This window comes from Saimiri boliviensis, chromosome 10, assembly GCF_048565385.1.
Source record: "Saimiri boliviensis isolate mSaiBol1 chromosome 10, mSaiBol1.pri, whole genome shotgun sequence".
Lineage (NCBI taxonomy): Eukaryota > Metazoa > Chordata > Mammalia > Primates > Cebidae > Saimiri > Saimiri boliviensis.
Window position 1 is genome coordinate 8,912,113 of NC_133458.1, and position 113,379 is coordinate 9,025,491.

The window sequence follows — 113,379 nt, forward strand, 5'->3', positions numbered from 1 at the left end:
CTCTGTCTCTAAAAATAATAAAAAAAAATTATCAAGGTGTGGTGGCATGCACCTGTAGTCCCAGCTACTGAGGAGGCTGAGGCAGAAGGATTGCTTGAGACTGGGAGGTCGAGGCTGCAGTGAGCTGTGATCATGCCACTGCACTCTAACTTGAGTGACAGAGGCATTTATTTGAGTGATTGAGAAATTTATTTGTCTCAAATAAATAAAATGCATTTCTAGAAAGTATCCTGTTTAACAAAGACATGGAAATCAATGTAGTTACTCATAAATGGTGGATTGGATGAAGGAAATATGATACATACACAATATGAAATACTACACAGCCATAAAAAAGAATAAAATCTAGGCCTTTGCAGCAACATGGGTGCAGATGGAGGCATTATCCTAATCAACTTAATACAGGAACTTTTTTTACTGCATGTATTTAGAATCTCTGTTAATGAAGGGTGTATCAACTTTTAGGATTGTTATGTTCTCTTGATCAATTGACCCCTTATCAATATGGAATTACTATCTTCATCTATAGTAATAATTTGTCTAAAAACCAATTTTTCTAATGCTAACATAGATAATCCAAATTTCTTTTGATTACTGTTAGCATGCTATATATTTTAGTATATTTTATGTTTTATATTAAAAGTGTATTTCTTTGAGGCAGCATGTAGATGTTTGATTTTTTTTTTAATCAAATCTGACAGTCTCCGTCTTTTATATGAGTCTTTAGACCATTTACATTTAATGAGATTTATGACATGGTTAAATTTAAATATATTATCTTTGTGCTTTCTATGTGTTTTATGTGTTTTTAATTCCCCTTTTCCTCATTTTCTACCTTTTATATTTCCTCAGTATTTTTTAATGATTTTATTTTACCTCTTTTGTCATCTTATTAGCTACAACTCTTTGTGTGTTATTTTAGCATTGTTTTATGGTTTGTACTATACACCTTTAACTTAGACTATCCTCTAGTGATGTGATACCATTGCATGTTTAGGAACTTCACAATGATATACTTAATTTCTCTCCTCCCAAACTTAGTGCTATTGTTATTGTCTATTATACTTTGATATGTGCTATAAATATCACACTACATTGTTATTTTTGCTTGAACAGTTGGTTATAGGCTGGGCACAGTGGCTCACACCTGTAAACCCAGCACTTTGGAATGCCAAGGTGGGTGGATCACCTGAGGTCAGGAGTTCAAGACCAGTCTGACCAACATGGAGAAACCCTATCTCTACTAAAAATACAAAAAAAATTAACCAGGCATGCTTATGGGCACCTGCAATCTTAGCTACTTGGGAGGCTGAGGCAGGAAAATCACTTGAACCCAGGAGGCAGAGGTTGTGGTGAGCTGAGATGATGCCATTGCACTCCAGCCTGGGCAACAAGAGCAAAACTGTCTCAAACAAACAAAACAAACAAAAAAAACAGTTGGTTATCTTTCAACAGATCTAAAATTTAAGAAAAAGTATAGAGATGCACCCATGTAGTTACCATTTTGGATGCTCTTTATTTCTTTTTATAGATTCGTATTTCCATCTGGTATCATTTTTATTCTGTCTAAAGGATTTCTTTAACATTTGCCTCACTGTGGGTCTCCTGGTGGTGAATTCTTTCAACTCTATTATGTCTAACATGCTTTGATTTCACATTTGTTTCGAAAAGGTATTTTCACTCAGTATAGAATGAGGTTGAGAGTTCTTTTTCTTTCAGAATTTCAAAGATGTTGCTCTACTGTTTTCTTACTTGCATTATTTCTAATAAAATATTTGTCAGCATTATTTTGGTTCTTCCGTACCTAGCATTTTGTCCCCTCTGGCTGCTTTTAAGATTGGCTTCATTACTGGTTTTGAGTAATTTGACTATAATGTAATTCGATACTGTTTTCTTCATGTCTCTTGTGCACAGGTTTCATTCAGCTTTTAGATTGCTGAACATGCGAAGGTACTGGAAAGGTGGCATGCCTGGAGAGGGCACAGAAATTTCATGCCCCTTCCCATGTACCTTGCTCTGTGTACCTCTTCATCTGGCTTCATTATTTTGGTTCTTCCATACCTAGCATTTTGTCCCCTCTGGCTGCCACAAAGGATGAGGCTGAATGTCCACATCCTTGGTAATGTCCCTTAAAATGAAGTGATAAGTTTAAGCACTTCCCTGAGTTTTGTGAGCCATTCTAGCAAAAGACCAAATATGAGGAGGTTATAGGAACTCCCAATTTATAGCCAGCCTGTCAGAAGTACTGGAAGCTTGCACTTAAAATTGGCAGCCGAAGTGAGGTCAGACGTGTGACTAAGACTTGTGGAATCTCATTCTAACTCCATTAGATGGTGTCAGAATTGGTTGAACTGTAGAACACTCAGCTGGTGTTTGTAGAAAATTGGAGAATTGCTTTATGGGGAAAAGCAGCCCCACATTTTGGTGACCACAAATATTTTATCTGGAGTGTTGAGAGTATAGTAGACAAAAAGAATTTGTTTTCTTCCCCCATTATTATACTTTTTTTTTTTTTTTTTTTTTTTTGAGGAGGAAATTTGCTCTGTAGCCCTGGCTGGATTGCAGTGGCGCAGTCTCAGCTCACTGCAACCTCTGCCTCCAAGGTTCAAGCTATTCTTCTGCTCCAGCCTCCCAAGTAGCTGGGACTACAGGCACCTGCCACCACACATGGCTAATTTTTGTATTTTCAGTAGAGATGGTGCTTTACCATATTGGCCAGGCTGGTCTCAGACTCCTGACCTTGTGATCCTCTTAACTCAGCCTCCCAAAGTTCTGGGATTACAGATGTGAACCACCGTACCCAGCCATATACTCTTTTTTAAAAGCTTCCATGAAACTGCTTGGTTTCTACAACAAACTACTAGAGAGAGGGTAGTTTATAAAGAAATTTATTTCTCACAGTTCTGGAGGCTGGGAAGTTCAAGTCACCGCAGATTCCATGTCTGGTGAGGGTCCATTTCCTGGTTCATAGACAGCCATCTTCTTGCTGTAACCTTACATCACAGAAGACACAAGGGTCCTCTCTCAGGCCTCTTCTATAAGGGCATAAATTCTGTTCACAAGGGTTCTCTCTCATGATCTAATCATATCCCAAAAGTCCTGCCTCCTAATACCATTACCTTTGGGGTTGAAATTTCAACATGAATTTGAGGGGGAGACCAATATTCACTACTTAACTTTTTAAACATACAGAATGCAAGTATAATGACTGTTTAAATATCCTTCTCTGTATTTCTAACATCTGTGTCATTTCTGGATCAGTTTCTATTGGTTGATTTTTCTCCTAATTATAGGTGGTTTTCCTACTTCTTTCATACCTAGTAATTTTTGGCTGCAGACGTGAATTTTATCTTGTTGGCAGCTGGATATTTTAATATCTACATAAATATTCTTGAGCTTTGTTCTGGATTTATTTTCCATTGCTCAGGGAGGACTGTCCCTTGCTTCTTGATGTCCAATGTCTTGAAAGTGTTGTTTCCTATATTTTTCAATTTTTTTGGCTATTTTAGATAGGAGGATAAATCCAGTCACAATGAGGATTGTTGTCATAAGCAAAAGTCCGTTAAAAATATATATCCCTAGATCCTACTGCATAGGATCTTGGAATCCCCATCACCGTCTCAGACTCAACATGGGCAACACTAAATGCCCAATCTCCCTGCAGCCATCATCTCCGCATTCTCCATCTGGAGTCTTTGCCTCAGTCAGTGGCACCATCCCACACAGCTGTTTAAGTTAGAGCCCCAGAGTCATTTTAGATTTCCCTTTCCCTCATTGTTCAAATCTAGTTTATTGACTAGTCTGATCAATTCTAATTTATATACATCTCCCTAATCTTTCTCCTTTTCTCCATGTCAACAGTCACTACCCTAAGACTATAATCATGTCTCTGGTGGCAGTTTGCTCTGTGTCAATTTGCTATAGCTGAAACTACTTTCCCAGAATCATTTCCTGTTCTAAATTCAGGTTAGAGTTTGACAAAAAAAAATTTTAGTATTATTTGGGAGGAGAAGTGAAGTCATAGCCATTACTCTGTGACAGTTGTTGTTGCTAGTGGTCGTGGCATACAGACACCAGTGGATTCCAGCTCATCCTGCTTTCCCTCAATCTGTGTCCATCTCTTCCCAATGGCCAGTCCTGCCCATAAGCAATAGCCCCAGTGCCACCACCAGATACTTGTTTGAGGACCTACAGAAGTGGTAGCTAAATTTCTATGGAGTTTTTCTCTAAACACTTTGTGGCCCCACTGCAGCAGCTGAATGTGCTTGAATTATCAGGGCCCCCTGCAGTTTCAACTTGTCCAACTTGCCATGCTTTCAGAAGGTTAGGTAGTGACTGTTCTTTGATCTTCCATCTTCCATAACTCATCCTATAATTGTGCATGGTCTAATTCCTATAACAATTCCCTCATTTAGTAATACTTAAGTGATTCTGCCTCCCTCATTGAATACTGACTGACACATCTCATTGGTACTTTTTCAGCTTTTTCACTGTGAAGCATACCAAAGAAAGCACAAATCACGAGAGATAAGCTTTAACAAGAAATAAATATACCTGTGTAATCTCATATCCAGATCAAGAAATAGAACATTACTCATGGGTAGATGCAAATGAAATTCAAGGAATAGAATAGGGAATGACTCTTCTCTAAGTATACATTTTTATATAGTCTTGACTGTTGAATCATTTTAATTTTTTTTTTTTTTTTTTTTTTTTTTGAGACAGAGTTTCGCTCTTGTTACTCAGGTTGGAGTGCAATGGCGCGATCTCGGCTCACCGCAACCTCCGCCTCCTGGGTTCAGGCAATTCTCCTGTCTCAGCCTCCTGAGTAGCTGGGATTACAGGCACGCACCACTATGCCCAGCTAATTTTTTGTATTTTTAGTAGAGACGGGGTTTCACCATGTTGACCAGGACGGTCTCGATCTCTTGACCTCGTGATCCACCCGCCTCGGCCTCCCAAAGTGCTGGGATTACAGGCTTGAGCCACCGCGCCCGGCCATTTTAATATTTTACATTTTCAAAAAATAAAACAAGTATAAGGAGATAAACCTAAAAATAAATAGTAAAAAAACAATAAATCTAATGATATATTACGTTGATACCGTGCCCACAAAGAATTTTTTAAAACTCTCAGTAGTATATATTCTAAGGAAAAAAAATTAGATATTGAACTTGGTAAGTTCATTTGGTATAGCTTGCAAAACCTGCATGTTGATATTTGGGAGGCGCTAGTGTTCCATTTGTGGAAGATAGGAAATATAAATGTGGAATGGAGGTGTTTGTTATAGTCTTGTTGTCTGAGTCTGAGGTATTACTCAAGCTCTTTGTCTAATGACCAAGAAAATTAAGGACCATGGACACCAAGGGTGAGGTTGGGGGAAAAGTTTAATAAGCAAAAGCGGAAAGGTCTTTGCAGCAGAGGGAGGACCTGAGAGGGTTGCTGGTTTTTTTCAGTTGAATACAAGGGCTTTTATAAAAAAAACTTCCCGTATCTGTGTAGCTGTCTGTGTAATTGCCCTATGTACACAGACATGCCTGTGTAGCTGCAGGCATGTCTCAGGCAAGCCTCCTTCCCGTGCAAGTTTCCATGTATGCCCCTCTGTACGTGTTTATAGACGAGGAGGAACCTTTTCCCTGGGATCTCACCGATTACACAAAGAACAAAGGTGTTTTTATGTTGGGCCTTCTCCCTCGTCTGTGCCGGGGCAGCTTGATTTTTCAGGCTGTTACTCTGTTTAAAAGAATTGTGCTGAGGACTGGCCTTAGCTGTGCGTACTTGGGTTTTATTTCCTTTTTCCACTCTCATTTCCCCACTCAGGAGTGAAGAAACTTACTGCTGTTAGGGTGGTTGGGTGATGATCTTTTAGCTAATTCCTGCTAAATAGTGGCATCATGTGGGGAACTATAACACTCAGGGCTCCTCCTAAGGTTAATTTAAGGGTCCCCAAAAGAATGGTGTGTTTATGTGTGGTTCCATTTGCATTACCATTTGAAGTTCAATGGCCTCTAAGCGAGAAGTAACGATTTGGGTTATTAGAGGACATGTATCAAAACAAAACAAGGTGGGGGTAAGAACAGCCAAAAACCTGAGACTGTTGAACCCAATAACTGGTGGCTATAGTTATGCCTGTTAAAATTTGTATGCATGGGGCTTGGCTTTGGTTAGGTTCCTTGGTCTTATTCTCCCAAAAGAACAAGCCCCTGAGTTGTGGGTGCCCTACGTATTCCCATCAGCTGGCAGGATTCGCAGGATAATTGCTTAGAATTAAAATATTTATCCAGGTTTTTTTGTTTTGTTTTTTGAGATGGAGTTTTGCTCTTGTTGCCCAGGCTGGAGTGCAGTGGTGCAATCTTGGCTCACCACAACTTCCCTGTTCCAGGTCCAAGCGATTCTCCTACCTCAGCCTCCAGAGTAGCTGGGATTCCAGGCATACACCACCATACCCGGCTAATTTTGTATTTTTAGTAGAGACAGGGCTTCCCCATGTTGGTCGGGCTGGTCTCGAACTCCCAACCTCAGGTGATCCGCCCGCCTCAGACTCCCAAAGTGCTGGGATTACAGGCATGAGTCACCATACCTGGCCCAGATTTTTCATATTGCCCATCCCTTTTGTTTCTTCTGAATTGCAGCCATAGGTCACTGGTTGATTTATGCGAATAAGCAAGATGAGTCTAAAATGTAGGCAAAAACTTAACTGATGAGATCAGAATTAAATGACAAGTGTGTATGTCCTGAAAAATAATTTTTATCTGTTCAGTTCTCATTTTTTTCCTAAAACAAATCATGATAAGATTTAATTGTTTGCAAAATAAACTTTGGTTTTATACTTGGCATGATTTGTGTAAAGTGCAGCAAGAATACCAATCCTTCACATAGGCTTTTAAATTGACCTTGATAGAACTCTCCTCCACAAAAAATCTAGATGAGACCTTTTAAACCTGAGCCCAGCCATGGATTCGTACCCTTAAATACCTATGAGTTGGGTAAATTCCTCTCTTCTTGAGGTCTCAAGAACATGGGGTTCCTGGGCCTGTTAGAACATGACATTCTTTGCTCACCACAGGTTAGGAACCCTGTATGGGGACTATGTAGGCAAAGTATGAGGCCAAATTTCCCAAGGGGCCTTAATTAGCTTTTCAAGTGAAGCTTGATTCCTTAAAGGGAAGCACACTATTCTGGTCAAAGCCTTGGTAAAACAACCAGCATCTCCAATTGTGTCCTGTTAAATGGATTCTTATTGCACTTGTGCAAATAACTATATTGCCATAATTTAAGAATACTTACAAATACTTTCCAAATTATGGAGGTGCCAGGCAGAGATAAACAAACATGCTTCAAATTTTGTTTACAGGAATATACATTACTCAATTATTAAATGCTATAAATAGCTCAAGATAAGTTTTCTTGACTCTGAAAAACAAAACAAGGATCAGTAACGTTTTAAACAAAAGAGCTAAAAAGATTACTTTCTGTTAGTTCAGTCTATTCTGTTAACTCTTGTTATAATATTCATGAACATTTCAGCTCTTCATGAATCCTGTACATTTTTACTTTATTCCAATGTTATCATCTCCAAAGTCATCAGATATCTGCATTTGAGAGCACCTATTAAAGTCCTATGGCTGATTATAACCATCTTTTGAAGAGGATCAAAACAAGACAGTTGTCTGTGAAATGATGAAATGTCCAGGTTATTTACAGTCAAGAACATGATTGACAAAGAAATTTGGTTATTTCTGTGGTTTTCAATAACTTAACATAATATTCTTAATTATAATTGGTAGCATATATTCAGACATTATAATTTTTTAATCTCATGCAATTTTAAAATATATATTTATATTATTTAGTAAAATATAACCTGAGGAGTATTAAATATCATTTGATAATCCCATGCACCCAAATATGTCAATAATCCTGTTTTTTTGGGGGGGGAGAGTACTCTGGGGGCCCTCTGTAGCATCCAGAAGGTAGGGGTTAGAAAAGACAACCTTGAAACTGAAGTTTGATTACGGGAAGCCTGTTAAATATGTTAGAGATTCAAAGCACTTGACATTAAAAAATAAAATTCCAGATGACCATAAGCTATTTATTTTAGCCAAAATGGTGACTCTAATCTACAACTCTTTAACCTTAGACAGAAATATACATTCCATGACTTTTTATAATCTTTTACTACAAAACATTTTACTGTTTTTACATACCTTGCATGTAAATCTATTTTCAGTCATTTTCAGTTATAATGGTAACTCTTAGCAATTTTTAACTTTAAAACCTGGCAAGTTGTTTTAATTATGTACTAGGCACATATAAAGTCTGACTCCTTCCAGCATAGTTAAGGGCATGGTAAGTTCACTATGTCCCCAGGCCTTATCAGTTGTGAAGCAGGCAAGTCAAATAATTCTCAAAGACCAAAGAAGCAGTTTACAATCTTAAAACATTTAGCAAACCTAGTATCTGACCTGCATAATTTAGACCACATATTTACATCTGAAGACATTTGTATTTTACCAATAATCTTTAAGATTGTTCTTATTTCTTTCTTTATTTCTTTTTTTTTTTTTTTTTTTTTTTTTTTTTTTTTTTTTTTTTTTTGAGACAGAGTTTCGCTCTTGTTACCCAGGCTGGAGTGCGATGGCATGATCTCAGCTCACCGCAACCTCCGCCTCCTGGGTTCAGGCAATTCTCCTGCCTCAGCCTCCTGAGTAGCTGGGATTACAGGCACGTGCCACCATGCCCAGCTAAATTTTGTATTTTTAGGAGAGACAGGGTTTCACCATGTTGACCAGGATGCTCTCGATCTCTTGACTTCGTGATCCACCCGCCTAGGCCCCCAAAGTGCTGGGATTACAGGCTTGAGCCACCGCACCCGGTAAGACTGTTCTTATTTCTTAAAGATTAAAGTGACATGAACTAAAGGCATTATAGCTTTTACTTTTGCTTCAAAATATATTTGATCTAAGTGTTTATTTTTCTTTAAGCCAACTGATTAGAGGCTTTTTATAAACATTGCACACATAAGACATATGACTACACAGACAGAAGATGCAGCAGTTATAAGGGTTTTGTTTGTTTGTTTCTTTGTTTGTTAATCTCCATATGGGATTATCAGGAGCACGTCTGCCAGGAGCTATCGACCTGCAAGAGGATTCCAACCTGGATAGGGGGGTGAGTGGAAGATAAAGAATGACAGATGGGGTCTGGAGGGTTGAAAAGCATATGCTTTACCAACAACTTTATTGTCTCAGGGTCAGCTCATATACATTTTTTGGGTATGTGCCTACGTGAGACAAAAGGGTACAGAAAGTCTTAAAACAAGTTACAACATCATAGGGTAAGAACAATGGAAATGTCAGATACGCAATTAACCAGAACAGGTAGTCACACTATCTCATCTAGGGGCAAGTGATTTAATTAACCAGAACAGGTGGTCACACTATCTCATCTAGGGGCAAGTCCTTTATCTTCTGGGAAGAGTCAGCAAAGTTGTAAGGCATGTCTTTGAAGAAAACTCAGTTATTGTACACAATGCATCTCGTGACTGCATGGCCATCTGGCGATTGCCCACAAGTTTAACTTTAACCTAAGTCTCTCTCTGTTCCTGCTTTCCGATAGCTCAACTCCCTCAACTGGAGACACTGTGTCTGGGCTCAAGCCCTCCGTATTGTGAGGCCCATTTTCCGGGGGCCTCACACGGGAGCATTCCCTACATTGGATTATTGGCCTCAAGGTGGAGCCCTTTTAGAGCAGAGGGTTAGAAAAGCATGCAGTTTCTAGGGCCTAATAAACAGGCATAGCTGGTATACAAAAACAGATTTTGAGAGGAATATATTTACCTCTAATTCCTGGTGTTCCACAAGAAAAATAGAGATTTTTTTCACAAAATGGAATCCATGCCATTTAAAAAATTTGTTTCCAAGGAGTACCAGGTCATTAGAAGTTGTCCTAGGGCTTTTTATGCATGCATTAAGAGTGGCAAAACAAAGTGGAGAAAAGTAATTTGGTTGACGGAGGAAAAAAAACAACCTTTCCAGAAAAACAAGATCCAAGAAGAAGAAAAAAACATAAAGGCTTTTTTTTTTTTGTGAGAGAGAGGGAGGGAAAGAGAAAGTCTGAAGGCTGAAGTGCAGTGGTGTGGTCCTGGCTCACTGCAACCCCCCTCCCAGGTTCAAGTGATTCTCCTGCCCCAGCCTCCTGAGTAGCTAATACTACAGGCACATACCACCATGCCTGGCTACTTTTTTTTTTTTCTTTTTTTTTTTTTTACATTTTTGGTGGATATGGGTTTTCATCATGTTGGCCAGGGTAATCTCAAACTCCTGGCCTCAAGCAATCCACCCACCGTGGCCTCCCAATGCGTTGGGATTACAGGTGTAAACCACCATGCCCAGCTAAAGCTTTTTAAATATACCTATAACTTGGATATCCACTTTAAATTAAGCTGAGAACTCTTTAAGAAAATCCTTTTTCATTAATTAAAACTTTACAGAGAATATAAACAGTGATCTTTATAATTCCTTTTACCAGTTTGCACAGGGAGAAAGATGCTAAAAGTCCAACTCATTAAAAAAAAAACAAAACAAAACAAAAAAAACTTTTATCCTTTTGCTGGCATGTCTGGTTTCTGGATTTTCTAGGGGAGTTTCTTTGAGGTCCTCCCTGGCTGCATAAGTTTGCACCACTGCCTGTTCACAGTCATATTCAGGTTCTCCAGTTTCCTTTGGGAGGAAAGTGGCTGGGTTCAGATAAGGACAGGTTTTTAACTGGGCTGTGATTCCTCTAATAGCAGAGCCTGATGTTTGGGGAGGCAATTATCTGTTAGCCAGAGACTCCCGTTAGAAAACAGCAGTTGTACCATATTATGTGGGGATATATACAGTTGTTATTCCCGATGGTTGACTTGGTAACCTCTGGCACCAGCAAAGCCACCACAGCAACTGCTCAGAAGCAAGCTGGCCACCCTTTAGACACCAAGTAAAGCTCCTTGCTTAGGTAACCTACTGGCTATTGAGCTGAACCTTGAGTCTGAGTCAAAACATACAGGGTCATTCCCTTCCTTTTTGATCCACAGAGACTGAAGGCCTTCCCTATGGCAAGTCTAAGGGCTGATGGTTTAACCAAGGTTTGTTTTAACTGGTTAAAGGCTTTTTGAGCCCCAGGTTTCCAAGTCAAGGGGTGAGTTTTAGCTGCTTGAGTTTCTCTTATGAGGGTGGTATAAAGGGTGAGCTATCTCACCATACCCAGATATCCATAGTTTGCAAGATCCAGTAATGCCTAAGAGTCCCCTCAGCTGTTTAAATGTTTGGGGTAGGGGGAAGGAGGAAATGGGCCTAATATCACCTAGTGCTCTGGTCCCTTCTGATAAGACTAGACCTAGAAGTCTGACAGAGCTGAGTCTTAGATCTTGAAACCCTATATTTCCTTTTAGTTAAGAAATTGAGGAGTGCCTCAGTGCCTTCCTGAGGCTTTCTTGGTTGGGGCACAGAGGAGAGTGTTATTTACACACTGCAACACTTCAACTTGAGGGTCAGAAAAATCAGAGAGATCTTTGGACAGGGCCTGTTTTTGCAACTTCCTTTTGATACCAGGGACTACCTGAGTAATAAACCTATTATTTAAGATAGGTATCCTTCAGTTGAATCAGGAGACAGGCAGGTGTGTTTCACTAATGCTTCTCTCAGCCTTACCAGAAAGGCTGAGGGATTTTCATCTAGTTTTTGATCTATTATGAAAAGCTTGAAGTAGTTAATAGGTTTGGCTCTAGTCTTTTTCAAGCCCTTCAATATACACATTTGAAAGAACTTCCCTCTCCATTCTCTGATGCTATCATTGTGGTCCCATTTAGGGTCCTCCAAGGGCATTGCTACTCTCCCAGCTGATTAAGACTCCTCTGCTTCTCTGGCACTGTATGAGACACAAAGTTAATCTCCAAATTTCTCTGTTGCTTGCAGGGCTTCCCATTTCTCAGAGCAGTTAGGGTTTGATTTAAGGGTAACATAACATCCTTCCAGGAGAGTTTAAATACTTGGGTTAAATCCCAGAAAGCTTCTACACATGAGTGAATTTGGGGCTTGCCCAGAGTAAACTTAAGGGTGTGAGGGTTAGAGGAGATCCAGGCTGCACTCGAGCAGAGTGAAGGCTTGAAGATAGGTTGTTACTCATCTGGAAAGAGAGGGGAGAAAAGGTGTCCCTTAGTCTTCTTCCTCCTTTTGGAGTGACCCAGGGTAGAGCAAAAGATATAAAGTGTGTCCCCCTTCTCTTTCCTCTTGCCTCCTCTGGGTCCCAGCATCCATCATAGGTACCACCCACGGATGCAAGCATGACCTTCACCCATGGATCTGTAAGAGCTGGTTGGCATGAGTAGTCATGCTTACCTGCATGATGCTCTAGCTTTCTGTCTGTCTCTCGGTTTCCCAGACCTCTGTGACCCAAAAGGCTTCCAAGGTACCCCATGGGCCCAGGAGAGATTATGCAGTAACTGGATTTGGGCAAGACCCTTTAATGAAGGGAGTATCCTGACTCTATACCTGACTTCTCTTAACTATAGCTCTAGTGAAGCACTGAATTCCCAGAAAATGGAACCAGTGAATTTCTAGGCATAAAATCCCTTTTTTGTTTAAATGCCAATGTAGCTGGATGTAGAACAGTTGCCTCAAAAGAATGTAAGGATCAAATGGCTGTCCTCCCTTCCAAAGGGACAGTACTAAGGCTAGAATTTGTCTCTTAAGGGTAGTTTCCTTCCAACTTTTGAAAGTGGAGTTTTCCTGCCTACAAATGAGGCATGGTGTTTGATTACTGATAGAGGGAGGTAGGAGGGAAAGGATTTGGGGAAATAGAGGTTTTGGACAAAGGGCCAATAAAGCCCCCCAAGAAGAAAAAATTCATTTCACTAGATGGTGTGGCAGAGACTGAAATGTTAGGTAAAAACTCTGACTCGAAATTCTTTCCAGGCAGTGGTTAGAGAAGTGTGAGCTTGGTGGATTGTCCCCACAACATGCCTACTGGCAGGGAAAAAATAATTTGTCTCATAGAGGAACTGTTTGAATTCATTGGGCAGTGTTAAGTTACATGGAGGAAAAAAACAACCCAAATGGAGAAGAGTGTATTCACTCAGGGTAAAATATCCCCCTATACACTTCCATGAATGACTATCACTGAGAGACAAAAAAGCCCCTACTAGGTGAAAGTTTAAACTGAAATCTTGAAATCCCCCCATCTCAAGAAAATCACAGAAGCAGCAATTCTTTGAATTACGTTCCTAGTTACTAAAACGTTTGCCAACTTTACCCAACAAGATTATCTCCCCAGGCTGTAAAAACTCCCTTAACATAGCATACAAAAAAGGGATAGGAAACATGATAGCCACAAAAAAAGAAAGGAAGACAGTGTGATAAGAAAGTCTGGAACTCCTGGTGCCAATACCCTGATGGGCTGTTAAGGACTGGGGTTAGTCAGGGGCCTTCATGTAACACTGAGATGTAGCCTTGGCCAGAAACCTTCAGTTGCCCCAGGACCTCCTTCCAGCCACACATAATGGCTAGGCCCTCTGTGAAAGGAAACTGAATTTGAATAGAGCCAACATCCCCACCACCTGAGGATGATGGGGAGTTGACAAAATCATCTCCAGCATGTCTGTTCCCCTGAGTCTTGTAAGGGTGCAGCCACACTATTTGTCTTTAACTGGTTGACGGTGTTACAGTGTTTTGTTTATTTTTTTTTTAACTGCGAATGAGAAGCCTCAGAAATGAAAGCAAAGAGTTGGAGGTCTGTTCCTATTCACTCTTCCAATGTATCCTTTCCTAGCCAACACACCATAATGTTGCAGTCTTATTATCCGAGATATTACCTGAGTTCTTTGTCTCACAACCAAGAACATTAAGGAGTGTGGACACCAAGGGTGAAGTTGGAGCAAAAGTTTCATAAGCAAAATAGGAAAGCTTTCCATAGCAGAGGGCCCAGAAGGGTTGCCATTTTTTCAGTTGAATATAAAGGCTTTTATAAGAAACTTCCCCCATCTGTGTAGCTGTCTGTGTAACTGCCCTTATCTGTGGAGCTGCAGCATGTCTCAGGTAAGCCTCCCGCAATATGCAGGTTTCCACAGAGCCTACCATGTACATGTTCATAAAAAGGAAGGAAAACTTTTCCTGGGAGTCCACTGATTACACAGAGAACAAAAGCATTTTTGTGTTGGGCCTTGCTCCCTTATCTGTGCAGATGCAGCTTGATTTTTCAGGCTGTTTCTCTATTTAAAAGGATTCTACTGAGGACCTGCCTTAACTGTCTGCTCCACTGTTTTTTTCCTTTCTCCTCTCTCAGAGGGAGGCAAGGAAAGTACCACAGTGTTACAGTGACATTGTAAGTAGTGGTGTGAATACACACACACACACACACACACACACACACACTTCCTAACTCTGCTTTCTGAAAGAAACCAGAAACAACCATTCAGTTGCAGTGAGTACTCCTAATGCCCATCCCTTGGAATTAAATTACCTTAAAAGGAACCAGAAACTCCTGAAGAAATGGCTGATTCCAGGGTTGGGCAGGAAATCTAAAAGGTAAACAGTGAAACATCTTGTGCCAGAAGAAAGTGCTTAAAAACTGGTAGAGATATGTCAATAGAACACAGGAGCCAGCCTGAAGAGACTCCTAGCTAAATTTAGGACAATTTAAGCATTGCAACAAATATAGGAATGTGTTATAGCTCATTAAATAGTCTGTAAATCCATATTAATCAATTTATTTTTTATTTAAGGTAAAGAGAGAAAGAAAAGTGCTTCTTTACCAAAAATAAATTAACTTAATTAATATAGGTGGAATTATGGAAATATGAAATCATCATTTTATAAACATCATTATAATCATTGGTTTGGGTAACAATCATTATCAGATGCTAAATTTGTTAGCTGAAAATTGGTGAACAGAATTTTTAAAAATATGTCAAATACCATATAAATTGAATAATCAAATTCAACTTCACCAGTAGTGGGACAAACTGACTTCCTTGCCTCCTGATGTGATGCACTCAGAAGAACACACCACCACCTCTGTAGTAATTTTGTGAAAATATTGAACTTTGTTTAAATAATGAGAAAACAATGAGACAAATCCTCTCCAAAGTAACCAATATACTGATTTTAGCATATTGGGCTATTTTTGACTTTACGTGCTCTTATGTTTGTGAGATCCAGTCATGTTGCTGTATAGATATTGAATACAGGGACATTCTCTAAAACAGGTGGCTCAGACTCCTCCAGAACGTCAGCTTCATGAAAGAAAACAGAAGTCTAGAGAACTAGTCTAGATTAAAGTGATCTTAAAACACATGGCCACCATATACAAACAAAATCCTTGGCTGGAGCCTGTACTGGAAATAAAAGACAACTGTCAATGATATTATTGGGATAATTGAGAAATATGGAGTGTGGATTGCATAACAGCTGATTGTATAATGTATAAAGTTTCTGAGTGTATGTGGATATATAGGAGAATGCCTTTATTCTTAGAAAGTACATGTTGAAATATTTAGGGGTGCCAGGATTTCTTCAACTAACTTTCAAATGATTTGGAAAAATATGTGTCTATCTATATGTCCACATATAGACACACATGTATATATAGAAAGAGAAATAGCAAATGTAGCAAAATGTTAACAATTGGTGATCCAGGTAAAAAGTATAAGAATTTCCATTACATTATTTTGATAACTTTTCTATAGGTTTAAGATTTTCAAAATAAAAATTCATTTTTGGGGGACAGGGTCTTGTTCTGTTGCCCAGGCTAGAGTGCAGTGGCACAGTCACAGCTCACTGCAGCCTTGACCGCCTAGCTCAAGCAATCCTCTTGTCTCATCCTCCTGAGTAGCTGAGACTACAGGCACACAACACCATGCCTGGCTAATTTAAAATTTTTCTTTTGTAAAGACAAGGGCTCACCATCTTGTACAGGTTGGTCTCAAATTCCTGAACTTCAGCTATCCTCCCATCTCAGCATCCCAAAGTGTAGGGATTACAGGTATAAGCCATTGCGCCTGGTCTAAAAATTATTTTTAAAACAAACACCAACCAAACAAAAAATCATTACTAGCACCCCAGAAACCACTCTTGTGCCTCCTTCCATTTATAATCTCTCTCTCCTAAAGTAACCGCTATTCTAACTTCTAACACTGTTTTTGAACTTTATATATATTTTTCCTAATATTATTTTTGTGATATTTAGGCATACTACTGTATGTAAGAATGGTTTGCTTATTTTGTTTGCTGTGTGGTATTCTATACAAATACATCATGATTTGTTCACCCAACATCCTTTTGAAGAGTGGATTGTTGCCAACTTGTGGCTATTAGGAATATTAAGGCTATTCATAGCAGATATGAATGTACTCATATGTGTCTTTGAGAAACACATGTACACATTTCTATTAAATATTGAGAAACACGTACACATTTCTACTAAATATATGCCTAGTAGTAGAATTGCTGCATCATAGATACACAATTGTTCTGTCTGGGCAGTTAATGAAAAACAATTTTCCAAAGTGGTGTGTGTATCAATTTATTGGTCATTTGGATATGATTTTTCTATTCCAGTCTCATTATTCTATTGGGTTTCTGTCATTTTTCTTATTGACTTGTAGGTATTACCTTTATATTTGAATATAAGTCTTTTCTTAATAATGTGACTTCAAATATCTTCTCTTTGACCTTTAGCTTTCTTGGTGGTGTCCTTTGATGACCAGAATTCTTAATTATAACAGTCTCATGAATCAATCTTTTCCTTTATGTTTAGTGCTTTTTTTGTTCTCTTTAGTACATCTTTACCTTTACACCAGGACACAAAAATATTATTTTATGCTTTCTTTTAGAAGCATATGTTTTTGTATTCAAACTGCAATCCATTAAGAATCAATTCTGTTGTACAAAGTGAAAGTATAAACCTGTTTTCTATACAGTTATCTAGCTAACTCTGCATCAGTGACTGGAAGAACCATTCCTTCTCCCAAAACTCTGTAACACAAAGCCTGTTATAAATCAGGTGCCCACACAGGTGTGGGGTCTGTGTCTGGACCTTTTCTCCTGTTCCACTGATATACAAATTTACCCATGCACCAGTGCCACCCCATTTACTGTAGTCTTAATTACTATATAGAGTGTATCTAGTAAATTCTTCCAGCTTTATTGTCCTTCATGAGTGTGTTGCTGTTCTTGGCCTTTTAAATGTCCATTAAAATTTTTAAATCAGCAAGTCAATATCCACCAAAAAAAAAATGTAATTTTGGTTGAAATCACTCTGGGTCTATAAATAAAGATGAGAGAACTGATATTGTTACTATATTTAGTCTATCATTCCACTAATTTAGTATATCCTATCATTTTTTAAACAATATATCATTTTCAATGACATTTATAGTTTTCTATGTAGAAATCTTGTACAACTTTACTTTCATTCCTCTGTAGTGGATTTTATGTTGTAAATAGAATTGCTTGAAATTTTTCTTTCACATTTCTGTCATACAGAAATAAAACTGATATTTGTGTTTTCATCTTGTATCCAATGACCTGTTAAATTCACTTATTAATTCTAATAGTTGATCTGTATATTATTTTGGATTTTCTGCATGCACAATATCATCTGTGAATAATGACAATCTTATTTCTTCTATTCTTGTCATTCATACTTTTTATTTCCTTTGAATATAAATGGTAACTCCAGGTATCAGTTCCTTTTTCCCAATTTCAAAGAAGACCTTTCCAATATTTCCTCCTTGAGTGTGGCACTTAATATAAAGGTTTTATAACACCCTTTATCAGACTAATAATGTTGCCTTCAATAGTAGGCTGAATAATGGCCCCAAAATACATCAGGTCCTAATCTCTGGAACCTCTAACTGTCGCATTACACAGATAAGGAGTCTTTACAAATGTGATTAAGTTAAAGATCTTGACGTGGGGAGATTATTCTAGATTATCTGGATGGACCCTAGAGCAATAAATAAAAAGTATCTGTATAGGAGACAGGCAAAGAGAAATTTACAGAGAAGAAGGCAATGTGATCACATAAGCTAAGACTGAAGGGATGTGAGTACAGGCCAGGAAATACCTGCAGCCACCAGAAGCTAGAAGAAGCAAAGATGGGCTTTCCCCTAGGGATGGTGGTGGGAGTGCAGGCTGCTGACTCCTTGGTTTAGGCCTGGTGAAACTCATTTTGGACTTCTGGCCTACAGAACCTGTCAAATAATAAGTGAATAGTTTTAAGCCACCGAGTCTGGTTGTTTGTCACAGCAGCCACAGGAAACTACAACTTCTATCCACATTATGCTAATAGTTTTTAATCATAAATAAATGTTGAATTTTTCAAAAGCTGTTAGTGCATCTATTAAGGTGATTGATTATTCTCCTTTACTCTGTTAATGTAATGAATTATGTTAATTGATTTTTAAATGTTAACCTGTAATTCCTGGAATAAATCTGATCAATCATAATGCTTTATCCTTTTAGATATTGTTGGATTCATCTGTTAATATTTTGTGTAGGATATTTTTGTCTAGTTCACAAGATAGATTTACCTACAATTTTCTTCTCTTGTCTTTATCAGGTTTTAATATCAAGGTTATATTCACCTCATGTAATATGTTCAAAAATATGTTCTATGCTTCTCATTCCCTGAAAGATTGTATCTAAGGTTGATATCAGTTCCTCCTTACATATTTAGAATTCACCAGTGAAGCCATTTAAGACTCAAGTTTTCTTTTTGGGAAGCTTTTACTTAGAGAACTTCTTTAACAAATATAAGTGAATTCAATTTTCTATTTCTTCTTTGTCAGTTTTAATAAATTATGTTGTTAGGAATTTGAAAATTACATCTATTTTTTTCAAATGTATTGGCATCAAGTTTTTCATAAAATCCTTCCTTTATCTTCTTTTCTCCAGGATCTGAAGTGCTCTCCCATTTTATTATTACTGATATTGGCTATATATAAGAGACTGTTCTTTTCTCAGTGTGGGTTTTGGTGCCTTGCTTTTTCTCTCGTGATCGGTCTTGCTAATGGCTTATCAATTTTGTTAGTCCGTTTCACTGATGAACATTGGCTTTGTTGATTCTATCTATAAATGTTTCTGTTTTTATCTTCATCATGTATTTACTTTCTAAATCATTTTTAGAGACATATAATAGTTGCATATATTTGGGGGGTACATGTGATATTTTGATATTTGCATATAATGAATAATGATCAAACCTGGGTAATTTCAGTATCCATCGCCTCACTTGATCTTAGCCAAAAGGCCGAGAAGCGATGTATCCATCACCTCAAACACTTATCTTGGGAACATTACAATTCTTTTCTCATAGCTATTTTGAAAACTATAATAATTATTGTCAATTATAGTTTCCCTATTGTACTATCAGACACTAGATCTTATTCTTTTGATCTAAGTGTGTTTTGATACTCCTTAACAAAATTCTCTTCAGCTTGCCCTTCCCACATCCCTCCCCAGCCACTGGTCACCACCACCCTACTCTCTACCTCCATGAGAGTCACTATTTTAGCTCCCACATATGAGTAAGAATATGCAATATTTGTCTTTCTGTGCTTGGCTGATTTCACTTAACATAATGACCTCCAGTTCCATCTATCCTGCTGCAAACGATAGGATTTTATTCTTTTTTTATGGCTGAATAATATTATGTTGTGTATATAGACCACATTTTCTTTATTCATTCATGTGTTGACAGTCACTTAGGTTGATTCCATATCTTGGCTATTGTGAATTGTGTTGCAATAAACATAAGAATGTGGGTATCTCTTCAATATACTGATATCCCTTCTTCTGGATATATACACAGCAGTGGGATTGCTGGGTCATATGACAGTTCAATTTGTAGGTTTTAGGAACCTCTATGCTGTTTTCCATAATGGCTATATGACTTTACACTCCCACCAATAGTGGATGAGGATTCCCCCTTCTCCACATCCTTGCCAGCATTTTTAAAAAATCTTTTTTGTGATAGCCATTTTAACTGGGGTGAGACAATATTTTCTTGTGTTTTTGATTTGCATTTTCCTAATTATTAGTGATGTTGAGCAGTTTTTCATATACCTTTGACAATCTGTACCATTTGTATGTCTTCGTGTGAGAACTGTCCATTCAGGTCTTTTGTTTGATTCTTAATTAGGTCATTTGGTTGTTGTTTTTTTTGTTTTTGTTTTTTTTTTTTTTTTTTTTTTTTTGCTATTGAGTTGTTTAAGGCCCTTTTATATTCTGCTTATATGTATATGTATATATATATATATAATCAGACAGATTGGTAGTTTGCAAATATTTTCCCCATTCTTTATGTTGTTTCTTCACTTTGCTGAGTGTTTCCTTTGCTGTGCAGAAGCTTTTTAGCTTGATGTAATCCCATTTGTCATTTTCCTTTTGTTGCCCATGCTTTTGAGATCTTACTAAAAATAATCTTTGCCCAGACCAATGTCTTTGTAGTGTTTCCCCAATGTTTCCTTTCATAGTTTTTTATCTTACCTTTAAGAATTTAATCCATTTTGGTTTGGCTTTTGTGTATGGTGAAAGATGGGACTATAGTGTCATTATTTTGCATACAGATATACAGTTTTCCCAGCACCATTTATTAAAGAGACTGTCCTTTCCTCGATGTATGTTTTGGTGCCTTTATCTAAAATAAGTTGGCTGTAAGTGGATTTATACCTGAGTTGTCTATTCTTTTCATTATGTGTCTGTTGTTGTGTCAATATTGTGCTGTTTTGGTTACTATAGCTTTGTATAATTTGAAATTCGGTTGTGTGATGCCTACAGCTCTGTTCTTTTTTTTCCTCAGAATTGCTTTAGCTATTTGGGATCTTTTGTAATTCCGCACAAATTATAGGATTTTTTGTTATTTATGTGAAAATGTCATTGGTATTTTGATGGGGATTTCTTTGATCTGTGTATTGCTTCAGGTAGCATAGATATTTTAACAGTATTGATTCTTCTAATCCATGAGTACGGGATTTCTTTCATTTTTTTGATGTCCTCTTCAATTTCTTTCATCAGCGTTTTATCATTTTCCTTGTTGAGATATTTTACTTCTTTGGTTAAACTGAGTTCCAAGTATTTTGTTATTTTTTGTAGGCTGTTGTAAATGGGATTGCTTTCTTGACTTATTTTTCAAATTAATTACTGTTAGTGCATAAAGGTATTCCTGGCATTTGTATGTTAATTTTGTATCTTGCAATTTTGCTGCATTTGTTAATCAGTTTTAAGAGTTTTTAGTGGAGACTTTAAGTGTTTCTAAATATAAGACCATATCATCATCAAGAAAGGATAATTTGACTTCTTCCTTTCCAATTTTGATGTCCTTTATTTCTTTATCTTGCTAACTTGCTATGGCTAGGACTTCCAGTACTATGTTGAATAGACGTGGAGAAAGTGAGCATCCTTGTCTCATTCCAGATCTTAGTGGAAAGGTTCTCAACTTTTCACTATTAAGTATGACATTAGCTGTGTGTTCGTTATATATGGCCTTTATCATGTTGAGGTACATTCGTCTATACCCAATTGGTTGAGAGATTTCATCTTGAAGAGATGTCGATTTTTATTGAATGCTTTTTTAGCACCTATTGAAATTATCATATGGTTTTGTCCTTAGTTCTGTTAATGCAGTTTCTTACATTTATTGATTTATATATGTGGAACCATCCTTGCATCCCTGGGATGAATCCCACTTGATCATAGTGAATGATTTTTTAAAATGTGTTGTTGAATTCCATTTGTAAGTATTTTGTTGAGTATTCTTGCATCTATGTTTATCAGTGATATGGGCCTATTGTTTTCTTTTGTTGTTGTTGTGTCCTTGCCTGGTTTTGGTATCCAGGTAATGCAGGCCTCCTAGAATGAGTCTGGAAGTATTCCCACCTCTTAAATTTGTTGAAATAGTTTGAGTAGAATTGGTATTATTTCTTTAAATGTTTGGTAGAATTCAGCAGTGATTTAATCATGTCCTGGGATTTTCTTCAGTGAAAAAGTTTTTATTACTCTTTTGATCTCATTACTTGTTGGTATACTCAAGTTTTTTTTGCTGTTTCATGGTTTAACTTTGGTAAGTTGTATGTGTCCAGCAATTTATCTTTTTCTTCTAAGTTTTCCAACTTATTGGCATATAGTTGTTCATAGCAGTCTTTAATGATCTTTTGTATTTCTATGGTATCCCTTGTAATGTTTTAATTTATTCATTTGGGTTTTCACTCTTCTTTTTGTAGTCTAGCTAAAGATTTGTCAATTTTGTCGTTGCAAACAACCAACTTTTTGTTTCATTTATTTTTAAAAATATTTCTTTTTAGTCTCAATCTCTTTTTTTTTTTTTTTTTGCTCTGATCTTTATTATTTTTTCCTTCTGCTACTTTGAGGTTTGGTTTGTTCGTCTTTTCTAGTTTCTTGAGGTACACTGTTACATTGTTTATTTGAAGTCTTTCCATTTTTTAATGTAAGTGCTTATGGCTATAAACTTCACTGTTAAAACTGCTTTTACTGTATCCCATAGATTTTGGTATGTTGTATTTCCCTTTCCATTTATTTCGGATTCTTTAACAATTTCCTTCTTAGTTTCTTCATTGGCCCATTGTTCATTCAGGAGCATGTTGTGTAATTTCCATCTATTCGTACAGTTTCCAAGGTGCCTCTTGTTATTGATTTCTAGCTTTATTCCATTGTGGTTAGAAAAGATACTTGATATGATCTTTACTGTTTTGAATTTGTTGAGATTTGTTGTGTGGCCTAACACATGGCCTATTCTGGAGAATGTGCTATGGACTGATGTGATAAATGTATATTTTGTAGCAGTTGGTTTCAATGTTTTATCAATGTCTGTTAGGTCCACTTCGGCTACAGTAAAATTTAACTCCAATTTTTGTTGTTGATTTTCTGCCTTGGATTATATACCCATTGCCATAAGAGGGGTGTTGAAGTCCCTTACTATTATTGTATTGCAGTCTCTCCTTTTAGATATATTAACACCTGTTTTATATATTTGGGTGATTCAGTGTTGAGTGAATATATATTTATTATTGCTATATCCTCTTGCTGAATTGATACCTTTATCATTATGTAATGACCATCTTTGTCTCTTTTTACAGTTTTTGATTTAAAGTCTTTTATATCTGATACAAATATATAATATACACTTTAGTTACTCCTGCTGTTCTTTGTTTGTTTCCATGGACTATCTTTTTCCAACCCTTCACTTTCAATCTTTCTGTCTTTATAGGTGAGGCAAATTTCTTGTAGGTGGTATATACTTGAGTCTGGTTAATCTATTCAGCCACTTTGTGTCTTTTAATTGGAGAATTTAGCGCATTTACCTTCAATGTTACTATACTGCTGCTATTTTGTTACTTGTTTTCTAATTGTTTTGTAACTCCTGTCTTCCTTTGTGATTAAGTGATTTTCTCTAGTAGTATGTTTTAATTTGTTGTGTTTTATTGTTACTGTGTCTAGTATACATTTTTGTTTTCTGATTACAATGAGGCTTACAAAAAGTTCTGTAGTTATAACAAGTTATTTAAAACTAATATCAGAATGGGAAATGAAGATGACAGATAAGAGGTGAGACTAGCTTGCAGCTCCCACTCAGATGGACAGAGCAGCACATGGAGACTCACCTCATGAACTTTTGTTCCAGGAGCTACTACATAAACACACGAGGAAAGCCAAGAGAATTCACAAGCCCATTGAAGGAACTGAATTCATGCTGCAGACTTCCTGAGATGCCAAAAAACTGTGAGTCTGCTTGCTTTCTCAAAGGGAAGCTTCTGTTCTGGGGCAAGTTCTCAGCCCTGGTCACTGGCTGCCTCGAAATAGACTTGGTGCTGTTGGGGATAATGGTGGGAGTGGGACTGACCTTTAGGACTGAAGGCTGCACGGGAACAGGGTGCAGGGTGAGGCCTGTGTCTGCTGAGAGAATTTGCGACCACCAAGCCAGCACTACAAGAACTGCTAAAAGTCACTCTAAATCTTAAATCCTCAAAATACACCAAAATATAACCTCTTAAAGCATAAATCTCACAGAACTTACAAAACAGTAGCACAATTTAAAAGCCCTAACAAGGTATTCAAGTAACTAATAGCACAATGAATAGAATAGTACATCTTAATACTAACATTGACTATGAATGGCCAACATGCTCCACCTAAAAGATACAGAATGGCAGAATTAATCAAAATCCACCACCCAAATTTCTGCTGTCTTCAGGAGACTCACCTGACACATAAAGACTCATGTAAACATAAGGTAAAGGGGTGGAAAAAGATATTCCATGCAAATGGACACCAAATGCAATCAAGAGCAGCTATTCTTATATCAGACAAAATAAATTTAAAGGCACAGCAGTTTAAAAAGACAAAGAGGAACATTATATAATGATAAAAAGACTAGTTCAACAGAAAAATATTACAATACTAAATATATATGTACCTAACCCTGGCACATCCAAATTTATAAAACAATTACTATTGGACTTAAGAAATGAGATAGACAGCAACACAATAATAGTGCAGGACTTTAATACTCCACTGAGAGCACTAGATAGGTCATCAAGATAGAAAATCAATAAATAAACAATGGATTAAACTATACCCTTTGACAAATTGACTTAACAGATATTTACAGATCATTCTACTCAATAACTGAATAATATACATTATGTTCATTATCACATGGAAGATTCTCCAAGATAGAGCACAAGATAGGCCACAAAACAAGTCTCAGTAAATTTAAGAAAATTAAAATTGTGTCAAGTACTCTCTCAGGTTACAGTGGAATAAAATTGGAAATCAATTCCAGAAGAAACCCTCAAAACCATGCAAATACATGGAAATTAAATAACCTGCACCTGAATGATCATTGAGTCAACAATGAAATCAAGATGGAAATTTAAAAATTCTTTGAACTCAACAATAATAGTAACACAATCTATCAAAACCCCTGGGATACAGCATAAGTGATGCTAAGAGGAAAGCTCCTAGCATTAAATGCCTATATCAAAAAGTCTGAAAGAGCACACATAGGCAATCTAAGGTCACAGCTCATGGAACTGGAGAAACAAGAACAATTCAAACCCAAACCCAGGAGAAGCAAAGAAATAACGAAGATCCAAACTAAATGAAATTGAAACAACAGCAACAACAAAAAGACAAAAGATAAATAAAACAAAAAGCTGGTTCTTTGGAAAGATAAATAAAATTGATCAACCATTAGCAAGATTAACCAAGAAGAGACAAGATCCAAATAAGCTCACTAGAAACAAAATGGGAGATATTATAACTGATAGCACAGAAATACAAAACATTATTCGAGGCTACTATATACACCTTTACATGCATAAACTAGAAAACCTTAAGGAGACAGATGAATTCCTGAAAATATACAATCCTCCTAGATTAAACCAGGAAGATATAGAATCTCTGAGCAGACCAATAGTTAGCAGCAAGATTGAAATGGTAATTTTAAAAATTTCCAACGCAAATAAAGTCCAGGACCAGATGAATTTACATCAGAATTCTTTCAGACGTTCAAAGAAGAATTGGCACCAATCCTATTGACACCATTCCAAAAGATAGAGAAAGAGAAATTCCTCCCTAAATCATTCTATGAAATCAGTATCACCCTAATACCAAAACCAGGAAAGAACATTACAAGAAAAGGAAACTACCAATATCCCTGATGAACATAGATGCAAAAATCCTGAACAAATTACTAGCGAACCAAATCCAGCAGCATACGAAAAAGATAATCCATCATGACCAAATGGGTTTTGTAGCAGGGATACAGGGATGGTTTAACATACATAAGTCAATAAATATGATATACCACATAAACAGAATTAAAAACAAAAATCACATGATCATCTCAATCGATGCAAAAAAAAAGCATTTGATAAAATCCAGCATTCCTGTAGGATTAAACTGCTCAGCAAAACTGGCATAGGTGGGACATACATACCTTCATGTAATAAAAGCTGTCTATGACAAACCCACAGCTAACATTATACTAAACAGGGAAAAGTTGAAAGCATTTCCCCTGATAATTGGAACAAGATAAAGATGCCCACTTTTACCAGTTCTCTTCAACATAGTACTGGAAGTGTTAGCCAGAGCAATCAGACAAGAGAAAGAAATAAATGGCATCCAAATTGGTAAAGAAGAAGTCAAACTTTTGCTGTTTGCTGATGATAGGATTGTATACCTAGAAAACACTAAAGACTTATTCAAAAAGCTCCTAGATTTGGTAAATGAATTGAGCAAAATTTCATGATACAAAATTAATGTACACAAATCAGTAGCTCTGCTATACACTAACAGCGACCAAGCTGAGAATGAAATCAAGAACTCAACCCCTTTCACCATAGCTGCAAAAATAAATAAAACACTTAGAAATGTACCTAACCAAGAACATGAAAGACCTCCACAAGGAAAACTGCAAAACACTTCTTAAAGAAATCATAGATGGCACAAAAAAATGGAAACACATTCCATGCTCATAGATGGGTAAAATCAATACTGTGAAAATGACCATACTGCCAAAAGAAACATAAAAAGTCAATGCAATTCTCATCACAATACCACCATCATATTTCACAGAATTACAAAAACTAAACCTAAAATTCATATGGACCCAAAAAAGTGCCTGCATAGCCAAAGTAAGAGTAAGCAAAAGGAACAAAACTAGAGGCATCACATGACCAGACTCCAAACTATACTATAAGGCCATAGTCACCAAAACAGCATGGTATTGGCATAAAGGCACATAGACCAATGGACAAGAATAGAAAACCCAGACATAAAGCCAAATACTTACAGCCAACTGATCTTCAACAAAGCAAACAAAACCATAAAGTGGAAAAAGAACACCCTATTCAACAAATGATGCTGGGATTATTGGCAGACCACATGTAGAAGAATGAAACTGGATTCTCATCTCTCACCTTATAATACAAAAAAAACTCAAGATGAATCAAAGACTTAAATCTAAGATCTGAAACCATGAAGATTCTAGAAGGTAACATTGGAAAAACCCTTCCAGACATTGGCTTAGGCAAAGACTTTATGACAAACAACCCAAAAGCAAAGGCAACAAAAACAAAAATAAATAGATGGGAGGTAATTAAACTAAAAAGGTTCTGCACAGCAAAAGAAATAATCAACAGAGCTAACAGACAACCCACAGAAAAGGAAAAAATCCTCACAATCTACACATCTGACAAAGGGCTAATATCCAGAGTCTACAAAGAACTCAAACAAATCAGCAAGAACAAAAAAATAATCCCATCAGAAAGTACTCTAAGGCATGAATACAATTCTCAAAAGAAGATATACAAATAGCCAACAAGCATATGGAAAAGTGCTCAACATCACTAATTATCAGGGAAATGCAAATCAAAACCACAATGCAATATCACCTCACTCCTGGTGACCATAACAAGAAAAGAATTTTATTTTTTTGATTATGGAAGAATGGCCATAATAAAAAAAATAAAATAAAATAGATGTTGGCATGAGTGTGAGAAGGAAACACTTTTACACAAATGTTTTACACTGTTGTTTGGAATGTAAACTAGTGCAACCACTATGGAAAACAGTGTGAATATTCCTTAAAGAAGTAAAAGTAGATCTACTATTTGATCCAGCAATGCCACTGCTAGATATCTATTCAGAAGAAAATAAGTCATTATACAAAAAGATACTTGCACACACATATTTATAGCAGCACAATTTGCAATTGCAAAAATATGGACTCAGCCCAAATGTCCATCAATCAACAAGTAGATAAAGAAAATGTGGCATATATGTACCATAGAATACTATTCATCCATAAAAAGGAAAAAATAATGGCATTTGCAGCAATGTGGGTGGAATTGGAGACTATTATTCTAAGTGAAGTAATTCAGGAATGGAAAACCAAATGTCATACGTTCTCACTCATATGTGGGAGCTAAGCTATTAAGACACAAAAGCACAACACATTCAACTTTGGGGACTTGCAGGAAAGGGTGGCAGGTAGTGATAGATAAAAAACTGTACATTGGGTACAGTGTACACTGTTCAGGTGATGGGTACACCAAAAACTCAGAAATCACCACTAAAGATCTTATTCATGTAACCAAACAGCACCTATTCTCCTAAAAACTTATTGAAATATAAAAATTTAAATTTTTTAAAAATAAATTTTAAAAATAAATAAATAAATAAATAAAACATCTGAGATAAACTATTATCATTCTAGCATGGAGACTTCTGGTAGTCTGACTTGATCTGGGACAGAATTTGGAAATCTGGAAAAATGAATGACATAACCTTTAAAATTATGCTAAGTAAAAGAAGCCATTCACAAAGGACCACATATTACATAATTTCATTTATAGAAAATGTTCCAAATAGGCAAATCTATAGAAATAGAAAGTAAATTGGTGATTGCATAGGGCTAGGGGATTTGGGTAACATAGGGTGATGGCTACAAGGTATGGGTTACTTTTGGGAGTGGGTTAAATAGTGTTTCACCAAAATTCATGTTCATCCAGAATCTCAGAATGTTACCTTATTTGGAAATACAGTTTTTATAGATGTAATTAAAGTAGAGGTTAGAGTGGGATGTAAATCCAATGATGATAATGCCCTTATAAGAGACAGAAAAGGACACACAGACCACACAGACACATAGGTAAGGCCATGTAAAGACAAAGGTAGGGATTGGAGTGATGCAGCCACAGGCTAAGGAGTTCCAGAAACCACCAGAAGCTGGAAAAGACAAGGAAGTACCTCTTCAGAACCTTTGAAGGGAGCGTGTCCCTGCCAGTGCCCTGATTTTGGTCTTTTGGCTTCCTGAGCCATAAGAGAATAAATTTCTGTTGTTTTAAGCCACCCAGTTTGTGGCAATCTGTTATAGTAGCCCTAGAAAACTAATTAAGTTACATATTCATTCACCATTTCTTCAGTATTTTAGATGTTACAATACAAAACCACGATTTATTAAAATCCTCTTTAAGTTACTGATCTTAACACTTGGACAATATAGGATGTTACAACATTTTAAGTCCATTTATTCTCTATCTTGCCTTTTCTATTATTACTATCATGTTTTGGAAAACCCTATATATAAATTAAAGATGAGACACATTATTATTATTATCATTATTATTATTATTTATTATTATTATTATTGCTTTACACAGTCAAAATTAATGCAGACTTACATGGATATTTACTTTTTCTGTTGCTCTTCATTCCTTTCTGCATTTACACCTTCCTTCATCTGACTCATCCTTCTTTTGCCTTAAGAACTCCCCTCTTTATTTTCTTTAGTAAGGATGTGTTGCTAACAAATTATCTGTTTTTGCTTTTTGGGGTTGTCTTTATTGTATGTTTGTGTTTTAAGGATACTTTTGTTGAGTATAAAATTGTAGGTTGTCAGCTATTTTCTTTAAGTTCTTTCAAAGTGTCATTCTGTTGTCCTTTGGCTTCCATTTTTCTGTTGAAAAGTTAGTGATAGGTCTTATTTTATGTTATTTGGAAATTAATATGTCATTTTAATCTGGCTTATATTTATAGTATTTCTATAGTATATATTTAGAGTATTTCCTTTTGTCCTTTGGTTTTCAGTTATTTGTCTGTGAGGCTAGGCCTAGACTCCTTTTTTGTAAGTGAGGGTTTTTTCTTAATAGACTATTTTTAAGAACAGTTTTAGGTTCAAAGCAAAATTGAGCAGAAGGTACAGAGTTCCCATGACAAATAAACCACAGTATATTTATCAATTCACATAGTTACCTTTTTATTTATTCTAATTGGAGTTTGTAACTCTTGCAAGTTGCAGCTTTTCTCATTTCATTTGTTTTGAAAAATTATTGGTCAATATCTCTTTATGTATTACTCCACCTCTTTTCTCTTTCTCCTGTCCTTCTGGGTTTCCAATTATACATATGTTAGGCCATTTCTCCATGTCCCATATTCTCTTTTAGATTTTCTATATCTTTCACTATTTGTGTCTCTGTGCATCAGTCTGGATATTTTCTTCTCATCTGTATTCTGGTTTGCCAATTCCTGCTTCAGCTGTGCCCACTGTGCTGTTAAACTCATCTACCAAGTTATCTATTTACATTATAGAATTACCGTTTGATTCTTTTTATCATATCTAATTCTCCATTGAAATTATTAATCACATTTAAACTTATAAATAACAGTTAAACTAAAGTCTGTGTCTGGTAACTTTACTATCTGGCTTTCTCAAGAATTTGTGTCTATTTTCTGTGTTTCTCTTGATTCTCACTCGATTTTATCTTTTTGCATGTTTGGTTGTTTTTGATTGAGTGACAGATACTATATTTGAAAATGTGATATTTTGATGTTCTTCAAGAAATTAACTTTTTTTCAGAGAAATTTGCTTTTCCTCTTGTCAGGCAGTTAGAGTAGAAGCAGATTATCATAGATCAATTTGGAAATGATATGATTCCAGATTAGATGTGAGTTTTTATGAAGCTGATCTAGCCCTGCAAGGGTCAAAGCTGAAAGGATGGTGTGTTTATCAGGACCTCTTTTCTCAACAATGAGAGCTCCAATTTGTCCTCTCACTGTCTCATCTGAGCTTTTGTGCTTATCTCTTAGCATTGGCGACCCTCCTTTTATAGCAACCAGTCATACAACCTCAAGAGCAATCTTTCAAAATACCTAATTCTCCCTGCTCAGAATTTATCAGTTACTCTCCAATTTCTAAGTCAGTAGTTTCCAAAGTGTGTTCCATGGAAATTCTTCTAAAACCTCCAGTAGGGATGTGGAAGTGGTCAGGCTGCCAGGAGACTTGTGAACTCCCCCTACACGTTGCACACACACACTTCCACAGGGCAGTTTCTCATTGATCCAATTTCTATATTGCACTTGTCAGATTTTTATTTGAAGAAACGGGGGCTTGGAGCTAAAATGATTTGATAGCACTTGACTTAGATAACAGTATCTAAATAATTAACATGAGGCCAGGCAGTGGTTCACACCTGTAATCCTAGCACTCTGGAAGGCCAAGGCAGGTGGATCACTTGAGCTCAGGAGTTCAAGACCAGCCTGGGCAACATGCCAAAACTCCATCTCCACCAACAAACAAGATTAGTCAGGTGTGGTGGCATGTACCTAAAGTCCCAGCTACTTGGGATGCTAAGGCAGGAGGATTGCTTGAGCCCAGAAGGTTGAGGCTGCAGTGAGCCAAAATCATGCCACTACACTCCAGCCCAGGTGATAAAGTGAGACCCTGTCTCAAAAAAAGTAGTAAAAATTACAATAAATTATGAAGATGGTATACAGAACTACTTATGATCTCAACTCAGTCTTATTTCTTGCCTCTCATCCCTCACCCCATCCCATGGCCACCCACCATTCTAACCAGACTGAATTTTTTGTCATTCTCTATGCATGGTCCCATCCCCCCATATTTCAGACATTCTATTTCCTGTCTGGAGTATTCCTTTGACCCAAGTTTGCTTAGCAAACTTCTACTGATCCTTCACTGTTCAGCTCAAGTTACCTGCTTTGAGAAGAGATCCCTGACTCCTAGGCAAGACTTAGCACTCCTTCACTCTCCTGAATTTTGTTTTCACATCTATTCCCTTATTGTTGTTGACTGGCACATCCATCTCTGACTAGACAGTGAGCTCCTTGAGGCAAGGACTGCAGCTTTTATCTTTGTGCTGAACCCTGGGCAGTTTTTATTGAACAAATGACCATGCATACTTGTTTTCCCAGGACAATCATAATTTCAGATACTCTCTTTTATTCAAATGAATACATAAATTATCCCACATTTTTCTATACTTGAGGTCCAAATTGCATCTCCCAGAATATCTCTTTGCACCAATAAATGACATAAAGATCTTTTGTTATACTAAAAACCCTAAGTTTTCTGTTTAGACAATACTGTCACCTTGATTTTATACACTTCATGACCAACACCTGGCTGAGGACCCAGTAAGTGCTCAGTATAGACTTGCTGACTAACTTCTACTGAGTGGGTTTTGTCCCTAGCCAAGCTCAAAAGAACTCTGTGTTCCTATAAAATATTCTTCATTTCATCTGACTAGGCTTTGATGCAACAGGCTTCCCCCACTCTGAAAGCCATTAGGGACTATTGTGAGGTCCTCAAAAATGGATGACTCAAAGGTCAGCCCTATAAAACTTCAAAACCTCTTGTAAATATGAGTCAGCATCTGAGTAATAAGCTTGTTTCTATTATAATTAATAATATCATTGCTGGGGTGGGCCATGTTCTGCACAGTAAGTACTCCTGAACGTACATGGTGAGAAATCTAATTTTTGTACCTAGAACATTATTTTCAAAAGCTGTGGAGATTTTAGTCATGGGGAAATTCAATAACTTTAGTTATTAAAAATTTTAAATGGATTGAAAAACAAAACTCTGATGCCTGTTTGATATGTCTGGATTTTTCCATACTTGCATATTTGGAGTGTGCTTAAAGTAAGGCCCTCCTGTATTCCTTTACCACCCACCCCATCTCCGCTGGTTCAAGGTGACCTCACTCCTGCCCTGGAGAGCTCAGGCACAGAGACTTGCACTCTGCTGAGGGAGCCTGGAATGCCCTGTTGTTCGTTCCTGTCACTCAAAGCTCTGATCCAAGAGAATATGCCAGGGCCCTGGGATGGGTCACTGTCTAAGCTGCTGACAGTCATAAACGCCCTTGGTGTAGGCAGGTTTTCACATCAGCATATCAGAATAACTGAGACTAGGGAAGGTTCTAGAAAACTTGAAAGACAATCATGGATGGTAGGGCACTGAACCTTCCTCTGCACAGTTGCCACTTGCCCACCTTGCCTCTGGCTTTCTAATGCCACATCAGGATCTTACCTCCAGGTTGGTGGAGGGTGATGCCATCATGGTGGAAACTCAGCAACACCTGAGATGCCTGGAGCTGTGCTTCTCAGACAGAGGCACAGACCCCCTGAAAGGGAGATCCAGGGTGAGGAGGGACGTGGGAGTGATACAGGAGCGGGGCAGGAAAGTGCTGAGTAGAGAAAGGCAGGGTCCCTGGCAAAGGCTCCATCCTCAGGCCTGTGACTGCAGACCTAGGTGAGGACAGGTAATTCTGTTTCCGTGCCCAAAGGTTGCATTTTCCAACCCTGGCCCACCACAGCCACCCCCAATCCTGTGCCTATAAAAGTCCTGAGACCCCAGTGAGCACAGACACAAGCAGCTGGACATTGGGTGGAACTCACCAGCAGAAGAACACAGTGGCAGACACCAGCGGGCCATCTATGGCGGGATGACATGCTGGTCAGCCGAGGCCAGGCAGAGGAGAGCCTGGCCACTGGGCGGCCCAATTCCAGGGGAAGACCACTTTCCCACTCCATCCTCCTTCTAGCCTCTCCATCCACTTCACTGAGAGCTACCAGCACTTAATTTAAAAACCTCACACCCATCCCCCAAGCCCACAGGTGATCCAATTTTTCTGGCACACTAAGGCAAGAACCCCAGGATAGAAAGCATTCTGTCCTTGTGATAAGGCAGAGGGTCTAACTGAGCTGTTTAACACAAGCCACCTATGGATGGCTAAACTTAAAGAGCGCATTGTCACACACACCTGCTGGGGCTTCAGGAGCTGTAAACACCCTACCCTAGATGCTGCTAGAGCCTCACAACCTGCCTGTCTGCATGCTCCTCCTAGAGGTTTGAGCAGCGGGACACCGAAAAAGTGAGCCACAGCCCCCATCTCACACCCTGCGAGGCAGATGAGGGAATGTTTCCCATTTCAGGAGCAAGAGAAGGGTCTTGAAACATCGAATCAACTTTTTTTTTTTTCTCATTAAACTTTTTTAATGGGTCTAAAATTCTGTGACAAATTTTTGGTCAAGTTGTTTCCATTAAAAAGTATTGATTTTTAATGGAAACAACAGGCCGGGCATGGTGGCTCACCCCTGTAATCCAAGCACTTTGGAGGCCAAGGTAGGTGGATCACCTGAGGTTGGGAGTTTAAGACCAGCCTGACCAACATGGTGAAACCCCATCTTTAAAATAAAAAATAAAAAATAAACTAGTAACTTAAAACTGCCACATGCAAAAAAGAAAACTAAAGTGGTCCACAAAACATTCTCCTTTCCTTCTGAAGTTTTTACGATGCTCTGCTATCATTAACGAGTCTTTTACGACTAAACTTAAAGGGCCAATTGAAACGAACAGTTCTGAGACCGTTCTTCCTCCACCGCTGATTAAGACCGAGGTGGCAGGTATTTGGGGATATATTCATTTAGCCTTCTGAGTTTTCTGGGCAGAGTTGGTGACCTTGCCAGCTCCAGCAGCCTTCTTGTCCACTGCTTTGAGGATACCCACCACAACTGTCTGTCTCATATCACAAACAGCAAAGCGACCCGGAGGTGGATGGTCTGAGAAGCTCTCAACATGCATGGGCTTGCCAGGAACCATATCAATGATAGCAGCATCACCAGACTTCAAGAATTTAGGGCCATCTTCCAGCTTTTTACCAGAATAGTGATCAATCTTTTCCTTCAGCTCAGCAACCTCACATGCAACGTGAGCCATGTGGCAATCCAGTACAGGGGCATAGCCAGCACTGATTTGGCCTGGATGGTTCAGGATAATCACCTGAGCAGTGAAGCCAGCTGCTTCCATTGGTGGGTCGTTCTTACTGTCACCAGCAACCTTGCCACGATGAACATCCTTGACAGACACATTCTTGATAGTGAAGCCCACATTGTCCCCAAAAAGAGCTTCCCTCAAAGCTTCATGGTGCATTTCAGCAGATTTCACTTCAGTTGTAATGTTGACTGGAGCAAAGGTGACCACCATACCAGGTTTGAGATACCAGTCTCCACTCGGCCAACAGGAACAGTACCGATACCACCAATTTGATAGACCTCCTGGAGAGGCAGGCGCAAGGGCTTGTCAGTTGGACTAGTTAGTGGTAGGCTGCAGTCCAGAGCCTCAAGCAACGGTTTCCACTGGCACTGCCATCCTTGCAGTGACTTTCTAACCCTTCAACCAAGGCATGTTAGCACTTGGCTCCAGCATGTTGTCACCATTCCAACCAGAAATTGGCACAAATGCTACTGTGTCGGGGTTGTAGCCAGTTTTCTTAATGTAAGTGCTGACTTCCTTAACGATTTCCTCATATCTCTTCTGGCTGTCCGGTGGCTCAGTGGAATCCATTTTGTTAACACCAACAATTAGTTGCTTCACACCCAGTGTGTAAGCCAGAAGGGCGTGCTCTCGGGTCTGCCCATTCTTGGAGACACCGGCTTCAAATTCACTAACATCAGCAGCAACAATCAGGACAGCACAGTCAGCCTGAGATGTCCCTGTAATCATGTTTTTGATGAAGTCTCTGTGTCCTGGGGCATCAATGATAGTCACGTAGTATTTGCTGGTCTTGAATTTCCACAAGGAGATACCAACGGTGATCCCACGTTCACGCTCAGCTGTCAGTTTATCCAAGACCCAGGTATACTTGAAGGAGCCCTTTCCCATCTCAGCAGCCTCCTTCTCTAGTTTTTCAATGATTCCTTGTCGATGCTATCACATTTATAGATTAGATGGCCAGTAGTGGTAGACTTGCCTGAATCTACGTGTCCAATGATGACAATGTGGATAGGAGTCTTTTCCTTTCCCATTTTGGCTTTTAGGTGTAGTTTTCACGACACCTGTGTTCCGGCGGCAAACCTGTTGTGGAAAAGACTCAAATTTTTACTGTGGTCAGTAACTCCCAATAATCTTTTGAAATTAAAACAAGCATGGATGTTTTATAAAGGAGACAAGATTTACATGGATGGTTGAAGTAGGACATGGCATCACAACTCTGGCTCCCAGAGGGCCATTTCAGGTAGCGTCCAGACACACAGGACGTGCATTCACTTTTCTCTGTACGCAAAGGCTCTGGTATAGAATATTTTCGAGGCCCTGGCCTCCAGCCAGCCAATCCCAGAGGCTTGTAAGTCTCCCAGCTCCCAGCAGAAGAGGGACAGAGGTAGCTTCTCAGAGCCATGGCCCTGTCCATCCCCATCTGCAATTTTCACTGAGGGATTTGAGGCAGGAAATTGGCACTGGCTCCACGGGAGAGACTCCAGGGCCAGCTGCAAGTTCTCCAGCACTTCACCATATCTAACAGCTGCAGGGTAACGCTCAGTGTGAGAGCACTCAGACAATGTAAGTGAAGTTAAGTTTGCAGACACCACCTGGAACGCAAGGATGCCTGCTGCAATGCCTGGCCAACTTCCACCATGCCTTTGTATCTGTCAGGATAGGCTAGGTTAAACTGTGGAACGAGCAACCCCAAAACCATGTGTCTTATTACAACAAAGAGTTTCATGTTCATGCTGTAAGTAGCTTATCATGGGGTGGCTGGGGTTTCTATTCAATGTCCCCTGCCTCCAGGATGCAGGCAAATACAGTACCCACCTCCTCAAATATTGCTGGGTTACCGTAGTAGAGGGAAAGAAAAAACACTGGCCAGAAATTGTCACATGGTCCAATCCAGCCAGAAGAAACCAGGAAGTGCCATCCAGCCATGTTCCTCAAAAGAAGCCAGTTGAAAATATTTAGTGGCAGCAATGATTACCACAACCTTTTTGAAAACCCCAAGCCTAAACTTTTAGGCTGTGGTGCCTGGTCCCAAGAGAAAAGCTCAGGTTGAAGGGAGCAGCTGGAAAAATAGAGGTACATCTGTTCTGCTTTACCTGCTGGAGTATAGGAAGCTCTCACAGGGGTGCATGGATCGGTAGCCCCTACATCTACACAGTCTGCACGGAGTCTGAACCACACACTTCCTGCCTCCCTGATACACGGAGTTGACATGTGGTCTCATGCTCAGCAGCCCTTCCAGGCTCTTTCTGGGTATGCTGAAGATGCGTTATGATTTTTTTTTTCCAGGAATGCTCAGCAGGAAGGTGGAGACTGTAGGGGTTGCATGAGTATTAGAGCAGAGGTGGGGGGTGATTATTTGGACTATCATTTATCACACCACACAGAGCAATCAATTAAGACTTATACTAAATCATTACTTTATGTTGCCTGAACCTGTCTGGTATTAGGCACTACAGGAGAGACAAGAGAAATACTATATAGCCCTTGCTCTCAGGGAACTCATAATCCAAGAGGTGAGTTAGGACACTGTCTATTACCTTGTATTATAATTTTTTTCTCAGTGTCAAATGAATGGTACTGATCGTAAAAATTATGAGAGTTGAGATAATGCAGAACTTGCTGCAGGCATGCTTGGCATGGAGAGACTTCACTGGAAGAATTAGGGCATAAGCTAGTCTGGGAAAGGTGTGATAACTTTGGGTGGGTAAAAGGAGAGTGGAAATGCATGAGGAAAGGCACAGGAATGGAAACTCTCATGAAAGGCACAGGGGTGGAAACTCTCATGAAAGGCACGGGGTGGAAACGCTCAGGCCTGCTTTTGACACATGTGCACACAGGCTGACTCATAGGTAGAAATGGAGGGAAAAGCTTTGGAAGCCTCATATTTCAATCCAAAGAGGTTTATCTTCACACTTTCTGCAGAGGCTGGAGGACCAGCCACCAGACATGCTTTGCAATAGATCCCTGTCTTCGGAGGAGGACAGAGCAAGTCATCATTTCCCTAACTTGGCAGTCAGGAGAGCCCCACCTTCACCCTTACTTCAACCCGTACAAGGAACTTGTTAAAAAGAGACCTTCTTGTAAAATAAGTTTTCTCCACAATACTCAGGACCCATCCCAGAGACATTTTGATTCAGTAGATATGAGATGGGATCCAGAAATCCATATCCTTCACAAGCTTCCCCAGAGACCGATGCAGCAGTTCTGAGAGCTAGGCTTGGAAATTAGTACCTAGACACGGTCCTGGCACATCCAATTCAGCCTGTCAAAGTAGACTTTTTAAATTGCACACTAAAAAGTGTCTCACTTCTAATCACTGTATTTCTGTTGCAGGTGTACTCTCCGTCCATTTGACCCAATGACTTAGAGCTGCCCTGGAATTTTTCTTTTTTTGAGACAGCATCTTGCTCTATTGCCCAGGCCAGAGTGCAGTGGTGCGATCTCGGCTCACTGCAACCTCGACCTCCCGGGTTAAAGCAATTCTTGTGCCTTGACCTCCCCAGGAGTTGGAATTACAAGCCCTGCTCATTTTTTCTATTTTTAGTAGAGATGGGGTTTTGCCGTGTTGCCCAGGCTGGTCTCAAACTCCTGCGCTCGAGCAATCCGCCCACCTCGGCCTCCCAAAGTGTTAGAATTACAGGTGTGAGCCCTGCCCCCAGCCCTAAAATGCTTTATATCTTCCTGCCTCGATTTTTTTTTTTTTTTTTTTTTTTTTTGGCTGTCATCCAGCTCACACCCCTACTACCACCTTCTGGTCTGAAATGCTCTCTGACTATCAATATTTTGCCAACCCTTCAAGATCCAGCTCAAATTTTATCTATTCTATAAGGTCTGCCTTGTTTGAAAAAGATTACAGATCTCACATATTTTCTTCTCAGTGTGTGCTCGTTGGTTGGCTGGTCAGTCTTAGGGAATACACAGATAAGCAGTCGTGTTCCTGAAAGGCAATGCCCTCTGTAACCACGTGGGGGCCGTCCAAGGCACCCTCCTTCCCCTGCTCTGGTTTGCCTCTTTAATTTAAATTTTTATTTTTCTCTCCTTGTTTAAAAATACTATCCTTGTTATGGAAAAATAAAAACATGAATTTGAAAAAATTAGAAAACGCATAAAAACGGCCTGTGGTCTATTAAACTACTTAGGCCATGTTCATATATATGCTCCCAAACTTTTCAAAACTATAATTATACATCTACACAGTATATAATGCTATATATAATGTTATATATTGTTTTAAAACGCTAATTTAAAACAAAGGATCGTTCTCGACAGGATTTTTTTTTTTAATATCATGAACATCTGTCCCTACCAAGACCTTCACCAAAATAATTTTAAATGATGGTATTGCGTTCCACTCCTCGTGCCATTTAAAAATCTTTACTATAATAAACACATTATAGAAAATGCTAAGTGGCGTCTACTGGGGTTCACCGAACTATATTATTATTGTTGGAAGTATTTATTCCATTTCAAACACAGATGGGCATGAGTACATCTGTCCCCCCGCAAATAGCCCAAACCTCCAGGTCCAGGACCTCGGAGGGCAGAAGTGCTCGTGGGGTGCGCGGAGGGGGGCGGGGCATCCCCGGAAGAGAGGGCCGTCCTGGCCGCGGTCACCCGGGAGACGCCCTGCCCGGAGGCCCCTGCTCGCCCGCGGGCGCAGCCAGGCTGGTCCCACCAAGAGGACCCTCTGGGTAACCGGGTCCCTTGGGCCGGGCCGCGGGGCCGGCGCAGTGACTCCCCCAGAGCTCGGCGGTCGGGCAGTGGTCGCCGGGACCGCCCAGAGTCCCTGGGTCCTCCCGTCGGGCCCCGCGGGCGGGGCCGGGCGGGGCCGCGGGCGGGCGGGCGCCGCGCCTGCAGTTCGCCTCTCGGGCTGCAGGTGGGGCTGTGCGGCCGCGCTGCCTCCAGGAAGCCTCACGGGCCTTCGTCTGCCGGGCCGCAGCGCCGGCTCCCAGGATGCAGTGTGGACCCGCCGGGTGCTGACGGAGGCGACGCGACTGCGGGTGGCGCGGCGCAGGGGCGGCCAGCGAGGAGCGGCGGCGGAGGCAGGGCCGGGCGGGCGCCGCCTGCGGAGAGCACCGGGCGGCCGGGCCTGCGTGGGGCCGCGCGCGGCGGCGGCGACGACTTCCTCCGGGCCGGGCGGGACAGCGCAGGGCCATGGCCGAGGCGGTCGCGGCTCCGGTAAGGGCGACCCGCGCGCGCACGGACTCGCGGCCTGGGGGCCCCAGGCGGTCCGGGCCCGGCACACCGCGCCGCAGGCCCTGGGGAGGGGCTCCGGGGGCCGGGCCGGACCACCGGGCCTGGGGTTCCCACGAACTGGGCGCGGGGTCCGCCGGGGCCTACTGCGCCCTCCGGCCGGGCCCCCACTCCGGGCGGCGCCCGAGCGCTGGCGGAACGGTTGTCCCCGCGCCGGGGCCGCCCCACGCCAAGTTCCTTGGGCCCTCCCGGGCTTCCTGCCCCCACCCCAGCCGCTGTCCCCTCCTTCTGGATGCCCCCCAACCGCTGCTCTTTTATCTGCCTGGCGCTCGGCCTGTGGGCCCGGTGGCACCTGGAAGGTGTCCAGCTTCGAATCCGCATAACAACGACACCCACTACGTGCCCAGCTCCCCCGGGTCGGCGCGGAAGGGAACATAGAGCCAGGCACTGCACCAGCCCTGCTGAGGCATTAGTATGTCCTCATAGCGAGCCCGTGGGGTGGGTACTGTTACCTCTGTCATACAAAAGAAAAACCTGGGGCCTAGAGAAGTTAACTTGCCCAGGATCGCACAGCTGGAAAGTGCGAAAAGACACACAGCGGCTCTGTGTGTTCAAGGACCAAGCAGACAGGTACGCGGGCAGAAAAGGTGAGTGCTGGCACCCAGGTGGAAGCTTGCGCTGGGCTCCAGGGGTATGAGCGTCAGGGGGGCGCCTGGTACCGCTGCTCACCCCTCCTGGCTGATACTCTGCGCCTCTGAGATTTGAGCCAGGCTTTTAGGGGAGGCTGGGATTTCATCAGGCCGGGCTAGACCCGTAGAGCTTTCAGGGAGGGAGGAGTGCCTGGGCAAAGGCGCAGAGAGACGGGGCAGTGCAGGGTGAGGGACAGAAAGGAGTCCCATGAGCCCAAAGAGGATGCTTTTGGTTCGGAGGCAGTGGGAGAGGAGGCTGCGGAGACTAGGAAGGGGCCTGCATGCCGGGACTTGATCCTGCGGGTGGGCAGCGGGTGAGGGATCTGGCTCCTCTTACCATCAGCTTCTCTCAAGCAAAGAGTTTGGGCTCCCCAGGCAGGAGTCTAAGGACAGCCCCACATATTCCAGCCACCAGTCAGTAAGAAGCTGGGCTGGAATGGGCAGCGCACAGTGGCCACCTCCCACCGCATAGTGTGAAGGCCTCACACAGGGCTTCCTGGCCCCATCACAGTTGTAAGAAAACCGTGCATCCTGTTATCCATGTGTAAAAGACGAATATTTTCCTGATAAGTTTATGCAGCGGTCCCTTTCATGCCACACAAAGACTGTAATAATGCACTTGGAGGATGGGTAGGATTTCAGCGGATGGGGAGCTGGTGACCAGGTACAGGGATGCTTCCGGAGTAAACTCTTGGCGTCTGGGATCACGTGACAGGGACTGATCTGAGAAAGGAGAGGCGAGGGAAGGAACAGTGGCCTTAGGTGGAGGGCAGACTCAAGCCCAGAACCAAGTCGGCCCGCCCAGTTGCCTGTGGGACCACCTACTCTTTCGGAGCAAGACCCTCACCCTCATCCGGGTTTTCAACTAGAAGCAGAACCTCCCAGCCTTGGAGACCCCTTAGAGTCCTACCTTCTTGGGGTTCTGCTTCCCTCCAGATATCCAGACAGGTTCTTAAGCACCGTCCTGGACAAGTTTTTTTCTGCCCCTGCTGAAACTCTCTTTTTTTTTTTTTTTTTTTTTTTTTTCTATTTTTTGAGGTGTCCATGCGCGTTCTAGTTCTCAGTGACTTTCTCTAAGTGAATCCACACGGTTCCAGGTAGCTACTTCTTCATTTTGGAAATAGTCGTCAACCTTTTGTTGAGGAATTATTCTGCAGACTGTTGTCAGGAGGCGTTGATCCTGGGTCCCCAACATCAGGAGCTCCTCTCTGCCCTGTAAATGTGGGTGGCTCAAGCAGTCCAGCTCCCCACCCAAGGCAAATTGTGCCTATTCTTCCTTGTCCCAGCTGCCAGTCACTGATATGCCATGTGAACGTTTCCAGTGATAGAGAAGCTCATCTTCTTTAATTCATATGGCTGCTGTCCATATACAAGCCTAACTTTTTGGCATATGTCTGTTTTCCTGACCCGTCTGTAGGCATGTCACTGCTCCTGGTGTGGCTACACACATGTCTGAGGCCATCGTTTTAACCTTGAGCGGGGTGGGAATTGGGAATGAGAAAGAATCTTGTGGGGCTCATGCAATGTCAAAAACCTAACTGGCTGATGGAGGTTTGCAGTCGTGGAGATTTTAGCTTGTTGGGGAGGGGCAGATGGGGACAAAATGAGGCTGTCCTGGGGGGAAGAGGAACTGGCCATTAGATTTTTATGTTTATTAAAAGGGGACATGAGATGCTTTAAAAAAAAGAAAGAAAGAAAGAAAGAAAAAAGAAAAGTTGAGCAATACTCTTGTTTGTGCTGTTTCAGTGAACCAGCTGTTTTTTTTTTTTGCTGGGTCATCATCAGTAGTCAGTTCCTGTGTAATCATGACGGGAGGGGCAGGCTGGGCTCTAGTAAATCTGCAGTTTACCATTTCTCCACTAAAATGCCCAGCAATGCTAAGTCACTGTTTACGTAGCAAGATTGCACTGGGTACCGACCATGTGTCAAGGACTGTGGCGTGAAAAGATGCAGTACCATGTTCAGGGAGCCCACAGTGTAGGCGTGGGGAGGAAATTACCGTGTAGAGTGGTAAGTGCCATGATAGAGGTCTACATTGTGCTGCAGAGGCCTGGAGCAAGGGCTCCCACCCAGACATAGACCTAAGATACCCAAGCAGTGATTGCCAACTTGAGATCTGGCATATGGTACGGGATGGCCCCACTTGTCCACACACGTGAGTTCCCAGCCCAGCTCCCCTGGGCTTAGGGAGAGAGGGGATCAATGAAGACAATGGGTGGAATGAATGATGTTGTTTCTCTTCTGTTTCTGAAAGATTTCTCCGTGGACAATGGCAGCCACGATTCAGGCCATGGAGAGGAAGATTGAATCACAGGCTGCTCGCCTGCTTTCCCTAGAAGGTCGAACCGGGATGGCTGAGAAGAAGCTGGCCGACTGCGAGAAGACAGCCGTGGAGTTCGGGAACCAGCTGGAGGGCAAGTGGGCCGTGCTGGGGACGCTGCTGCAGGAGTACGGGCTGCTGCAGAGGCGGCTGGAGAACGTGGAGAACCTGCTGCGCAACAGGAACTTCTGGATCCTGCGGCTGCCCCCGGGCAGCAAGGGGGAGGCCCCCAAGGTAGCCCTGGGACGCCCTGGGGTGTGGGAGCCTGAGGGGCTGAGCCTGTGAGTGAGTGAATGTGACACTTGTGGTTTCAGGTGCCCGTGACCTTTGATGATGTGGCCGTGTATTTCTCCGAGCAGGAGTGGGGCAAGCTGGAGGACTGGCAGAAGGAGCTCTACAAGCATGTGATGAGGGGCAACTACGAGACGCTGGTCTCCCTGGGTAAGGCCTGACACCCACTTCTCTGTTAAATGGGATTTTGCAAATCCTCAAACTTCTCTCTCCACATAGTTGTTTCATGGCAGTGATATGTGAATCACCAGAAACGTTGTTGACCTTGCAAGTCGTTACCACCTGTGAAAGATGAACCCTGGGTGATGGAATCAAAAGCTCCCTTCTCCCTGTGCAGAGGATCCCAGAATGCCAGGCTGGGAGAGTTGGTGGCATCTCTTCTCCGCAGGCCCAGGGTGTGGACCTTTCTGTTGGTGCTGACTTGGAGCAGGGAAGGCCCCTCCTGCTCTCAGATCCAGTATGTAATCCACTCACATTTGAGAAAGACTTTCTTTCAGCCTTCTGCAGAGATGCGTGGCCCTTACGGCGCCATGCCTCGAGGTCAGTGGAGACCATGGGCAGACGGTGCTGCTTGCAGCAGACATTTTCTTCGTGCCTCAGAACTCTGCTTCCCTCAGCCCCTGGGGCTACTGCTGCTCTCATTTGATCCTGCCCAGGAAGGGCCTGGACTCTGTTTCTTCCTGGGCTGATTTCCTCTTCCCGATGGTTTCTGTGTGACCCCGGAGCTGAGGGCAGTGAGGCCTGATAGAGAGGACGGGAGCAAGTGCAGTCGTGAGGTGACATTTCGTCAGCACAAGTGTGCCACAGTTTCACATGCACGCTCTGTGGCAGTTTCTTCACTCTGGCGCTGCTGACATTTGGGACCGGGTGATTCTGTGTCGGGGCCATCCTCTGCATTGTAGGATGTTCAGCAGCAGCCCTGACCTCTACCCCCAGATGCCAGTCACCTCTCCCCAAGCCCTGGGCACAGCAATCAGAATTGTGTCCAGATGTTGCCGAACGTCCCCGGGGAGCAAAACTGCCTGTGTCTGAGAGCTCCTGCTCTGTGACAGTCAAGAGATTTCCTTTTTAGACCATTGCTGGTTTTCCGGGCTGACTGTCCCCAGCTCTGACTGGAACGAGGCAAAAACTAACCTTCTGTCTTTCCTCAGACTACGCCATCTCCAAGCCCGAGGTCCTCTCCCAGATTGAACAAGGGAAGGAGCCCTGCAGCTGGCGCCGCCCCGGCCCCAAGATTCCAGATGTTCCTGTGGACCCCAGTCCAGGTAAGGGCTGGGAGAAGGCCAGGGAGGCATCAGGTGATCTGCGGGAGACAGACGGAAAGGCCAGGAACGGTGTGCTCTTTCCAGAGAGAGCCGAGGAGACACGTCAAACTTACTTGCTTTTAGTCTGAGTTTTTTTATGGTAGAGTTTTAACTTCTGATTTACTCAGCTAATGCTCCAGAAATGAACACTTTCTATCAGGGAAACAGGTAACAAACCTGTTCTTGTAGGAAGAGACAACGCCAGGGCACAGATGGCGGGAGGGAGAGGAGGAGACTGAGAGGGAAGGCAGGAGAATAGTCGACTCTTGAACAACACAGGGGCCAGGGGTGACAGACCCCGATCCCAGGCAGCCCAAGGTCTATGTGTAACTTTTGACTCACCTGAAAGTTAACTGCTAATAGTCTCCTGTTGACCAGAAGCCTTAATGATACTATGAACAATCAGTAACACATATTTTATATGTTCTAGTTATTGTATACTGTATACTTAAAATAAGCTACAGAAAAATGATTAGGAAAATAAGGAAAAGGAAATATGTTTACTACTCATTAAATGGAAGTGGGTCATCATAACGTCATCATCCTCAGCGTCACCTTCAGACTGAGTAGGCTGAGGAGGGAGAGGAGGGGTTGTTCTTGCTGTCTCAGGGGTGGCAGAGGAGAAGAAAATCCACTTGTAAGTGGGCCTCCGTAGTTCAAACCCATGTCGTTCAAGGGTCAGCTGTATATTGAAGATAACATTAATTCAAAGCTTTATAAAGAGAGCCTTGTCTCTGAAAACCAACCTGAATTTAAAGCAGTAGCAGTTGTAGAACATACATCCATTGGTCAGCCATATGGTTCCGTTGATTAGAAGCACACATTTATTTAAGGTGAATCTGGTTACCAGATACCAGTGTCTCAGATTTCCCTGGAACTACTCAGCACCTGTGAAAGTCAAGAGAAAGATGGACACAGGAAAAACAAAATTCCTCAAGTGAAGTGAAGACCTGCTGGGTCATTTGACCAGGGAGACCACACCTCTAGCAGGCTGGACCCTGATTCCTCCGAAGACTCGCCCTTGACCATCCCACCTGCCTTGGTTTTCCCTTTCGTCTTGACACTGAGAAAGGTGGTGTTACGCAGGGGCCTCCTGTGCTCCACTTGTGTGAAATCAAACGCGTCTCCCATGTTTGTCATCTCATCTCGATTAGATTGGCACTTTCCTAAGGGCAGAAGCATGTTCCGAGCTGGCCGCTTTGCCAGTGGTCATCAGTTCATTCACAGTTTAGTTCCACAGATGCATTTTGGGAATCTTCTAGGTGTCAAGGACAGTGCTGAGCACTAGAGGACAGAAAGATGGCTGAGAACAGATAGCGTCAGGCTGGAAAAGAGGGTTACAACCCAGGCGCATCCAGCCTCCTAGCCTGGGTGGGAGGTTCTGAGTGGGTAGGTTTCGTTGTGTTTACGCTGTGTGTGGAGGCTTCCCTCGCTTCCACGTCATCATTAAATGAGAGTAAAGAAGTCCCCCAAATTATGTTGGTTGCTGGTAAGACCCCGCCACACTCTGTCTGCACCGTACGATGTTCAGCAGCATCCGTGGCCTCTACCCACCAGTAGACAAGATGAGTAGAGACAAACTCCACTGTCCACCTTGAGCCTGTCGGCAGGGGTCCCGTGTGGCCTTTATCCCTGTCCTCTTTGTCCAGGAAACCGGGAATCACAGCTCATCCCTCACCATGTTTGGCCTGGCCCATCCGCTTGTGAGACCTCACCTGCCCTTCTCACCTCCTGCATCCCCCTCCACTGAGCCTTATGGGACTCAGGGCTCAGCAGACCTGCCAGGCCCTGAGTGTTCCCTGCTCGGACTGAGCTCCAGGGAACTGCAGCCGTCCTCTTCCCTGCCTCCCTCAGCCCGGGCCTACTGGGGACAGGGTCATCACCCCTCATGATTGCGCCTCTGCCACCCTCACTCCCTCTCTGGAGACCCTGCCTCTGGGTCTCATTTCTCGTATTTTTGCTGCCTCTGCAGACCTTCCCTCTCTTGTCATTCTTCCTGCTCTCAGTTGTGGCCATGGCAGCCTCCATGCGGATAGTTCTGTGCCCGCTTCCCCTGCCCCATGGCCATCCCTGACTCTGATGACAGTGACTGCACCCTCCTCCCTGATCCTCTCTATCTCCAGCACACCACTCCCGGGCCGCCTCCCACCACCCCTCCACTTCCCTGTCTGGTGTCCTGATTCCAGCAGTTTTCTAGCCCTTCAAGACCTGCAGGCCATCGATCTTGCTGCCTTTTCATTGCCTTGCTCATCATCTCCCCCCATGCCCATCATTGTGGTCCCTGCTTGCACACAGCCTCAGTGCCCTTCCCTTCTGTTGTTCCTTGCATCCACCTGGTGAAATCCATCGGTGCTCTGCACCTGCAGCCAAGCAGCTGTACGTGGTTGCAGAGAACCAGGCAAGCTGGCTGCTGGTGTCACGTGACATCCACGACCAGCAACTTCAGTGGGCGCTCTGCCACCCAGTCACACTGCGTCTCCTTAGCCCAGGGGCCGCCGAACTGTGGCTGAGGACCACACCTAGCTTATCTGTTTCTGTATGGGGCACAGCTAAGAATGGTTTTCTATTTTAACCCCCCTTTTTTAATTCAAGAGAAATACACCACTCACACAGCCCTCCCCATGCCATCGCCTGCACCTGTGCGCCCTCCTCTGCCTTCTCTCCTGTGACTGCTGAACTGTCATCCCTCTAGCCAAAGCCCCCCTTTAACCTGGCACCAGATCCCACCTCATGCCACCTTCTGAAGGGCAACATAACCAATCCTGCCTTGACACCTACCCCTGCAGCCACTACCCGCTTCTCTGCTCCCCTTTGTGTCAGAGCCCTTTGGGGACATCTGCACTTCCTGTCTTCTGCCCCTTCTCTCCCATTGTTACCCCTTGCACCAAAACCTCTCCATCCTCAGTTACCAACACCCTTTATGGTGCTGAAAGATCTGTCTTCTTACTTGGCCTTGTCCCCTCCACTCTGCCACCCAGGCTTATTGTCTCTTGCTAAGTTGCCGCCAGCCCCTCTGCTCCTGCCCTGATCCCCCAGAGTCTCATCTCAGCCCAGCAGAGAGTGATCCTTTTTAGGCCCAAATGCTGCCTTTCCATCTGACCTGCACCGTTGGCTCCCATCCTCCACTTTTCGCCCAGCTGCACCATCCCCAGTGCTGTACCCTCTGCCCTGTGCAGGGCCTTCACAGTGCCTCTGCCAGGAGTGCTCAGGCAGTTCCCACCTGCAGGCCTTTCCCATTACTGGCGCTGCAGCCTCTCCTGACCCAGGACTCCAGGCCTCCTTTCCTGCTTTGGGTCTTCCTGTCAGACAGGGTCATATAATGTATATGTTTCCTATTTATAGATTCATTGTATATCAGGTCTCCCCCATTAGAATGTCAGTTTCAAAAGTACAAAAATTTGTGTCTGTTTTCTTCACATAATCATTCTAGGAACCTAGAAGATTGCCTGGCACAGGGCAGGAATTCAATAACTATTTGCTGAATGTATGCTGCGTTTCAAAATTGAAAATGTGTGTGCGTGTGTGTGTGTGTGTGCGTGTGTGTGTGTGTGTATGTGTGTGTGGTCTGTGTGTGTGAAATAATGTATTTCTTATACTGTTTAAATCCCTTTTTAAATCTCCCAGGCCTCCCTAGGGCAACCTCATGTCCTGAATTTTCTGTTTATTCTTTCTATCCACATTTAAAAACATCTACTGTGTACTTTGGTAGCTGTAAACAATATACACTATGGTTTTTTGTATTTTCAAAAATTTCATAGATGTCATTATACTTATCACTCATTATTCTGTATTTCAGACTTATCCATGTTGATACATGTAGATCAGGTTCATTCCTTTTAACAGATGCTTAATATTCCAGAAGCAACTATATCGTAATTTATTTTCCATTCCTCCACTGATTGGCACGTAAGCTTTTACTGATTGTTCACTCTCACAAGCGATAGTTTAGTGAGTGTTCTTGCCCTTGTCTCCTTGTGCCCCTGTGGGGATGCTGCTCCAGGGAACAGACCCAGTGGTGGCCTCACCATGTCATGGCCTTGATTTCATCTCTGCCATTGCTGTATGGTCCTCCCCAGGGCTACCCCAGTGCCAGCAGGTGCTTCCAGAACTTGCTTCTTAACCTCTTTGCCCAGTTTTCATAATTACATTTTTGCCAACCTGATGGGAATAAGATGGCATCTCATTTCCACTTGTAGTTTCCCTACAGTTAGTGAAGTTGCGAGCCCTTTTCATATGATTATTTGGCTGCTTCTCCAGTGAATTGTCTTCTGTTTTTCTGTTGAGATATTCTTCATTTTCTTATCAATTCATGACTTCTTTGTATGTGTTCTAGATACGAATCCTTTGTCTATTATTTGCATTACAAACATCATCTCCGTGTCAGTGGCAGGTCTCTTTTTTTAGACAGAGTCTTGCTCTTGTTGCCCAGGCTGGAGTGCAAGGGCATGATCTCAGCTCACTGCAACCTCCACCTCCCGGGTTCAAGCAGTTCTCCTGCCTCAGCCCCCCAAGTGGCTGGGATTACAGGCATGTGCCACTACATCCGGCTGATTTTGTATTTTTAGTAAAGATGGGGTTTTCTCCATGTTGATCAGGCTGATCTCAAACTCCCGACCTCAGGTGATCTGGCCTGCCTCAGCCTCCCAGAGTGCTGTGATTACAGGCGTGAGCCACCGCACCTGGCCGCAGGTCTTTTAACTTTGTAGTTCTTGAATAGAAGTTTTCACTGTTAAGAGTCAAGCATGTCAGTCTTTTCCTTTATGATCTTTGCTTTTTCTGTAGTAAGATAGCCTTGCTTACCTCACTCAAGGTCTCTATTTTCTTATAAATTTTTTTTATTGCATTTTAGGTTTTGGGGTACATGTGTAGAACATGCATGATTTCTTATAAATTTTTTTAAGTTTTGCTTTTCAAATTTAAGTCTTAAATTCATCTACAATTAAAATTTGTGTAGCTTTCGAGGGAGGGTTTCAGCTTTTTCTCCCACAACGATGGTCTGATTTTCCAACAAAATTTGCTGAATGTGTTAGCTTTTCTCCACTGATTGTGATGCGGTTCTGCCCCGAGCCTGTCTTTGCATGTGCGGGAGGCTGTTCCTGGGTGCTTTCTTCTGTGTCGTTGGTCTCTTTGTCAGTCTCTGCACCAACACCGTGCTGTTTAAGCTTCATAATCAGCCTTGATATCTAGTAGACCAATCCTTCTCTACTTGTTATCCGAAAAATTGTCTTGGCTATTCTTGGATCTTTGTTCTTTTATATGAATTTTGGGATCTGTATGTCAAGTTCCTAAGAAAATCCTGTTTGAAATTTGGTTGGAATTGCATTTACCTTACAGTCTAACTCCTGGAGAGCTGCTCTCATGCCATTAGCCTTTCTACTTACTGGGATACTCATTTATAGAAGGCTTCTATGTGCTTGAATAAGATTTTACAATTTTCTCCTGATAGTTGTTTTTCATTGTAAATGGGATTTTTTTTTTTTTTTTTTTTTTTTTTTTTTTTTTTTTTTGAGACAGAGTTTCGCTCTTGTTACCCAGGCTGGAGTGCAATGGCACAATCTCGGCTCACCGCAACCTCTGCCTCCTGGGTTCAAGCAATTCTCCTGCCTCAGCCTCCTGAGTAGCTGGGATTACAGGCACGCGCCACCATGCCCAGCTAATTTTTGTATTTTTAGTAGAGACGGGGTTTCACCTTGTTGACCAGGATGGTCTCGATTTCTTGACCTCGTGATCCACCCGCCTCGGCCTCCCAAAGTGCTGGGATTATAGGCGTGAGCCACCACGCCCGGCCTGTAAATGGGATTTTTGCAATTTATTACATGTCTTAAATAGTTATTGCAGGTGTACAGGTATGCTGTTGACTTTTGTTTATTAAAAAAAAAAATCTTGCTCTCATGTCTAATGGTTTGTTTATTTATAGTCTCTTGGATTTTTTTATGCAATTATATCCTCTACATATCACACAAAGGTTTTGTCTGCTTTTTCACTTTTTATAACTTTAGTTTTCTTGTTTAACAGTTTGACTAGGATACTGTTGAATAGCAGCAGTGATAGTGGCATCCTGTCTGTGGACAAGATATATTTCTAGGGTTTCAGCCTTAAGTATGATTTTTGCCTTTGGTTTTTGAAAATACTGTTAAAGACATTTCCTTCTAATCTGGCTACCCAAAAGTTTTATGGTATCAAATGCTGGTTTTTTCCTTTTTAAAAATATAGTGTTTTGTTTCTTTTAAAACAGCAGTCCCCAACCTTTTTGGCATCAGGGACCAGTTTCATGGAAGACAATTTTTCCATGGATGGGGGACCGGGTGGATGGTTTTAGGATGAAACTGTTCTATCTCATAAGAGGGTGTGACCCAGATCCCTCGCAAGCACAATTCACAATAGGGTTCATACTCCTATGAGACTCTGATGCCGCCACCAATCTGATAGGAGGCGTAGTTCAGTCAGTAATGCCAGCGATGGGGAGTGGCTGTAAATACAGCTGAAGCTTTACTTGCTCACTGTCTGCTTACCTCCTGCTGTGCAGTCCAGGTTCCCTGGGGAATGGGGACCCCTGTTTTACAACATTGTTACTGTGTGTTATACATAACAATAAACAAAATGCATACAGAACAAAATTCATGTGAAGTTCAGAGAACAGTAGTAGATACCCATATTCCCAACACCGAGCATGAGAGAGAGACCACAGCTTGAACCTCCCGGAATCCTGTCCCTCCCTGATCACATCCCCTTCCTTCCTCTTATAGTATACAAAAACTGAAAATTCAGAAATAGAGTCCCTTGCTTTTCTTTGCATTTTTATTCCCTCTGTATATATCCTAGATAGCACATTTAGTTTTACCTGCTTTTGAACTTCTTATAAATGGAATCCTACCACATATGTTCTTCCTTAATCTGCTTTTCTCATTTGCCATTATGTTTTTGAGAGTCATCCCTGTTAATGTAGTATAGCTGTAGTTAATTCATTTTCATCACTTGATGGTTTTGTATTTTATGAGCGAAACACAAGGTATTTATTCCTTCTACTGTTGGTGGGTGCTTGTGTTGTTTCTAATTTTCTTTTTGCTTTTAGGGACAATGCTGTTGTGAACATTCTTATGCATGTGTAAAAGTTTATCTAGGTGTAGATCCAGGAGTGGAACTGCTGGGTCATAGGAAAGACACATAATCAACTTTTCCAGGTGATATCAAGTGTGGATACCCACTGGTATTCCCAGGAGGGGTTGGGGGTTCCAACCACACCTTAACCTCACCAGCCTAGGAAATGCTATTTTTATTTCTGCCGGTTTGGTGGGAGTGAAATGGTTTAAAATTTATGGCTTAAAACTTGGATTTTCCTAATTAATGAGATTGAGCATTACATCCTCTATTGGTTAGCCATTTGTCCTTCCTCTTCTATAAAATGTGTGTTTTTGTCTTTTGTGCATTTTTTTAAGTTGTTTTTTGTTGACAGGGTCTTGCTGTGTTGCTCAGGCTGGAGGGCAGTGGTGCAATCTCGGTTTACTGCAACCTCCACCTCCTGGGTTTAAGCAATTCTCCTGCCTCAGCCTCCCAAGTAGCTGGGACTACAGGTGTGTACCACCATGCCTGGCTAATTTTTGCATTTTTAGTAGAGACAGTGTTTCACCATGTCGGCCAGGTTGGTCTTGAACTCCTGTCCTCAAATAATCTGCCTGCCTTGGCCTCCCAAAGTGCTGGGGTTACAGGCGTGAGCCACTGTGCCTGGCCTGTAAGTGTTCTTTACATATTCTAAATATTAATCTTTTTGTCAATTATGTGTGTTGCTGTTATGTTCTCCATTTGTGGTATATTTTAAAGAACAGATGTTTTTCATTATAATGTACTTGGATTTACTAGTCTTTCCTTTATGGTTTGTCCTTCTGTGTCTTAAACAATTAACAAATGTTTACGTTACTCTGTGTTGTAGTACACCTTCACATATTTCCTACTAAAGCGTTTAAGAGTTTGTCTTTCACGTTCAAGTTCTTCATCCTTCAGAAATGGATTTTTGTGGTGCTAAGAGGTGGAGACCCTGCTTTTTCACTGCATTTTGGCTCTTCTTTTGCTTTGCTCTTTCAGATAAACCCTCAAATTGCCTTATCAAGTTCCATGAAAAATTCCATTGGGATTATGGTTGGAATTTTATTCAATCTATTAACATTTTGAAGAGAATCGATACTTTTACCATATTCAGTCATGTTATCTGTGAATGTCCTAAGTCACTCCATTTGGCTTGTTTGTAATGTCACAATGAAGTTTTATATTAAGGTCTTGCACATATTTTATTAGATGTATTCCTAGATTTTTTTTTTTAATCACTCTTGTTAGTAGTATATTTTTTTAACTTGCATTTTCTGTTTGTTGCTGATGGAGACTTGAGGGCAGAGAATACCCCTCTCTGAATGCTTTTTCCCCCATCACAAGAGCTCATTCCAGTGTCTCTGCCCTTAATGCAGAATTATGTCCTGAATTATAAGTAATAAAATTAACTTGACCTCACCTGTTTTCCTCTTTTGTTTCTGTGTTAAGATCCTTGATAAGAAAGAAAAATGGTTAATTGATAGACTTTCTCAAAAACCTCACAGTATTAATATATAAAAATGTAATTGTCCTTCATTTACTGATAACAGTCTAGGGACCATGCTAAAATTTTCGTTAATGCTAATAACTTTTCTATTAATTGTGTAATCATTCTCAGATTTTCTGAAAAGTTAATCATATCTATGAGTAATAATAATTTTTTTCTTTTTAAATCTTTCTGATTATTTTTTTCTTGTTTTATTGTGTTAACTGAGAACTCCCAGAAAATCCTTAAATAGAAATGACAATAACAGGTATCCTATTGGTTCATGATTTTAAAGAAAGCACTTTTTAACTTTTCATATTAAGTATAATATTTGCTAAAGATTTTGTTTACAAATATCCTTTATCAGGCTAAAGAAGTTTTCTTTATTGGTTGGCTAAGTGTTTCTAACAATAATGACTTGAATTTATATAATTTCTTTTGGTATCCATTGAAATAATTATACATTTTTTTCTCCTTGACCTAGTAAGGTAAATTATGTTACTTTCTAATGTTGAATCAACCTTGCAGACTTGGAATAAACCTAGCTTTGTCATGATCGTTTATGTACATTGCTGTATGCCAATTATTTTGTTTAAGACTTTTGAATCTTTGTTTATGGGCGAGATGGGCTTGTAGTTTTCTTTTCTCAAACTGTCTTTGTCTAGTTTTGGTATTAAAAATATGAGCTATGATGCATTCATTCTGTTTTTAATTTTCCAAGAGTTTTTGTAATGTTGGAATTATCTATTCCTTGAAAATGTTTAGAAGAAAACACCAGTGGGGCCACCTGAGCCTTAAGTTTTCTTTGTGGGGAAAATTTTTTACTACTGATTTAATTTATTTTAGTTATAGGACTATTCAGTTTTTGTTGTTGTTATTGCTGCTTTTTTTTTTTTTTTTTTTTTTGAGATTGAGTCTCACTCTGTTGGCAGACTGGAGTGCAGTGGTGTGATCTCGGCTCACTTCAACCTCCATCTCCTGAGTTCAAGTGATTCTTCTGCCTCAGCCTCCCAAGTAGCTGGGACTACAGGCATGTGCCACCACACCCAGCTAATTTTTGTATTTTTAGTAGAGGGGGGGTTTCACTATGTTGGCCAGGATGGTCTCGATCTCTTGACCTCTTGATCCATCCACCTTGGCCTCCCAAAGTGCTGGGACTACAGATGTGAGCCACTGCGCCCAGCCTGACTATTCAGGTTTTCTGTTTCTTCTTTAGTTTCATCAAATTGAAATTTTTCTTTCTTCCTTTTCTTTTTTTTTTTTCTGAGACAGAGTATTGCTCTGTTGCCCAGGCTGGTGTGCAATGGAGCAATCTCGGCTTACTGCAACCTCTGTCTTCCAGATTTAAGCAATTCTCCTGCCTCAGCCTCCCAGGTAGCTGGGATTACAGGCACGTACCACCACTCCCAGCTAATTTTTGTATTTTTGGTAGAGATGAGGTTTCACCATGTTGGCCAAGCTGGTCGCAAATTCCTGACCTAGTGATTCACCCACCTTGGCCTCCCAAAGTGCTGGGATTACAGGTGTGAGCCACCACACCCAGCCTAGTTTCGGCAGGTTGAAATTTTTCTAGGAATTTGTCCATTTCCCCAGAGTTTCCAAATTACTTGAAATAATATTCATAGTATCCTCTATATCTTTTAAATCTCTGCTGCATTTATCATTATGTTTCCTTTTTCATTCTTCCTATTGGTTATTGGTGCTGTCCCTCCTGTTCTCTTGATAATCCTGCTAGAGATGAATTGGTTTAATAGTCCCTTCAAAGAACCAACTTTGACTCACTATATTCTATCTTTGTCTTCTCTTTTATTAATTTATAATACTCTTCCATGTATTATTTCCTTCTACTTTTTAAAAGGTTCTTAAATGTTATTTATTTTCTAAAGTCTTGCATTGTCTGCTTAACCTATTAATTTTTTACCTGTGTTATCTTTTTTAATATAAACATACAAGGCTATAAAATTTCCTCTAAGTATCATTGTAGTTGCAGCCCATACATTTTGATAGATCATATTTTCATTAATATTGGGTTTCAGATATTTTCCAATTTTCATTGTGATTTTTTTCCTTCGACTCAGATTATTGAGAAAGCTTAAATTTTAAAATTTTAGTATGTATGGGGAGTTACTGATTTCAAACTTAATTGCATTGCAGCTAGAAAATGCAGTGTGTAAAATACTAGTTATTTAAATTTTGCTAAAGTCTGTTGACCTAGAAAATGTTCATTTTTCCTTAACATTCTGTGTAGCTTGAAAAGCTTGTGTCTTCTCTGTGTTTGGAATCTACTTCGCTCCCTTTGATGACGTTTGTTAGTAGAGTTGGTCAAATTTTCTGTAACCTTTAGTTGGCTAGATTTATCAGTTACAGAGAGATATATCAAAAGATGTAAAAAGATACATGTAAAGAGGAGTTTTCATTCCTCCCTAGAATTCTATCAATTTTGCTTTATTATTTTGAAGCTTTATTATAAGCTTAAAAACTTAGAATTATTTTATCTTCCTGGTTAGTTTACTATTATGTAGTAATTTTTTATTTCTATGACTGTTTTTACTTTTAAAATTTATTTCATGTGATATGGTATAGCTACATCATTTCTTTAAATTGTTCTGGCTTAGTACATCTTTCATTCTTTTACATTGCTTTCTGCATCCTTCTGTTTAGGCATGTCTCTTGTAAACAGCAGATAGCTGGGGGTTTCATTTGGTTTTAGTCTGATAATCTTTACCTTTACCTTTTAAATATCCACAACAGTAGCCACTATCCACATGTGGCTAAAGAGATAAAATACATACCACATTTCAAAAACTGTGTACGAAGAAAAAGACGTGTGCAAGAGATGCATGTGTAAAATAATACGAATCATTTTCTATTGATTATATATTGAAATAACCTTTTCGATATATTGGGCTAAAGAAAATGTACTGTTAAAATTTATTTCACCTATTCTTTGACTACTAGAACACTTAAAATTAGATATGTGGTTCACATTCTTTTTCCTTCTTAGCGCTGGTCTAGACCATTTACATTGACTATGGTTATTAGTTTATTTGGATTCTTTTCAACCATCTTAAATTGTGCTGTTAATCTTTAGTTCTGCCCTTTCTGTATTTTTCCCTGCCCATCCTTTGGGAATTAGTCATTTAGGTTTTTGTCTTTTCAAACTATTGTTATTTGTAAGTAATTTGACAGTTATACATTCTATTGTTTTCGAGGAATCTTTGGAAATTTTTTCTTTCTTTGGAAGTTATTTTTGTGGTCTGATGATAATGAACCCTCAGTTTGTGTGTGTGTATATGAGTTTATATGTGTCTGAAAATATCTTTATTCCATCTCTATACAGTGAATCCTCCATGTGTTCCACATCTGTGGATTCACCTAACTGCACATTTGAAAAAAGGTGTCTAGTAAACATATACAAAGTTTTTTTCTTATCATTCCCTGAACAATACAGTATAACAACTATCTACATAGCATTTACATGATATTAGGTATTATAAGTAATCTAGAGGTGATTTAAAGTATACAGGAGGGTGTGTGGGGGTTATATGCAAATACTGTACCAGTTTTTATAAGAGACTTTAGCATTGTGGATTTTCGTATCTATGGGGTGCCCTGGAACCCTGGAACCAATCCCCCACTGACACCAAGGGACAACTGTAGTGAAAAGACATAATTTTAGCTTGAGTGTTACTTTCTCTTAGCTTTTGAAGATAATTTGCCCCTTTTTTCTGGCTTCTGCCGTTGCTATTGAGAATCTGCCATCAGCCTAATCATGGTTCCTTTGTGGATGATCTGCCTTTTTTATTTGCCTGCTTTCAGGTCTCTGTCTTCGGTGATCTGCAGTTTTACTGCAATGCATCTAGGTGTGGATTTATTTTCATTGATCCTACTTTAATCACTAATTGTTTCATCAGTTTGGGAAAATGTGTTGTCTTCCCTCTTGGAATTTTGCCTTGCCCCCTTTCTCTCTAACCTTTTATTCTGGAACCTTTTCATATTAACATTTATAACTTCAAACCCTTCTTTATATTTTTAGCTCAGTCTCTATGTTGAGGTTAGAAAAATTTCTTCTGTCCTCTAGTTAGTTCACTATTCACTATTCAATGATTCCCATTCTGTTATTTAACCTATACACTGGATTTTAAAGTTTCATTTACTGCCAAGCACTATGGCTCATGCCTGTAATCCTAGCACTTTGGGAGGCAGAGGATGGGGGATTGCCTGAGCTCAGGAGTTCAAGACTAGCCTGGGCAACACAGTAAAACCCCATCTCTACTAAAATACAAAAAAATTAGCTGGGCATGGAGGAGTGCACCTGTAGTCCCAGCTACTGGGGAGGCCGATGCAGGAGAATTGCTTGAACCCGGGAGGTGGAGATTGCAGAGCCGAGATCACACCACTACACTCCAGCCTGGGCAACAGAGTGAGACTCCATCTCCAAAAAATAAAATTCTTACCATTCTAAAGTTACATGATTCTTTTTCAAAGTTTGGTCAGTCTTAATAGTCTTGTTTCTCATACTTTAACTCCCCCTTTTTATTTCTGTAAATAATTGAATTTTATATTCCTTATATGATAATTTTTAATATCCAAAGTCTGTAGGTCATATTCTCCAGTTCATGATTTCTACTGAGTTTGTTTGCAGTACTGATTTTCTTGGGATGGTGATGTGTAATTGTGAGTGCGTTAATTATTTGAAAGCTGTGTTTAAAAGGCTTTCCTCCTGAGAATGTGTATGCATTCCTTGGCTGGTCATTTGATGCCAGTGCAGACTTAGGGCCACTTCAAGCTAGAATTTTGACCTGGAAGTTTTTGGGCCACAGGGGCATGCCCCCATGCCTGGCCATTTTTTTTTTTTTTTTTTTTTTACTTTTCTTCTGTCTCTGTGGAGACAGAGTCTCCCTATGTTGCCTAGCTGGCTTTTTTTGTTTGTTTGTTTGTTTGTTTGTTTGTTTGTTTGAGACAGCATCTCACCCTGTCACCCAGCCTGAAGTGCAGTGGTGCAAACATGGCTCACTGCAGCCTCAAACTCCTGGGCTCAAGAGCTCCTCCCACCACAGCCTCCCAGAGTGCCAAGATTACAGATATGAGCCACTGTACCCAGTCTACTCAGCAATTTAAGATATTCCACATTGGGAGGAATTGCTGTTTCTCTGCACATCTAGCCAGCTGTATGTCAGAAATAGAAGAGCTAAATGCTGTTTTTACATCTGTGAGATGATTATATTGTTTTTGCTATTAATCTTAATTTTGTTTGTTATTATATTTTCTAGTGTTATCCTTGAGCTCTCAGGATAAACCCAACGTGTTGATAATACATTATACTTTCTTCTTTTTTGAAAATATATTGCTGGATTTGATTTGTAATTCTTTCATTTAGAATCTTTGCATATCTGTTCATATATGAGATTATTTTATAAATTTGTTCACATACTATCCCTCTTGTTTGTGTAGTGAAAATTGTATTAGCCTCATGAGTTGACTGATGTTTTCTCTCAACATTTGAAGATACTCCATTATTTTCTGATATCCTAGTTGCTGAAGGAAATCTACACTTAGTCTAAATGCCTTATTTTCTCTTTGGTACCTTTTAAGATTTTTCTCCTTGTCTTTGCTGTGGTTCCATTTCATATGAATGTTGTCCAGGTTTGTTGGTTTGTTTTATCACCTACTTGGGAATTGTTCTGTTCCTTCAAACTGTGGACTGACAGTGCTTTCAGTTTTGGAAAATTCTCAATCATTATTTCTTTACCTATTTCTCTATTCTCTTCTTCTGGGATTTCTACCAGCATGTGTTGGAATTTCTCATTCTGTCCTTCATGTCTTTTAGCTTTTTCATATTTTTCATTCTTTATCTTTCAGTGTTGTACTCTGGATTATTTCCCTGTATCCGTCTCTCAAGTCACTAATTTTCTCTCTAGCTATGTTCAGTCTGTTGTTGAGCCATCCATTGAGTTTTTCATTTCCACAACTGCCTGAGTCATTTCTAGAATGTTGAGTTCTTTTTCAAGTCTACCTTTCAAAAAATAGTCTTTTGCTGTTCTTGACTTAAAGATTCTGTTCTTTATCTCTTTGATGATCTTAAATATACTTACATTACTGTATCATTCAGCCTCTCCCTTTTTTCTGTAGTTCATGGGAGTGAACTCTGCCATGACTCTCATCGCTATTTGGCTCCTCTTCTGTTTTGTAAGTTTTCGTTTCTCTTCTGGTTTTAGTTAGTAAGGGAGCCCCCTGGGGCCTGCATTGTGTGGGTGCCCCTCTGGGGTGGATCTGCATTTGCCCATGCTGGGGCCTCCTGAGTTGCCATGGCTGTCAGCCAATTTTTCTGTGAATTTCTCAGTTTATGGTGTCTGCCTGTGTGGGTAGTGTGAATTCTGTATGGACATGGGATTCCAAGTTTTTAATGGGTTTATTTCCCACACAGCCCTGGACTAGTACGCTGCTTCCTGGTGGTTCCCGCAGACAGTTGGGAGTTTTCCTAGTCCCCGTCTCACAGCCAGGCCAGAGCCTTCAGTTCCTGGCATCAGGCAGGCGACTCAGCCACACTCCCAGCCTCACATGGGCATGCAAGCCAAGCCCTTAAGGCCTGTATCCTACTCCAACCACTTTCTCGGTTGCTTGCCTTCCACCGTAGCTCTTGAGTGGACTTTGTGTGTTTTCTGTCATTCATACCTCTAGGATCTTTTCTTTTGTACTTACTTAAATACATGAAGGTGGTAAGGTTTTGTGGGGACTTGGGGTTCACTTTTGTTAAGCATTTCTGTGTTTCAAGTGAGGGCAGGCCATCCCCAGGGAAACTCAGTCTCCCCCTAGATGGGTATCGTAGCCCTGAGAATGTACTTGTGTATTCCTCCCCTTCCTCACCTCACCCTTTCCTATCCTACCCACATTCCCAATACCATGTGACCTTAGGCTCTGCCCGAGGCCCCCATCCTGTTTGCTGCTGCCTCCCTTCCGCCAGGCTCTTTTGCTATTGGACCCTTGTAAGGACTCTGTGTCCAGCTCTCTGGCTGGGTGCGTGTCTGCCCCAGGGCCGAGGGGCTATGATGCTGTATCCTCACACTTGCTCCCTTTCCTAGGCTCGGGACCCCCAGTTCCTGCCCCTGACCTCTTGATGCAGATCAAGCAGGAGGGTGAGCTGCAGCTCCAGGAGCAGCAAGCCCTGGGTGTGGAGGCATGGGCAGCCGGGCAGCCAGATATCGGGGAGGAGCCCTGGGGCCTAAGCCAGCTGGATTCTGGAGCAGGAGACATCTCCACAGACGCCACCTCTGGTGAGTGGCTGAGACCGGGGACATAAGGAATGAGTTGCAGGGATCTCAGGAGGGACAGGGGAGGGCTCCTGGCAGCATGGGGGAGCTGTGGGCCCTCAACACTTCTGGACTGACATTAGAAATTTTCCCATCATGAGGTGGGACTGTACTAAAGGACTTGCCTTGAGCCTCTCTCAGGTTGCTGATGCTGTTCCTGGGCATCTCTCTGGCCCTGTTCCAGTGGCCCCTACATCACCGTGCTGCTGCCCCTCTTGCCCCAGCATTGGGCATTGAAGTCACTGGCTGCTGCTATTTGAGAGGCCTGTGTGAAACACACTGGTGATGTCTGAGCTTCCCAGTACCTCAGCGAAGGGGACGAAAGACACTGGGTTCAGAGAGGCTCAATCAGAAGAACCCCCAGTGTAGGAGGACTCCGAGCTTAGCCCACTCTCCTCCCAGACAGTCTTCAGCCATCCCTCCCCTAACCCACAGGCCCTGCCCTTTCCTTACCACAGGTGTCCATTCCAACTTTACCACCACCATCCCGCCCACCTCCTGGCAGGCGGATCTCCCTCCCCACCATCCCTCTTCAGCATGCTCGGATGGGACCCTGAAGCTCAACACAGCAGCCTCCACGGAAGGTACGGGGGTGGGAGAGGAGGAAGGGAAGGGCCATGCCTGCCTGTGGGGAGTACCTCCGCCCAGGCGTCCCATTTTCATTGGTAAACTGCTCTAACCTTCCAACCAACAGACAGTAGGGGCCTGCACTCTGATGACACCTTGTACATTCTGTTCTTTATCTCCTTCCCACATCATGGGCGTCAGCAGCCCTTCTTGAGGACATCCATGTTTCAGTCTGTTACTTTTTCATGTGGTGTTAAGTGGTCTGTTCTAATAAGCTGATCGCTTGAAGGATATACCTCCTTCCCAAGCTCAATCAACTGTGACTTCCCTCTGGCAAGGAAGAAAACAAAACCAAACTGAAACGACTCCTTAGGTACTGGTACTACCAAAGACAGGTGTCTGAAGGCCGATTTCAGAAGAACCCCCACCAAATTTATCTGTTAGTTTTCTGTTTACTTCTGTTTTGAGGACCAGTAACATTTATTACTTTATTACATTATTACTTTGAGTAATACGTCATATTTTAGCACCCAAAAAATGTGCTAAAAGCCAAGATCCCTGATATAAAACCTCAGAATGTGAAGTTCAAGTACACTTATATAAAATCAAACACATTCTTATTCACTTGTATTTTGATCATTAGCTAGTGTCTCCATTTGTTGAATGCTGCTGCATATCAGATAGCTCACTAAGGCACTTTCAGACATGTTTTCTGGTTTAATCCTCACACCTGTGAAGTGGGCATTCACAGATGAGCTGTGGGTTAGAAACTGCCTGCAGCCCGCAGCTGGTGTGTGTGTCTAGCAGAATTGTCTGAACCCCCATCCCCTGTGCTGTGGTGGGGCACAGTGCCAGCAGCAGTCTGAATTCCTTTCTGAGGATCAGTTCATGCTTAGCCTTAACAGCCAAACTGAAAAATGGAACCTAGGTAGCAGATAGAATGGTGGCTTTTCCTGTGCCAGAACACCGGTGACCTCAGGTGGGAGGCAGCCTCACGACCACCAGGCTGCCCTGCTGAGCTGCCATCTGGGCTCGGCCACATGGGGCCTAGGTGAAGTTCCTGTGGCTGAGCAGCTGCTGAGCAAACGATGATGGCTGATCGTGGCTCCCTCAGTAGGTAAGGGATAGGTTGATACCTGTCTTTCCATCTTTCTCAGCAGATGTAAAAATTGTAATAAAAACAGAAGTCCAGGAAGAGGAGGTGGTGGCCACACCTGTGCACCCTACTGACCTAGAGGCTCACGGGACCCTGTTTGGACCAGGCCAAGCCACACGATTTTTCCCTAGTCCTGCCCAGGAAGGAGCCTGGGAAAGCCAGGGCAGCTCATTCCCCAGCCAGGACCCCGTGCTGGGGCTGCGAGATCCAGCCCGGCCTGAGAGGGACATGGGTGAGCTAAGCCCTGCCGTGGCCCAGGAGGAGACCCCTCCTGGGGACTGGCTCTTCGGGGGGGTCCGGTGGGGCTGGAATTTCCGGTGTAAACCTCCAGTGGGCCTGAACCCCAGGACGGGGCCCGAGGGGCTCCCTTACTCCTCCCCGGACAATGGAGAGGCCATCTTGGACCCCGGTCAGGCCCCGAGGCCCTTCACCGAACCCTGTAAATACCCTGGCCGGACCAAAGGCTTTGGCCATAAGCCGGGGCTTAAGAAGCACCCCGCGGCGCCCCCCGGGGGCCGGCCCTTCACCTGCGCCACGTGTGGGAAGAGCTTCCAGCTGCAGGTCAGCCTGAGCGCGCACCAGCGCAGCTGCGGGGCGCCCGACGGGGCGGGCCAGGGGGCAGGCGGTGGGGGCAGCGGTGGGGGCAGCGCGCGGGATGGCAGCGCCCTGCGGTGCGGGGAGTGCGGCCGCTGCTTCACGCGCCCCGCGCACCTCATCCGCCACCGCATGCTGCACACGGGCGAGCGGCCCTTCCCCTGCACCGAGTGCGAGAAGCGATTCACAGAACGCTCCAAGCTCATCGACCACTACCGAACGCACACGGGCGTGCGGCCCTTCACCTGCACCGTTTGCGGCAAGAGCTTCATCCGCAAGGACCACCTCCGCAAGCACCAGCGCAACCATGCGGCTGGCGCCAAGACCCCGGCCCGCGGCCAGCCGCTCCCGACGCCATCTGCACCCCCTGACCCCTTCAAGAGCCCTGCCTCCAAAGGACCCTTGGCCTCCACAGATCTTGTGACCGACTGGACTTGTGGCCTCAGCGTCCTGGGACCCACTGATGGCGGGGACATGTGAGCTCCCCCAGCCCCGCGGCCCCAGTCGCACGTGTAAAAAGCCCAGTGTGCAGGCAGCAGGGCGGCGTGGAAGCTTCAGGCAGATGCAGGATGGGGAGAACGAAAATGTCCAAGTTGCTGAACTGATCACTGGAGAAGGAGAAACGATCCACCAGGACAGCTGCCACCTCTAAACCAAGTAGAATTCTGTGAAATCTGAGCGCTGTAGAATTTGAAGTAATTTAATTACAAACCTGTTTCTTTCTTTCTTTTTTGTAATTCTTGAGGAAAAAGCTGGAAAATAGTAATAGGGCCACTTAAATTTTGTAGGTACTTTTGGTTTTCAGGGTGTGTGTTTCTGTCACTATCTCACTGAGTCTGATAGTGTGCTGGAAGGTTGGCCAGCTGGGGACCCCTGGCCCCACTGACTCCTGGGGTGGGGTCTTGTAGGCTCCCCTGCTCTGCCCAGGTGGGCTGGGTGGGCTTTGAGTGCCAAGCCCCTGGGCAGGGAGGGCCACTGGGTCCCTTGGAGCCACCTCAGAGCAGCAGGAAGGACCCCTCCAGGAGCTGCGTTTGCATTTCCCAGCTTGCCTCTACTGAAAGGCCCCCCAAAAGTGCTGGCCCCAACTTTTCTCTATTTCAGGCCATCTGTGGTACCCGTCCCAAGGGCACTTGGTGGTGTCCCCTAGTGTGACTCCTTGGCCTCATAAGGGCGAGTTGTCTCAAATCACAGCGTTAGGTCTGGAGAGGTGGAGAAGCCAAAAGTAGGAAGCTGCACTGCAAATGTCTAACTCTCACAGAGCCGGGAGCAAAGCCTGGCCACCCAGCCCACCTGGGGCTGCCTCCCACTCCATAAGATGCTTCTGTCTCCTGTTCCTTTGTGTGGTGGTTTCCCATTTTCAAAATGCATCTCATTTGATCATTACTGTGACCTTGGGAAGCAGCAGGACAGGGATTTCTTTTCAGAGGTGAGGAAACAAACCGCTCAGAGGGGACACCTCTCAGCCTCTCACTGTGGGTACACATGGTGTGCCGTGAGTGGGGAAGAGCAACAGGCAAGACGCTTCATCCTACTGGAACATCGGTGTGGGGGAGCAGAGGGTTTTGGCTTTGCCCTCTTAAAATATTTGTCCCACACCGTCAAGAGTCCAGTCACCAGGCCTCAAAGGAACTTTGCTTGTAGCAGCTGCCTCCCCTGTGCCCCAGTCTCCTTAGGGTGTGCACTCTCAGACCCAGTAGGGGCACGTGGAGGACACAGCTCTCGAGGCTGGGTATGGGGGCCAAGTGGCTTGTTCATTCCAGCGTCTGACATCAGAAAGGTGGGCCCAGATTTCTTGATTTGCCCACAGTGCTGTTCCTGCCACACAAATATCCATTCCTGTTTTGTTGAAGCAGCCACTGGTCGTCTTGTCTCCCCTGCAGAGGGAGGGACCTGGTGACGCCCATTCGTTCAGCTCCCTCACGCATACTTTTATTAGGCGATAGACTAGTTAAGAAAATTGTTTCTATGTACTGTATATTTTGTACCTGTTTACACTTCTAATATTGATATAACTGATATTTTGAAAAATAAATGAAGAGAAAACATCCTGTTAAAATAAAACCTAACCAGCACCAAGGCAGTTTGTTGCGTTCCATTCCTAGGCATGTGTCTTTGTCACTGATCCCCCTAAACACACCCTCCAAGGGGCTGTCCAGTCAGCTTTCTTAGTGCCCTCCTCTGTGCTTGGTCACCTTGAACCCAGACAGGTGACTGACCTTGAGAACTAGGAATGGAAGATTCCAGAGAAATTTGACTCTGTGAAGAGAAACTGACATTTGGAGAGAGAATCAAAATGCATCAAATCACTTTCCAACAGGATATAAACATGGTTTATGTCATTAAGTTGTATGTGATTCGAAATGACAGAGATGAAGATAGGAAGGTCTGGGAGAAAAATTGCAGAGTATCAAAGATAAATGGATGTTGGATGCTTTCTTCTTGCATCTTTTCGGGGTTGTTTTGTTTTGAGATGGTGTAGTGTGGTGCAATCTCGACTCACTGCAACCTCCCCCTCCTGGGTTCAAGCAATTCTCCTGCCTCAGCCTCTCACGTAGCTGGGATTACAGCCACCCGCGACCACATCCAGCTAATTTTTGTATTTTTAGTAGAGACAGAGTTTCAATATCTTGGTCAGGCTGGTCTCAAACTCATTATCTCAGGTGATCCGCCCACCTTGGGCTCCCAAAGTGCTGGGATTACAGGTGTTAGCTACCACACCCAGCCTTTTCTTGCATCTTATCTTGGCTCCCCAGGAAGTGAAGAAAGGACCATGATTCCTGTAGTTGTAATCCAGGTCTTGGAGCAAAGTCCAGCTGATGCCAGTTGAGCCAGGCTAGCTCCCATATTCCCACCAGAGTTTTTATCTCGTGTTTTCAGTCTTTTTTGTTCTGGTCATAGTCTTTCTAAGAAGTAGATCTGCCCTGGCTGCCGTGAGGGTAGCTGTGGATGGGAACACGGCTGCCCTCCTCGCCAGCCCTGACCTCTCTGCTGTGCTTCTGGTCCACCTGCCCCACCGGATGTGTCTCCAGCAAGGGGAAGCTGACTGCCCAGCTTGGGGCACCTCTCCACTCCATACCCTTCCCAGCCGTCTCGTGCGCTCTCACCCTCCATCTCATCCACACACCGCATGCAGACATCTTGAGTATCATGAGCGGAATCCTGGATCGTCGTTCCCTAAATAACAGACTCCTTGGTCTCTGGTTTGGGTGCCACTCACCAAGACAGAACATAGGGAGGAGCAGGCGTGGGCAGGGGAGTTGAGCTCTGCTTCGTACATCCAGAGGAGGTGTCCGGTCAGTTGTGAGAAAGACCAGACAAGTACCAGCAAATGAGGGGGCCACCACTCCCTATGGGCTTCCTGGGAACCCTTGCACTACCACTGCCCCAAAGCCTCCTGCTTGGCCAAGTACGGGGTTCCCTTCCTTTAGTTTCCTGCTGCTGCTGTAACAAATGATCACAAACCTAGTGGCTGAAGCCAGCACATGTTTATCTTCAAGTTGTGGTGATTAGAGTCCAGAGTGAGTTCTGGAGCTAAAATCAAGGTGTCATGAGAGCAGAATTGCCTCATGAGGAAAATTCATTTCCTCACCTTTTCCAGTGTCTAAGCCTCCCTCCCTTCCTTGGCTTGTGGCCCCTTCCTCCAACAGGAATCACTGACCTCTGTTTACACTGTCACATCTTTTTCTGACTGTCACTGTCTTCCTTTCATTAAAGACTAGGGACTACACTGGGCTCACTCAGATAATCTCTCTCTCTCTCTCTCTCTCTCTCTCTCTCTCTCTCTATCAAGATCCAAATTTAACCATGTCTGCAAAGCCCCTTTTACTATATAAGGTTAACACATTCACAGGTTCTGTGCATTATTCAGCTTACCACACCTCCCAAAACTCAGGACAACCCTCGTTGCTTTTCTGAAGCCAGGCCAAATACTCCCTGGAACATTCATATATGTTCTGGCACCGAAATAACTTGTGCCAAAATGAGAGCATTTGAGGTTCATCCTTCCAGCCATTCCTTCATCTTGGCCACCCTCTGTTGCCCATCAAAAGGTGCTCATTTGCCACTGGCTCCTCTTGACATATTTTCCTTCATCTTTTTACAGTTTTGTTCTCTTATTCCCGATGCTTCTGAAGATGGCCCCCTCCTTCCAACTCTTTCCATTGTGACGTAGCAATGCTACATCATTGTCATGTGCACAGGCAGGTTGAAGACAAGATGGGTCAAGCTGCACTTTAACCATCTCAACAGCATCAAGATCTTTGAAGATTGCTCTGCCTACTTGTTAACTATTTTACCCTTATTTCCCTGGCATTCGTCGATTATTCTTCCACATTGAAGGCTTGTTAGAGGCCTCCGGGCCTTAAGTCTGTAACTCCTACCCCTACCCTGCCCCAGTCCATCCTTCATACTGACCCGGGGGAGCCTTTTTAACTGGGATTCTGTTCACTAGGCTCCCTGATCTAAAGTGCTCCAGTGGCTCCTCATGATCTGCTGGCTAAACTCCCACTTCAGCACAGCACATTCAGCCCTCATGAGGGCACTGCTTCCTTGTTCACGTCTCCTGCTCCTCTGCTTGCATCTCACCCTCTACACAAACTCACTGCCTGCCTTTCCCTGACACCATGCTGTTCCCACTGCGTATCGTGCCCTCCTTCCCCTCCTTCTGGGCCACTTGGTGTGTTCCCACTTTCCCCCAGGTCTTGGCCCAAAGCATCACCCAGCATTCCTGGATGTCTGCAGGTGGAACTGATACCTCCCCTGTTTTTCCACAGACCCCTGCTCAGACTCCCTCTGTCACCTTATGAGACCATCTCTCGCTTTGTGTGTAAAAGTTGTTTGTTTAAAAATGAGGCAGGCTGGGCGCAGTGGCTCATGCCTGTAATTCTAGCACTTTGGAAGGCCAAAGCGGGAGAATCACCTGAGGCTGAGAGTTTGAGACCAGCCTGACCAACATGGAGAAACCCTGTCTCTACCAAAAATACAAAATTAGCCCAGTGTGGTGGTACATGCCTGTAATCCCAACTACTCAGGAGACTGAGGCAGGAGACAGGAGAATCGCTTGAACCTGGGAGGTGGAGGCTGCAGTGAGCTGAGACCGCACTATTGCACTCCAGCCTGGGCAACAAGAGTAAAACTCTGTCTCAAATTTATTAATTAAATTAATAAAAATGAGGCAAGGGGCCGGGCACAGTGGCTCACACCTGTAATCCTAACACTTTGGGAGGCCAAGGCAGGCAGAACACCTGAGGTTAGGAGTTTGAGACCAGCCTGGCCAACATGGTGAAACCCCATCTCTACTAAAAATACAAAAAATTAGCCAGGCATGGTGAGGGGCACTTGTGGTCCCAGCTACTCCGGAGGCTGAGGCAGGAGTATCCCTTGAACCCGGGAGGCAGAGGCTACAGTGAGCCAAGCTGGCACCATTGCCCTCCAGCCTGGGCAACAGGAGTGAAACTCTGTCTCAAAAAATAAAAATTTAAAAATTAAATTTAAAAATGAGGCAAGAAACTTAGAAGGAGGCCTTTATTCCTTGACAGCTATAAAATGAAGTTTCTAATTTTGTTATAATTGTCAGATTTCTTTTAACCCAGAGTTGTACAATTTGTACCTGATTATTTAGAAACATTAAAAACGCAGTTTAGATATGAAATATATAACTTAAATAATTTATGTTTTTTAAAAAATGTGGTCAAAGAGTAATAAATGCAAATATTGTGGATTGTATAACCCAAATACACTGCAGTTACAAACATCTGGAAGTTCCAGATAGGACCTAATAAATATAACTTTAAATATAGAGCTAAGATAGAATGAAATAAAAGGAAACTCCAGTGTGCCCCAAATGAAGGCAAAAATATACCCCACTTGTCAGCACATGGGTCACTGCTGGGCCTACCTGGAGTGGGGTGAAGAGAAGGATATGTAGGCCTTGGCCTGACAAAGGTAAAAACTGGCACCTCCACATGAAGCCCCTTGAAGGCCTCATTTTCAAAGGCCTCATCTTCATCAAATACATGATTCGGAAAAAAATCCATCCCAACACCAAAGGATGAGTGTTAGTTGGATCTCTGGGAAGCAGACACTGATTGGAGTTCAGGAGGTCTACTGGAGAATAATGCCCATAGAAGATAAACGGAGGAGGAAGCAGGGTCTTTCAGGCAAGTCTCAGGCCACAAGGCAGGGCAAGCACCTGTGAAAGCAAAGAGGCAAGGAAGCAGGAACTGAGCAGGATGTGGACCTGACTTCAGCCAACCTGATGATGGGCTCTAGAGCAAATATTGCCTATCAGAGGAGTCCTGTGTTGCGCAGAAATAACCAGGACCTGTGACCCTACCTGCTCAGGCATGGGCTGGGGCTGCCTAAGAAAAGCATGAAAACCAAGGCATTTCCTCAAGGAGTTCACTGCTTGAGCTGTCAGTTAGCAGGGCTCCTTGCAGCTGAATGGAGATGTGAGTGGCATAGCTCCACAGCTGTCACAGATGACAGACGGCTTATCTGTTTCAGGTTGGACTTTGGGTTATAGCACCAGAGGGGGCTGTATCTTCCTTGAGAATTCAAAACCACAGCTAGTACCTCACACAGGTTTGTGATTCAAATGTACATTATCCACTGGGCTGATCAACATAAAAATTGGCCCTAGCCCAATTATAGCACTTGAGGTTTCTGGCTGAAGCAAAATCAATAACAGGAGGAACCATCCCATGATCCAGACCGCAATCCCTGCTCAGTGTAAGCACACAGTCACATGTTGCAAAGCCCAAAAGGAAACAATCCACCATCAGTGAGTACACAAGCAGTGGATTAAAATCTAAGAGGTGGAATTCATGTCAAGATAATCCAGAAGAGAATATAACATGTGTATTTTTGTAATATGTAAGACTAATAGAGGGCACAAAGTAGAAAAAGCAGAGTGGGAAAAGCATAGAAATAGAAATCACAAACCCTAAGATAAATCAAGATACTAGGAGTGTAAAAGTCTCTATTTTTTTTTTAAATAAAGATATTATAAAAAAGAAATATTTGCAAAAGAAACCAACAGAATTTTTAGAAATAAATATATATGCATTGAAAATGTTTAAATGTACTGGTCACCTGCAGAATTAGATACAGCTGAAAAGAATTAGTTAAATCAAAGATAGACAAGAAAAGTACCCAGAATGAACGACACAGAGAGAAAATGTACAGAAACATGATATGTTAAGAACATAGGCTGGGAATATTTACCATACCTCTATCTAATCAGATGCTATCATCTAAAAAGTAATTATTAGGACATTTGGAGAAAAGAGTTTTTTAAAAAATAGCTAACAATTTTTTAAAATTGATAAAAGATAGAAATCCTCAAATTTAAGAGGCATAAGTCCTAAATAAGGTACATAGAATATAAATCAAAAATAAAGTTCTAAGCTCCCCAACTGACTGATGGACCCTTTTCTCGGCCAAGGGCATTCCAAAGCTAACCTGAAAAACCAGTTCAGGCCATGATGGGAAATGGGGGTTACACATGCCTCATTATACCCTCCTCCTGTTGGAGTTCAGGCACAGCTGACCAGCACTAACATTAAAACAGACATCTTAAGACTGCCAGAAAAGACTTTTTATAGCAATAAGATACCAAATTCTAGCCTGACTCTAGTATTTTATTCCAAAATATATTTCTTTGACATATTTTGAAATGGTCCTGCCAACCTCTCTTCGGGGGAAAATCTACATTCTATAGAGAATCCATGTTTCTTTCCAGGTCTTTTCCCTGACTCCAGAAGAGAATTAACTAAGAGTCTGGCATCTTTTTAGGTCTGATAAGAGCTCTGAAGCCTGCTACCTGGAGGTTTCATCTGCATGACAAAACCTTGGTCTCCACAACCCCTTATCTTAACCCAGACATTCCTTCTTATTGATTCCAGGTCTTTAAATAAGAACTCTTTCAGCCAATTGCCAATCAAAAAATCTTTGAATCCACCTATGTCCTGGAAGGCCCTGCTTCCAGTGTTCCTGCCTTTCCAGACCAAACCAATGTATATCTCACATGTATTGCTTGATTTCTTGTGTCTCCCTATATAAAAAACCAAGCTGTAGCCCAGCCACTTTGAATTCCCTGGGGCTGTGTCATGGGCCCCTGGTCACTCTTTTTTTTTTTTTTTTCTTGGTCACTCATATTTGGCTTAGAAAGTAATCTCTTCAAATATTTTATAGTTTGACTATTTTCATCAACAAAAGGTGAAGTCACATGTAAAAATATTGTGATAAAACTATCAAACACCAAAAACAGAGAGGAAATCCTGACAACAACCAGAGGAAAAAAACAGATTGGCTTCCAAAGAAAACTAATTAGATTGACAATTGAATATTCTATTGTAAAAAATGAAAGTCAGAAGACAATGGATTAACCTCTATAAAGTGATAAGGGAAAATAACTGTCAATGAAGATTTTATACCCTGATCAACTATCATACAACAGCAAAACCAAATAAAGATGTTTTCAGAAAATAAAAACTGAGATATTCCATTCATATTCCCTCACTGGAAAAAAAAAAAAAAACCTATTAAGGATTATCTTTTGGGAGGAAAAAACTTGAACCCAGTAGGTAAATTCAGTCAGAGAAGGATATAAGAAGAAACAATGGTGAGAAAAAAGAATCAGTAAATGTGGGTAAATCTTAACATGAATTGACTTTATAAAACAACACAAATTTGAGGGATACAAAAAAAGGGAACAAAACTACTAGAAAACAATCACATGTAGGTGAATGGAGTGATTAAAATAAAAGATTATATGGTCCTTGTGATTTCATGAAAAATGCAGACATATCAATTACATATAGACTTTGTGACTCAAACATCCACGTTTAAAATGTTCATTAAAACTGCTAGATGAATAGAAGTAGAATGGTGCCTAGCAGAGGGAGAAGATTTTAATGAAGAGAGTTTCATTAATCTAACAGAAAGTGGCCGGGCGCGGTGGCTCATGCCTGTAATCCCAGCACTTTGGGAGGCCAAGGCAGGTGGATCACCTGAGGTCAGGAGTTCAAGACCAGTCTGGCCAATGTGGTGAAACTTCATCTCTATAAAAAAATATATATATATTAAATTAAATTTAAAAATCTAATAGAAAGTAAGGAAAGGGAGAAAGAAGTGATGAAAAGGTCACAAAATAAAATGATGGAAAAAAATCCAAATATATCTGTATTCACTACAAATGTAAACAAAATAAAATTTTCTAGTTTAAAAATAAGTTGTCAAATTATAAAAGAAAAGTCCAGCTCTATGCTTTTGTTTTATTAGGAGTATTAATTCATCAGAGCATAACCATAAAATAGTTTTCCTTTTTCCAATGACTACCCTGTAATTGTGCTACATCAACCCTTCCTTGACTTCCAGCTATTTGGTGCCATATCACATCTTGTCGAAATTCTAATACTATATTTCATCACTTTCTGCTATAGGAAAAGTCTCATTTCAGTCTTAGTGTGAGGCACATTTGAACTTCGAGTAAAACTCAACACGGAACTCAGGTCCCCTCAACTCCAGTTCAGGCTAGATCTACCTGGAGCACTAACAGCTTGGGGTGAAGAGAACATGTGGTCCGCTCTTCAAACCCCATCATGCTTCCTTCACACAGACGTCAGTCTAGGCCTTCACACAGCTTCACTTTTGGCTTTATGAGGTCAAAAAAGAGGTAGAGGAGAATGTGCTTACATCTGTTGATGGAGAACCTTCATTCAGCTTGGTTCCACCTGTGACTGCAGGCATCTGCTGGTATGGCCACGTCCAGGTAAGTGGGGTCATGCTCAGTTTCACCCTCACTCCCTCTGACACTGAGAACCACTCCCAAGAGAGGGATCTGGAAACTATTTCCCCTAACTCTTTCTCAGGGGCAGGCATCTTATCCTGTGGCCTGTGGCTCACAGCAGCGCAGAATCCCTGCCTCTCCCACTCATCTCTGTGCTCTGTCCCAGGAGGGCAAGGAAGCTGATGAGGTCTCATCACACCATCAGGTTAAGAGAAACTGGGATAGAGTGGGAGTAGCCCCACCTGTCCCCTATGATGCTTTAAGCCCTACTCCGATGAGTTACTTCTTCAGAAATCAACATAAAATACTATTTCCATGATTCAGTACATCCACACGCTTCAGGAGACATATACCAAAGGCCTCCTCTTCTTCCCTATGGTGGAAGATGGAGACTGAAAAGTATCATGAGTCAAGTCCTGGGGCCCCACAAAAGGAGACCAAGACTCTTTCATGTGGTGGAAAAGGGAAGGAACAGACAAGAATCTCCCGCTCCTGAAGTCTTCTTTTTCTGTGTATTTGGGGAGGGGTGTCAAGTTGTGGGCCAATCCTGAGTGGTACCTCCTGGTCAGCTCTGTAAGTGACTGTCTCAACTCCTTTGGGCCACATGAAGTTAAAACGTGGGGTCCCTTACATCTTTTGTCCTTAGTTCTGAGCCTTAGCCCCAATCCCCAGGCACAGGCAAAATGATGCTTGACATCCTGTCACATCATGCTTGCAAGCCATATACCTAAAACACAAGGACACAAAATAGTTGAAAGTAACTCACTGGACAGAAAAAGACATATCAGCAAACATTAACCCCAAAAAAGCTGGAGCATTAATATTACTGGACAAAACAGGCTTTAATGCAAAAGCATTACTAGGATAAATAAGATCACAATATTATGAAAAAGACATAAGGTTCAATGTTCTTAATGACATGGCCTCAAAATACATAAATCAAAAAATGACAGAAGTACAACAAAAAAGGGAAAAATCACAATGGGAGATTTCCACACACCTCTCTATAATAAATAAACAAAAATTAGTAGGGGTATGGAAAATTTGAAAAGCATATTCAACTAGTCTTATCCAAACAGTTAGAGATTTTGTTCTTTTCAAGTATACATGGATTATTTACAAAAATAGGTTGCAAAGCAAATTACAACAAATTCCAAATAACCTATTTTATTCAGGCTACTCTTTAAAACCACAACCCAGTAATTAGAAAGAAATAAAATAATACACAAAATGTTTTTTAAAAAGAAGAACCATTTACTGAAGAAAATGCAAAACATGTTTTGCTATCGATTTAATACTGTTTTTGAAACAATTCCTTTTGTGATAAATTCATAACAAAATTTTGCAGCTGGTGACACAATATTTACTATCAATGTGCAAATATACAGTTGGTAATCTTGTGGGGGGAAATAAACCAAGAGTAAACACAATTATAGGAATAAATTCACATAAGTATGTCATTTTAAGAAATGAAATATGTACTACCAAGAAACACGAAGGACTGAACTACAGAAAATGTAACAGTATGACTGAATCTCAAAGAGTATGCTGACTAAAGGAACCTACATACAGAAGAGTGCGTTATGTATGATTCCATTTATATGAAGAGGCAAAAGTAATCTACCATGGCAGAACACAGATGCATGGATTCATCAGAACTCAGAGACTGGAAAAGAACATGAGGAAACTTTCTTCAGTAATGAAATTATATGTGTAGAGTTTTTGCGCTGTTGCCCAGGCCAGGGTGCAGTGGTGCGATCTCAGCTCACTGCAACCTCCACCTCCTGGAATCAAGTGATTCTCCTGCCTCAGCCTCCCAAGTAGCTGGTACTATAGGCACACACCACCATGCCCTGCTAATTTTTGTATTTTTAGTAAGGTAGGGTTTCATCATGTTGACCAGTCTGGTCTCAAACTTCTAACCTCAGGTGACCCACCTGCCTCAGCCTCCCAAAGTACTAGGATTACAGGTGTGAGCCACCGTGACTGGCTGAAATGTTTTACATCTTAATGGGAAGTATGCAGTACATAAGTCTTTGGATTTGTCAAAGCCAGACAAACCATAAATTTGAAATCTGCGCATTACATTGCATATAAATAATACTTTAAAATTTTTTTAATGTTTGTGCAACACTTACCATGAAACATGTTAAAAGACAGGCTGGGAGAAGTTATTTGCCATCTGCACATCTAACAAGGTATTGTGGAGATTATAACATACATAAACATAAAATGTATGCTAACAACAGTATAAAAGATGGTAAGGATAACCTGTTGTAAGGTTATCGCACCATGAAGTGGTATAATTTCTGTTGACTGTTAAAAAGTTAAAGATGTGTATTGTGAAACTGAGGACAACCATTTAAAATGATGTGTAGTAAGAAAATGGTGGAAAATAGAAATTACTAAAAAACAGAATACTAATACAAAAATGGAATTTAACAAAAAACCTCAACCCCAAAGCTAGCAAAACACACACACACACACACACACACACACACACACACAGAGAGAGAGAGAGAGAGAGAGAGAGAGAGAGATATCACTGAACACCTGGAGCACATAGAAAATAACTAGTAAGATGGTAGATTTAAATGCAATCGTATTAGTAATTACATTAAATGGTGATATGATTAGGATCCAGAATAGATTTTTAATGAAATATAAGCCAATAAGAAAAAGACCTCACAACAAAAACATTGGCAAAGGATATGAAGAGGAAATTCATAGAGAAAGAAACCAAATGTCTAGTAAACATCAAAAGATGCCCAACTTCATTAATCAGGGAAATACAAATACAAATTAAAATAATGAGCTGCCATTTGACACTCATCATGTCAGCAAATGTTCGGAGTCCATTATCTGTAAGTATGAGCCAGGATGGGGAAAGAGAAAATTACACGATGGTGGGTAAGTGGGCACCAGCCCTTTGGTGAGCAGTTCAGGAAGCCAGGGAAAGATGAAGGTGCTCTTGCCATCCAGTGTCCCATGTCTAGGCGTCTCTAGAGACGCACTTTAGCAGTGCACAATGAGACACGCATGCAGATGTCACTGGCAGCAGGTTTGTTCTCATTCCTCTAGGAGGAATGGAACGTTAAACAGGAGTTTATGTATTCAGCGAAATACTACATTGTGGGTAAAATGAATGAACTAGATATTCTTGTTTAAACATGTCTGCATCTCAAAAACGTAATGGCCCATAGAAAAAAGCAAGTGGCAACAGGCTCGGGACTGGATAACATCATTTGCATAAAATGTAAAAATGCCAAAACCCGTAGTGTGCATTGTTTACGAATGCAAGCAGGGTAGGGTAGAAAATAAAGACCTGGGTGAGAACTCTAGCCTCCGGGAAGGGAGGGGACAGGATGCATAGCTCTGGCCTTACCTCTATCCATAACTTTCCATTTTTAAAGAGAGATTGGAGCTGCCAGCATACTGAGTCCTGTTGCCTCCCAAGACCAGCTCCACTCCTTGGGGTTCCATTAGGTGATCACAATGTCCTCTGCTCCCCTCCCCCCTTAAGTTAGTTCCAGTTGGGCTTCATCGCTAGCAACCAGGACGCCTGCCTCTAATTTCTTCTTTTTTTTCCTTTCCAGTTGATCCCCAGTTCCCGCCACCTCGTAGGTATCCAGTTAATACATGTTTAAGTGGACCTGCCCAGGAAGGGGAGTCCTCAACTCTAAGCTCCCGCATTTCTTTTGGGACTTCTCCTGGTTACAAAGAGCATTCATTCATACTGTGACTGAGGGTAAACAAGTCGCTGCCCACTCGGCCTCAGTTTCCTCCTAAATGACCGGTCTGGCCCCTTCCAGCCCCAGCAGGGTCTGATTCCAGGAATTCTGTCCTTTCATGTCGAAAACAACACTCGGGCATTTCACAAAAGCACCCAACCCCCTGGCTCCCCTTGGAAGCACAGCCCGCGTCCCTGGAACCCGGGCTGCACTGAGCTGGTCACATGAACTCCGGGCTTTCTCTGGTGTGACGGGTTTCTTAGATCCCTTTGTGAGCGCAGGTTTTGAAAGGGAACGACCCCGGGTTCTGGGTGTGAGAGGCGCAGGGGATCGGCGGGAGGAAGGCTGTCGGAGCCAATCAAGCCGCCTCCAGACCCCAGCACGTCGCCTGGGCTGCGCGCTCCGACTTCGCCTCCGCCCGCGCGCCTCCCGGCCTCGCCCGAGGGTGCCCGGGCAGGCGAAGACCCCAGGTGAGAGGCCGGAGGGTCCCGGAGGGTGGCAGGCCCCGGCGGTTCGGCCCGGGCTCCACGACGGGCTGGCCCGGGCTCAGGGCGTGTCCGTCGCCACCGGGCGGCTCGCTCGACACTGTTCGCTCCTACCGGCTGTAGATGGAGCTGTCTGGGTTCCGGCAGCCTCCGACGAGCCTCGGAGTGTTTCTCTTTAAACGGCCTGAGAGGGACATGCCTCCCAGGATGCAGTTTGTAGCAACATGGCAGCTGCTGTGCAGCTCCCCTGCTGAAGAGGCGCCGGGACGGCAGCGCAGCTCGCAGCCCGGGCCGGGGCCGGAGCCGGGGTCCCAGCCGCGGCCGCAGAGGGGCGGCGCGCGGGCCGGGGGCCGCCGTTGAGGGCCGGGGCCCAGCTCGCGGCCGGGACGCAGCCGGCCGGGCCGCCCGCACAGCCGCGCGCCCCGCTCCGACGCCGCCGCCCGGGCTCCGCGGCCCCGCGCCCGCTCCCCCCGCGCGCCCCGAGCAGGCCGGGGCCCGACGGCCGCGCGCGAGCCCCGGCGGGGGAGACAGGGCCGGGCCCGCGCCGCCTGCGGAGAGCGCCGGGCGGCCGGGCCTGCGTGGGGCCGCGCGCAGCGGCGGCGGCGGCGACTCCGGGGGCGCGGGCCGGACAGCGCAGGGCCATGGCCGAGGCGGCCCCGGCTCCGGTGAGGGCGGCCCGCGCGCGCACGGACGCGCGGCCTCGGGGCCCCGGGGACGGCCTGCGTGTCCCGGGCTCGGCGGCCCGGCCTGGGATCTCGGTAAGGGACAGAAACGCTGCGACGTTGGCGCGGAGGGTGGGGGCGCCCTGAAGGTGTTCGCGCGCCTGGACCGGGGCGGTGGGGGGGGGGGTTGGCTGCGGGCCCCGCCGCCGTCCGTGAGAGGCTGCGCGGACGCCCGGCCCGGCACACACGCGGCCCCGAGGTGGGGCGCCCGGAGGCGCGCTCGCTCCCTGCGGGACCCGCGCTGCGTCCGTCGGGGTAGCAGCCGGCACGTTTTCCGCAGAGCTCGGCCCCGCGGAGCCTTCCCCGGCCCGGGCACGGCGCTGACGCGGCTCTCCCATTTCGCAGAGCGGAGTCACTGAGGCACAGACACCTGGCGGCGATCCACCCTGCCGGCCCCAAGGTCACGTAGCGAGGCATCCGTGGCTCCGTGCGGCTGCCCCAGAAAGGCCTGTCCAGCGGGCCGCGGCCCTGGACGGGGAGGGGTTGGCTCTGGCGGCGGCCACCCCTGGGTGAGGGGCCTGGGCTGGCTGGGCGGCAGACGCGGCCCGTCGGGGGCGGCGGGGGCGGCCGGGCAGCGCCCAGTCGGGCGTCTCCGAGATGGGAGCAGGTGACCCTCTGGGCTCCAGCCCTGGCCTCCGGCCTCTGCGTTTGGAAGGCCGCGGGCCAAACTTTGGGTGTCCTGACAGATGGTGTCTGGGGAGTGAGCTTCTCGGGGATTGGAGGCTGATGCTCCTCTTCGGGGAGCCACTCTGAAAAATCAGCCCTCAGAGCCCCGCGAAGTCCTGCTCTTTGAGACATCCTGGCCATGCTAGTGAGAGGATTACTGCATGGGAGTCAGTGCCTTTGAGCCTCAGTTTCCTATTGTGTACACAGGAAGGAGGCAGGATGTATGGCTTTCTAAAAAGCTCTCCAATTCTTTAATTAAAAAAAAAAAAAAAAAAAAAACAAAAACAAAAAACCTCCTGAGAAAATAAAATCAAATGAAGATTTTTTCATGCCTTTCTCTGGGCTCAGGCCTTCGGGGCCCTTGAATGGCATATACTGCTGGGTGAACCACACTGGGTCATTAAAAAAAAAAAATGGCACGACTTTCTTAATAAGTCAGATACTGTGGTTATGGATGCTTCTGCTAATGTGGCATGAATCCTGGAGACTCAGTCCACTCCTGATCCTCGGGGGAGGGAGGGACGGTTAAATCCTATGAATATGGTTTAGAAGAATTCTCCCTCTAACCCCCTACCAGCCTTTTGAGAATTTGAACTTATTACGTTTAGATATATTTACAGTTCCTCTCTCTCTTCGGCCATTTCTTTCTGCTTAGGGTAAGATAAGCCACAGGTTTACCTGGATGGATGGAATAATAGCAAAGAGCTTTTATTTGGAGGGCGAGGGAGGGAAAACGCTCCTGTGGCCCCTCTACAGTCCTCCAAATCTGGAAATGGACAGAGACAGTCGAATGATAGGAAAGAAATAGTATTTTCCTTTGAGCTCTGATTTGTCTAGCTGGTAAAGATGCCTTGGTCTGCTGGCTCTGTTTGCTCTACTGGAGGGTTTTGGTTTTTGTTGTTGTTGTGGTTTTTTTTTTTTTTTTTCCATTGTTTCAGTTAAACCCCTGCATTGCTCAGAGAGACTGACTTGCCCCCCAGGGATTTTTTTCCCTTCTTTCTAGTGCTAGGCAGATACCCTAATCTCCCTCTGAGGCAAGGGCTGGAATGTGCCTATTGTGTTGCGTTAGGAAGCCACTTCTCCTGAGAGCCAGGTGCCTAGCCCAGAGGGTCCCCTGCCCTGCCTTCCCCCTCGCGAAGAATTGAGAGTTGGCTTAGCTTTTGATGAGCTTGCAGGTTTAGGGGTCTGTGAGTTCTTGGGAGACGTTTGCTTGTCCCCTTGTGTCTGTTTTGAGGACAAGAACCCAAAACTTTCATTAGGTTTTCAAAGAGGTCCCTGACCCCAACTCAAATGATAATATCTTTAAAAGCAAAGCCTTCCTCCCTACCCCTCCCAACCCTGTCGAACCTCCCACAGGCCTTTGTGTATTAATAATATCCAGGCCTCTGGATTTTTGAGGTAAAACGATTCAGAACACGCACCTGCCTGGCCAGCTGCTTCAGTGGACAGTGAAGGCCTCAAGGTCACCTGCAGGCTGTGGAACCAGACCACTGTGGGACCTGGGGCGGCTTGCTCAGCCTCTCCTGCCCCCATTGTCTTCCTGTACTAAGTATGGATAGTAACTCTAGTACCTGTTTCATAGATTTTGTGAGGATTAAATGAGATAATCCTTTAAAATGCTTAACACAGCTCATGGCACATAATAAATGCTGGATAATTGTTAGCCATTCCCAGCTGATTAGTGCTCATATCTGGTTAGTGGCAGAGGCTATTAAACAATGCTACCTCAAAGACCTTGTGTGAATAGAGTCTTGAATCTTCAATCCTTGGCTTAAAAGTGCGATGCTATCATAGTTGTCACCTATGAATGAACCAATAAAAGAAAAAAAGCTGAGGAAGATATGGAATAGCTTTAGATACGTCTCTGATAGGTGACTAAAGGAACTTTATGATTTATCCTAATAATTCTTTTGTAACTCAACAATTTACTCTTCAGCAGGCATTTATTGAACACATACTATATGCCAGACTGAACACTGGGGATATGCTAATTTTCAAATGAAGAAAATTGAAATTTTAATTAAAGACCACTTGGATATAGAGCACAGTAACTGAGCAGATTCTGGAGGAAGAGGATGAGGGAGTGGACAAAAATTGTTACAGGAGAAATTGTGTTCGGTTCCAATAAAGATATTGATGATCTAGGTAGGTAAGTACAGAACTAGGCACTCACAGAAGATTGTGGCTTCACCTCCCCAGTGATTCAAGAATTCTCTCCATGTGAGTATGGCAAGCTGGGGGACAAGGAGAGCGTGGGTCATTGAAATCCCAGAAGGACTCCAAGTCTTTATGGTGGTCTGGTCCTCCCAAATCTGGCTACAAGTCACCAGTCCAGCTGACTTCTGCTCTGCTTCCTGTCCTTCCAGGCCTTACTGCTTCCTCATTCCCCACCTCGGAAACCCCAGGGTGGAACCCAGACCACCTGAGCATACCTACTGCAGCGAACCGCTGCCCACTCCTAGGAGTGGCTGAATTACCTGCCTCGATCTCTTTTTCTGCTTATAGCAGAAGCCAGGCCAGAATGCCCAGAAACCCATTCAGCCTCTACAGCAGGGGCTGGGCACATGAAAGGTGGTTCCAGGTCAAACCTATATCATACTGACTCATTGAGATGAGTCTGTAGTGCAACTGGTATCAAAGACTAAGAGTCTGGGAAACTTCAGATAATGTTGTGTCCTTACTCTTGGACCGAGCAAAGAAAGGAGCCCAGGGCACCACACAGGCCTAATGCTGGTAGAAGTGGTGGGGGCTGGATGCCAAGTCCACCTTTGAGTCAAGAATGTTAACAGTACTGGCCCCGCCTGGTGAGCCCCTACCCCCATCCCCACTGGGAGATGTGGGATAGTAGGTGCTTGGCTTTTACAAAATTCTGCTCTTTCGTTTCTTCTTATGTGCACTGCTTCAACAACTCAGTGAGGGAGTGTGTGTGTCAGATATTGTTGTCCTCGTTTTATGGATGACGACACAGGACACTAAGAACAGCGAGGTCAAATGACCGATCAAGAGTGACAGAGGCGGCAGTAGGTGTAGACAGGGCCAAAATCCAAGTGTTCTCACAGGAGTCCAGCACCCTTTCCCCTCTACCACACCGCTGCTCATAAGGTACCTGTGCCACGTATGTTGTGTAAAGGGAGATGGCCCTGTAAGAAACAAAAGGTGGCATAATCATCTTTTATTGGCTGTTCATAATAGTGTCATAATTGATATCTAAATTGGTGCTATGGTCTCCAGAAAAGAGTCACATTTGAGGGGTACATGTCATTGCTACCCAAATGGAAGCACTTTTTATGTGTATGCTTGTCTTTGGGATTTCTTTTGCTAGCTGGAGATGGTGGCCTGAACTCTTTTCCTTCCTTCCCTGAACACAGGTTCAGCAGCTGGACATGGAGAACCAACGCTCATCACCTCTGTCGTTCCCCAGTGTTCCGCAAGAAGAAACCTTACGTCAGGCCCCCGCTGGACTCCCCCGAGAAACTCTGCTCCAATCCCGCGTTCTTCCTCCCAAAGAAATTCCTTCTTTGTCTCCCACCATTCCCCGACAAGGCTCCCTGCCCCAAACTTCCAGTGCTCCCAAGCAAGAGACTTCTGGCCGGATGCCTCATGTACTCCAGAAGGGACCCTCACTCCTGTGTTCTGCCGCTTCTGAGCAAGAGACTCCTCTCCAGGGCCCCCTGGCTTCCCAGGAAGGGACCCAGTATCCACTCCCAGCTGCTGCTGAACAAGAAATCTCCCTTCTCTCCCACTCTCCCCACCACCAAGAAGCCCCTGTTCACTCCCCTGAAGCTCCTGAGAAAGACTCTTTGACTCTTTCCCCAAAAGTTCCTGAGACCGACATGGACCCCCTGCTCCAGAGCCCAGTTTCCCAAAAGGACACCCCCTTCCAGATCTCTTCTGCAGTCCAGAAGGAACAGCCGCTCCCCACGGCGGAGATCACCCGCTTGGCCGTGTGGGCTGCCGTCCAGGCAGTGGAAAGGAAACTGGAGGCCCAGGCTATGAGGCTACTGACCCTGGAAGGCAGGACCGGGACAAATGAAAAGAAGATAGCCGACTGCGAGAAGACAGCCGTGGAGTTCGCGAACCATCTGGAGAGCAAGTGGGTCGTGCTGGGGACCCTGCTGCAGGAGTACGGGCTGCTGCAGAGGCGGCTGGAGAACATGGAGAACCTGCTGAAAAACAGAAATTTCTGGATCCTGCGGCTGCCCCCTGGCAGCAATGGCGAAGTTCCCAAGGTAAGCACATCCCAGTTGGGGCTTCCCGAGGAAGGGGTCCAAATTGGAGTGTGGTTTAGGAATGTGGTGTAATATGAAAGAAAGGGGTGGTTGAGAAAGGAAAAAAATATAGTGATCTCAGTTGCCAGGATGTGCCAAAATCAAATTATTTCTCCTGTTGATGAGAGTATGGGCTAGTATAGAAATGCCCCTGGCATCGGGGTTGTCAGTTTAGAAGGGTGTTCAGCAGAGCTGTCCCTCATGTGAGAGGATAAGAAGTCAAAGCAAAGGCCGGTGAGAGCCATGTAGAGGCTTTACCGTCAGTCACTGAGGGTGCGTTAGCTTCACAATCGCAGCAGAGGAAGGAGCTTGGGTTAAACATCACAAGGATCTGTCCTGCTCCACATTTTTATTAGTTCACGTATAAGCCATGTTAGTGCCAGGAAAACTGATTTCAAGAGATTTCCTTTAAAAAGCTAGAGAAGTTAGGTTTGTATATTATTTTCGAGAAGGTTCCGAAAGAGCTTCGGTGTGGACTGGCTTGCTTTGTCTTCTTCAGTGCTGCTGCCCTCTTTCACGGCCATATGTAGAGAGAAAACGGACTCAGTTCTCTAGGCCAGCACACCTCAAAGTTTACTGTGCACGTGGATCTCCTGGGGATGTTACTGAATGCAGCAGCTGATTTAGTAGGTCTAAGGTGAGGTCTGAGAGTCCGAATTTCTAACAAGTTTCCTGGTAGCACCATTGGTGCTGGCCCACAGACCATACTTTAGAGCTTTAAGAATTATGTCCTGAAGGGGAAGAAAAGCATCAGACAAGACAGGCCCCTCACTCTCTGGGGCCAGGACAGTGGCCAGACTTCTAGAGAAGTCCTAGGTGAGACCCAGAGCCAGGGGTTTGGGACTTGGGACTGGCCAGCCAGGGGCCTCTGACTGCTTCCAGCAGGTCCAAGCCGAGTCTGTTGTGTGGTTTCAGGTTCCTGTCACGTTTGATGATGTCGCTGTCCACTTCTCGGAGCAGGAGTGGGGAAACCTGTCTGAGTGGCAGAAGGAGCTCTACAAGAATGTGATGAGAGGCAACTACGAGTCCCTGGTTTCCATGGGTAAGGAGAAGGCTTCACCCATGGGGGGCTGCCTAGATGCAAGCTCGAGGTGCATTCATAACCTTAGGGAGTTCTGAACCCCAGCAGAGCCAACAGTTGTAAGCAAGAAAAACAGAATTTTAGAGAGCACAACAAATTAAAACCAACACCCTCATATACCCACACACATCAGTGCAGCCCAGGCCAGAACGGTCTGTAAATTGAGACGCCACTCGGAGAAGCTGCTGGGGCAAGAAGGAGGAGAAAGATCTAGGTATCGATGGTCTCTCACTGTCATCATAGTTTACCCCACAGACTCCTTTTTAAATAAATTAATTTGTCCAGCAAACTATAATTAAAGAAGGAAAAAAGAATGAAAGAAAAGTGTGCTGAGTGCCTACTGTGTACCAGCCACATTTGAAGTGCTGTACGAGAATCACTTCCTTGGACCCCCACAGCCAAGCTGTTGGGGTGGCAACACAGGTGTTCACACTCCTGCTTGATGATTCAGGTGCCTGAACACCGAGGCTGTGATCAGGGAGGTTAAATGCTTGTTTCATGGAGATCTATCTTACCTCAGAGTCTGTGGATTCTTATGATTTTCATTAAGACTATTTAAGGATGAAAACCTGGCGAAATGTACTTTACTTTTATATATCTGTTTCTGTGATACGGAGAACTCCTTGGGTATATACAAAAAACATTATCTTAAATATTTAAATGTGTTGTCACATAGAAACTTTGATTTCAGCCAGAAGTGATAATTTTATACATACCTTCCCGTGGGATATATTCTCTTGCTTTTAATTTTTTGACTGGGCGGGGTGGCTCATGCCTGTAATCCCAGCATTTTGGGAGGCCAAGGCAGGCAGATCACGAGGTCAGGAGTTTGAGACCAGCCTGGGCAAAATGGTGAAACCCCATCTCTACTAAAATACAAAAAATTAGCTGTTCATGGTGGTGGACGCCTGTAATCCCAGCTGCTCGGGAGGCTGAGACAGGAGGATTGCTTGAACCTGGGAGGCAGAGGTGGCAGTGAGCCGAGACCATGCCACTGCACTCCAGCCTGGGTGACAGAGCGAGACTCCATCTCCAAAAAAAAAAATTCTTCTTTTTTTAATTGTGAAAATTCAACACTTTAAATGATTTCTATGATTAAGAGCAACTACCACCCATTCACCAGCCCCACTCCCCAGAGGTAACCACCATGAACCCTTTGGTCCATGTTTTCTCTCATCTTTTTTTACATGTGCAGATATAAGCATGTTACATTCACTGATGCACATGCAGTTTGGCTTTGCACAGAGGGGTCCGTTCGCTGATTTTACCTAATGTGGGGATGTAGAGAGTGTTCCACATAGGCCTCCTTGGAAAGACGGCGCAGTGTTCCAGATGAACCTTTAGGGCTTTTGACCTTTCTGCTGTTGCTGAACAGTAGGTTGATTCCGTTTTTCTCACTGTTAAAAGTGTTGTGATAAACATCTGTGTATTTGTACACTTCTGTGTGTTTCAGTAGGACAGATACTAAGAATTGCGATTGCCAAGTAAACAGGATGCGCGTTTACAGTTTTATGGCTACTGCCTGGTGCTCTCCAGCAGGCTAAGCCAGTTGATATTTCTGCAAGGGTGTGTGGAAATGCCATTTCATACCCTGGCCTGAGCTGATGTTCTTCTCTTTTAAATATTAGCATTTTTTACAGGTGAAAAATGATACTTAATTTATCTAAATATGTATTCTTTGATGATTAGTGAACTTGTGCATCTTTTTATATATTTATTGACCATTCATATTTCTTCTATGAATTACCTATTTATAGCTTTGCAATTTTACTAGTTATAAAAGTTCTTTATGTATAACTAGGGATAGTAACCCTTTGCCATATGACATACATATGTGTGTGTGTGTGTGTGTGTGTATTTCCTCCAAGTTTCTTTTTTCTTTTCTTTTTTTTTTTTTTTTTGAGATTGAGTTTTGCTCTTATTACCCAGGCTGCAGTGCAATGGCATGATCTCGGCTCACCGCAATCTCTGCCTCCTGGGTTCAAGCAATTCTCCTGCCTCCCGAGTAGCTGGGACTACAGGCATGCACCACCACACCCAGCTGATTTTTGTATTTTTAGTAGAGAGAGTGTTTCACCATGTTGACCAGGATGGTCTTGATCTCTTGACCGTGTGATCCACCCGCCTTGGCCTCCCAAAGTGCTGGGATTATAGGCATGAGCCACCGCGCCCGGCTTCCTCCAAGTTTCTTAATCTTTTTGCTTTATTTTCAAAGAACTGTGAACTAATTTTATATAAGAAAATCTATCAGTATTTTATTTTATGGCTTTTAGATTTTAATCAGGATTAGTTTTTTGTTTTTCTTTTTTTGAGATGGAGTTTCACTCTTACTGCCCAGGCTGGAGTGCAGCGGTGTGATCTTGGCTCACTGCAACCTCCACCTCCCAAGTTCAAGAGATTCTCCTGCCTCAGCCTCCCAAGTAGCTGGGATTACAGGCATCTACCACCACGCCTGGCTAATTTTATATTTTTAGTAGAGATGGGGGTTTCACCATGTTGGCCATGAACTCCTGACCTCAGGTGATCCACCCGCCTTGGCCTCCCAGTATGCTGGAATTACAGGTATGAGCCACTGCGCACAGCCAGAATTACTATTTTACTTTACAAAATTTCAAAATACCTTCTGCCTTTGTCATGAAACCTGGGCAGGTTTTGACCACCTCTGAACAACATGATCCCCCTACACCCCCGCGCCACACACGCACACTCACACCCACAGTGGGCTCTCAGGAAAAGGGGAGGAAGCTTGGCGGTTTTCCATTACTGGCCCCCAGTGGAGGAGCTGCTCCTGGAATCACACGCCCACAGATGATACCTTAACAGCATCCAGTGCAACCTCATCCCAGAGCATTTTTTTTCTTTCTTCTGCCCAGACTATGCAATTTCCAAACCAGACCTCATGTCACAGATGGAGCGCGGGGAACGGCCCACCATGCAGGAGCAAGAAGACTCTGAGGAGGGCGAGACGCCGACAGATCCCAGTGCTGGTGAGTGGCTGAGGGTGGTCCGCAGCTCTGCATTCTAGATCATTCAGTACTGAGGAAGCCCCAGCATGCAGCAGCACAATCCAAGGTAGGCCCTGCCAGGAGCTGTCAGCAGGAAGGAGGCCTGCAGGTGCTAGGACCTGCTTTGGAGCACCGTGATCACCAGCGGCCGAACTTGTTGATTAGTGGGAATCCGTTGGGTTCACTGTCTCAGGAATTTTTTGACATGACCAAGTGTCACCTCACTCGCTGTAGGAAATAAAGCAAGAAACTCAAAAAAAGGCAATCACTTGTCAAGCAGTCACTAGTGCTTGAAATTCCTGGAGCTTTTGAGAGGAGGGCCACACCCCGAGTCCTGCAGGTGGTGAGTGGAGGGATAAGGGGCAGACATGGACTTTACTGGGAACAGGCTATATGCACAACTCCAGCAGGACAGCGTGTAGGTGGACTCTGCTGATAGGCACCCAGTGAGGCCGACCAGAGGCCATGTGGTTCACGTGCAGATTCTGGTGTGAGAAGGCCTATATCTGAGGACAGTTTTTCTGTTTACTGGTGGTGGGATTTCAGTTGCTTGATCGTTTTAGAGTCTCAGTTTCCTCATCTGTAAAATAGAACTGGCACTAATATTTAACCGTAGGGCCTGGCACGTGATTGGCACGTAGCAATGGCTCAGTAAACGCCAGCTGCTATCAGTGTGCCCGGAGGGAAGGTCGCCCCATTCACAGCGGCTGGGTCAGTGGCCCACACAACCATACTGCAGGTGCTCTCGTGGTGTGTGGTTGCTCTTTGAAGCCCCTTCTTTGGAACTGCCCTTGGACTTGCATCACTTACCTCGATGGTCATCATCGGAAGCTAATCCTTGAACTTTGTGGCAGGTGTGGTGTGTGAACATAGCTGAGTGTCACTGGCGATCATGTCTGCTGAAAGACGATGATCCACCTGGAGAACTCTGTTCGGAGCCAACAGCCAAGTCTTGTTGCGAATTAATGTCATTGATTTGGGGACCTATCAACTGGCTCCAAACAGATATTCTAGGAACATGAAGTAATGTCAGCCCCATGTACTGAGTGAGAAGGTGACTTCTGGGAGAGGCAGAGCCTGTGAAAATACAAGTGCTGGCATGTCCCAGAGAAATCCAGCAGCACTGCTTTCTACACAATTGCCTAAACTTTAACTCGAGGGGAGGGGCTAACCCTGAGTTCATTCTGGAAGACAGAAAAGAGGAATTTAAAAGTCGATGAGGATGAGAGGTTGGTGACATTGTGGCACATGGCAGGGTGAACTTGGTTGAGGAAAATCAGCCAGAGATCCAAAGATGATTCAGATGTCAACCCTCCACATACTCAGAAAAGAGGCTCCCATTCATTTATGGCTCTGGAGAAGCCAGGCACCATCTTCACTTAGCAAATTAGCAAAGAGTAATTAGCAAATTACTGCACCTAGCAAATTAGAAAAGAGGCTCGCATTCATTCATGGCCCTGGAGAAGCCAGGCACCATCTTCACCTAGCAAATTAGCAAAGAGTAAAGCGAGCCAGAAGGCATGGCTGAAATCTGTGTGCTCAGACATTGCCACTCAGAGAGCTCATCATTTCAGTCTCTCAAGACAGCAATTTGAGGCTTTCTAGTCTTAAAATATATATGAAATTTTTATTTTTTAATTATATGTGTGTGTTTGTGTATACATATACATATACATATATATGACATGATCCCAGCTCACTCATGTATATATTTTGTTTTCTTTTGTTTTGTTTTTGAGATGGATTCTTACTTTGTTGCTCAGGCTGGAGTGCAGTGGCATGATCTCAGCTCACTGCAACTTCCACCTCCCAGTTCAAATGATTATCTTGCCTCAACCTCCTGAGTAACTGGGATTATGGGCATGCACCACCACACCCAACTTATTTTTGTGTTTTTAGTAGAGACAACGTTTCACCATGTTGGCCAGGCTAGTCTCGAACTCCTAACCTCAAGTAATCCACCCACCTCAGCCTCCCAAAGTGTTGGGATTACAGGCGTGAGCCACCACACCTGGCTTATTTTTAAATATATTTTAAATATTTTAAATGTTCATACATTTGACCTAAAAATTTACTTCCTGAGAGTCTAACATTAAAAAGAAACCAAAATATAACGTTAAAAAGAAACCAAAATATAAAGATTAAGATGTATAAATACAAATCACAGTATGATAGACTGTTACACACTAAAATCACATTTAGGGAGAGTTTTGAAACCATAAGTTTCACTCGTATGTTTATTTAGTTCATCAGATCTCTTAGGTAGCAGGTACTATGTCAAGAACTACATTAACCCTGAGGCTGTTGCCCTCAGGATTAACTCCCGTGGAGAGACGTTAACAACCAAAACACCTCACACAGGTGAAAGCACAGGCACCAGCGGTGACAGAGCTGGGACGAAGAGCATCCAGGACTGCGGGACACATGACAGAAAAGGTGCCCTTGAGTTTGGGAGATCAGAAAGGCCTCTTTGAGGACGTGGAATTTCTAGTGGAAACCTGAAGACCGAGTGGGGTTCTGGCTGCTCCGCAGAAAACTAACTGGAGTGAGGAAGGTCTGGGAGCTAAGAGACCACTTGGAGGTTCTTGTTTTCCAGGTGGGAGACCTTGGCATCGCCCTGAGAGAGAAGCGGCTGTTGGCAAGATATATTTTGGCCATGGGCTAGGAATGACTTAGGGATTGGTGGGAGTTGAATGGGAGGGACAGGGAGGTGCTAAGGATGGCGCCCAGGCTTCTGGCTTAAGTAAGAGTAGAGGGAGGGCAATGTGAGGTTCAGATTTGGAGAAACACCGAGAATTCCATTTTGAACACATTAGGTTTGAGATCCCTGTGAGACATCAAAGAGAAGGTGTTGAGAAAGCAGCTGATTAAAGGAGTCTGGAGTTGAGAACGGAGGTCTGAGGTAGAGACATCTGGCCTTGGCACATTTGGACAGTTGGGTGTCAGCAGCAGAGACAGATTAGGTTGCTTAGTCTGTAGAGAAGGAGAGAACATGGGCCATGCCCTGCAAAGCCCTAGCTTCGGGGGCAGTTTCGGGGATTTGGAATATGTTGTTCATCATTGGGCCCAAGTGTTAGTATTTTTTTTTTTTTTTTTTTTTTTTTGAGACGGAGTTTCGCTCTTGTTACCCAGGCTGGAGTGCAATGGCGCGATCTCGGCTCACCTCCGCCTCCTGGGTTCAGGCAATTCTCCTGCCTCAGCCTCCCGAGTAGCTGGGATTACAGGCACGCACCACCATGCCCAGCTAATTTTTTGTATTTTCAGTAGAGACGGGGTTTCACCATGTTAACCAGGATGGTCTCGATCCCTTGACCTCGTGATCCACCCGCCTCGGCCTCCCAAAGTGCTGGGATTACAGGCTTGAGCCACCGCGCCCGGCTGTGTTAGTATTTTTTATCTTCCGAGGTGATTTTCATATGCAGCCAGGATTGAAAACCAGTCGCAGGATTTGGAAAAAGAAGGAGGAGCCAGAGGAATCAAAGGAAACAGAAAGAGTGGCCAGAAAGGTAGCAGGAAAATTAGGATAGTGCCTTGTTGGGTATTTCTAGAGAAGAATGCTTCCAGAAGGAGAGAGTATGCCCAATAGTGTTGTATTCTGTGGTGGAGTTTAGGAGCAAGAAGACTGAAAAGTGTCCATTGGATTGCAAGCTGAAAATCATTAGTGACCCTAGGAAGACAAACACTGGTAGATTAGTGGAGGTGGTAGCCTGATAGTCAGTGGGTGAGGAGCGGATGGGAGGCAAAGAAGTAGAGATGGCACGTGCTGACAGTCATTTCAAGAAGTTTAGTTGTGGGGGATTGGAAATATGGGGCAGTTGGGGGAATTCTTGTTTGCCTGAGATGGGGATTGCTAAAGCCTGTTTGAAATGTTGATGGGAGTGATCCAATATAGGAGGATTAAGGGTACAGAAGTGGGAAATATAAGTATAGTGAAGTAAGCAAAAGGAGATAGAAAAAAACTGGATGGAAACATTCTAAAGCCATATTTTTCTGTTTTATAAAATGTTCTGATGTGAGCATATATTACTTTTTATTCAGTAAAAGATATTTTTTAAAACAGTGCATAGTGAAAGACGTTGAGTCGAGCAGGGCAGATTGAACGTGTATTTATTCCTACCTCCCTGAATCGTTCTAAAACAAGAGTGAAGGAACTTTTAAAAGGAAAGGAGAAACAGCAACAAATTTTTCAGCCCTGAAGCAGGTGATAGATGTGGTGAGCTGAATCTGAAATTGGTACTGGGGAAAGCTGAGAAGAAACACAATTTGCACCCCGACACCTGCTCGGGACTCAAGAGTTAATAGTACCAGAGACTCTGGGGACCCCTGGAAATAGGGATGTAGTGAGACTAAACACAGAGAACTGGCTGAACATCTTTTAAAGAGGCCACTTAACACTCCCTCAGCTCCCATTGCCTCCCTCAGTCCTGTCTGCAGGCATCTGCCTCTCCCTAGCACAGGTATGTGTCAGGCTTATTCTCTAGAGAGGGTGAAAAGGAGGCTCTCTGGACATGCACACCAGGCACAGCCGTCGGTATGGCACCATGTTGAAAACAGGAAGAAGGAGACTTGGAAGTGCAGATACTGAGATCTCCAGACTTCTTCCCTAACTCGACTCCCAAAATGTTGCTGACACCCAGGATTAAACCCTTTGGGCAGGATATTGGAAGAGTCTTATCTGGATGCTTTTGGGACCAGCCCAAGAGGTTTCTGAGTAAAATGACTTGGGCCAAGCACCCTACTGGGAAACAGAGACCCATAGTTAGCAAGCCCCACCCTAATGCACTCAGCTTTCTGTTCTCTTGAGTGTCCGCTTTTAAGACTCTGTGGACAACCAAGAACCAGGAGACATTTGGAAAAAGCCTGAGGTATACAGAGACAAATAAGAAATCAGAAAAATATACTTAGAGGAGCAGAGACAATGCAGAGAGGAAAAAATATATATATGAATACTTGCATATAAAGTCCTTAGATAAAATAAGTGAATGCATTCATGACACAAAGTGTAATTTAATAAAAAAAAGAATAAAAAGGAACTCTTGGAAATTAAAAATGTCATAGTACAAATTAAAGAGTCAGTAGCAGTGTTGGAAGATAAGCACACATCCCAGAAAATTAAGCTAAAAGAAAATAAAATAGGGAAATCATAAAAATAAAGGATGGAAGGAAATAGGGAAAGAATAAGAAAACCGAAGGATGGAAGTCCAAAATCCAGATAATAGGAATATCTAGAAAAAAAGAGTAGCAAAAACAGGTGGGAATTGTCAACAAAATAGTTCAAGAAAAATTCCCACCAATTAAAGACATAATTTTCCAAATTGAAAGAGCCCACCAACTGCCCAGAGGCGGGAAGAAAATAGAGCTACACTTTCAGCACAAAATTTCAGAGCAGCTGAGAACAAGGAAACCTTACAAGCTTCCAGAGAAGAGAAGCAGATTCATGCACAGAAACAAGAATTAAAATGCCTCAGACGTTTTTAACCACATTGGGAGCTAGAAGACGATAGAGCAATGCCTTTCAAATTCCAAAGGAAAGTATTTTCCAACTTACAATTTAATATCTAGCCAAACTATTTTGATTAAATATGACGGAAACTGAGACATTTTGAGATGTTCAAGTCTCCACAAATCCTTTACCTCCCCAAATCCTTTATCAAACTGGGGGAGGTGCTTTGCTGAAACGAGGAAGTAAACCAAGAAGGAGGCATTAGAAACCCCAGCTTGAGAGAGAGGCAGATGCTCTCCCAGGGGCACGGCACAGGGGCATTCTGAGAAGTCAGCGGTGCACCTAGAGGCAGCCAGTCAAGTAGGGCACCTCTACAGGTCCCAGAATTTTGTCTTCAAGTAGATGAAATGGACAAGATATTTGAATATTTTGAGAGGAAAGTTACACACAAGGTTGGGGGACTTTGGAGCTGAGTTCATGATAATTAGTAGTAAGCTGGGCAAAAGAAGAAAGTGTCAGATCTATGTGCGAGAAGGTTTACAGGCACAGGAAGCATTCATTGTATATTACAGAGTTTAGTTATGAATAACATTGATATAATCTGGTGATGGAAACACCCAGTATTGATCCAACTAAAATTTTAACTAAACTATATTGGCAGGATCAATTCAGAAGAGATGGTCCTGACCTTCATCTCTTGGAAATCAATGGATGATACTTAAAACTGAAAATTCAAGGAGTAACAATATAATTGTTACTTAGAGTTATGGAGGTAAATGACAAAAGAGTCAGCTGAAATCATTGACGTGATTCCCAAGGGTAGCAGAAAATGGGGCAGAGGAGTGGAAAATAACTTTTTAAAAAATAAGTTTTGGGCTGGGTGTGGTGGCTCAGGCCTCTAATCGCAACACTTTGGGAGGCCGAGGCAGGTGGATCACTTGAGGTCAAGAGTTCGAGACCAGCCTGGCCAACATGGTGAAACTCCATCTCTACTAAGAATACAAAAACAAAACAAAACAAAACAAAAATTAGTTGGGTATAGTAGAGCATGCCTGTAATCCCAGCTACTCAGGAAGCTAAGGCAGGAGAATCACTTGAACCCAAGAGACGGAGGTTGCAGCCCCGTCTCAAAAAATAAAAAAATTAAAAAAGTTGTGAAAAACTGTTTACACTGTGTAACTTAAAAAAAAAAAAAACTTTTTAAAATCACATATCAAATTTTTAAAAAACCTAACAGAAAGTATAGCCATGAGAAGATTGGAAAGTCAGTGTCAACCAATATTTACTTGCTTTGAGCTAGCAGAGAAAGTTAATGTGGCAATACTGGTTTTTAATTTCAACAAGAAAAAATACAGAGAGAAAGTCCTTCATAATTTTATCTCAAGAGTCAGCAGTTTATTCCTTCAAATTTTATGTGCATATGATTACATACACACATAGCCTTAATCATATAAGTAATACATAGACATGCTATCATTGTAAAAAAAATTCAGACAATATAGAAGTATTGGCAAGTTTCTTTTTCAATGATATATCGTTGACATTTTTACATGTCAGAATATATAAATTTGCCATGTTCTTTTTCATAGAGAGTAGCATTCTATGTATTGATTTCATAATTTATTGGAATACTCTCCCATTGATGTGCATTTAGGCTGTTCACAAGTTTCAAGTGCTTCAGTAAAGATGATTATAAATAGATCTTCATGCGCTTGTCTGGAACTTATTTAGAATTGGATTTTCTGGGTCAAAGGATACACCCACTTAAAAATTTAATGGATCCTGGCAAATCCTTCAAATCACTTGTGCCAATTTACACGTCTTCATTTGTCTAAGCATGAAAATGTTTGTTTCTACACACTCTTGCCAGTAGCAGGTATTATTTATCTTTTTCTCATTTGCCAAAGTAATAGGTAGAAAACAGAGTATTTTGATGTTTTTATTTGACTTTCTATAAGGGTGATGTTGAGCATATTTTCATACCTTTATGATTACTAGTATGTCTTACTACTCTGGCAATAATTTTTTTTGTTATTCTTTTGGATTACTCATCTTTTTATTATTGATTAGTAAAAAGCTTTTGAAATAATTAAGGATATTAGCTCTTGTCTAGCAGTATGTCTGTGAATACTTCTCCAGTTTGTGGTTTACTTTTTTTTTTTTTTTTAAGACAGAGTCTCACTCTGTTGCCCAGGTTGGAGTGCAGTGGCGCTATCTCAGCTCACTGCGACCTCCGCCTCCTGGGTTCAAGTGATTCTCTTGCCTCAGCCTCTTGAGTAGTGGGGATTACAGGCGCCTGCCACCATGCATGGCTAATTTTTTTGTATTTTTAGTAGAGACGTGGTTTCACCATGTTGACCAGGCTGGTTTCAAACTCCTGACTCAAGTGATCCACCTACCTTGGCCTCCCAAAGTGCTAGGATTACAGGCATGAGCCACCATGCCTGGCTTGTGGTTTACTTTTATATTGTGTGTGTGTGTTTGTGTGTGTGTGTGTGTGTGTGTGTGTGTGTTTGTGTGTGTGTGGTAGCAGTTTTTAACTTTTATGTGTTCAAATTTATCAGTAATTTTTTTTTTTTTCAAACAGAGTCTCACTCTGTTTCCCATGCTGGAGTGTAGTGGCACAATCTTAGCTCAAAATCTCCGTAAACTCCACCTCCCGGATGCAAGTGATTCTCTTGCCTCAGCCTCCTGAGTAGCTGGAATTACAGGCATGTGCTACAACACCAGCTAATTTTTGTATTTTTAGTAGAGATGGAGTTTCACCATGTCGGCCAGGCTGGTTTCGAACTCTTGACCTCGAGTGACCCACCTGCCTCAGCCTCCCAATGTGCTGGGATTACAGGGGTGAACCACCATGCATGGCCCTCAGTTATTTTCTTTATGGTATCTGGGTTTTGTATCAAGGGCAGAAATATTTAATCAAGCTATTTTATTCAGTAAACACTATGATCACAGATCTTAAGTCTGTTAGGATCTCAAAAAAAACCTATAAAAATATTTGAAACCCAAAATTTTTCTGCCCTAGAAAACAAAAAGAAAATTGTTAGGTGTAAGTAATTAAATGCTTATTTTAACAAGCATCTTAAAATATAGCATTATATCAGTTCCATTAACTAATAAATTAGGTCTTCACAAATGTTTAATACATTTGAAAACAATATAGGATTTACCCCACCTCATAGGCATTCTTATGAACATGCATTATTACAAAGATTAAAAACCAATCACAGATTAAATGTTTCTTATAGCCAAAGCTACAAAAATCCTTTCAAAATAATTTATAGCAAAATTTATAGTTGATATGAGTTGGGCACATTTCATATATTTGGCATGAATAGCCAAACATCCTCCAGAATCAGTATCAAGTCTCATATGGCTACGAATAGCCTGTTCCTCAGCTTCAAGTTGTAAAGCTTAGGTACCTGGGCTTTTTTCTAATACTAGTATGAATTCATTATTTATACATAGATGTTTTGTTCATCAGGAGTTTGATGTGAAATATATGAAGGTAGCTTTTTTCCCCTTCTAGTCAGGAAGCCAGTTGTCTCCATTCGTTTTAAACTTTTCCCCACTGGATTGAAATGTTACCTTTTTCATAAACTATATTTTCACAACGTATATGTCTTTGATTACTTTTTTAAATGGAAGAACAAATTCCTGCTTATAAATAAATGCAGCTTGGTTGTCAGTACTCTTTCAAAAGTTGTTTGGGGTGGGGAGAGGTTTTTGGTGGAAAACACTGGCATTCCCTGCTCTCTAGCCAGTGGAGGGGAGGGTGAAAGTGCATACATACTGCTTGAGAGAGAGAGAGAGAGAGAGAGAGAGAGAGAGAGAGATTGAGAACGAGTACATGCCACAGAGAGGAGCAGGTAAGTGCCTGGAGCTCAGGGAGGAGCACAGCCTCGTCCAGCTGAGAGCACTGAAGAGGCTTGATGGAGTGGTAGACACTCGAGTTGAGTCTTGAAGTAGGGACAGGTGTTGGAGGCACTTGTCTTCAAGCTGCAGAAGTGTTGTGAGTGAGCTGCAGCGAGCCATGATCTCACCACCGCACTCGAGCCTGGGCAACACAGCAGGACCCCATCTCTTAAAAAACAAAATAAAACAGGGACTTCCTGCCCATCTCTGTCTTACTATAAAGCATTTCTCAGAGGCACAAAGCCCCCAGGTCAACAAACAGAGAGAATATTCAGAACTTTGGGATACATGTCCTGAAGCACGTCACTCTGGGGCCTGGATGGCAAGTTCTCTTGCAGCTTAGGTTCTTTGCAATATTTTGCCTTTAACAAAATTGAAAGAGAACCTAACCAAGTTTTGAACTGATAGGTCATTAGAAACAATTTTTGATGATATGTTGGCCGTGTGATCTTTGTCGCATATAATTCAGAAGTTTAGAATTGACAGTTCCATAAAAAAGCTGCTTCCAGCTCATCTACATACTTATGTAAATGAGGCTTCCCAATGTAAATGAGGTTTCATTTATAAAAATGAAAAACAGACTAAAATTGATTCTGAGCTGTACATTCTACAATAAGAATATTTATTTCCAGATAAGTAAACTAATTGGAAAAAAATTTCTATTCATCGTTATAAGAGATACGTTTCCCAAAGTTTCTTTATTTTCTGTCTTGGATAATTATTTATCATTTTATAGTGATAATCACTGAGGATAACTTAAGCCAGGAAAAAAAATGAACACTTAAAGACCTGTGGTTATTGGAAACCAAAGCAAAATTAAACTTTCAATTTACATACACATTTCTGTGGCAGAGTGGTAGATGAAGTGATGAGTAAAAGGCTTCTAAGCATACAAATATGTTCTATTAGGATAAAATTCTGTGGACAAAGTGGGAATAGAAATAGAAGTTCAAGGTGAAAAGGAATGATATAAAAATTCCAACTATCAAAGAAGAACTTGTTCATGATTTTTTAAGTGAATAATGGTGGGTTTAAAATTGCTGGGGTTCTTAGATTCCATTGGCAACATTAAAGGGTGATGGAAGAATTTATTTCAAAGTATCAATATTTACAATACTCCAGAAATTACATATTTTGCAGTTACTGATACACTTTATATATTTATTCAAAAAGGTGCAAAGGTGTACATAGTTTTAAAAATTATTTTAAGATGTAAGCAAGCAAAATATATATATATTTTTGAGACAGAGTCTTGCTCTGTCTCCCAAGCTGGAGTGCAGCGGTGTGATCTTGGCTCACTGAAAACCGAGTAGCTGTGATTACAGGCGTGCGCCACCACGCCCGGCTAATTATTGTATTTTTAAGTAGAGACAAGGTTTCACCATGTTGGTCAGGCTGGTCTTGAACTCGTGCTGGTCTCGAACTCGTGACCTCGTGATCCACCCACCTCGGCCTCCCAAAATGTTGGGATTACAGGCATGAGCCACCGCACCTGGCCAAGCAAGCAAAATATTTTAAGTAGTTTGTGAAGTCAGGGAGGAAGTTTTCCTGATGCGAGAGTCATGGTCCTGTTTGTGGAGGGATCATAACGATTTGGCACAGAGACAAGGATTGAAGACAGAGGAGAAAAGGCCCACAAAAAATGCAGCAAGACTCCGGGGAGAAAGAAATGGGCAGGGCTGAGGAAACAAGCCGAGGATTTCAGTGACAGGAGGAAGGAAGAGAGACATGACTTTCCCTGAGATTGGAGAGAAAAGGGAAGTGAAGATGGGGACTTTCAGCCACTGCAGGAAGAAGTAGAGGATGGAAGTTTGGATGACTTTTTCTTTTTCTTTTTTTTTTTTTAAGACGGGGTTTCACCACATTGTTCAGGCTGGTCTTGAACTCCCAACCTCAGGTGATCTGCGCGCCTTGGCCTCCAAAGTGCTTGGATTACAGGCGTGAGCCACCATGCCCGGCCTTCTTTTCCTTTTAATGGAGAATAGGACACAGACATCTTTGGAGAGAGTGGGAGCTCCCACAGTTCTGAGGGAGTGTAGCAGAGGTCTTCATTTAAGGCTGTGAGGGGTAAATGAGAACAGTAGAGCTGCTTTATATTCCATCTGCTCCCAAACCAGTTGGGCTGGTGAATCAGAGAGGCATTAAAGGAGTGCTATGCATCCGAAGAAATCCAGTGTAGGTCGTTTAGCCCCCATTTTTAGCCTGATGAGTTTGATTTCTTAGTAAGGGAATAAGTGGATTTGGGAGAGGAGCACAAGAGCCTCAGAAGGGCAGGACTGAGGCTGCTCGGTTCATTTGTCTCCTGGTTTCTTTTCTCTTTTTCTCACAGCACTTGTCACCTGCTAACATACAATGTAATTTATTTATTGCGTCTGCCACCTCATGTAAGATCTGTGTTTCTTTCACTGATATATCAAAAGCCATTAGACCACATGACATGTAGTTGGTGCTCAGTAAGTATCTGCTAGTAAACATTCAATGGATGAATGAATATGTTTGTGTATGATATATTCTGTTGTTACTGCAGTAAACATTTGTTCACCATAGCAAAAGTCTGGGAACGAAAAGTGAACGTTCTTCCTTAAGGAAAAAATGAATAAGCTAGGGTTTAATCCTGACCAAGGAATATATACAGCATTGTTAACAATGTGTTAGCACTATAGAAATTGGTTTGAGGCCGGGTGTGGTAGTTCATGCCTGTAATTCCAGCACTTTGGGAGGCTGAGGCTGGAAGATCACTTGAGGCCAGGAATTCGAGACCAGCCTGGCCAACATAGTGAAACCCTGTTACTACTAAAAATATAAAATATTAGCTGGGTGTGGTGGTGCATGCCTGTAATCCCAGCTATTCAGGAGGCTGAGGCACAAGAATCACCTGAATCTGGGAGGCAGAGGTTACAGTGAGCTGAGATTGCACCACTGCACTTCAGCCTGGGCAATAGAGGGGAAACTGTCTCACAAAAAAAAAAAAAAAAAAAAGCCGGGCTCAGCGACTCATCTGTAATCCCAGTGCTTTGGGAGGCTGAAGCAGGTGGATCATGAGGTCAGGAGTTTGAGACCAGCCTGGCCAACATGGTGAAACCCTCTCTCTACTAAAAACACAAAAAATTAGCTGGGCACGGTGGCAGGCACCTGTAATCATAACTACTCAGGAGGCTGAGGCAGGAGAATCGCTTGAACCTAGGAAGCAGAGGTTGCAGTGAGCCGAGACCACACCACTGCACTCCAGCCTGGACAACAGAGTAAGACTCTGTCTCAAAAAGAAAAGGGCGGGAGGCGGGGAAAGAAATTGGTTTGAAGGGATTTCTACAAGATATTTGAATAGAGGAACACAGAGGAGGACCACAAAGTGATTTTCCTTTTTAACACCAATAGTGACCCAAAAAAACCATATAAATGTATATTTATATACGTTGTTAAGAATAACAACATAAGCACAGAGAAAAATCCAAGCTAATTATAGGAGTTACCTGGGAAGTCATAACAGTGAAATGGGAAGTGAGAGAAGGGGAAGGCAAATTAGAAGGAAAAAAGTGCTGCACTTAAAAAACAAAAATGTGTTACAATCCCATTTATGTAAAATGACACCTATGTATGTAATGATACATTTGAAATTAGTCTACAGACCTATAGGCAAGTTTAAAAACATAAATTTCAGGGCAGTGTGTAATAGGATACTGTTTAACTAAAAACAAACTCAAATCTGGGGAATGTGAGTCTGTCTTTTGGACACCTCAGGGTATGGGGCTGAAGGGTGGGAGTGGTCAGGAGATGGTTGGCCTTTTCTTCATCACCCTGATTGGGAGGGAGTAGATGATAGAGAAACTGTGTACCCCTTGGCTGGTCTGAGAAAGGGAATGAACATCTCTTTAAAATAAACCCTGGCTGGGCACAGTGGCCCATTCATGCCTGTCATCCCAGCATTTTAGGAGGCTGAGGTGGGAGGATCACTTGAGCCCAGGAGTTCAAGGCTGCAGTGAGCTATGATCACACCACTGCACTTGAGCTTGGGTCACAGAGTGACACCTTTCTCTATTGAAAAAATAAGAGTAATAATAAACCCTGACAAATGCCGAATATATTTTTTAATTATGGAGTTAATGGAAAATAAACTTTGCATCTATTTTAACTTGACTACAGTTTGTATTGGTATTCAAAGCTACAGGGTCTCCAGAAAATTCTGTGTCTACTCATTTCCAACTCAGTATTACGTTTTTTTCATGGTCTCCAAGATAAGACTTATTGAGATGTAAATTGTAGGGCTGCAGAAACCTGGGCAGCTGGCATGAATGTGTTCTGGGTTCTTTTCTCCTCCTCCCCTCTCTCAGCACATGACGGGATCGTGATTAAGATCGAGGTACAGACCAATGACGAGGGCTCAGAAAGTTTGGAGACACCCGAGCCCCTGATGGGACAGGTGGAAGAGCACGGCTTTCAGGACTCAGAGCTGGGTGACCCCTGTGGGGAACAGCCAGACCTGGACATGCAGGAGCCAGAGAACACGCTGGAGGAGTCCACAGAAGGCTCCAGCGAGTTCAGTGAACTGAAGCAGATGCTGGTGCAGCAGAGGAACTGCACGGGTGAGTGCTGGGCGGGGAGAGCTGGGGAAGTGTGGCCATGAGGCCTCCCCGAGGGCCCCTGCCCCCTGGGAAAGCGGTGGTTTCTCCAGAGAGGTAGCTCAACACTGATGGGTCAGCAGATGTGAAGGAATTACCAAGCACAGCCTCAGGTATAGGCTTCCTGACTCGGGACTTAATAAGAATCCATCTCCGACCTAGGAAAGAAGTGGTTACATCTAAAGACTGGTTAAGGCAAGGAATGAAAGGGATCTCAGAGATCACCTATCCCACCTCTCATTTTACAGGCAGAGGTCAAATAGATGGGCAAGGTCACACAAAGTGGCAAAGCTAGACCTCTCCCAACATGTCCTTGATTGTCTCATGCCACCCTAGAAGCCTCAACTACCTTGAAGATGGCAGCCTTGGAGACCATGGTTTTGAAATAACGATGGCACTGGCATTCTCTGGTCAAACCTAGTCTTCATTTTGTTTAATTATAAAACTTCTTCATCACCGTGCTGCTCACTCTTGCTCCTTGTGAGTTCAAGAACAGTAAGGCGCTGGGGCTCACGGTGGCCTGATCCTAGGACGTTTTTCATGATGGATTTTCTGACGCTGAGCCATCCTGGCAGGCCCGGGAAAAGCCCTACTTGATCATCATGATGTATTTTTTGAATTCACTATTGGACTTAGGTAATAAATATTTTACTCAAGTTAGACAACTGTATTCATAAAGGAAATGAACCTTTTCTTGAATCATTCTCATCTAGTTTTGGAAACAGTATTCTACTGGATGTATCAGATGAACCGGGCAGCTTTTGCCCTTGTTCTGTATTCTGAAACAAAATAGGAATTGTGTTCCTTGAAAAACTGGTAGGACCCACATGGACCTTGTTTTTGTTTGGATGTTTTGTTTTTGTGAGTCATTCACCATTACATGTTTGTATAGTAATTTTATATTTAGAAATATATCCACATCCACTTATTTATGTTTTTAAACGTATTATATTGATTTAAAATGTTTAAAAATTATCTGTAGATAATTCCTCTATAATTTGCCTTTTTGCATCTAATAAAATACCATGGACGTCCCTCTTGGTCAAAAGATGTGAATCTAGGCCGAGAACAGTGGCTCATACCTATAACCCCAGCACTTCGGGAAACAAAAGCAAGAGGACTGCTTGAGCCCAGGAGTTCACGGCCAGCACAGGCAACACAGGGCACGGGATCTCTGCAAGAAATTAGAAAATTAGCCAGGCATGGCGGCGCATGCCTGTAGTCCCACCTCTTCGGGAGGCTGAAGTGGGAGGATTGGTTGAAGCTGGGAGGCTGAGGCGGGAGGATTGGTTGAAGCTGGGAGGCCGAGGCTGCAGTGAGCCATGATTGCATCATTGCACTCCAGACTGGGTGACAGAACAAGACCCTGTCTCAAAAATATGGACACATATGGATCTAACACCTTATTTTTAAGTAACTGCGTGGTATTTCAGAAGTATTTTTGACATAACCATGTTGTCTTTTATAAAAGAATAGTGAAAAGATATAAGGCAAATTCTGAGTTTGTTCTAAATTGGGACTGTCATTGTATAAACTCGATTGCCTTTTTCACAGCCCCCATTAATTCTAGTAGACCCTTTAGAAAACCACTAAACAGTAGTTTGTGGAATTTTGAGTCTTGAATTTTAGGGTCAAATGTTTGGTGTTTATCATTCCATTAAGAAAAAAAGCACCTTTGGCCAGGCGCAGTGGCTCACGCCTGTAATCCCAGCACTTTGGGAGGCTGAGGCAGGTGGATCACTTGAAGTCAGGAGTTCGAGACCAGCCTGGCCAACATAGTGAAACCCCATCTCTACTAAAAATACAAAAATTAGCTGGGCATGGTGGCGGGCCGCCTAATCCCAGCTACTCAGGAGGCTAAGACACAAGAATCACTTGAACCTGGGCGGCGGAGGTTGCAGTGAGCCGAGATTGCGCCACTGCACTCCAGCCTGGGCAATAGATCCAGACTCTGTCTCAAAAATAAATAAATAAATAAGAAAATAGAAAAAGGCACTTTTGATGCTCAAGGAGTGTTTAGCTCTTCTCAGGATCGATTTTCCCCTCTGCCTTTCAGACATACTCTGTATTTTCGGGATAAACACCAGGGCAACTAGTTACCACATGCTGCAGCTCCTTGATCTTTTAGGCATTGTGCTCCAAGGCTGTTCTGGGTCGCTTCCTGCTAAGAATCCTAACCAGGCGTCCCCAGACTCCGGGCCACGGGCCACATGCGGCCCCATGAGGCCATTTATCCGGCCCCCCGCCACACTTCAGGAAGGGGCACCTCTTTCATTGGTGGTCAGTGAGAGGAGCACAGTATGTGGCGGCCCTCCAACGGTCTGAGGGACAGTGAACTGGCCCCCTGTGTAAAAAGTTTGGGGACGCCTGATCCTAACACTACTGAGGCAGCCTTGACTCAGCACACCTGTGTCCTAATTGTCCCACTGTAGTTCACCGGCTGTAGAGGAGGCCAAGGAAGTGCTAAGGACAAGGAGTCACTAGTAACCTTACAAGACGTTGGCTGGGCCACGAACACCGCTAGCTTCAGTACATGTCATTTGAGGTGGTGGACCAGGTGGGTCCTAACCTGCAAGCTCTGGAACAGCCTAGGACTTCATTTTCTGTTTGCAAATATCACTTGATATCTGGGCTTGGATGACCCATCTGTGAAATGGGGAGAATTCTTGCTTGACTCACCCTATAGTAAGACACCGCACTCATGAAAAGAGAGGGCGGGTATGAGTGTTCTGAAAAGGTCTTGGTTTGTTTTTAACTATTCTGCCTTCTGTGTCTTCTGTCACAGATGGGTCCAGAGAAGTGAGTGACTTTCTCGTATCACACAAAGTTGGTGACCAAAAATATAACTCCCCAGTTAGTGCCAAATAAATACAAGGCACTTGAGAAAACTCAAACAGGAGTTGGGGGCCACTTCTTTTCTCTAAAACTTAAATTCTCAAAAAGGGCCAGGCTAGGGAGTCGAGGGGGCATCTCCTGGTGGGGCACCCACTGCATGCACCTGATCCAGTTTCGAGGGTGGTGGAGTCTTCTGACTGTGCTGGTCCATCTTCCTCCCATGAGAGGCTGCAGAAGGCTGGGTTCCTGATTCCTGGGGTGGGTACCAGTGAGTACAATGGGTTCCGAGGAGGGGTGGAGTGCTGTAGGTTGTGAAGACAGACGTGGAGAGGAGAGGGAAATTTCTGGAGGAAGGTGAGGAAAGGCACCAAGAGGAGAAATCTCCAAGTGGGCTCAGGAAAGAAGTGGGTCGATCTGAGCAGAGTTCAGGCAGAGATGTCCTCAGAGGGGCAAGATGTCCTGAGATGTCTCAGATGTCCTGAGAACCTGAGGAGTGGAGACCCTTTGGTACAGCTGGTAGACACCCAACCTTTAAGCAGCCTAAGGGAAAAGGGGGCGTGTATTCATATAATCAGAATATTGTAAGTAGGCCAGCATCGGGCATGGCTGGATTCCAGGTGCTCCCACACCGCCTCTGTGTACTGGTTTACGTCTTTCCTGCCGGGTCCAGCTCTGCCAGCAGTTTCCCATCATGACCAACAGGAAGCAGTCTCCCCTGCATTCTCCCTATAAAATCCCAAGAGGACTCTGATTAACCGATTTTAAGTCCTGACTCATTTCTGAACCAAACAGCAAGGGCAGCCTGGGTTACGCCGTCCACCCCGATGGGAGAAGGGAGTGGACCAGGGGGCGCAGGGAGAGGAGAATTTTTGAAAAGAAGGAATTTGAGCCAATAATGCAATGTTTTGGTTAGGGTGAAGCGATGCTGTACCTCCATCCCGGTCGGTTAGGGGCACCAGGCAACAGCTAATGACATTCTGTCTCTCTCTGTCCCTGGAGCAGAGGGGATCGTGATCAAGACAGAGGAACAAGATGAGGAGGAGGAGGAGGAGGAGGAGGATGAGCTGCCACAGCACTTGCAGTCCCTCGGACAGCTGTCCGGGAGATACGAGGCCAGTATGTATCAGACCCCGCTGCCCGGGGAGATGTCTCCCGAAGGCGAAGAGAGCCCCCCGCCCCTGCAGCTCGGAAACCCCGTGGTGAAGAGGCTGGCGCCCTCCGTGCACAGTGAGCGGCACCTGAGCGAGAACCGTGGGTCCTCGAGCCAGCAGCAGCGGAACCGGCGCGGCGAGCGGCCCTTTACCTGCATGGAGTGCGGCAAAAGCTTCCGCCTGAAGATCAACCTCATCATCCACCAGCGCAACCACATCAAGGAGGGGCCCTACGAATGCGCCGAGTGCGAGATCAGCTTCCGGCACAAGCAGCAGCTCACACTGCACCAGCGCATCCACCGCGTGCGCGGTGGCTGCGTCTCCCCCGAACGCGGGCCCGCGTTCAACCCCAAGCATGCGCTCAAGCCGCGCCCCAAGTCACCCAGCTCGGGCAGCGGTGGCGGCGGCCCCAAGCCCTACAAGTGCCCCGAGTGCGACAGCAGCTTCAGCCACAAGTCAAGCCTGACCAAGCACCAGATCACGCACACGGGTGAGCGGCCCTACACGTGCCCCGAGTGCAAGAAGAGCTTCCGCCTGCACATCAGCCTGGTGATCCACCAGCGCGTGCATGCGGGCAAGCATGAGGTCTCCTTCATCTGCAGCCTGTGCGGCAAGAGCTTCAGCCGCCCCTCGCACCTGCTGCGCCACCAGCGGACTCACACGGGCGAGCGGCCCTTCAAGTGCCCCGAATGCGAGAAGAGCTTCAGCGAGAAGTCCAAGCTCACCAACCACTGCCGCGTGCACTCGCGCGAGCGGCCGCACGCCTGCCCCGAGTGCGGCAAGAGCTTCATCCGCAAGCACCACCTCCTGGAGCACCGGCGCATCCACACGGGCGAGCGGCCCTACCACTGCGCAGAGTGCGGCAAGCGCTTCACGCAGAAGCACCACCTGCTGGAGCATCAGCGCGCGCACACCGGCGAGCGGCCCTACCCCTGCACGCACTGTGCCAAGTGCTTCCGCTACAAGCAGTCACTCAAGTACCACCTGCGGACCCACACGGGCGAGTGAGCGCGCGTCCCGCCGCCGCCGCCCGGCAAGGTGCGGGCTGAACCCCCTTCGGACACCGCCAGGCCCGAGCCCAGCGGGTGGGGACGGGGCGCCCCCCAGCCCCTTTACTGTGAGCTCCCCTCTCCTTTCATCCCTCCTCCCAAGGACATGGGGGCTGTGAGACCAGGTCCCTTGCTGGCACGTTTCCCTGGTGCCCCTGGGGGGGAGGGCGCGGACCTGGGGAACCCTTTCGGGCTGTTAATTTCCTTGACAATAAAATGGATGAAACCAATCAGCACGGGGGGCGTGATTTGGCCGCCGGCCACTCAGAGGGGCGGTGCAGGGCCATCTAGCTGGGGATAGAACTTTATAATTACCTTTTGGATACTGTGGTTCTATTTGATAATAATAGAGTAATTTTTAAAAGACGAGCGTTTCCTGTTTGCCGTTTTTGTTTGGTTTAAAGGGGCGGGGTTGAGAAGGCCCGAGGGACATGTGCTAGTGTCAGTTGACAGGTTCTGTTGGATCCTTTTTTGTGTGTCCCTTCTCCGTTTGGGCAGTGGAGTCGCTGATCCTGCCGGTTCTGAAATGGAGAGGAGGCAGCACTGACCAGCCTGAGTCCATAGAGAAGTCTAAGGGATCTCGGGAGCCTCTGGACCATCGCCTGTGCCCTGGAGTCCGCGAGGATGCTGGGAACTCAGGACGGAATAGGTCCCACTTGACTAGCACGGTCAGGGAGAGTGACGGTCACATTTGGAATGGACTGGAAAGAAGTTCCTGTAGCAAAAGCCGGACGCTTCCCTCAGGGCCCAGGCGTTCCTGCCCAGCTGGAAATGCAGCTGGCTGAAGAGTAGCGTGGCGGGAGGGAGGCCTGGGGAAGAGGTACAGAGGCCCCTGGTGCCAGTCTTTGGGGAAGCCACAAAAGGCACCAGTCAGAACATTTTTTATTTGAATGTTGTACCAAAGCTACTCTGGACTTGCTGAATGAACTAACAAGCCCTGGTTTCTCTAGGTATTCATTCATTTCCCATCTCCCTCCAGCTCTCTTACAGAAAGGGAAACTGCAGCCATATTACATTGCCCACAGAGCAATGTACTCTGCTGATGGCAGTGGCCCAGTGAGAATTCAGGCCACTCGAAGGGACAATTCATGGAGGCTATTAGAGTGCCCAGCTCAGCCCCGCACACTGGGGAAGCTGAGCTTCTGCTGAAAGCAAAGAGACTAGCCTGAGAGGAGGGCGCCGCTGAAGCCAGGACTGTCAAGTTGTGACAGGTTACTTGAAGGGTGTGCAAAAAAAGGGGATTTGGAGGAAGAAGGTGATACACTCTTGACTTTCAGGGGACCATAGAGACCATCAACTCCCTCTCCTTTATATAAAGAATTCGTGAGCTAAGCACAGAAAGGGGAAGTGATGGTACCAGATCTCACATGTGGAGCTTCTCCATTTACACTGAACTTCTAACTCAATGGTAGGAGATTAGGGATGGTGGCCAGAGGAGAGAGCAGAGGTCTGGGCTGGTGTGAAGGACTGAGGGGCAGTGTCCACCAGGACCTCAAGTGTCAGCTGTGGGGGCTGGTACAGATACATGGGCAGGTAGTTCTGGCAGTGTGCATGCAGCCAGCTTCACCAGGTGCCAGGCAGAGGAGGCCTGCAGGACAGCTTCCCCCCAGAAGGTGGAATCTGAGCTGGGCCTTTGGGATGGGGAGGATTTCCATAGATGAGAAAAATGAGGAAAGCTTTCTTGGGGCAGGTGGTCATAAAAGGACAAGTGTGGAGAGCTGGCTGCATATAAGATTGGGAACAGTGATAGATTAAATCCACTGAGCTGGAGGAAAGGGCCTGTCTAGGAAAAACAGAGCCAAATGTTGGCTTAGAGTAGACTAGGGGTGCAGAGAGGATCTAAGACGTCAGGGCTGCGGACTTCGACTCGGACCTTGTAGGAAAAACCTTTAAAGATTGCTGAGTAGGGGAGAGATGTGATGCAAATAGCTATCCAGGGGCTGAATCTGACAGAAGGCAAAGAAACCTAACAGTCAGATGTGGGAAAACCAGCTCTGTGCCACGGGCAGGTTGCAGGTAACAGAAACTGTGGGTGGAGATTGAAGGGATGGCAGGGGAAATGGTCCTTTTGAACGTGAGGATATTCGAAGTCTCAAAGAGTTGTTGGTGGAGAAATTTGGGGAGGCATTTGGTAGAGGGCTGTTGCTGCCCCAGATTTTTACTAGCTCTGGAATTAGAGAACCAAAGAGTGAAGGAAATGTCCAGCTTGAGTGGAGATAGAGGTGGTATGGGGTAGAATCCGTGTGGAGACCCAGGAGCTTCATTTGTTACATGAAGTTAGTATGGGGTCCAATGAGAATGGTGCTTGAGAAGCTTTCTTTTTCTAGGAAATCTGGGTGGTTTTGTTTTGTTTTGCTTGTTTGTTTTCTGAGACAGGGTCTTGTACTGTCACCTAGTAGGACAATCATGGATCATTCTAACCTCAACCTCTGGGGCTCACACAGTCCTCCTGCCTCAGCCTCTTGGGTAGCTGGGGGATTACAGGTGTGCACCACCACACCTGGCTAATTTTTGTTTTTGTTTTACTTTTTTGGAGATGAAGGAGTCCTTCTATGTTGCCCAGGCTCTCAAACTCCTATCCTCAAGCCATCTTCCCACCACAGCCTCCCAAAGTGCTGGGATTACAGGCATGGGCCATTGCTCCCATCTGAAATTTGTTTTTTTTTTTTTTTTTTTTAAGGATAAATATAGTCAAAGATTGGTACTTCTTTTTCTTTTAACTGACTGAATTCATTGCATCAATTAGAACAGCCTGGTTCATGCACCCTTACATCTCTGACTATTGTAATTCCATTTAAAGTCTTTCAAGACACATTATAGTATGTCAAGATTGGTGCATCTTACCAGTAGCTGGGCTGCTGTGACTTCCCTGACATCTACCTCCCCCTCCCAGGCTCTGATCCCCTCCTCATGCCTCTTCCTCCTAAGTGCCTGGCACCCTGTGCCCCAAATCATCTCTCCCCTTGTTCTGACTTCCTGCCACCATCTTGAATCTCACTTTCCATTTGCCCTAATCTCTGCTATTGGTCAGAGACCAACATCAAATAGAGGTCAGTTCCTAAAGTGTAGATAGCCTTTGGTGTCAAAAAGACATGACTTTAAACTTCATAGTTGTATGGCCTTGAACAAGTTAATCAACAAAACATCAATTTCCTCATCTGTTAAATGGGGATAATAAAGGTCTCGTTGTTCTGAGGCTTAAATAACAATAAATACATAGCAAAGACACTGGTGGACACTAAGGTGCCATAAGAGTTTACTAATTTCAAACAGAAGTTCAAGTTGGTAGTGGGCTAGTGTTATATCCTTAAAGAATGAATCTCTGAGAAAGAAACTTCAACAGGCAGATGTAGATTATTCTGATGTAAGAAAGTGCAAACTGAACCACAACTATATCATGGTCCTGATGTAAGAGTGGACAGGATTTCAGTTCACCCCTTGGCCTCGCTCCAGAGTCTGCAGAAGGTAGTACCCCACCTCGTAGGGTTTTCTGGTCCTCTTTCCCAGTGTTTTTCTTGAGTGCCTTTAATTTAATCAGAAAGTCCAACTTTTGAACTCCTAAGTTGCCTGTTGCCATTGGCCCCATAAAGCTGTATAGCAGAAGGAATAACTACCATTTATTGAGAGCTTCTTACTTTTGAAGACTTTACATACATCTCTTTATAACTGTTATGTACGTTCCATTACACCCATTCTATAGGTGAAGAGCTCCAGGCTCAGGGAGGTTAAGTGGGCCCAAAGTCACACAGCAACCAAATGGTAGAGCCAGGATTTGAACTCAGTTCTTTGACTCCAAAGTCCATATGCTTGGCCAAAAAGTTCTTTTCCTGAGGCCAGTATGGTTGTTGAAAAAAGAAAAGCTGGCCAGGCATGGTGGCTCACATCTGTAATCCCAGCACTTTGGGAGGCTGAGGCGGGTGGATCACGAGGTCAAGAGATCAAGACCATCCTGGCCAAGATGGTGAAACCCCATCTCTACTAAAAATATAAAAATTAACTGGGCATGGTGACACACAGCTGTAGTCCCAGCTACTCGGGAAGCTGAGGCAGGAGAATCGATTGAATCCAGGAGATAGAGGCTGCAGTGAGCCGAGATCGTGCCACTGCACTCCAGCCTGGTGACAAAGTGAAACTTTGTCTCAAAAAAAAAAAAAAAAAAACCAAACAAAAGAAAAAAGAAAAGTCAGCACCTCCTTTAAATTATTCCATTTTGCCTCCAGATTTTTTGACTGAAGATAAAATTGGGGGAAACAGAATTATTAAACAGAACATGCTCTGTGCATTTGCCAAAATGATGAATGCAGTAAGAGGATGAAAAAGAACCTCCGAGGCCGGAAAAAACCCTCAGCGCTGAGCCCTGGCGTTTTACAGCTCAGAAAGGAAGAGGGGAGGCGTTGGGTCCTCCAAGGTCACAGACAGGACAGGAAGGGCTGGTAGCGGGGGAATGCTCACTGTCTTACAGGCCCCCAGTATTTATTAAGCACCACTTGTGTGCAAAGCATTGTGCCGGGCTCCATGGAGAAACACAAGAGAATTAGGAATCCATGGCTGCCTTGACAGCGCTTAGCATCTGGTGGAGACCGGCAGCCTGGTTCCCTAAACTAAGCCTCTGGGGAATCTGGAAAGCTGGGCCCATCAGAGAGGCCTGTAGGCGGCTGTCTCCGCAAAGAATCACATCCCCAGCTTTTCTTCATCCCTCTTCAGTCGGTATAGCCTGAACCAGCCAGGTGTCTGTGGGAGACTTTTCCTGAAGCACTGTGGTGGCAACTCCTCAGATTAAGGGATCAGGGACAGAGGCCCTCCAGGCCCTACTGTTGCCAGGGCAACGTTGAGTCAGGCCAGGGCCTCTCCTCCAGCGTTCCAGAAAGCGTTGCTGCTGCCGAAGCCTCTTGTTGCTTCCCAGTCATGGTGGCAACTTCTAGATTGCAATTTGTAAAAAGTCAATTTTACATCTACCATTTCTAGTTGATTTCCTAAAAATAAGGGATTTCAGTTAAAATATAGACTCTAGCCCTTTTATTTCTGTTTTCTCCAAAGGACAGCTCCAGGTTAAATGATTTTTTTCTATTAAAAAAAAATAATAAGGAAGGTGAAAGGAAGGAAAAAAGGGAAAAGAGAGACCAGGATAGAACAAAAGGAAGAAAACATTCAACATAGTACTGTGGATTGCAACCTGTTCACAAGTCAGAACTAGCCACGAGTTTATTAAGGATAATAACCAAAATCACTACAATTCATTGAGTTTTACCATGATGCAGGCACTATCCCAGATCGTAAATGCTTTCCTTTCATTGTATCTTGCAACAATCTGTGAAACTGATGTTTGTGTCCCCTTGAACGGATGAAGTTCAGAGAGGTTCAACAATCAGCAGCCATGGTCACACGGCCAGAATTTAAACCTAAGTGTGTGGAGACCCCAGTTGTGTGCTGTTAACCACTGTTACATACTGTCTCCCAATTTCAACGTGGATCCTTAAAAAAGAGCAAAACATAACGATTTCTCTCTGATTTGCAGCTGTCACTATCTGTGAGCACAACATGTGAGTCTGGACCTGTCTCAGAGCACGGTTCCCTGGCTGCCTGGCCAGCTGAGTCCGGGCAACATGGGGATAGACACTGAGGTTCACCTGACCAGCTTAGAATAGGTGTTGCCAGGCACATTGGTGGTTAGAACGCCAATTCAGCTCCTGTCTTAGACTGAGCCCTTTATACCTTAGGGACTTTGGGAAGAGCACTGTTGTGGCAAGAGGCCACCCTTCTCTGTTTATTTCTGACGTTGGGACGTAAGAAGCCATTTGTTTATCAGTCAGAGGAGCAGTTGCATGAAGGAGATTATTATAAGGAAGACATACCTGCCCCCCAATAACATAAAATACACCTTGAGTTTAATCCTGCTGGCTCAGTGTTACCTCTAAGTTCTCACCATTCCCTCCCCGCCACTACCACTTGAATGAAACTCACTGCTTCTCTTTGTAAAACAATATCCAGGTTCTCAAAATAACTCGAGTATTATAGGATAGGAGCATCTCTGCTGTCTATTAATTTAGGTAATGGAAAGTTGAATTTTAATAACAAAGTGTACCAATGAAAATTTCTATCCCTGCTATAATTTTATTTAAGGAATGATTATCAGGACAACAGATTGTTTTTAAAATCAGTATAGTCTAATAAGTATAAAACCTTTTTAAAAATTAAATGCAGACCGGTGGCTCAAGCCTGTAATCCCAGCACTTTGGGAGGCCGAGGCGGGTAGATCACGAGATCAACAGATCGAGACCATCCTGGTCAACATGGTGAAACCTCATCTCTACTAAAAATACAAAAAATTAGCTGGGCATGGTGGCGTGTGCCTGTAATCCCAGCTACTTAGGAGGCTGAGGCAGGAGAATTGCCTGAACCCAGGAGGTGGAGGTTGCGGTGAGCCGAGATCGCGCCATTGCACTCCAGCCTGGGTAACAAGAGCAAAACTCCGTCTAAAAAAAAAAAATTCAATGCAATCAGTTATTCATTTACAAGATACACAAATAATAAAATTATGCCCTCAAATAGCTGAAATAGCTTGGATTTAAGCTAAACTCAATTAAGAAAAATAGACAAGTATGAAAGGTGAAATTTGCCATTTTCCAACAGAAGGTATCAGCCAAGAACTACATGGTTCCATGATCAGATTTGCTGCTGGTAAATTATTTATACAAATTCTAAAATTTGGCCGGGTGTGGTGGCTCATGCCTCTAATCCCAGCACTTTGGGAGGCCAATGCAGGTGGATCACAAGGTCAGGAGTTTGAGACCAGCCTGACCAACATGGTGAAACCCTGTCTTAAAAAAAAAAAAAAATTCTAAAATTTAAGATTAAAAATATTTATTTCTGAGACAGGGTCTTGCTCTGTCTCAGGCTGGAGTGCATTGTCACGATCATGACTCACTGCAGCCTGGACCTCCGATATTCAAGTGATCCTTCTGCCTTAGCCTCCCGAGTAGCTGGGACCACTGGCGTGAGCCACCAAGCTTGGCTAATTTTCTTATATTTAGTAGAGACAGAGTCTCACTACGGTATCTAGGCTGGTCCCAAACTCCTGGGCTCAAATGATCCTCCTCCGTAGGCCTCCCAAAGTGCTGGGATTATAGGTGTGAACCACCAAGACTGCTCTACACAAAAAATTTCTGCTGGATGTAGTGGTTCACGCCTGTAATCCTAGCACTTTGGGAGGTCTAGGAAGAGGATCACTTGAACCCAGGAATTTGAGACCAGCCTGGGCCATGCAGTGAGACCCTGTCTCTTAAATTTATGTATGTATTTTTCTACTTGGATGATACTCACCATTATAAATCACATTAATTATTTAAAACTCTTTGCCCCCAAATGAAAATAGCATTTTTTTCTGATTGTAGAAGGAATTTCTATGTTCTAAACAATGAAAACTTAAAATTGAATGAGTCCCTTATTTCTCCAAGAGACAGTATCCAGTCTCTTCCATCACTATAAATCACAAAAGCAAAGACACTAACTTGGTTCCCATAGTTACCCCCTGAACAATGTAACAATAATGACTGTCCAACTAAAATTAGCACTATTTTTTCCCACTTTAACCCAGTGGTTCCTTATCTTATCTTGAATTAATCAATGCCTTACCAAGCCAATTTATCCAGTGATACATTCTGAAATAGGTTTGGGGAAAGAAAAAAAAACCTCAAATGTTTTAGAGTGTTGCTAAAAAGCAAGTCAATATTCAGACCAATTTAAGTCAATCTCCGGTGTATTTAATTCATACAGTAGATAAATTGAGAGAAATAGACACATTTTCCTTGCCCAAATTGGTGCCAGCTCTTCAGAGTCTTGGAATAAACATTAATTGCATACAAACATGCTTGAGTGTTCATTTTACCAAAAAGATGAACTCTCATTAGTATGTAATAATCACAAAACAGAATTCCAGAATCTTATTTAAAACTCTTCACCACAAATGAAAATAGCATTTTTTTCTGATTATAGAA

The 113,379-nt window shown here is 43.5% G+C and overlaps 3 protein-coding genes and 1 pseudogene across 11 annotated transcripts; 2 read left to right on the forward strand and 2 right to left on the reverse strand.

The window, feature by feature from the left end:
• Positions 1-20,280: 20,280 nt before the first annotated feature.
• Positions 20,281-64,686, forward strand: ZNF746 (zinc finger protein 746). 6 transcript variants are annotated; one of them, XM_074378937.1, is made up of 7 exons: positions 20,281-23,774; positions 42,772-43,071; positions 43,152-43,278; positions 44,280-44,393; positions 60,081-60,272; positions 60,767-60,892; positions 62,033-63,350. In XM_074378937.1, exons 2-7 carry the CDS (start codon positions 42,787-42,789, stop codon positions 63,103-63,105), a joined length of 1,917 nt encoding a protein of 638 aa, XP_074235038.1. In that variant the 5' UTR covers positions 20,281-23,774; positions 42,772-42,786; the 3' UTR covers positions 63,106-63,350. The 6 variants fall into 6 exon arrangements, with proteins under 6 accessions (XP_074235038.1, XP_039328640.1, XP_039328638.1 ...); XM_039472706.2 differs by lacking the exon at positions 20,281-23,774 and adding an exon at positions 39,503-39,813 and having other exon boundaries at positions 43,197-43,278; positions 62,033-64,686; XM_039472704.2 differs by lacking the exon at positions 20,281-23,774 and adding an exon at positions 39,504-39,813 and having other exon boundaries at positions 62,033-64,686.
• On the reverse strand, positions 34,267-35,681 carry LOC101027759 (putative elongation factor 1-alpha-like 3; annotated as a pseudogene).
• Positions 64,687-71,866: 7,180 nt separating the features above from the next.
• On the reverse strand, positions 71,867-77,274 carry LOC141579979 (uncharacterized). Its single transcript, XM_074378815.1, has 3 exons — positions 77,262-77,274; positions 75,801-77,179; positions 71,867-73,142 (listed from the first exon to the last, which is right to left on the reverse strand). The coding sequence occupies exons 1-2, from the start codon at positions 77,272-77,274 to the stop codon at positions 76,290-76,292; spliced, it is 903 nt and encodes a 300-aa protein (XP_074234916.1). The 3' UTR covers positions 71,867-73,142; positions 75,801-76,289.
• ZNF777 (zinc finger protein 777) lies at positions 76,548-105,751 on the forward strand. Of its 4 annotated transcripts, none has more exons than XM_074378941.1 (6): positions 76,548-76,616; positions 81,388-82,248; positions 83,203-83,329; positions 86,242-86,355; positions 100,063-100,314; positions 104,185-105,751. In XM_074378941.1, exons 2-6 carry the CDS (start codon positions 81,403-81,405, stop codon positions 105,342-105,344), a joined length of 2,499 nt encoding a protein of 832 aa, XP_074235042.1. In that variant the 5' UTR covers positions 76,548-76,616; positions 81,388-81,402; the 3' UTR covers positions 105,345-105,751. The 4 variants fall into 4 exon arrangements, with proteins under 4 accessions (XP_074235042.1, XP_074235041.1, XP_074235040.1 ...); XM_074378940.1 differs by having other exon boundaries at positions 76,568-76,616; positions 104,188-105,751; XM_074378939.1 differs by lacking the exon at positions 76,548-76,616 and adding an exon at positions 77,203-77,389.
• The last annotated feature ends 7,628 nt before the right edge of the window (positions 105,752-113,379 follow it).

Bases quoted from the DNA above. Each gene is read 5' to 3' on its own strand.
- ZNF746 (XM_039472704.2), top strand. From the start codon at position 39,790: ATGGCCGAGGCGGTCGCGGCTCCG. The intron at 39,814-42,771 runs GTAAGGGCGACC...TGTTTCTGAAAG, and splicing joins CCGAGGCGGTCGCGGCTCCG to ATTTCTCCGTGGACAATGGC. The intron at 44,394-60,080 runs GTAAGGGCTGGG...TCCCTTTCCTAG, and splicing joins TCCTGTGGACCCCAGTCCAG to GCTCGGGACCCCCAGTTCCT.
- ZNF777 (XM_074378939.1), top strand. From the start codon at position 77,273: ATGGCCGAGGCGGCCCCGGCTCCGGTGAGGGCGGCCCGCGCGCGCACG. The intron at 77,390-81,387 runs GTAAGGGACAGA...CCCTGAACACAG, and splicing joins CGGCCCGGCCTGGGATCTCG to GTTCAGCAGCTGGACATGGA. The intron at 82,249-83,202 runs GTAAGCACATCC...GTGTGGTTTCAG, and splicing joins GCAATGGCGAAGTTCCCAAG to GTTCCTGTCACGTTTGATGA.